Here is a 144,179-nt window from a genome sequence, read left to right on the forward strand (position 1 = left end):
GGTACTAGTCATGTCGGGCTGCACTTCACTCTAAAGACCTTAACTACTTGTATCCGAATAGCTCAATTTCCAAAGAAAGTTATAGTCTGAGGTACACGGGAATTTGATGTATGACTCGTTTGGATGAGACACGGGAGCTGATAACAGCTGTGTTCCTCTTGGAGTTAAAATTCTGGAATGTGAAATCAAACTTTACTATTTATTCCCTTATCTGGAATTCATCCTTCAAATCACTGCCGTCTGTCTTTTAAGCAACTTAAACTCAGAATGTTCTCAAGTTCCTCTAACCTACTTGCTAGATTTAATACATGCATTTTGTCTTTATTAACACAGAGAGGGGAGGAAGGAAGGAGGAAGAGAGAGAGACAGACAGGGAGAGGGAGAGGGAAGGGAGGAGGAGTCAGAGACAACAAAGGCAGAAACAGAGACAGACAGGGTATCTGTTTGTAGACTAGCCTCAAGTTTGGGATATTTCTGCCTAAGCCTTCTGAGGCAGTTTGAGTGAAATTGGCCACCATAAGTTCACAGGGAGTGGTACTATTAGGAGTGGCTTTTTTGAAGTGGGTATGGCCTTGTTTGAGGAAGCAAAGTCACTGTGGGGGTGAATTTTGAGGTTTTATATATGCCCAAGCTACACCCAGTGCCTCAGACCACTTCCTGATGCCTGTGAATCAAGACGTCTCAACCACCTCTCCAGCACCACGACTGCCTGCATCCTCCCTTGTTTTCCGCCATAATGATAAGAGACCAAACTTCTAAACTGTAAGTGAGCCACCACAATTAAACGTGGTAGCTCACGGGGACTGCCCTATTAGGAGGTGTGGCTTTTGCTGGCGTAAGTATGGCCTTGTTGGAAGTATGTTACTGAGGGAGTGGGCTTTGAGATTTCATATGTGTCCAAGCCATGCCTAGTGCCATGGTCTACTTCCTGTTGTCTGGATACCACCATGTAGCAGCTCCCTCTGCAGCACCATGTTGGCCTGCATGCTGCCATTCAAGTTCCACTGTGATGATAAGGGACTGGACCACCAAAACTGTAAGCTACAACCTCAATTTAATGTTTTCCTTTATAAGAGTTTCTGTGGTCATGGTGTCTCTCCACAACAACAGAAACTCTAAGACAGAAGTTGGTATCAGGAGTGGGGTATTGTTGTGAAAGGCCTGACCATGCTTTTAAATTTGGAGGAATTTGAACTTTGGGACTATGCATTAGGAAAGCAGTGAAATTCTTTAAGCTCTACTTATGGGCCATACTAGTAGAACATGGAAGACAGTAGTGCCAAGTGAGTCTTGAACTGTGGGGGTCTCACTCAAGAGGTTTTAGAGAAGAATTTTAGTACTCTGTCTAGAAATTGTTCTTGTGATATTTTGGTGATGAATGTGGCGACTTTTTGCCTTTGTACAAAATGTTTGTCTGAGGTTAAGGTATAGAGTTTTGGATTAACTCCCTTGGCAGAGGAAATCTCAAAACAGCATAGTGTAGACTCTGTGCTGTGGTTACCAATGTTACCTCTATTGAGGATACTTAATGAAAAGGAGCAAGCTGAGCAGGGAAAAGTATTTCAGGAAAAAGGGAGCACCAGAAAGTGGAATGGCACTAAGCCCTGTATTCAAGAAGATAAGCAGACTAAGAACTGAAAAATATTATAAAGAAAGTGGTTACCTCAGGGCAAGATCCCACCCAGTTAAATTTCCAACTTGTAAAAAGGGATTAAAGAGAAGCTTAGAATCAGGTGTGGTGGCACACAAGTCTTTAATCCTAGCACTCAGAAGGCAGAGGCTGGTGAATTTCTGAATTGGAGGACAGCCTGGTCTATAGATCCAGCTGAGGACAGACAAGCTTAGGCAGTGAAGGGAGAAAACAGAAAACTGGTGATATAATTGAATGAGGGGGCCATGTCCCATTCCCAGCAGCAGAACTTGGCAGCTTTGGCCATGTGGTTCTGGCTATAGAGTTAAGAACAGAAGAAAGGGACTGTGGAGTTTGCCCCCATGACTAAGGAAAGCCACTGAGGCCAAGAAAGGCCATTGCATGAAGCTGGAAATTGAAGCCTGGGTTGCACTGGAGAACCCAAGTTGTAAGAGATGCCAGAGCCACGGAATACCTGCCAAGGAAAGCTGCCAAGAGGGACTGGAACCAGCCCAAGAAAGAAGTGTGCTGCAGTCAACACAGCTGAACAGAGTAGATCTGAAGAGCACTTTGACATCAGACATGGAGACGCAGAGTTTGGAGTCTGCCCAGCTGGTTTTCTGTCTTGGTTTGGTCCAGTGTTTCCTCACTATGCTCCCTTCCCTACATTATGGAATGGTAATGTATGTCCTTGCCATTATATGTTGGAAGTATGTGATCAGCTTTTTGATTTTGATTTTATAGGAGGTTACAGTTAAGGGATTGCTTGAATATCAGAAGAGACCTTGAACTTTGATGTGTCTGTTGATTTCATTGGTTAAGCAATAAAGAAACTGCTTGGCTGGCCCCGATAGGTTAAAACATAGGTGGGAGGAGTAAACAGAATAGGTTGCTGGGAGGAAGAGGAAGTGAGCTCAGACTCTGCTCTGCTCTCCGGAGCAGAGACGCCAGGCTCCGCTCTCCCAGGCAGCTCCGACCCAGGATGGACGTAGGCTAGAATCTTCCTGGTAAGCGCACCTTGGGGTGCTTACACACATTATTAGAAGTGGGCTAGTCCAGGTGCGAGAGTTAGCCGAGAAGAGGCTGGATATAATGGACAAGCAGTGAATACAGTTTGTGTGTTGTTATTTCAGGCATAAGCTAGCAAGCGGCCAGGGTGCTGGGAACGCAGCCCAGCCACTCCTATTTCAACAGAACTTTGCAACATTGTTGAGACTGTGATAGACTATGGGGACTTTTCAAGTTGGACTAAATGCATTTTGCATTATGATATTGTTACAAGCTCATGAGGACCAGGGAATGGAGTGTGGTAGTTTGGATGTAATTGGCCCCTATAAGCTCATAGGGAATGGCACTATTAGGAGTATGGCCTTGTTGGAGGAAGTGTGTCACTGTGGAGAGGACTTTAGGGTCTCATATAAGCCCAAGCCACACCCAGTGCCTCAGTCTACTTCTGTTGCCTGGATAGCAACATGTGGCAGTTCCCTCTCCAGTACCATGTCTGCCTGCAAGTTGCCCCCTTCCCCCGCCAAGGTGGTAATGGATTAAACCTCTGAAACTGTAAACTGCCACCTCAATTCATTGTTTTCCTTTGTAAGTGTTGTTGTGATCATGGTATCTATTACCCTATGCAAGATGCCTTCCAAGTGCTGGGATTACCACCTGTGTACATGCCTGCCTTGAGAGACAGATCTCTCCATTGGTTTCCATGGTGTACCTCTGGAAATACCTTGGTATTTCACGACTTCCTTCTGTAGAATGCCACTGGTGGCCATTACTATCCCACAACCCACAAAGTGACAATTCCCCAGTCTATTGCTGGCTCCCAATTTTGCCAGCAATACCACTGTAAAGAAGACACAGTATGGTAAGGCCAAGTCAAACACAGAGGGACCCAAACCTGACCAATCCCAAATCATAACTGAGCCCTATGCTGTTTGACAGTATCAGATTGCTTTCAGGCCCTGTCACCTAATGTGACTGATTTTTCTAAGCAGTCCCTAGTTTCCATCAAAATTGCTTGCCGTAATTCTGTATTTTGTTTAGGCTTCTATGGGTATAATCAAAAACTGCAAGTAAGCATCCTCATTTAAATCTTTCATCACTGGGCTTGATATACAGTCACCTGACGTGAGATGAAACCCTGAAGGGAAGAACTGAGTGGGAAGATTATGCACATCCCACTCAAAACTCCACGGCCCTGCTCCATCTACTGAGACAGCCAGTTTGCCCTGGAGGCTGATGTGCGCGAATTCCCATCCCCCAACATCCAACACACGCGTGTTAGCATTTCAGTTCCAGGGGTCTCTTTCAGCCAATGAAAATACTTAGCAGAACCTGGTTTTTATAAAGACAGTGTCTGTAATTGACAAGCCTGAATTCATCAAGGACATGGCTGGATGATAATTAAATTATTCTATCAGACCTAGAAAGACTGTGATGAGTATACCATTTTTTCTACTGTTCTTTGGTTTTTCATTGGAGTTTCTACATTATGGAATCTTCTCCTTGTTTGCAATTTCACTGCTGCTGGCCCTGCTTACAATCAGAATGGTCAAGTTACAATACACTCTTTATCTCGGGAAGCATGTACAAACCTACTTCATTCAAGTTCTGCCCTAAACCTTGACCTCCAGAGCACACCTCACCATTCCGTATGCTGACATTGAAGATTCTTTGGTGGACTTTCTATTTTAATCAGTACACTTGTAGACGCATGGATGTACATACTTTATTCCACATGGTTTTATCCTGACACACATATCTACCAATTCCCACTCATTACATTTGTGAATCTACTGAGATAAAGCTATGACATCCTGGGCATAATTTTAAGTCTTGCTACGTTCTCAGTAAGACCATTATGTTCTCTTGGCATTATGAACCAGAGGTCTTTAAAAGAGTATGTTTAATGAATGTAGTTTCTTCCCATCTCTGTCAGCCTCTGAAAATCGGATTCCCATGACAACTGACTCCCATAGGGTCCCTGATGCTGCTCAGGTCTCACTGGGACGAACACTCAGCTGAGATCCACTGCAGGGCTACAAGCTTCATCTGTGGCTGCTCACCTGATCCATGTGCATGTACAGAAGGAAAAACACTTGTAAACAGACCAGCACCTTCCACAATCTTTTCTGTCTTTACTTTTTAAAAACTGACAAGATTTTCTGTTGTTTTTACCCACTGTCTCAAGAGGATGATTCAATATTTTGTTGACCACAAAACCATTGCTAAATTTAATGTTTTGAAGTCCAATGGAGAATACATAAATTTATAATGTATAGTTCAACTGAATTTTCAATGGCACCATCCCACTGTACCAGCACTTACATAAAGACAAATGATATTTGTATCACTCCAGGAAGCTGTCATCAGGTTCTCTTCCATGCAAAATCACCAGCACCAGTACAAAGAAGAACTCTACCTAGACGAAGACCACAGGTTAAACTTTCCAGTTTCTGGCTTCTTTTACTTCTATAGAATGCCTAGGAGACTTAACTTACCTTATCTAACAGCTTGTGAGAAGAGTTTTTAAAATTCATTCTATGCACATTTGATTGCTTTCAATTCTGAATATGATGAATCAAGGTGTTACAGACAGCTTTTCTTTCTGTGTGTGCTGGGGCAAGAGGACATGTGTGTATGTGGGCCTGTGTGGAAGCAAGATGCCAGGTGTCTTTAAAGCTCTCCAGCTTACCAGTTCAAAACTCTCAACATGACTTGAAGCACGTGCTCTACTGAGCACATGATTTGGAGAAACAACAGCAACACACGGTGCAACCAGGGGAAGGGTTTGGTAACAAAAATACTCCATGTGAAATCTACTTAGAGGGAAACTTTAGATTTAATGGCAAAATTTAATGCTTTTATACTTTAAGAATGGGGAGAATGTAAATAGTAGCAAATATTTGGACTTTATTAGCACATTTAACCTATGAACTCAGTATTTAGAAGCTGTCTCATTTGGGCTGGGTATGGTGCACACTGATATATCTAAGAATGTGATCTACTCTTATCTCCACTAACATTTTCCCCTTATTCCACAAGGACTATTTCAAATGATAGTATTATAATTATAGTATATATTAACTTTATCCTTGAAACTTTTATATTTAAAATTCCAATTGTAGTTGAGTCCTACTTTTCCATGGAAAAGAATAACCACAGGTTTCTTTCAGAGAGAGCAGGGTTTTACTGCTTAGTAAAAGGGTTTCAGAGAGTGCAGGGTTTTACCACTTAGTAAAAGGGTTTCAGAGAGTGCAGGGTTTTACCTGCACCACACTCGACCCTTTCCAGCAAACAGGTGCAACTTTCTAATCAGTGTGGGAGGTCCTTCTGTCTATGTGTTGCTTTTATTAGTTAATGACTAAAAAAGCTGCCTTGGCCTGTGATAGGGCAGAATAGAGCTAGGCAGGAAAAACTAAACTGAATAATGCTGGGAGAAAGAAGGTGGAGTCAGCGAAAAGTCATGTAGCCCTGCCAAAGATAGATTTCAGATGGAACCTGGCTGGTAAACCATAATCACTTGGCAATATACACATTAACAGAAATGGGCTAACAAAAGATATAAGAGCTAGCTAGCAAAATACTTAAGTGATTGGCCAAGCAATGATTTAAATAATATAGTTTCTGTGTGGTTATTTTGAGTCTGGGCAGCTCAGAACAAACAAGTCGTTTCCCCCAAGAGGACCAGTCATTTATGCACGCATTTTCCTTATATATTTCCATTTTAAGTGATGGTAACCCCATGAGTTTCTCTTTTCTATGTGCTTCTCCTCCTCCTCCTCCTCCTCCTCCTCCTCCTCCTCCTCCTCCTCCTCCTCCTCCTCCTCCTCCTCCTTCTTTTTTGATTTTCGAGACAGGGTTTCTCCATAGCTTTTTGGTTCCTGTCCCATGTGCTTTTCTTCTAAACCTCAAAGTTGTTTTGAGACTTCATTTAGGTGCTCTGTTAAAATTGTTTGTGTTGCTTTAACAAAATACCTGATACTGGGCAGTTATAAATAAGTCTGTTTCTCACCATTTGTGGGGCTGGGAAGTCCAATACCAATGTCCTAGCAGATTTGGTCTTTGGTGGGAGATGCTATCTACTTCCAGGATTTCGTTAGATGCTACATCCTTCAAAACAAAGTACTTGTGATCTCTATACTAGAAGTGGCAGAGGGCAGAAGAGATAAGGCCATATCTTCACAAGGCTCAAGGGATGGAAAGTCAACACCGAGTAAGGAGCTTCTTACCCCTTTTCTATAGAGTCACTAATCCACTCATAAGAATGGAGGCCCGGCAACTAACCATTTCCTAAAGGAATACTTTACGTTAACAAAACTGCATCAACGCTTGTTCGTATTCTGACAAACCCCTTCTTCTCCCACTGTGCCTCATGAATGCATGCCCCTGCTGGAAAATGAGTGCCGTGTGTTCAGAGCAGATAACCATAAAACCCGAGAGCATTGCTGCTATGGTAACAGGAAAGCTTTCTTGGAGCCCAGCTCACCACACTGGTGATCAGTTTCACGTGTGACTTTGGGAGAGATAAAGCCTCTCCAAGCCCGTATTTAATCCTCTTCTATTTAAACTGATCCCCTAGTCTTCCTCATCTCAGCTAGAGTCAACCAAGCCAAACACTTGGAGCTACCAGTTACTTTTCTTCACAATTAATGGCCAATTATTTAACAAGTTCTATCAAATTTCATTCAAATTATGTCCAGAATCCAACATCTCATCACAGCCACTGCTGACACTTTTATCTCTCCAGTTCTCCTGATGCCTTTGTCTCTCTACAGCCCAAACTCTTCATAGCATGAGGCGATCCTTTTCAAAACCTAAGCATGGTGTGACGCCTCTGCTTGTGTCCAGTTCACACAGCCGGACCCCAGACATGAACACTTCACAATCTCACTCACAACCTTCTCTTGGCACTTCTAATTCCTCTTCTGACACCCACTGCCCTCGTTTCTGTGTCCTACCTACACTCAGTCTGTATTCCCTGTGTTTGGGAAGCAGGGAATTTTCCCAACTCTTGGTGATTGTGGTGGGAATTTGCCTCCTCCACATATTAACTGCAATGTTGAGATTACATACTATTTTACGCATTTCTATTTTCAGCATATTATGCAGTAATAACCCCAGTATGTCTACAGATTCAGTTATACCCTTTTCATTAAGAAGTTGATCTAATTCTTTTCCTTTCATGCAAGGGTTAAGTCTTAACTATGGCCTAGGCAAATAGTGCTGAAAGTGATGCATGCCTCTGAAGTCCCGTTTCTGTGCCAGTTAGCACACAGGCTCACCTAACCCATCTCCCAGTCCTAAGAAAGGTGGGTAATATAGGGAGCAAACATATGATCTAAGATTCTCCATGGAACTAAGATCAACTGGGTTTGTTTACTTTGGGGGTCATAACTAGACCTTACTAGTTTATCATTACTTCATGAGTTGAAGGGAACGAGGAATGATACAATCAGTACAGAATTATTAGCTCAAAGAGTATCGGTAAGAGGCAGTTCTTGAAGGACAGTCATGGCTACCTTCTATATGGTTTCCCCTAAAGATAGCATGAGTATTACTTGGAGGAATAACACATGTAAATCATAAAATAACTGCATCTAGCTAGTGGTGCCTCCCTGACATAGATCCAAGTACCCACTTCACACAAGACTCTCAATGGTAGCATGCTCTTCTCTACTCCACAGACTTGGGGGTCCCCAAAAAGTCCTGCTCCAAAGGACAGCTCTACCAATACTGGCATCAACTGCTGTTCTCAGATATGCATCCATTGCTTACTACTGTACCCCTTGTATATAACACCCTTTGTGGCATGTAGCTGGTAGTTTTATGCATACATGCCACATATGGAAGTTGTCATTATATCGGACCCCCAACTACTTGAAAATGCAATGGAACAGATTAGTTTATCCCAAACCCTAGCAAATCTTTAATGCCTCTAAGCCCAGGCTCTTCCCACTATCCCAAAGCTACTGCTATTTGCTCAAACAGTTGGAATGCCTTTGAAAAGTCCTGCCATTACTGTGCATCAACATGCAGTTAAATGAATGAATTGATTACAATTTTCTCTGCTCTACCAAATCCTGCGTCTCATACTGTGTCTCATGAATGCACACCACTGTTGGAAAATGAGCACTAACTGTGTATTCAGGGCAGTTAATGGCAAATTTGAGCAAAATGTTGCTATCTTGATAGGAAAGATTTCTTTGAGCTCTACTAAGCATTTTTGAAAGCAAATTGTGTCAACAGACTGAAATTACATGCAAAATTATCGACACCATTCACACATGATAGGCAGCCACATGTAAAGATGAAAGTTTTGAAAACGCAGGAGAGGAAGCTGAATATCAGCTTCTGCCTAACTGGCTCCGCTTCAATGCTCTGCTCATGGATGAGCTGTGAAATGGAAACTATTATGGACAGATGAGGCGAGGCTTCAGGTAGCACCGGAGGAAGGGTCACAGCTGACTGTACACAGCTATTCCTATGTTCTGTTTACTACTTTGTTGTTGTTGTTTGAGCTAGGGTTTCACTGTATAGCTCTGGTGCCTGTCCTGAAACTCATTCTAGATCAGCCTGGCCTCAAACTCAGAGATCCACCTGCCTCTGCCTCCCAAGTGCTGGGATTTAAGTCGTGTACCACCACCTGGCTTGCATACTTTTAAAACTTACTGGGTGTTTAATGGGATTCGTGAACTCGGTATGTTGTTTTATTTTTTTTTCGACACGGCATGAGCAGAGTGTTGCATAGAATAGATTATTCTATGTTAGTTTTTCACATTCTAGAAAATATTAATTATAGACATCAGTAGTGGGCTGATTCAGTCTGTTGGACATAATAGTCCCTAGTTGTTCAGTCATAACACTTAAGGGCAAACAATGTAAGTCCTAGGTTGCATGTTCTCTGACTTGAACTCTTAGCTAAACTTCTGACATTCTCATTGGATCCTGAAAAACAAGTAGAGTCTACACATGAAGTGAATATCTTCAATTCTAAAAGATACACGATACCATGACCATCTGAGTAACTCCAATATTTTAGGAAATAATTTCTTGAGGTACAATATTTCCTTGTATGAGGATAGCTAAGATTTAACTGAATAACTGTCACGTGTCTGGTACTTGCTCAGATCAAGACTTTCCAACCTTAGTACAACCTTTTTATTTTATTGAAAATAGATTTTTTTCATACAACATATTCTGGTTATGGTTTCTCCTCCCTCAACTCTTTTAGTTCCTATCTAATCTACACTCTTGCTTTCATTATTAAACACAGGTCTAAGAAAGAAAAGGAAGGGAAGAAGAGAAAATAGAAATAAAAACAAATCAATAGAAAAACAAAAATCAAATATAGTCAAAGGAAAAGTGCAAGACATTCGCACACACAGAAATCCCACAAGACACAGAATCAGGAACTCTACTATATAAACAAGACATGTAAAGCGGTGGGGGCTGGAATGACCAAAGCATTATGAGACAAACAACAACAAAAACCACCCCAAGATAAAAAAAAAAAAAAAAAAACAACCCTTCCAAAATACCATTGAGTTTGTTTCTGTTTCATGTTGGCCATTTAACTGTTGAGCTTGGGGCCTGCCCTTAAGTGTAGTTTGTACCCAGTGAGACTCCTTTGAAGAAAAAATAAGCTTTCCTTTGTGAGTGGTTATCATTTGGAGATAGTTTCTGGATTGGGGCATGTGTCAGCTTCCCCTCCCAGCACTGGGACCCCATCTGTCGTAGGCTTGTGCACGCTGCCAGTCATATGAACAAAGTTCATATGTATCGGTTTTGTTGTGTAGAGAAGACCTTGTTTCCTTGGTGTCTTCCATCTCCACTGGCACTCATAATCTTCCCACCTCTAATTTTAGAGAGTCCCCTGAGCCCTGATGGGAGGGATCTGATGGAGACATCAACGTAGGACTGAGTGTTCCAAGGTCTCTCACTCCCTCCTTTATCCAGTTGTGGATCTCTGTATTTATTCTTATCTACTGTAGGCAGAAGCTTCTCCAATGGGTGAAAAGCCCACTGGCCTGAATATAGCAGAACAGCAGCATTTCCCCCTAGGTCCATGGCCTTTGTAGTCTCTCGTTCTTGACCCTACTAGCAGTGTCAGGCACGGGCTCCATCTCATGGAATTGATCTTAAATCCACTCAGACAGTGGTTGGTTACTCCCATAAGCTCTGTGCCACTACAACACCAGTGTATCTCACAGGTAACTCAACATTGTAGATTGAAGGGTTTGTAGCTGCGACTGTGTACATGTCTCCTCTGGTAGCAAGCAGAATACTTTCCAATACCATGAACACTAGTCGGTAGGAGTGAAGGCTGGAGATAGACAACAGCTCAACTTCTGTTTAATGATTGATGTAAATGTTAATTTCAGGAGTAGGGCATTACCATCTGTTTGTGAAGGGCCTTGGCAATAGCCTAGGTTGTTTAGGGTTTCCATGGGGTCTCTTTGGTCAATAACTCAATTAGGTGTAACCTTTCCTAGTTTCATGTGGTGGCGAGGTGTCTGGCTAAGGCTCTGTCTCTCCCATTATTTGGTGACAATTCTGCTATAGCAATTGCATCTTACTGCATTTAGCAATATCTCTAGCCTCTCTGCTTCCTACACATGATCCACCTAGACAAACTGAAAAGTCTCCAGAAATGCTAAGTGTTTCCTGGCAGGTAAATCTGCCTCCACTGGAAATAGCTGCTTCAGCTACATCTAGTTATTTAATCACGTGACCCAACTCTGTGAGGTAAACAATATTCTCCAGTCATTATCAGTCAGCTTTGTGTAACTGTAACAAAACACCTGAAATGGCCCATCAAAAAGAAAACAAAAATTGTCACAGCACACAGTTTGAGAGTTTGGGCTCAGAGTTCATGTGGCCCAACTGCTTTGGGATTTGTGGCTGAGCAGTATACAAAGGAAGGGAATGTGTCGTGAAGGAGGCTACTCACTCATGACAACCAGGACCCCAAAACAGAGAAGGGGTTAGAATCTCAGTATCACCTTCAAAATCACACATTCAGTGACCTAACTTCCTCCTGCTATGCTGAAGGGTAACAGTGCTTCCGGCTGGAGACTGAGCTTCTAAAGCATGCTGTGACACAGTGAAAAGACAGGAGGAGCAAAGGGGTTGGATAACCTGACTAAGGCCACAAAGCCAGTGATAGAGTTGGTTTGGCTCAAGGAAGACAGACTTCAGGAGTTCAGGGCAAGTCTTAACTGCTTTATCACTATAGAGACTTGATCCTTTTGTGACTTCCTCATCTCTGAGGGCTGGTCGGGGATTGAAATGACAAGGTAGCCTTTAGCTGTAGGGCCTGGCTCTCCCTAAATTAAGGAATGTGTAAAGTCAAAGATTTCCATAAGAAAATCTGAAAACCCCCAGTTTAGTAACTTCCCTCATGTAGCGTCCACAATACTTTTGGACTGAGGCAGAGCAGACAGTATAGGTGACCTCCTCTCTTAACAGTAATGTCCGGCTTACCGGCTAGCATGATTCTCAGTTAGATTTCTTCCAATAATTGGAGAAATATACATATCTTCCAAAGGGAAGACCTCATCTACAGACGAACCCTGTTAAAATGCTAATGTGTATTAAACTCTATTAGTCTTCATTTAAATAAAGTGATCACATTTATTGTGTCATTTAGCAAAGCTATTAGAAAGTAAATTACAAAACAGCAGACTTGTGAGGGCCCAGTCAGGGCAGGGAAATGGAATTAGGGGACTGTGAAGGAAAGCTACCTCTAGGATTGGCAATGTGGTGTCAGATGAATTGGGACAGATGTGCTCTGTAGGAGACAGGTAACCAGGTGCCTTGAAGAGCAATGGTGTCTCCCACCAGAAACTCCGCCCCTTCCTCTTCTTATCCTCGGTTTCTCATCTGCCACTTGCTCTTCTTTCTGGTATCTCAGTTTTCACCTCCCACTTCAGTTTGATCAGGACAGGTCAGCAAAACCATCTGTCCTTGCAGGCATTGCTCGGAATGGTTACCTACAGGACTGTCAGTTCTCCATAGATCTCTACATCTGGAAACCCAAGTGTGAGTCCGTCCTGGACTCAGCTCTTCCCTGGTCCTGGAAGACGGGTGATGTAGACACACTCACTAGCCGTGGGTGGTGCCCTTCTGACTCCAAAGTTCCCATCTTGCACAGAAAGGCTAAGAGCGAGTTCACTCCTCCTCTCTCTCCTCTCTCCCTCAAGAGCGAGAGGGAAACGACCAGTTGTCTCTGAACAAGAGAGTGTAAGAAAATCATTACAGGAAAAGCCTCCTACCTAGGAATGCCGACTGAGAATTTTTTCTTCAAAAAAATGGAATGGAGAAAAACGCCACCAAAATTTAAACTAGATATAATTAAGCACTTTAAAGCCGTTTAGTTTTCAAGTATTCAACAGTAACAGAAAACTACTTTAAAAATATGAACAGGTAAGGTACTCAGAACCAAAGCACCGGACTCATGTAAGAGGAAGGATTTTATTGTGGAGGTCTCAAAAGCCAACAATTTAAAGAAAAGGAAAAGGAAAGAAAGGAGGGAGAGAGAGAGGAAGGAAGGGAGGGAGGGAGGGAGGGAGGGAGGGAGAGAGGGAGGGAGGGAGGGAGGGAAGAGGAAAGAAAAGATGGAGGGAGGGAGGGAAGGAAATCAATATGCTGATAAAAAGCCAGTGGTTAATTGAGAGTGAGCAGACAAGCCTTTCTCACACGAGCAGACATGAGGCCGGTGTGTGCGCATTTGAACAAGCTGCCTTGGGTTTGAGAAGATCAGGGTAAAAAGATAAGCATATAGAGCTTCCATTTTTAAAAAATAACATATATTTTGCAAGTATGATCTTTGAAAATCGTGGCCTTAGGAAATCTGCTTTGGCAGGAGACTGCAGAGGCTCCCGTGGAGAGGAAGTGAAAAGGGTGGCCGTATGTATAAACAAGGGCTGCTGGCACATTCAGAGCGCAGGGGATACTTCATAGAGCAAAACACAGTTCTAAGTAAATGGGCTTCGGGCAATTTCAGTGTTAAGATAACATCATTAAGAGCAGAACAGATTGTGCTCAGACCCTGCTGTTTATAATTAACACGTTGCTTCCAAATACTCCTGGGCCCCTGGTAAAGAGTCTTCTGCTCACATCTACCCAGACCAATCAGAGTGTTTCCATCAGAGTCCATGCTGGGCCAGCACCTGTTTGGACAAATCCAATACAGCCAAAGACTCCTCTCCCTGGCCAGCTAAGTAGGTGGATGAACACAGCTTGGCTTAGTCATTGTCACAGTGTCCATATGGCTTTGAGGTTTGTTTTCACAAGAAATCATACAAGTATTTTATTATGTCAAAGTTCACGGTCCTAGAAACAAAAACAGACAGTACGTTAGCACCCTCGCTCTCTGCTGCTCAGCTCTGTGACTGCAAAGCACGTGGGATGTAATTTACAACTGGACAATGCTGTCGGATGCGCCAGGACAGGGGTGGCACGGATTTTAAAATACAACTAGAAACATAACTTTTAAACCATTTTTGACCACACAGAAAGTGACTTTACTTTAAAATAACAAAACCAAAGTTAGGCTACTCAACATTTTGTATTTCAACTATATTGCAGAAAGTTTGGATTTTATTTAAAAGCCATTTGCTTTCTGCCTAATAATCGGAATAAAGTAATTAGAGATGCAAAAGTATTTAAATCTTGTTTGCCTCAGAACATTGTCTGTCTCCAACACCTGTGTTATCATCACACGACGCACAGCTCCTCTGTCCTCGTTTCTGGCTTTCATTATCTTCAGCTCTAACAGCCGCTGACCTGTACGCACATCAACTCAATCTGGATGATCCAAGAATACGATACAACAAACAACGTAGATGTATATTTTTATACTCTGACGGCAGGCAGAATAAATAACAGAGGAAGAGACATATAATTATTTTCCTTTCTCCAAACTCATTCTTCACTATAAATACTCAGACTTGGAGGTTTATTATTTGATGAAATGGTCAAAATAATTAGATATAATGATCTAGCAATACGTATAAAATTAAAGCCTTAAATATTCAGCTCTGCAAAAATAATTATCCATGCGAGAACAGCCTTTTAGAGTTACTAATTGCACATTCTTATTTATTAAACTAACACCAATTATTCTTTGTCTATCATTTTATAATACACTTTCTAAAAAAAGTTTCTGCAGAAATGACTGACATACCAAATATTTTTTAAAAATATGGACAGGAAACTATAGATACTGCTTTTGGAAACACACTTAAAAATAGCTCAAATTGGGGAACGCTCTGGCTCCTGTGGACCCAACAGTAGACTGAAGACTGTCTCCCGTCGGAACAGCGGCTCCCTGAGAACACCAAGACCTCCTCGGGAGCATAGAGACCCTGTCAGCAGCGGTGACAAGAGCCGCGGATGATCACGTCAGAGAAGCTCACCCAAGCAGAGACACCACCCTGACATCCTAACACTGCTAGATTCTCACGGCCTTCCCTCACCTACCTCTCAAATCTACTGGCCATGAAGTCCCTATAAAAATGACCTTAAGAAAAAAAAAACAGCAAAAAAACCCTTTTCAGCCAGTAATCTGACTTACCAAGGGTCTTAAGAGAAACCAGATACAGTAGGCTACGTTTTCTCACCACAAACTAGAGTTCTATTAGAATACCTTTCTGAAGACATTCCCTCTGATGGCTTTCAATATAAGATTATGAAGCAACAAAGTCAAATAAACTTAATGCCTTTTCCTTTTCCTTTTTTTTTTTTTTTTGTTCTATGTGAAAGCAAAAGTATGGAACACGCTAAGTTAAAAACAACCTGAATCCACCGGGCGGCCCTCTGTATTCCAAAGCCTTACTCAATAGTAGTAGAAAATGTTCAATATGAAGACACATCTACACCCTAAGAATGCATAAAGAGAATGCAAAATCCACTGAAAAATGTTTTTCTAATGGGCTAGAACAAGAAAAATTCATAAACAAATGAAAACAGATTAACTGGTTAATAGGATTCTTTATAATGTTTCAGTAATTATTTGTATGGCTATAGCAGTTTATGCAATAAAATGTTAATAAATGGAATGGCTTTAAACATCCTAAGCAACTTACAAACATGCAATTATAGAATATTAACTGTATTCCATGTCAGTAAGCCAGCACCAGAAAATCAAATCAGATGCGACATTTCTTTTCCTCAAAGACTGACTGAGGGAAGAGTGGCAGCTCAGCGTTAGGAATAGATCCTGCTTGTACAGAGGACCCGAGTCAGAGCTCCAGCACCCACGCCCGGATTCCTGATTTCAGGGAGGTCCAACATAAAAACAGGTTTATATGTAGGATTCACAAAGCCCAGAAGAGGGCACTGAATCCTGTGAGCTGCTAGCCATGTGGGTGCTGGGAACTGAAGCTAGGTCCTCTTCTCTCTGCAAGACCAGCAAATCTCTTAACCACTGAGCCACTGCCCTTGTAGGCAAGTGAGTGACGAGGGAAACTGAATCTCTGTGCAGCATTTACTAACCAAGCTGTGCAAATGCTTCCACGGCTCACCCAGCCCTCAATAAACAGGGGACTGTCACTGACCCCATTTCACCAGCACAGCCAGAGGCAGAATCAATCACCATGCTGCAGGCGACCACAGGAACTGCTCACAGGGCAAACAGCCCACTTTGCTCTGTGGAACCTGTACACCTGTACTTGCTTCTGGCCTTTCGTGTGCTTAGACACATACCAGATGCATATAAATACAACTTTGACTCCAGATAATGTTCAGTGAGTGCAGGAGGGTCTGATTCCCATAAAACACAAACTATTAATAAATGTGGATGACAATTTCTCGTAATCCTTTTTGTATGTATGTGGAATACATGTGTGTATGTAGGCTCACATGTTTACGTGTGCACATATGCTTGCATGTGTACATGGGAGCTTGAGGTGGACACTGTGTCTCCCTTGATCAGTTTCCACATTACTTACTGAGGTAAAATCACTTGCTAAATCTGGACCTTAGCAATTCCAGCTAGCCTAGCTAGCCAGCTCTGCCCAGACGATGTGCCTGCCTCCCAAATGCTGGGATTATAGGCAGCTGTGGCATCTGCCCAACCTTAACTGGGTTCTGGTGGTAACTCTTGTCCTTAACCATACATAGGAATGCTTTATTTACTGAGCCATCTCCCTAGCCTTCCTAGGGGTAATTCTTAAGTCAGAATTGAGAACAGAATCAAACCATATAACATATATTTAAGAATTTAGTTTTATCTGTATTTTATTTCACTTTATCAATTTTTTTTCACAGAAAAGACTTTTTTTCTCATGATTTCAGACTTTGTGGGTAGTTTTGAGTCCGCTTCTTTAGAAATAAGTTTCTTAAAAAGAAGAAGAAGAAGAAGAAGAAGAAGAAGAAGAAGAAGAAGAAGAAGAAGAAGAAGAAGAAGAAGAAAAGAAAAACCACAACACCAAAAAACAAAACCAAAACCAAAAAGCAACTTTATTTTAGACCCCTGAGGCATCTCAGTGTCTTCCCACTGTGGGAACTGGAAAGCCTGATTCTCACCTCACGGTAGGGCTCCCACAGATGGCTCCCACAGGTGGCTCCCACAGATGGCTCCCACAGGTGGCTCCCACAGGTGGCTCCCACAGGCTCCTGGGAGGTGAGTTCTTCATTCTCTACGCCACATTCTATTCCTTTTTGGAAGCAGTTGGCTTTCCTAACCAAACCTTTCCACTGCTCTGGTCCTCTGTCTTCGATGAACTCCCTTTCTCTCACTGTGGGCATTAACTAACACATGGCGCTCCCTGAAGGGCGGCTTTCTTCTCAGTCCACCTTACTACATGCCAGGCGGTTCAGTCAAGCGAAGCTGGTGTCCTCATGTGAGAACCCTGCCCTTGAGACCCAGACAATCCCAGTCAGCAGCCTTCTCTCTACTTCCTTACCATTCTCTAGCCACTGAATAAATTTAGTTCCTAGTTTCCTTTGCTTTGCACCCTGTTACCTAATAAATTGTCTGCATATTGGTCTTTCCATCTCTAATAAATGTACTCGGAGATATTCTACCTCTCAGAACATACCTCTGAGATATTTGTTCCATCTCAGGAATCTGGGACACTAGGGATAATTAGGTTACAAACCCCTTCATTTTATTGTGACCTACAGATATTGGTTCCTGGCTGGTTTGCCTTCCTTTCTGTCCAGTTCAGACTCCATGGTTCATCACGAGCTCACGTGTTAGCATCTACTGAACTCCTCTGGCAAGACCCCAATGTTATGTGATTTCTATTACTATTCTTCCCAGCCCTGGTAGTCCAGCACATGGAGTACTGCTGGACAAGATCACAGGTCCCACAAACTGATGCCACTGGAAACTCAAGGTCAAGAGTTTCAAGCCCCCTCAGCATGCTGCTTTTCCCAGCGAGCACTGGCTGCCATGTGCAGGGCCATGGATTCCAACATCACACACTTTTCTCAAGCTGTTTCCAGCTCTGCCTTCAGTCACAATTCCTGCCTCCCTCTCATGGAGAAAGCAGAAGAATCATGTGAGAATCCCTCAACTTTCCACTGCCCAAGAGCAGCTGAGTCCACGGTGCTCTGCTCTGAGGCCAGAGCATACTGCTGTCCCATCGTGGGCATTTTATTTTGTGTCATTAACTTTCCTATCTTTTTCCTCAGCATTTAAATATACTCGTATCTTCAAAACCACACTGACTACACAGACACACATGCTGCGGCTCCCCCATACTTGTTCTGCATCTCTAAAGAGCCTAGACAATGTCTGCTGACAGTGGGATCAGGGATGTTAAGTGCATAAAGAACAGAAGCTAAACCTGTGCTTGCGGCATCCACCTCCCTCTCTCTCTCTCTCTCTCTCTCTCTCTCTCTCTCTCTCTCTCTCTCTCTCTCTCTCTCTCCTCTCTCTCTCTCTGCATGTTTCATTTCCCATGTAGCAACCTCACAACATCATGATTTAACTTTATGTATACATAAGCAGACATCTAAATGCACACACACACATACCACGCGCACACACACACACACACACACACACACACGGTGAGGGGGACTAAGATAAAGGAGACAGACATCTGATGTGGGAGAAAGAAGGAAGAACAAGAGATGCAATTGAATGAATGTAAACGTATGGAACACAAAAGCAGAAGGCTCATGGTAGCAGTGGGGGAGGGACTAGCAACTCAGGGTAATGGGGAGGGAGTGGAAGGGAGTGGTGAGGGAGTTGTGGGGTAAGAACAAGTATAACAACATACATTAAGGTATGTATATGAAAATATCAAAATGAAACCCATTACTTTGTTAATAAAATGCTAGTGATTTTTTTCAAATAAAAATAATTATAGCAGAAAATAGTTGACTCCCTATAATCTATATTATAAAGGCAGTAAACAGAGGCAAACTCTATGCAAAAAGAACAGAAGGGATGAAATAATAAATATGAGAAATTAAATAACACTATAGAATTATATATATATATGTATGTGTGTGTATGTATACTAGTCTTTGGATATGTATTCAAACAAAATGAAAATGGAGCTGGGAATGCTCTTGTAGCTTCATTTTTATGATTAATGCATTGGTTATTTGTCTATATATGTATCCCTGCTGGAGATGGTTTCTTTTTTTTTTTTTTTTTTTTTTTACTGATTTTATTGAGCTATACATTTTTCTCTGCCCCCCTCCCTACCCTTCCCATGGTCCCCATGCTCCCAATTTACTCAGGAGATCTTGTCTGGGATTCTGAATTGTGGGCTGGTTTTCTTTGCTTTATGTCTAAAAGCCACTTATGAGTGAGTACATGTGATATTTGTCTTTCTGGGTCTGAGTTACCTCACTCAATATGATGTTTTCTAGATCCATCCATTTGCCTGCAAATCTCAAGATGTCATTATTGTTTTCTGCTGTGTAGTACTCCACTGTGCAAATGTACCACATTTCCTGTATCCATTCTTGGGTGGAGGGGCATGGAGGATGTTTTCAGGCTCTGGCTCTGGCAAACAATGCTGCTATGAAGTGGCGTCTTTCTAATCAACACAACTGAGATGGACTGGGGTGACTTCCACCCCACCGCACAGCTGCAAGGGTCAACTGTGCCCATCGTGTGCTCTGATTGCTCCCTCCCTTCCTCACACGTGTAACTCTACAGAACGACCTCATTCACTTAGGCTCTACCACGATCTCTTCCTCACATTTTTTCCTTCGAAAGTAAAATGCTTAATAACTGCACAGTAATTTTCCTAAGAAAATAAATTACTGACCAATCTAGTAACTTGTTATTTTGCTGGTTGGCTGTCATTATTTTGCTCAACTGACACAAACTAGAGTGACCTGGGAAAAGGGAACCTCAACTGATAAGTTTCCATCAGATTGGTCCGTAGGTAAGTATGGAGGGTAATTTTTTTGCCTAATGACTGATTGATCCTGGGTGGTATAAAAGCAATAAATGACTCATGGAAAACAGAAACCCCTCTCCCCCATCTCTGTATGAGTTCCTGCCTCCAGGTTCCTGCCCTGTTTGAGTTCCTGACTTGGTGTCCTTCAGTGATGAACTGTGCTCAGAAGTGTGAGCCAAATAAACCCTTTCCTCCGCAACTTGCTTTATGGTCATGGTGTTCTGTCACAGCAACAGAAACTCTAAGAAGGTAGAAAAGAAAAAATGGTAAGATCACCTTCAAATTCTAGACCTCTGCAACATGGCTGACTATAGGACCATTGCTGAAACGGGAAACACTGGAAGAAAAGCTGAATCCTTTTGTTATTTGTGTGTGGAAAGAAGTTAGAGTTTCTGAGTTCAGTCTCGAGTCAGACTGTAAATATCCAATAAAGGTCAGAATGTGACAAAAAAAAATGGCTGTAAACAACAGGGGAGTTACTGATGGCTGAGCAGTATGGCTAAAACTGCGCGGGAAAGAAGTGTGCTATGAGGAAGCCGCCAGGATCAGGCCTCAAGGAATGGCTCCATTTAAAGGTCAGGTGGGGAGAACAGGCTGGCAAAGGAGCCTCAGCAAGGGCAGCGGAGAAGAGAGACACAGCAGCACCACAGGATCCAGGAACCCAGGAGAAGGGAGCTCTGAGAACTGTCAGTGGTGGGAGGAACGGAGCACAGACATTCGCAGGCGTGGTGTAAACAGATCAAGACTCTAGTATAAACTGCATGCTTTACTCCCGACAGGAGCACAGGGAGGCAGATGGAGACCCAGGCTCACAGCCGGGGCTGGTGCAGTATGGAAGTGACCTCATGGAGGTCACTGGAATGATCTTGTCAAACAAAACAGTCTTGAAGGACTTGGTTTGGAGAGAAGAAACTGCTGCCGCTATGCAGCTGCAGGGGCAGTGGTATATACCCAGAGTCAGGTTTTAGTTAAGGTGCCCTGGGATGTCCTTCTGTATATATGTTGCTTTTATTGGCTAATGAATAAAGCTGTTTTGGCCAAAGGCTTAGCAGAGTAAAGCCAGATGGAAAATCCGAAGAGAGATACATAAAGAGAGTAGGCAGAGTCAGAGAGACACCGTGTAGCTGCTGAAGGAGAAAGTCACCACCAGAACCTTTCCGGTAAGCCACAGCCCCGTGGCAATACACTGACTGATAGAAATGGGTTAATTTAAGATGTAAGAGTTAGTTAATAAGAAGCCCGAACCATTGCCCAAACGGTTGCAATTAATACAGTTTCTGTGCGATTATTTGGGTCTGAGGAGCCAGGATACGAAGGCGAGGTCTCCATTTACATGAAGTAAGGAAGAGAACTGGAAGACAGGTGTCTTACACGAATGGAGAGAGAAACAGGTCAAGTCAGCATAAAAGAAGCAAAAATGTGACCCAAGAGTAGAAGATGGCAGATGTGGGAAGAGGATGTGCTTCCGGTCCAAAGTGTCATCTTTCACATGAGCTTTCGTACCCAATGATCCCTTAAATCCCACCTTCCAAAGTATTTCAATAATTTCATTTCTGGCCACCAATCTACTGTCTACAACTTCTAATTCTACATCACTGGAAACCTCATTAGAGGATGTTATGCTGAAGCTTGTTCATTCCTGGCACTTAAATGATTTTTTCTCTTAAGTGACTTTTTATTACACTAGAAAGGGCATTCTTATTTAGCATATCATATCATCTGCATAATGGTGACATTTTGCATTAATAAATACTCTAAACTTACCGTGCAATGGCTCTGATGAAATCTAGAGAAACTGTGCATTTGTATTTTGGTCCATCAAGCTGATCGTCATGACCAACCAGGGTTAACAGCTGTAGAGTCACCAGGGAAGTAATCTAAAATTGAAAGAATATTTTTATGAGAAATTTAATGACATTAAGTGATACTTTTATTTACAATGCTACTAATACAGACATAAATGAATCCACAAAGAATACAACTAATTTAAAAATTGTATACCTAAATTTGTACATGTTTAAAAACCTAGTTCCAATGAAGAGTATTCAGCAAGAGCCTAGTTGGTTAAGAGATGATTGAAAACATTTATAGTATTTTCTGATATAAACATCATTTGTGTGTGGGCAGGTTCATGGGTGTATATATATAAGCCAAGGATAAATTCAAGAGTTTTTTGTTCTGTTTTGTTTTTAAGACAGGGTCTCTCCTCTTAGCACCCAAGGCTCATCAGTTTGGCTAGGTTGGTAGGTTAGTGAGCTCCAAGAATCTACCTGTTTCTGTCTCCTAGGCTCTGAGTTCACAAATGTATGTCATCAGCTCTGCTTTCTATGTGTGTGATGATGATCAAATCCAGGTCTTCATACTAGCAAAAATTTTACTAGAGATAGCTGCAAATGGCAGATGTTTCTACACAGGGAAGCGTCTCTGCTCCAGCATACATGTACAGGCATGCGTAAGACAGAGGTGAGACTTTTCCCATCCAGCTCTTCAGAAGTCAGAGACAGATCTGACACCCAAGAAGGAGATACACAGGAGAGCCATTCCTATCCTTACACTCCTAGACGCAGAAAATGATTTATAGAGCCTCTATTCCAGCAATAAAGAGTAAAAGAGGAAAGTGCATGGACTATAAATTAGCATCTTAGAAGGATTCGGTCCAGTGGAGGAAAAGCTCCCACAACAACAACAACAACACATTCTCGACTTGAACACTGCCAGCTATTTTTACCACAGTCTGGTTCACAGAGGGTTTGTCATTCAACTGAGTTTTGAATTGCCCTGAACATATTTCAGAATCAAATACTAAGAAAGTCTTACAGCGTTTGGAAAATAACCACAGGAGAAGAAACTTCCAGTTTCGACTAGATGACAGATCCAGACACACTGCTTCTCTGTACTGAGCACAACTCGCATCCTGAATATAATGTAAGGGTCAAAGGAGGCTGGGAAGGGAAAGGACAGCGGACAATGCAAGGACACCAGGCTCAAGGAGCAACACAAAGGGACAACGTTGGAAACTCTTTGTCCCAACAATAGAAAGGACGTCGGGTCTAGAACTGCTGGTGGGCAAGCCAGGAACAAGACTCATGGCCAGACTTAATCTCCCCATGGATGGATGGCAACGGTGAGAAATAAACTGGTAAGTCTGTGTCTGGCAAAGCTATCACTTGCAAATGAAGTGGAAAGAGACATTCTTAAACAAGAGGGAATTAAGAGAATCTTCCACTGGGAGACCTACCTTTAAAGAAAGCCCAGGGACATTCTTGAAACAAAAGTCTAAAAGGAGCACTGAGCATCAAAAAGAAAAGACAGTACAGAGAGCTGATGGGCAGGGAAACGCAGCGCCTCCTCATGGGTCTAATGTTGGTTAAAACTGTGGAGTTGGAACTCCAAATAATGACACGGAGACTTACTAATTATAAATGCTTGACCTTAGCTTAGGCTTGTCCCATGAACTCTTTTAACTAAATTTAACCTGTTTCTATTCATCCACATTTTGCCTTAACGCTTTTTAGAATCTTTCATCCCACATGTCCTGTTTTCCTGCTTCCTCCAAGTCTGGCTCGCTGGACCCTGGCCTTTTCTTCTTTCCCACCATCTCCCTCTGTCTCTCTCAAACCTAGATTCCTCCTACTTATTCTCTCAGCCCAGAAGTCTCACCTATACCTCCTGCCTAGCTATTGGCTGCTGAGCTTTTTTTCTTACGACAGGCAAAGTAAACAAATGCAACACATCTTTACATAGTTAAACAAATATTCCATTCCACAACAAAATGTAACAGTATCATATATTCAAAGCAATGTTATTTAATAAGTGTAAACATAAAGACCTACATGGAAGAGTAAGTGAACTGCTTCATATATAATGTGGGGGTCCCCCTCTACATGCTGTGAATATGTTCTATTACCATTGGTTAACAAAGAAGCTGCTTTGCCCTATGGCAGGGCAGAATATAGAAAGGCAGAAATTCCAAGCAAAAATAGAAGAGGAAAGAAGGTGGAGTCAGAGAGATGCCATGTAACTGCCAAAGGAGAAAGACACCAGACCCTTACTTGTAAGCCATAGCCTCATGGCAATACACAGATGAATAGAAATAGGTTAATTTAAGAAGCATGCCTGAGCCATTGGCCAAACAGTGCTGTAATTAATATAGTTTTGTGTGATTATTTGGGTCTGAGTGGGTAGGAAACAAAAGGGCAGTCTAGAAAATAAAGGGACAGTCTCCATTTACAAAACATAAAACCCTGCACACCAAATTTTGGAGTAGCTTCAGTTACAAGAGCCAAAACAATAACCTCCACCAACCACTTCCAAACTAAAACACTTGAATAACTTGTATGCCCAATAAGCTAATATTTAAACCGTGGGCCTGGCACGTCATAGAGTACTAAGCAATTAAAACAAAGCACTGGGGAGACAGCTCAATGGGTACACAAGCTTAACAAGCATAAAGGACCTGAGACCTAGTTAGTATTCTCCAGCACCCACAGAAAAAGCTGCCACAGCAATATGCACCTACAATCCCATCTCTGGGGAACGTAAAGACAGGTGGATCCCAAGAGATCGATGGCCAGCCAGTCCAGTCAACTGGAGAGAGATCTTGCCTCAGAAAGTAAGAAAGACTGACAGAGGAAGATGCCTAACACCAACTTCTGGCAATCACACCTGCATACATATGCAAAAGCACATACACCTGCACACACTACTGCAGCATGAAAGGGGAATCTCGGCTCCCAAAGACCGGGGAAGAAAAGGAAGACTTAACAGCTATCTGTGGAAAATAGGGTAGGCAGACCCTTATGATGATGAAAATGGTTTGTACCTTGATTGTGGTGATAAATATGCAGAGCTACAGAGGGAAAATTTTCCTTAACCAAAGACACAAAGATGTACATAAAGATGAATGAATAGAGATAAGGGTTGGAGGGGTAGATTGGTAGTAGTGTGCCCAGGGTTTGATCCCAAACCCAAACAAAACATATATTTTAAAAAACAACATCCCTGCCCCTCAAAAAACAGCAACAAGCAAAACAGCACCAAATACATGGAAAATGATTATATATACAGTGGGGAAACTGAAATAAGATCAGTAGACCGCATCAATGCCAACTTCTTGATTGTAATACTTTTGATTTTTTGCTGTTGTTGTTTTTTGAGACAAGGTTTCTCTTTGTAGCCCTAGCTTTCCTGGAACTCACTCTATAGACCAGGCTGGGCTCAAACTCAGAGATCTGCCTGCCTCTGTCGTCCGAGTTCTAGGATTAAAGGCACCACCACCTGGCCCTTTTTTTGTTTGTTTGTTTGTTCAGTTTTTTTGATGAATTATGATACTTTTGGCAGGATATTTTGCAAAATGTTCCTCTCAGGGGAAATTAATGAAGGGCACATGGGAATACAGGATCTGGATCACCTTTCACAAATGTAGGTGAATGTATAATTATCCAGAAAAAAAGCTGAACAAACTAAAAATAAATACTGATAAGGTGCTAAGAAACCCTAAAAACCTTTATCTTCATTTCAAAATTTTTAAGTTATCTACAAAGCTACAAAAATCTTTTAAAATTACAACATCTTTTGCCCATATTTATCAGGATTCTTTAATATTTGGATACAATACAATCTTAAGTGGGAAGTCAGCAGTTCCAAGCTGTGAGCCCACACTGGTTTGCACAGATTTGTCAGAGATCTGGAGCAGGTCAAACATTATTTCTTAATACTGTAGGAGGATTACAGTGCAACCCACCCTGACTGCCCCCCCCCCCAATTCTTACCTTTTATTTCTAGCCTTCAAAATGACAAAAATTTTATTTTTGTTTAGGGACTATAATCACCACTTACATTTAAGTATATAATAAAAGAAAAATTTCTTGTGAAAAAAAAATAATTGGAAAAGAAAAATCTGAGCGCTAGAGAGATGGCTTGGAGGTTCAGAGCACTTGCTACTCTGACAGAGGATCCGGAGTTCAATTCCCAATACCACCCTGGGCGATGCACAACCTGTAACTCTGGCTATAAAGACCATATTCTCTCTTCTAGTTTCTGTATGCAAAGCAGTGTGTATTCATACAAAATAAACAAGTCTTTCAAAAGAAAAATTTGAACTAGCTCACAGGACATGGAGCTCTTAGAAAGAACACCATAAAGGATGATGGGTATTCCCAGCCCCTAATCAGCAATCAGCCCCTCGAGGCTTAACAGTAATTATGTTTCACAATTACGTAATGTGCCATCATGGAGGTTTACCAGAAACTTTTTAGAGTTCTTACAACAAAATTTCAAATTAAGCATTTCATGTCAAGACCACTTTAAATATTAACAGTGTTTAGCCAAAGCAATGTCTGGCTCTAGGTGCTGGTGACTACTGAAAAATGGTTCGCTAAGTCATCTAATGTTTGTTTTTAAGGGCCCTGTGTTATTATTAAGCTATATATTTTTCTCTGCTCCTCTCCCTTCTTTTCCCTTCTCCTTCACCCTCTCCTATGATCCCTATGTTCCCAATTTACTCAGGAGACCTAGTCTTTTTCTACCTTTGGGGAAGTTTTTCTGAGTATGTGTTGCTTTTATTGGTTAATAAAGAAGCTGTTTTTGCCCAATGGCTTAACAGAGTATAGCCAGGCTGGAAGAGAAAGAAATAGAGAGTAGGCAGAGTCAGGGGGAAGCCATGTAGCCACCAGAGACAGCCGTGATGGAACCTTGCTGGTAAGCCACAGCCATGTGGTGATACACAGATTAATGGAGATGGGTTAGTTTAGGATGTAAGAGCTAGCCAGTCCAATAAGAAACTAGAGCTATAGGCCAAGGAGTGATTTAATTAATACAGAAGTGTGGTTATTTTGGTTCTGGGCAGCCAGGAACAAACAAATGGCCTCTCTTTACATACTTCCCATGTAGATTAGATCCATGTATGCCTCTCTTAGGTTCTCTGGGATTGTAAATTGTAGGCTAGTTTTTCTTTATGTCCAAAAGCCACATATGAGTGAATACAATTATATTTGTCTTTCTGGGTCTGGGTTACCTCAGTCAATATGATTTTTCTAGATCCATTCATTTGCCTGCAAATTTCAAGATGTCATTTTTCTGCTGTGTAGTACTCCATTGTGTAAATGTACCACACTTTCCTTATCCATTAAAAAAGAGAAATATATACATAATTTATGAGTGATTAGAATTTATATTCTTTATTTAGAACTGTTAAGTGCTGAAGAGACTTAAAATTTACTTCCTTGAATTATTTATATCTGAAAATAGATACTTTTATGGAAGGCCAGCTGGCCTGGATCTGAAAAAGCCTGGGTCAAAACTGGACTCGCTGAACATAGCGGACAAGGAGGACTACTGAGAACTCAAGAACAATGGCAATGGGTTTTTGATCCTAATGCACGTACTGGCTTTGTGGGAGCCTAGGCAGTTTGGATGCTCACCTTACTAGACCTGGATGGAGGTGGGTGGTCCTTGGACTTCCCACAGGGCAGGGAACCCTGATTGCTCTTTGGCTGATGAGGGAGGGGGAGTTGATTGGGGTAGGGGGAGGGAATTGGGAGGTGGTGGCAGGGAGGAGGCAGAAATCTTTAATAAATAAATAAATTAAAAAATTATATTCTTTCTGAGGGATAATACTTTAAAAAATCTTCATCTTTATATTTAGGATATATAGATATTGATACATTTTAACACTGCTGAAAGTTATTTTTAATGTGTGTGGAACAAGTATCTTGCAATTTTTAGTTCATATAAAACAAAATAAAAATATAACCTTTGATAGAAATTAAGAAAAAAAAAGGCCTGTGTTAGCCCATTTCATCTTTTCTTCTCTTTCACGCCTCCTAAAGTAAACGACTCATTCCTCAGGGCTGCATCAAGGGCATGTATAGAGACACAGAAAGAGCAATGACCACTACCCACCAATACTAGCAACCACGGGACATCAGTGGTGTGGAAAATGGAATGTGTCACCTGTCTGGGCTCTCTGTAACCCCTGTGCCAGACGCCTAAATTTCTCTAGGCCTCACCATTTCCTTAGTACTTAGGACACAATTTAGTACTAATTAAGTATGAAAAACAGCTCCTCTGTCCAGATTCAGAAACAGACAGCTAGGCTAATTCTGTCTTTTCCCCTCAGTTCAGGGATATACAAAAATTTCTATAAATTAGAAGCATCTTGCTAATAAAATGAATAGTATTCACCTGCCTATTTTGGAATGTGGGCACTGTTCTACTTTATTCTACATTAGCCTAAAATAATCTGATTAAAAACTAAAAGCAGTCTATTATTTGCTGTGTCACGGGTAGAACTAAAGAATATTAGGTGGACAGCCAAGCTCAAAAAGACAAATACTGCAAGTTCCTCATCATATATAAAGGCTAGAAATTTGATTTTTGAAAAGTGGAATGTAGAATAAAAGTCACATGATCGTAGGAAGAAAGGCCAGAGAAAGTCATAGCAAGTACCAGGATCTAATCATCTCACCAGGTCATTCATGATGAACAGGGAGAGACGCATACAAAGGTTCCTAACACAGATAAATGCCAGCATGCAGGAAACAGATGCTGACTGCCTGGATTATACACTGTACACACGAATTACTACACTATAGCTCATGAATATGCAGAATTATGTGCCAACTAAACCTAAAATATTTACTATTAAAAAACTAAAATATATAATCTTTCCCTTTAACTAGCTCCTTTGAAAATTTAAAAATGAAAATCTCTCTCTGCATATACACAGATATATATTAGACACACGATTATTTTTGGCTTATGTCTTAAATGGAGCCATACAATATTTGTGTAGTTATTCTTGTGTTCTTTGTTCTCATCCACGGTGGACATGAGCTGATTATTGGTATCTTAACAATAGGAGTCCATGGACCACAGTGAGGATTTTTTTTTTCATAATCTGAGAGACAGTCACTAACAAGCCTCAGCTGGAAATCTTAATGTAAAAACAGTGTGAACCTGTTCCTGGGCTAACAAACTCTTCTTTCTGCCAACAAAGGGAAATCAATTTACAACTGTAATTAATTTTTAACAGGCTCATTATTTTTGTACTTTTATAGGATGGTATATAGGTCAACTGATTTATGAAATACTCCATATTCTAGCTGTTCTGGAAAAGCTGTATGATCCACAACATATTAAATTATTTAAATAAACTTAACACGAAGTGTCAGTATGTGAGTTCCACACAACTCAGCAAATACCATAACTGTTGTGGTGGTTTGTGTCATAAATTAGTTGTTTGGCTTAGACTTTTACACACACACAGGGGGTGGGGGGAGGGGGTGGATGGAAGCAATAGGAAGAGATGGGCAAATAGCAAATACTATCAGGGCAGTTCAGTTTGAAACTGTCACTGCTGGCTTTGTTTCTTTGTTTTACCTCCAAAAGGAGAAGCATGCTCAGATAACAAAACAAAACAAAACAAAACAAAATATGTATTTTTATACAATAGAACTAAAAGAACTGGCTTGCATTTTTGGAAATGGTTGAGAATCTTTAGTGGCTAGAAGGATCCTAAGTCCAGAAAAGGAGAATAGGAAGTCATTCATTTAGGGACACTGGGTATGAAAAATTGTACACATTCAGGGAAGCTGGAGAAAAATACACACGAAATGGCAGCAGTTAGTGGGAGGTGAGTGTTCTTTTAATGATCTGAATGAACACAGGTATCTGATTCTAGAGAAGGGGCTAAGTGTGGACTTACTGAGATGTCCCAAAGTAAGGAGACAGACCATGAGGCATCAGCAGCGACAACACCACATGCAGCAAGACAAAGACAGGGAAGTTAGTGTGACTTCAGAAACAGTTTACAGTGACAAGGATGGAGGGGAAACAGAGTGGCAAATCCGGGGTTAGACTGAGCAGGGCCTTACAGGAAAGGCCATCCAATGGAGAGTTGGTTTGTTAGATAATGTAACTCATTACAAAGAAGAGAAAAAGAAGAAAAAAAGACCAAACTGGGGCCTTTATTAGAAAGAGCCTCTAGACAAAGAGCCCAGAGAGGAGCTGGTGCAGGGCCAAGATCTGATGAAGCCAATGACCCAAAACAATGGTAACTGTGGTAAAAAGAATAATGTATATTTAATATTTAGGAGAAAAAGAATATTGCATAGGGTCAATTAAATAGGATTAAAAAAAACCATCAAAAGTTATTTCTCCATTTGCTAAAGTAAAATCTAGAAACATCATATTAATTTTTTCCTAGCTGTGTGTCACGTTAACACACACACAACACACTTAGTAGGCAGACGGTAAAGAGATTACTAGTTTTACTTTAATTTTTTTAACGTGCAAATGTGGTTATTTTTATGACTAGTTTTAAGATTTAAGGCTGAAACTCCACAGAAAAGCTTTAGGGAATGATCCGATTTGTTATACCAGTATAAGGTATATTTGTGATATTCAGATCAATTCAAATTCAGCCATCACATTGGATGGAGAACTTGAGATGCAGGCATATAAGAAGATAAGGGTATAAATACATAGTCTGTACACCATCAATGTGCAAGCCGCATTTAACACCAGGGAATATTTAAGACAATTCTGGAGAAGTCCTCTTTCTTATTCTGAACAATAAGAACCTACCATTCTAAGAATTCAACTTACCATCAACATGCCAGCTGTCTGGAGGTGAGACACCTGACTTGGGCAGAACCTAGTTCTGGCCAGGGGAAAGGATGGTTTGCCGCAGTCCCGTGTCTATGAACTGAGCTTGTGTGGTCGACTACAGATGCCGGGTGCGGCCTCCAAAGAAAGAACGCCAATGAGCTGTATACTGAGCTGTCACGGGAGACTCCCTTAAGCAGCACCAATTCTTCAATCACACGTTTACAAGTACTTTAAAATGTAGTGCACATTTCCACAGTAGAGATTATCACCAGTAATTTTTCCCCTGACTAGTTCTAATGTAGATTTGCCTATACAGTCACTATAGCAATAGTGTGGAATCTCTTAAATATGCATTTACAAGAAAATACCCATACAAACTTTATGTTTTCGGCCAAAAATCTACCATGATCAAAAAAAAAATCTATCTTTGTTGCATACATCCCCCACCAGATAAAAATAATGGATACATATTTGGCATATTTACCAGAGGGAATACTATGTTTTGAACAAAGTGGTTATAAAATATCACTTACAAGAAACAAGGCACCAACGGTTAATTACACAAAAGTGGGGAGTATAATTTATGCGATGCTTTTCTTCCCTTAGGCAGCATGTTCCATGTCCCCCCTGAGCAATGGCTCTACTTTTCTAGGGATCAGTAAAAACACCCTGAGCAGACTGCCGCATCCACGAGGCTAAAGCGGTTATGCTGAAGGAACATAGAAGAGTGGGAAGTGCGGCTCTTTACAAATGAAGACGAGAAAAGCAGCCTTGTTCCTGCCCAGCAGAGTGCAGCTCCACCCTTCCAATGATGCTACCCCAGAGGAGGCAGAAGAGCCACCCTCTTTCAAACCGCATCCCTGCTGCTAAGCCTCTCCATTACCCTGTATGAAGTGGAATGCCACACAAATCTACTGGGGCTCGGGGTGGGGGGATATAGTAAGATTAGGAAATGTTAGCGTTTTAGATTTTTTGTGATTTACGTAAATTCACGTGAATAGCATCGAGCACTTGAGTGAGGTATTCCTGAGACGTGGAACACTGCACAAGTCGGGTGAAGTGGAGCACTGACAAAGAGAGGTTTACAGTCGTCTAGTACCAAACAGAATCACTTCCTAAAGACATCTGAAACATTGCCAATGAGGTCAAGAGTCTAAATTTTATTCTGAGCTATGTTAAACAGCAATGCAGCTTTGTAAGGGAGGCTATCAATTGCATAATAGACCATGAAAAGCATACTGTTTGTATTTCTATATTGTTTATAATTTATTACATATAATTTAAGAGCTCCAAGTATCAACAGAATTTGTTAGACATAATTAAATTTAAAAGAGAATTACCAAAATGTAGCTCCACCACAGTCCCCAGTCATGCCCCCAGCACTGAATTCAGGGCACGTCAGAGGACAAACCCAGCAGATCTTCACCTCCTGGAGACTCGTAAGTCTAAGTTACAAGTATCGAGGATTACTGAAGTCAGAGGAGAAGTACAGTTCCAAATTCACCTCAGTGTGTGAGCCCCACAGAGCACGCAGGTTCAGGGCCACACCCTTCAGCTCCACTGTGCTCTCAGATAAACACAACTGTCTCCACTAGAGCACATAAGGCTGTGGAAGCCACAGACACACTTATTTCCTCTTTATTGTTTATACAACACAGTGAAGTGTAGCTGACACAAATATCTATGAGACAGAATTTTAAACAAACAAAATTCAATTACAAGCAAAGTACTGACTTTGAAATCTAATTCAATTAAAATAAACTTTACATGCTTCAGGACTGAAAAATGTATTAAACAACTCCCACCTCTAAAAAACAGAAAGTGAAGTAAATACAATGGGTGTCTATCTGTCTTTGAAGGAAAATGTCAAAACTCTGGATTTAGTAAAACAACATGCTAGCTCCTCTAAGAGCGGAGTCCTCCCTCGCAGTTACGGTGAGCAGAGGAGGGAGCATCTGCTTCACATATGCTGCTGATAAAAAGGAAAACACCACTCTGCTTCCTGAGCTCCTACCTAGCTAATAAAACAAGTCAGATGAGAAGAAATGTTAAGGTTATTTACATACAATTAATCCAACAGGTGAGAGAAAAGATTATGCTTTTAATAAAAAAGCAAATAAATGCAAATATATCCTGTTACATAGGATAATGTCAATTAAAAACAGAGAAAGTAGAAACATCTATTTTAAGAAATAAAATTTGTATAGTAACTTATGCTCCAAAATGTTTTCATTAATATTTCACATAAGTAAATTAAATGTACAGGGGATTTTAAATATTTTTATTAAGTCCTGTATAACTAAATATGAAATCACCCAGAAATTGCATATGACTGAAAATACAACCGTTTCATAACGATTATGTTTGCTTCCTCACCTTTCAACAGTTTCTCGCTATTTATTCCTAGCAAATCTTTACAATGATGAAATAATTGTCATGTTAAACAATTACATGAAAGCATCATAATAAGTTCCTTTAATTTTTTTCTAAAATTATGTAAGCATGTACAATTCAATGTCTCTACTTCTTAAAAAATTTCCTCTTCAAAATCACCTTACAGCTTGGTACCAATGATTTCAGAAATAAACTAGCAATGCCGTCCTTTGTGGAAAAAACAAAGCAACATGGCTTAATATTTTAAAGTAACTGGGACACGTGAGAAACGCAAAGAACTGTACTTGAATCCTGCTTTAAAAAACAAAGTATTTGAAATTTTTCAAACAAGTTCATCATTTTTCCTCAAACAAGGGGCAGAAAATAAACACATTAAAGAATCATAATGTGGACTTAATATGCTTCTGGAAAATGATAAGCATATTTTATGTTTGAAGGTGGTTTCCAAAGGTCCCATCTCATCAATTCACAATGTGAAGGTGATACCTGTAGCCTTTACGTGTTTGCTGTGTTTGCACACACACACACACACACACACACACACACACACACACTCGTGTAGCAGAGAGAAGGAGAATATAAGAAATATCCCAGGGCAAGTGTGTCGGCCACAGCATTCACCCAGGGAAAGCCCACAGACCTTAGAGAAAACTTTAAAACAGACTCCTGACAAGGATTAAAGGTATATAAGGATAAAAATTAGGTGTGACTAATATCTAAAATGTTCTTAAAGTTCAGTCTAGCTAAACTATTCTAAGACGTTCAGGGGCTGCTACTACTGTCTGCTCATCTAGACACGAAAGCATCAGGGAGTGGACCCAGAATACCCAAGACAATAACTTATTCTCAGATCATCAATTATGAATTTTCCTCAGATCTCAAAAAATCTCCCTTAAGACATTATATTTATAGTTTCAATATAGAAATAATTTAAATGAAATAAAAATAATTTTTGTGATAACTTTAAATGTATATACCATAAATGATCAATTGTTATATGAACACTTTTATATATAAAGTGTTAAACCAAGCTACAAGATAGCATCTTACTATAAGACAAATCTTTAAGATAATAAACCGAAAAGTAGTATTGTTTCATATGGACAAGCAACCTCATTCCTTACCAATCATACTTTACATGAAAGGTATTCATGCATGAGCACACACAGCACATACTAAATTTCTTCAAGTCATTCTGCCTTCACTCAAACAAACCAAATGTGGAAAAAATTTAAATCTTTTTTTTTTTAAGTATCAGCAGCAATGCTAAGTTAAAGCCGGTTTCCTACTGCAACGTGAAGCTGCAATGCGGCAACACTGCCCTCTAGTGTTCACAGCGGTCCTAAGAATAAAAGGATTTTACTTGCCAAATAAAGACAGACCTCGGGCCAAGCTGTTCTAAGTGTATCAGTCCCAGTAACGCACACACAAAGACTGGTGTGCACTGGTTAGCGCTGCCAAAACCCAGAAAAGTTGATAAATCTTGTATCAGAGACCTCTAACTGTAACTGTTTGATTTTTCCTTAGATAGTAAAAATCTTGAGAAGTCTATTTCTAAACAAGTCTATTTCTAAACTAGCTTCTTGAGGCACAGTCTGAGGTGTGTGCCGTGCGGGAGGTGGGTGGGGTAGCACTGTGAACAGCAGCACACACCACGGTTACAGTGATGTGCAGAAGGAATTGTTTGCTGCTTTAAGCCTCTCAAAAGCAGTGCCAAGTACTCACAGCCTTTTAATTTTATTTTATGCACCCCCAAGAAAAAAGTTGCAAACTCCCCCAAAATTTTTAAAAATTCAGCCCTAATTATCCTTGTTCACTTTTCAAAAGGTAATTTGGGGACATCTAAGAATGATAATCTCTCACACACACACACACACCATCGTGATTCTTTTCTGTTTGGAGTCATCTTTCTCCAACCTCTCTTCAATCTAAGGTGAATTTGTTTAAATGTAACAGCTCCCAGTGTTTATTTCAGTCACTGTAGCTCCTGTGTGTGTTGTGTGCAGACAGTCACTAGCAGTAAGAAAAACTGAGCATGTGTGACACCAGGACATGTGTGGCACCAGGACGTGTGTGGCACTAGGACATGTGCGGCACTAGGACATATGTGGCAGGCACCAGGACGTGTGTGGCGCCAGGACATGTGTGGCACCAGGACATGTGTGGCACTCAGGAAAAGACAACAGGATTGGGGTGCACTCAGCACAGCAAGACCTCGTCTCCACAGAATATCAAGCAGGAAGGCACTGACCCAGCCTTTTAAAATTATCAGCACCTGACAATATCCACAGCACATAACTGGCTAGAACACCTTTGTCCTACTGCACACACGCTGTACATGCAAACTGTCTATAAATGCCGACTTTATCGCGATGGAACTTTAAGATTCTTTAATGAATTAAAAGCCATCATCACAGGTTCCAAAGTGTGACCTCCATTCCGAGATCAAATTCATAGTGAAGTAACTTTGATATAAATAATTATTTACACATTATCAGCCATAAAACAAACTGACCACCGCATCTCGGATATGACTACTCTGAGACCTAGTTACATCATCTTGACACGCCAAGTCTTTCTGAATCATTTAAGACATCTAGTATGACTATACTTATGGAATTTTCTTTAAACTTCAATGGAAAAAAGAAAAAAAGACACTATAACTACTTCCCAAAACCAAATCTTCAACTTCTACTTCTGGGTTTATTCTGCCACCTGGTGAAATACTAAAAGTTGAGTTAATTCTGGAGAACAGACCAAATAACAAAAAGGGTATATCAGCCTGAAAAGTATACTTATGAGAAATAAAGATATTATAGAACACTTTCATACACACTTATAATGTTTTCATTAAACCAATGCTTACATATTATAACTCATGAATTTAATCAGATGCTTGTTTAATCAGCAGTGATTTTTTTTAAAATTACTTTACTAAAAACAGAAAAAGAACGAGAAACATTAAATTGCTTTTAACATTAGTTATACTTGTACATTCTGTGTTACCCCCAAGGGGTCTGGGTTTGGAATTCTCAATACAGCTGCCCCTCGGCATCCTCAGGAGGCTTGGCTGAAGGACCCCATAGTTGTCGAAGCTGAGGACACGCAAGTCCCATGTATGAAATAGTATGTACGTACATAGAGTGAACCCATCTTCAGGATACTTTAAATCTCTTCTCTATTCCTTATCAAAAATAACTTAGTGTCAATGCAAGGATCAGATATTACACTACGTTTTGTACTGAGTAGGAACAAGGGCCTGCACATGCTCAGTATACAAACAAGTCACTGTCTTCTTTTTCTGACTGTAGCTGGTTGAATCAGTGAACCCCAAACCAGGCCACACGAAGGGGCCAACAGTACTCACTAACAGCAATATTCACTGTCCAGTTAAAATATTAACATTTACAGACTTGCACCACCCACACCAGCTGCAGAACCGACTGGACATGGCGGGAAGACCCCAGGATGAGGCCTACCTGGGAGAAGACGTGTGCGGTTGGAGGCACTCTGCTGTCCACGATGCTATACAGTATTGCTAACAGCCTGTCCAGTGGGAATGGCTTGGGCCCAAGGAGGTGATTGCTTGTCTGTAAAGAAAAGAGAGGATGAAACTCTTTATACCATACCATATGTCTTCTACACTATCAATTCCCAGTAGTAATATACCTTTTCTCTCAAATATACCAACAAATTTAACATTGCCCAATATCATGATTTATGTTTCTTTTTTTTTTTTTTAAGTTTTCGAGACAGGGTTTCTCCATAGCTTTTTGGTTCCTGTCCTGAAACTAGTTTTTCTAGACCAGGCTGGCCTCGAACTCACAGAGATTCACCTGCTTCTGCCTGCCGAGTGCTGGGATTAAAGGCGTGCGCCACCACCGCCCGGCATGATTTATGTTTTTGCTGTGTTTATTAGCACCCATTAACTATACAAAATAATGGGTTTTGTTATAACATTTTAATACACAGTTAATGCATGTTAATCATTTTCACACCTCCCACACCTGCGGATCCTCTCTTCCTATCTAGCTTCCTTTACACCTGTAATTGTGTTAACTCAGTGACTTTCACTGTTACTACTTACAGGAGCACAGGCGAAGGGTGGCAGTAGGACATGTGCAGGCGTGTAAACGTCTTACTGTTGTTATGTCTGCACCGCATCAGTGAAGACAGGAATTGTGCCACGCTTGTTAGTATTCAAATTTCTTTTTGCACCATTTACCCTTTTGCCATTTTGTAACTGATTTGTAAAAATACTCACACATTCTAATTGCTTGCCTATGAGTTCAAGAGAGTAGGGAGCAGAATTGAAGGCTTTGGTGTAGGCCCAGAATCGGATCATGGTACAAACTATGAAGAGGTGGTGAAATAATTGAATTTCCTCAAAACCGAAGAAAAGATGGACTGAAAAAATTACCCTTGGGATAAAGTATTCAAAGACCAAAGGAAACGAAGAATGCAAATGGCTTTGAAAAGGACAATGTCTAATGTATCTACACAGTGTCTCAAGAAGACAGATAAAGGGAGAAGTGGCAACATGTGAAAAGTTAATGGTCAGAAGCAAAACTAATTCAAGATAAAAAGAAATTTAATCCCAGATACACTCCAGCACAACAATAACAAAGGAAGCAAACTGATGAAGAGTAGAGAATACAGACATCAAAAAAGAAAAGGGAGCAGACCTTTTTATAGCAGTAACAATGAAAGGCAAAAGATAGTAAAGTTAGTTTTTGCTTCTTAAAGTCCTGAAAGCACCAGTAATTGAGAAGCGTGTCAAACAGTAATTCTGAAAATCAAGTATTTTAAAATGAAACGACCCGAAAATAAACTAACTTGATACTTATATACTGAGAAATAATGGTAAGAAAATAATAAAGATTTTTATTTCCTTAATTATAAGCTATTATAGTTTTAAGAGTAGGAAACTTCATATGTGTAGTAAAAACACGGTGACTCACAACAAACAACATGTGTGCTTCACATAGCATGATGGTATGACCTCTCAGGTCAATGCATGCTTGACTTTAAGTTGGCTCTTGAATGTTTAGAAATCTTTTACTATTGACATACGGGGTCAAGACCCATAGTTTTATATAAGCACCTCTAAGTTTCACTGTGGAACTCTCTTTCCTGCTTAAGTGTTTATGGGTTTCTCATTTTTATTTCATCAACAGAATTTTTGTAGGTATTTGAGAGTGGAAAAGAAGAAGGTAAAAGAGTTTAATCCACTGTGTTTAACTGAACAGTACAGGGAGAGCTTTTTCATTAAGTATGTTATTAAAAACTCGGTCAACTCAGTTTTATCTCTGGCTCCCGCTTCTTCCAGTTTGCTTTCGAACAGTGCACTTAACAAAACATCATTACATTAAAAGGTAACACTACTGAGAGAAAAAGTTCTCATATGCAAATATAATTATTACACATTCATCCATTTCCTTAATTATCCTAAATCATAAGTTTCCCTAAATTCAAAAGTTAAGGGAATTTAAAATATAAATACCTTCTCATGTTTCTTTAGAAAGTTGGTTTTCTTGATTTTCCCATGATGCTACAATTAAAAAAAATAAATTTTTAGATTAAGAAGCTTCAATAAGAAAAGGCAATTTGTTGAAAAGATGCCATATAAAATGTTAATTATATATATTTTATATATCTAAATATCACTTTTAGAAATGTTATTGTACTTATTATGATATGTTTTAGGGTAGACTTAGACTGGAAGCAGACTTTTGCACATAAAGATTATAAAATACAATTGACAATAGTGATAATTCTTAAAAGAATTTGTTATATTGACCTTAAAACTACATATTCACGATACAAAACCAGAACTTCCAAAGATAAACAAATGTATATTTGTCACTTAAAGGAGGATAGCAATTCATGGATTATACACTGGCTGAGAACATTTGCGCACTCAAGACTCAGTAGTCAGAATGGGGTTGTCCTTGCCCCTCAAAGACTAGTAACAAAAGAAAACAACAGCAACAAAACCTGATTACTAAATATTCTGTCAGAGAATAAAGGACGGTTCCCTGAGGGCTGGAGTTCAAATGCCCAGAGCTTACATAAATGCAGACAAGTGTGGCAGCCTGCCTGTAGTTCCAGCCTTGGAAAGAGACAGCGATGCCCACGGTAAGCCAGCTACTTGACTAACCAGACTGGAGAGCTCAGGACTCGATGGAGAGACCCAAGATGATTCCAACCCCAAACTCCACATGCATGTGCACACACAGGCATGCTCACCTTGCCCACACACATGTGCACACAAACATTAAGATGCTCATACACACATGAAAATGGAAAAGGAAAAGTGGAAAGGTTTTGGACTAACAGTTTATTCCCGATTTCCTGTCTTCTGTAAAGCAGCTACTTTCTCCCAAGGTTAGACTGGGTGTAGGGCCCTTAGCAAACAGGTCCTAACTGTGTACTTGGTGATCTGTGTCCTGCAGAAGTTTACGGAGAAACTTCAAAGCAGTCATTCCTTGTATCCACAGAGGACTGAGGACATACAGACAATACCAAATTCCATGGATATTCAAGTTCCTCACTGAAAAATTGATGTGGGAGTGTCATATATCAATCTGTTGATTTCATTGGTTAAGTAATAAACACACTGCTTGGCCTCATAGTTTAGAACATAGGTGGGTGGAACAAACAGAATAGGATGCTGGGCGGAAGAGGAAGTGAGGTCAGACTCTGCTCTGCTCCTGGACAGACCCAACAGCTCTGCTCTGGAGCAGAGACGCCATGCTTGCCATGCTCCACTCTCCCAGGATGGACGGAGGCTAGAATCTTCCCGGTAAGCGCACCTTGGGGTGCTTACACACATTATTAGAAATGGGCTAGTCCAGGTGCGAGAATTAGCCTGTAAGGGCTAGAGTTCATGGGCCAAGCAGTTCTTAAATGAATACAGTCTGTGTGTTGTTATTTCGGGCATAAGCTAGCCAAGCGGCCGGGGTGTTGGGGACGCAGCCCCGCCGCCGCTCTTATTTCAACAAAAAATAAGTATGATAGTTGTATAATATACTCTGATCTTTGGATCATCTTAGATTACCTAACATAATTTAAATGCTCTAAAAATCATTAATATATTAGTTATGGAATAATGACTATAAAAATGTCTTTACATGTTTAGTACACATACAATATTTTTGAAGCTCATATATTTGAACCTGCAAGACCAACTGTACTCCTGGGATTTTCCTAAGAGTAAGAAGCTACTGTTACCTTAAGGAAGAACCTCCTGTCAGTTCTGGCCGGGTTATAGGAGGCAAGGTACGCAGCAATCAGAATAAACTTAGAGTAATACGGAAGCTCCATGTGGGTGTACGCCGAGAGACCTAAGTACAGAACACCGCCATTATCTACCAGGCTACCGTTAGGTGACAAGTGTACTCTACAGCCTACCTTTTGACACCACGGCTGTGCCCCGCTACTGCTGCGGACACTGGCACCACAGTGCTGAATATTGTTAGTGACATACTTTGCTCTACTTGATCAGCTCCTCCCAATTTGAAGTGTAAACCCGATTATGTTTTACTTTTAAGATTATTGTTAATGACATACTTTGCTCTACTTGATCAGCTCCTCCCAATTTGAAGTGTAAACCCGATTATGTTTTATTTTAAGATTATTTTCTACATTACACGTTCCCTGAAGGTCTTCTATGACCACAAAATAGGAAATTTACTTCTACTTTAATTCTTTATTTTTACATATATAGCTCACACATGTAATATTATGTTATGTGTTAAAAGCTACTTGGATAAAGATAAAAAACCCTATTGGAGGGCACTCTCCACGGAAGAAACCATATCTAGTGTACTATATACCTACAATTCTATGCACACAAGCAAGTGTGTCACACATAGTCGGAGACCTTACATGAGTATTATTTAAAATCTTTGTAGTAATTTAAAGCTAACTACTCCTTCTCATTTTTTAAACGAACAAAGAGCTCAGTTTGAAGGCACAAAGCAAGTAGAACAGATAAACTACAGTCTGAAGGCTCACAGGAGCAGTACAGATAAATTACAGTCTAAAGGAACACAGAAGGAGTACAGGTAAACTACAGTCTGAAGGCTCACAGGAGCAGTACAGGTAAACTACAGTCTGAAGGCTCACAGGAGTACAGGTAAACTACAGTCTGAAGGCTCACAGGAGCAGTACAGGTAAACTACAGTCTGAAGGCTCACAGGAGCAGTACAGGTAAACTACAGTCTGAAGGCTCACAGGAGCAGTACAGGTAAACCACAGCATTTCTCTAACTCTGGTCATTGTCTCTCTCTCCTGCAGTATAAGACAGGAGGTCACCTGTAAATCAGCTGACGCACTCGGAAACCATCACATCATTCCCTTTCTTAAACAGAAATCTTTACATTTTTGAAAAGAAAAAAATTACATTTTAGATATTCTGAGTAATAAAATGTGGTCAGTTTGATAAAAATGCAAAATAATACCTTCTTTAAAGAAAACAAACATCCTTTGAAAATATAAGTACTGAAGAGGACCCTTTAAGTTAATATAAGTTAATATAAAGTTGGATTTTATTTTAGGTAAAGTTGTACCATGTACCTGGATTATTTAGGTGAAAACACTAAAGAAATATTCATTGATTTTTCACATGGTAGAAGCCAATCAAGATAGAATCTAAGGAAACACCAAACTGGCATTCAGTTGAAGGAAAAGCATTAATGAAAATATCTAGTTTACAAAGCAAACTCTTTTCAGGCTTCATTTGCTGACTGAAGATCCTCTAACCACCATGTCTGTAATAGTTTAAACAGTGTCCTGGTCATTCTCGGGGTTTTCTTTGATACCTTTTAGCTGTCCTGGGTCTGTGTCCTCTTCCTGTAACTTTTCCCACTGAGAACTAAAATAAAACAGGACAGCAAAATTAGACTGAAAATACAAGAAATCAATATCCTGCAATAAGAAGAGCCCTACAGAACACATCATTTTCATTCATTAGGAAATAGAAAAATAATATATACACACAGTCTACATGCTGTACCTGTACAAAAACATCTGATATATATCAACGGTGTAACAAATTCCCCATTGTTAATTTTTAATTACCTTTTTTACTCTAATTACAATAAATAAATACCACCATCCACTCAGTAAAGCTCTCAACAGTTCTAATCACTGCACTGGATACAACTGTACATTAATTCTACTCTGGAATAACTGATTGATGATCAGATCAGAACACTGAGGCCCAAAGATTTAAGTCCTTCAAGAACACACAGTCAAAAGCAGAACTAATAAATGAATCCATATTTTTCAAAAGAGAGGGAAGAAAAATCAGAAACTGTACAGATGGTTAGGACAGGCTAGAAGGATAAGGAAAGGCTTCTCAAGCAAGAGATACAAACTCGCAAACTGTTCACTCACGCTCACCTTTGTTGTCCTTTAGACGTAAAATTAAACTCCGTGTTCACTAACAATCCCTGCATAGTTTCCTGGGTCATCACTCAGAGACACCTTATGCACAGTGTTTTTTGTTCCACTCTGCTTAACCTGTTTTCTACAGTTGTGATTACTTGGCTGACAGGTTGAAAAGATAACTATTTGGCTTTACCTCTCTTTGAAAATGCTGATCAATTTTAAGGTCTTATTAACTTTCTTTTGTAAGTAATTTTTTTGCTTGGAAGCCTAGAAATGATTTTCATTTTTTCTTTTTAGTCTAAATAGTTTACGCATCTCAATGGTAGACTTAATAATGCTTCTGTCAAAGCTGCTAACAAGTAATCATGTTGTCTTATGTGGGGAAAAACATGCAGCCTAGCCAGACACTGAGATAGGAAGTTTCCGGGTAAAACAACTGGCCCTTCCAGATGAGGTCAGCGGGAGGAGACCGTGCTGGGCTGCTGACTTTAGATGCAGTAAGGAGCCGCAGGCTGATGAAGACAGCAACTGCCAGAGCTGCAGGACCGCACCCCGTGGGCTGTTCCAGGCTGGCGAGGTGCAGCTCTCTAAGACATTGCATTGTTTTACATGGCTGGTCTGTGGTGATTTAGCAGAACACAGCACACTAGCAGAGTCTCAATGAACCACGCGTATAAGCCGGGGTTATATAACCCGGGGCTGTGGGCACCGGTGGTGCAGGAAAGCAGGCCTTCCTTCATTTCCCACATGCCTTCTTTACTCCAGTGCTGCCCTTTGTAGAACCCAGGGTCTCCTATCTCATGAGGGCCAGGTAGACATGCTGACTCTTTTCTGTCATACGTACATGGAGAAGGGGAGGAAACCACGTATGCTTTAATTGAAGAAAAGCTTAGATATGAAGTTTAAATCGTTTAGAAATTTGAAGTATTTTAGAATTTAGATTTTGGATTAGAGCACTTAATCATCAAATCCTATACAAATATTCAAAGCACAACAAGAAAAAAACAACCAAAAGAACTGGTGTTTGTAACACACTTTGGATAAGTGATATCTAACATGTTAAACACACAATTACCTTGATATCTCCCTGAGATAAACAGTCTGCATTGCTTTCTTCAGGTGAGGCTCAATATTTCTCCACAGTTTGCGAGTATCACGTTCACCTGCTACTCCCAGGAGAAAATTTCAATAATTCAAATCTTGTATAATTTTTCTCCAATGAACTATTAATTATTATATTTAGTTACCTTCTCCTTTAACTACAGGTTCACAGTATTTGGGAAAATTAAGCACTGCCTATGAATTTAAAAAGACAAACAAAAAGCAGAAATATTAGTTAAGAATTTTTCACATAAATTTTTTATTACAAATTAGGCAGTTGATTTTTAAGTACAGGATAATTCTAACTTATTACAGCAAAAAAACAACAAAAACATCAATAATGGTAGCATACACACTATTGGCTAAGCCTTACCTAATGCATTAGGTACATATAAAATAATTAGGCATAATTTGTACTTAGCCATAATGCTGAATAAAAAGATTCACTGCTATTTTCCAGCATGTGAACACCATCATAAATGAAGCATCACCTAATTAAGGATAATTTAAAGAATTTGCACTGGTTGCTACACATGAGTTCTTGGCATTATCCGGGGCATACTAAAATCCATCAGAGAATAAGTCCCGAAATGTATTAAATGTTTTAACAATCTCTCCAGGAATTCTAGCACGAGGAAGCGTGAGAAGAACTAACTAATCCCAACTACTTAGTATTTTCCATACTAGAATCTAACTAAACTGAAATGCAGTTTTAGTAAAATGTGTGTATTTACACACAGAGCTGGCATTTACTGACATGAATCCGATCTCAAGCACTTTATGATGAAATGATTTAATATTGGAGCCCAGAGCAGAGACACACATAATAAGTATTGCAAGTCACTGCAGAGAGAAAGGAACAGACAAGAGCTATCTGCCACAGCCAGTTCTTACACTGACTTAGCGTCTCACGTTAGCAAACTCCACAGCACTGTCCAGCATCGTGCCCAATTCTCCTACCCCAGTTCTCAAATATCCGTACATTTCTACCACTTGTTAACTTTCTGTGAATGTGACAACGCACCATAATCCAGGCAACCGGAAGCATTTAACTTAGGGATCCTAACCGCAGAGGGTGAATCCATGACCATCATGGGGAGGTGGCAGCAGGCTCGGCACTGGAGTGGGAGGGAGCGGAGAGCCTACATAGAACTTCAAAGCCTGTCCCCAGCAACAAACCTCTTCCAACAGGACCCCACCTCCTAATCCTTCCCAAACAGTTCCATCAACTGGGGACTAAATATTCAAACATGAACCCATGGGCCATTCTCAGTCACTCCACCACAGGTTCACTACGGCATAACAGGAATTCATATTCACTAGAACCTTAAGCAGTATCGCTAGTTTCCAAGAAAAACAAAACTATAAGGCTGCTAATAAAAACCACAAAACTGCTCCAAAACCAAGAAAAATCATTTTAGATTGGTTTCAATACTACAAATTTTCACCCTAACTGCATAACTCCTCACATGTCCCCATGACAGTTATCAAATTTAAAATATTTTTACGAGTTCCATCAATAAATAGGAAAAGCGGTGTAACTTTATTAGGAACTGACGACAAGCTCAGTTCGCGTCCACCACAGCGGGAGAAGCAGAGCTCAGAAAGCACAACTATCGGGGCTCCCTGCTGACCGACTGCTGAGAAGAGCACTTGCTATGTACGCCCTCTGGTGGCTGAGGAAACAGATGCCAGGACAGCCTGCCTACAAGCACAAGATTCGGTTCACCTAAAATTTAATTGTCAATCTGTGAGGTGAGCTGAGAAATTGTTTCTAAACCAATAAAGAACACTTTTATTAAAGCCCTATTCAGGTACAGAAAATATTTCCCATTGTTCTAAAAAAGAGACTTGTATTACTTTAGGTGGTAAAAAAATCGATTATAAATACTGACATGGCTGCCGGGTTAAGACGCTTTTCCAACTCTTCCTCAGTGAGATTTCCAGCACGGTTTCACTCTAACAGGCAAGATCATTTGCTGGAAGGTAGTCTAAGCCATGCAAAGAGTAATAAGACTTTTAAGGAGACCCCAAATCGTCCCTTAGCGTGCCCATACCTTCTCACACCTTCAGTTCAATCAAATACTAATCTGGGCAATGCTGAGCAGAGATGCTGCAGATGAATTAAGATCCCAAAGAGTTCCAACAGGGAAGACTGCCGGGTGAGCCAGAGCTACTCACGGGAGAGCCACAGAAGTCAGTGGGTACAAGGGAACTCAAGCACTGTCCCTTGCTGGTAGAGGGAGCTGACCACTGTACCTTCTCATGGAGGCCTGAGGGAGACATATACCATCTAGTAAACAGGACCATGAAACTTCATTCGTATAACCCAAAGAAACAGATGTGTCCCCATAACCTAAAGATGAAAATCCATTCTATACAAAATTTTGATTTTGGCTTTAATAAACAATGAAGAGAGAACTTAGCAACACAGTGCCTGGTTTGTGACCTACAGAATAGCGAGATAATAAATGTGTTATTTAAGATATTAAATATGACAATTTCACATGTAGCAATAGAAAACCAGCATGCGCCAGCAGCACAGACACTGAGATCGATAATTAATAAATGGGACCTCCTGAAACAGAGAAGCTTCTGTAAAGCAAAGGACAAAATGGCAGCCTTACAGGATGGAAAAAGATCTTCACCAACCCCACATCTGACAGAGGACTGTTCTTCAAAATATATGAAGAACTCAAGAAACTAGACATCAAAATACCAAATGATCCAATTAAAAATGGGATACAGACCTAAAGAGAGAATGATCAACAGGAAAATCTCAAATGGCCAAAAGAACTTAAGGAATTGCTCAGCATCCTTACTCACCAGGGAAATGGAAATCAAAATGACTCTGAGATACCATCTTACACCTGTCAGAATGGCCAAGATCAAAAACACCAAGGACAGCTCATGCTGGAGAGGATGCGAAGTTAAGGGGAACACTCCTCCACTGCTGGTGGGCGTGCAAACTTGTACAAACACTTTGGAAATCAATACAACAGTTTCTCCGAAAATTAAGACCCAGATATACCACTCTTGGGCATATATGCAAAGGATGCTCAATCATACCATAAGGACACTTGCTCAAGAATGTTCACAGCAGTGTTATTCATAACAGTCAGAACATGAAAACAACCCAGATGCCCCTCAACCAAAGAATGAATAAAGAAAATGTGGTACATTTACACAATGAAGTATTAACTGTAAAAAACAACAACAACAAAAATGACATCATGAAATTTGCAAGCAAATGGATGGGAGTAGAAAAAATCATCCTGAGTGAGGAAACCCAGACCCAGAAAAACAAACACGGTATGAACTCACTCGTAAGTGGATACTGAGTGTAAAACAAAGGACAACCAGGCTACAATCCACAGCCCTAGAGAAACTAGGCAATAATGAGGGTCCTAAGAGGGGCATAAGGATCATCCTGTGAACAGGAAATACATGAGATCTCCTGGTAAACTGGGGTGGGGGAGTAGAGTGGAGGGAATAGGGATGGGAACATGAGAGATCAGGATAGTTGTTGGGGAAGGATGGAGAGATGAGAGCAATGAAAGAGATATCTTGATGGAGGGAGCCATTATGGGGTTAGGGAGAAACTCCCAGGAATCCACAAGGATGTTCCCAGCTAAGACCCCTGGCAATAGTGGAGACGATGCCTGAACCAACCTTCCCCTTTAATCAGATTGGTACTGCTGTAACTGTCATCAGAGAACCTTCATCTAGTAACTGATGGAAGCAGATGCAGAGATCCACAACCAAGCCCTGGGCCGAGCTCCAGAAGTCCAGCTGAAGAGAGGGAGGGGGGATTATATGACCAAGGGGGTCAAGATGAGGAAACCCACAGAGACAGCTGACCCGAGCTTGTGGGAGCCCATAGACGCTGCACTGGGACCTAGGGAGCCTACATGGGACCAACCTAGGCCTTCTGCATGTGGTGACAGTTGTGTAGCTTGGTCTATTTGTGGGGCCCTTAGCAGTGGGACCAGAACCTGTCCCTGGCTTTTAGGAACCGATTCCCTATGGTGGGATGTCTTGCCCAGCTTTGATGAAGTGGGGAGAAGCCTGGTCCTGCCTCAACTTGATATGCCAAGCTTTGCTGAATCCCATGGGAGTTACCCTTTCTGAAGGAGTGGATAATGGGGGACGGGGATTAGAAAGGAGGTGAGGGAGAGAACGGGAGGAGAGGAGGTAGGGGAAACTAAAGTTGGTATGCAAAATAAATTTTAAAAAATTAATGAATAAAGAAAACCAACATACATACTGAAGTATAAAAACAAAAATACTCCAGAGCCAAGTTGATATAGTTCTGAATTGTTTTGGTTGTTTAGAATCTCATCTCTTTCTTAAATACTGAAGGAACAAAAATCAGAACTAAGAACGCTTGAATTACCACTAACTCATAGTGATTCCAACCAGCAATAAGTTGTGTGAAGAACTTCTAAATACTTATGTGTATTAACTCCTCAGTCCTTCAAAATATCCAGTGTGGTAGACATAACTACTGTGCCCACTTTACAGATGACTTAATCTCCAATAACCACAGAAAACTGCTTTCAAATGCATCAAATATCAGGACAGAAGCAACCCTTCCATGATAATTGACCTATCTTAAAACAGATATCCAGAGACAGCTTGAAATGAGAAAATAAGCTTCAAGTAACCAAGTGCAAAGATACCTCCACAACCAAATACAAATACAAAAGAAATACAAAGAAAAAGATGGCACCCTAATCAATGGCAAAAGTGAACATGACTGACCATCAGCACCTGACAAACCAGAAGAGAACAGTGTCAGAGAAGCTGATTCCTCTGCTACCTGACAGGATGAACAGAAACAGGTCACCCCATATGCCGCAAATGTATGACATGTTTTAAAAAATATGCAAAACTCAGGTTAAGCAAATAGACTACTGTGTTTGGCATTAGATAAGTATAAAATACCACCTTTAGTTAGCTTTTCTAACAATTATAATTACTAATTTTGGACTACCAAATGTATTTTCAGAGAAAGCAAAGCTAAATGAATATTCAGAATGGTATTTTATTTCCTCCTGTCTTTGTTGCCTCTATAGGCAGTCTCTAAAACATACTTATACAATAGAAACTCCTAACAGATTTAAATGCACACACAGAAAAAAAATGCTTGAACAGAATTTTATGTAGGCTACTTATGACATTTTTATAAATATACCATTTACAAACTTTGCAATAAGTAACACTATGCATATGATGGAAAGTAAGTGTCTCAACTCCTTCATGTCCTAGACACAGAGAAACTAAGACCCCTTTGTTCTGTGCAACGCTGTCTTCAGGGTGTGAGGACTTTTACAGCTAGCACTGCCAGTGGTGAAGACATCCCCGCCTTCTTCCTCTCACAACTCCAAACCCAGGCAACGGGAAAAAGTTAGGCGTGATCATTTCCCAAACTTCTAGAAAATATAAACAACTATTCTAGTCTTTGTCAAAGTTAAAGCCTTTTACACAAAATCACTAACTGGGCAGTGAAGATCTACAATTAAAGCTTCTTGCCATACTCTAATGGTAAGCTCCGAGGCCAGTCACGACATAAATAAAAACTGGAGGAAGGTGATATAAAATTAGCAGTAGGATACTGAATTGCTTGTTGTTACATCTCCTGCTATTTTTCATTTTTACTCTAATGGTTTCTATAGTTTCTGTAACTAAAGAGAGAATCAGTAACTAAAAGTACTTGCTTTTCTGAAGACTAGAGCTTGAATGCTGACTCCTACGTAAGGAGCCAGGGTGGGTGCCACACACACCTGTACACCAGTGATGAGGAGGGAAGAGCTAAGAGCATCACCGGAGTCTCCTCACTGCCAGTCCGGAAGAGACATGTAAGCTCCAGGTTCCAGAGAGACCCTGCCTCAAAACAGTCAGAGACGGAGCAGTGCGCTATCAGCTTCCTCAAGCCTCTGCACGCCCAGCTCCTCACACATGTGCACCAACAGACACAACACACACACACTCCTAACAATTAAAACATGGACCTGACACTGAATGCGAGTTTTCTCATTAGGTCTAGTATGCACTAACACAGACACCAATCCTTTTAAGGTATATTAGCCTTAAAAAGCCTTATCCAAATTTCTGAAGTATTTTCTCAGTTTCTGGCTTGTGTTAAAATTTTCTAAATGGGACAATAAGCATGTGTTTGTGTGCGCACACAAAATGGTCACTTACCAGATGTCTGAGCTCCTTCAGATCTCGGCACACAGTGTAGAAAACTCCAAGAAGAATATTAATATAGGCAGCATAAAAATCAGCTGAGTACTCTGGAGGGTGGTCGTGGGACAGGATCTTTTGGAGGTTCCCTGTTCAGAGAATACAGACTCACTCCATGAACAGCACGGAAGCATCATCGTTACGTTCCAGGATGTTATAAATGTTTTTAAGAAACAAACATTTAGGTCCAACAATAATTAGAGAAAATAAGTGGTTACTAGTTAAAAAAGTATAATTCTATGATAGAATAATTTGTATTTCTTTTCTTCATGGCACAAAAATGATGGCTTAATTCCCTCCCAAACATACGTGAGCTTACACTAATGAGGTGACCTGACTGGGGCCTCTCCACGGCTGACAGGTGAGAGACAGCTGCTAGAGCTCCTACTTCCTGGCCTTCAGGAAGAAGAGAAAGGTTGAGGGCCAAGTTCATCCCCAGCGGACGATGGTTTAGTCAGCTGTACTGATGTAAAAGACGCTCCATCAACTCCCTGAAACTGGTCTGATGTGTCCTACAATTGCTTTTAGGGCAAGACCTACCACAGAAGGAAAAGCCAATCTAACACAGACTGAACTTTTCTGTAATGAATAATTAACAGTGGATGGATATAATCAAATGTCAAACAACATGCAATAAAGGACTGTGGGACCTGGAACAGGGAAAACAGGTGAGTCCTACCATCAACCCAGTTTTCTCTCCCCTGCCCCCTCCATGGAGCCCTGGCTGTCCTGAAACTCTTGGTGGACCAGGCTGGCCTTGAATACACAGAGATCTGCCTGTCCAACCGGGTTCTCTAACCAGAGTGCAGTACAAAGAGTCCCAAAGGAGCTCAATAATGTTACTGAGTTGAGGAGAAGGAGGACGGGGTAAAGATAGCATCAATTTACAGACGTGTTTCCAAGGGCACAGAGTTATGCCAAGAAAGGCCTGCCAAGAGGTCTTGAGTTCATATTAATTTGTATATGCACAGATTAAGGACAAATAAGAACAAATGGAAATTAGAGAGATGACAAAGCAATTAATGAGAATTAAAAGTCACATGGGTTTATTAATTTATATTAATTTTTAGTCAGAATGCACAGACCATGATGAGGCATCAGTAGAGATGGGGCACTGGGTAGAGAGTGCAAAAGGTGCTAGGTCTTTGGGAAAAAAAGCTAAAACTAGCCCTGGAGTAAAGGCAATTCTAGATCCCTTCTCCCAAATACATCAAACATAGCCTCAAAATGCTCAAATCACAATGTCTATCATTCCGTTAACTAAATAAATAAAGAATAAAAAGGTAGATAAATGAAGCCAGCAGGAAAAACAATGAAAGAAGCAAAGAGTTAGATTATTATAAACATCAACAAGATAAAGAAAAAGTAAGAAGAGCTCTATGATGAAAAATTCCAGAGGATGGCAAGATTAACTTCAGGAAAAAGGATGGTGAATTTAAAGACAGAGAAATAAAAACTGTATCAAAAAAAGTAAAGGGAAAAATAAATTTAAACAAACCCCAGTGGTACACTACCAAGTGACATAAGATAAACAACACAGACCTGGAGGGAATAAAAGTTATAGGTGGAGACAAAGCCTATGAAGAAATACTGGCTAAAAGTTATGCTTACATCAGTGGTTTTCAACAGGTGGGTCATGACCTCTTTGGGGTTGAACAACCCTTTCATGGGGGTTGCCGTATGACCATCAGAAAACACACATATTTACATTATGGTTCATAACAGTAGCAAAATTATAGTTATGAAGTAGCAACAAAAATAATTTTATGGTTGGGGGTCAACACAACATGAGGAACTATATTAAGGGCTCACAGAATCAGGAGGTTGAGAACTGTCTTAGATGAAACTATAAATTTATAGATCTAGAATAACAAAAACACATTAGATTATGTAATAAAAGCTATTTTCTTTTTTACATTTCTATTTTATTAAAACCAAAAGAGTATTACAGGTGTCTAATAACCAGTACCAAGGGGCTTACAGGAGGAAGGAAAACACAGGACAGAGGTGGGACACACAGCTTGTGCAGTAGGAAACTGTAGGTGCCTGACTTTTTCATATTGTTATCAGAGCAGGACTTAACTGCTGACAACAACTAAGCCACACCTAAGCAGAGGGAGAAGAAGGCACACACGCCCCTAAGAGACGCAGTCTTCTGCCTGTAAGAAAGGCTTTCAAATCGAAGCCCTGGCTACAACTGGGAAGGTGTCCTTGAAACCAGAGCCACAGCCCTAAAAATGCATGGCTGTCAGGCTAACATGAGGGGCCCATTAGCTGCCAATCCCTTTGCCTTGATTCCCTGCTGAACATGATTTGGTTTACCAATTAATGTTTCAGTTTTGAATAGAAAGTTATGATTATAGTGCTTATGCTATGCATAGAAAGGCCCTACAACTTAATAAACAAATGTAACATGACCCCGTTTATCATATGCGTAACACGTCTGTTTTCCTACAGGACAAAATCAGAAAGACTGCTATATTTAATTTTTTCCTGAAATTCCATCCATGCTGCTTTGTATCTTACAAAAAGATCAGATTCTACAATTATATCATACTTTTACCTTCATGATGCAGAAAATAATTTCATAATTTCCTTAACTTTGAAATAGTTTTTCAATATTTGAAACTAAGATGGAAAACAGGAAAGGTCAAAAGCAACTGTTTACTAAAACCCTTTGACTAAGCCTTTCCTTCATTATTTTGTGATTTGTATGGACGAGAAGCTATTAAAAATAAGGTTTTCGTCCATTTTGAGTTCCCTTAAATAAAAACAGTTAATTAGCTAAAGCAGGAGGTGTTATTTGGTTTCTGATCTTGTGAAAACAGGCAAAGCTGTGTTGCTCTTGGCAATGAATGTTTTTGGCTCATGAGCTGAGAGGAGCAGTGTTAGCAAGGCCAAGATCACGGGACGCTATTTTCTCACAGCCCGCTACAGCACCTCATGCTTCACAGCTCTAACCTGAGTCAGCGGTATCCTCTCTGTATAATCATAGCTCAACTTCATTAACTACAAGGCCAGTAAACAATACAAAAGTATTGTGTTCGTTCAAAGAGATAAATTACTAGACCCTATAAAATTTAAGATGAAACATAAACCTCAAGAAAATACACAAAAGAACTAGCAATAGGCACAGTAAGAGTTACAGCAATGACAAAATTTTAAAGACTCAAGATACATGGCCCTGGAACTTAATCCAGGTATATGATAAAGATTTCTCTACAGTTCTAACGTGTTACGAATCTCGTATACTTCTTTCTTGCGTAGATGTTATAATCACAGGATACACACAAGAATGAATTAGAGATGATGAAAGTTTACCCTAGCAAACACATGAGACCTGCTCTGCTCATTTAGTGACCATGAGTGAGAACAGACCCTTCACGGTTTCAAAATAAAATTTCTGCAATGCAGGAATACAAGCATTTTGAGACTGGTAACAAAACTAAACAACTGAAGATGCCAAAGTATCTCAGGCTGACCACGGCATAGTTCTGAAGAAAAGACAGGGGTTATTTGCTCAAACAATTAAAACTTACCTATGCTATAATCAGGGAAATACAAGACAAATGGTTCAAAGCATCCGGTGTTTGGACGAAACTTTTCCCAAATGATCTCACTGAGAAAGATAACAGTCACATTTCTGTCAGTCTGCAAAGAAAAGGGAAGAAAAGAAACATAGTATTTAAGAATCTGAGGGCAGTAATTCCCTTTGGATTTATCTTCAACTGAATTCTGCAAAGCTTAACATACGCAATAAATTATTTGCATATTAATAAACCATATTTAGAAAACCTAATCAGGGAGCTCAACCATTTGCAAATTTTCATACATAATTGCTTGGAATTTCCATAAAACTGTAGGTTAATCAACATCTCAGTTACTCACGAGCGCCAGAGCGGTCACACAAGAACGTGTTCTGTAGATACTAAGAAACACATCTGCTTGGAAAAATTAAGACAAAATCCTGTGAGAATGTTCTAAAAATCTTGATAGGTATTTCCCATCATTAAAATATTTACAGCAACTCAGAAAAAAAGAAACATAGAATTGGATAAAAATTTGTCATATTGTATAACTTCATATTATTAAGAAATACTAAAGCTTTCTGTTCATTTTCAAATGATTGAGAAACATTAATGGCCACTATATTTTAAAAATACAAATAACTGTAACTAATAATATCCCTCTAAATCATCAATGCTAAGTAAAAGAGGTTATCTTTTGAAATATATTTAAAAATTTCCCTTAGCTTACCAAAAGCAATAACGAAAGCTGACTGTGCCCATTATCCTTTAAGAGACTCGTCACAAACTCATCCTGACACCCCTTCCTTTTCCACACAGGCTTTCATTTTCCAAAATTCTTTTTGGCTAACAATGCAGATGTGGTATCTGCTCTGGTCTGTAAGCATTCTTAGAATCCAGTTTCATATGTAAGTTGCACTACATTTTGGGGAAAATCTACTATTTGATTCCTAGCAAATGTGGTTCTTGTATGCTGTTTTGCATTACTTAGAAAAATAATTCCTTTGATTAACAAAAACAGATGAACTTAATGAATAAATAATTCCATAGAGCAACTGATCATCTTTACGAAGGAGCACAGACGTCCTTTTGCTTACAGGGAAGCACTGAAAGAACCAGGAATGTTGTTAGCACACAGGGGTCCTGCACTCACAGGGAAAGAACCAGGAATGTTATCACACAGGGGTGTCTCCTCAGTGGAGGACATAAAATACCTGCAGTCCATCCAGAAAGCTGAGAGTGGATTCCGTTAAGGACATGGTGATCCCTTGCTGTCTGTGGAGGCAGACTTCCCCCAAGTTCCCCAGAATGCTTATCCCAGACTTCCCCCCTAGACCATTACCCACCCTGAGAGGAGACATCACAGGTACTTTATGGGCCTGCTGACCTCCACGCTATGGGTCAGAGACCACACTGTAGAACCCACTCTCATGGGTCCATGGTACTGTGCAAGAGTTTCTCTGTAGTTTACACTGTGTGAAGATGTGTCACTGTGACTAGCCAACAGCTAGGCAGGACTTCTGGGGAGACAGAGGAAGAGGAGGAGTATGCCACAGAGACGCCAGGGAGAAGTTGCACATGTGGCACCGAGCAGAGGTAACCAGGCCACGTGGCAGAACATACCTTAACAGAAACAGGTTAGCTTGACTTATAAGAGCTGGCTGAGGATAAGCCTAAGCTAAGGCCAGGTTTTCATAATTAATAATGATAAGTCTCTGTGTCACTGTCTGGGGGCTGGTGATCCACAGATAGCCTGGCAAGAAAGTTACATCACACTTTAAAGAGGGACTGGGCTGCCTGTTACCTGGAAACCTTTCCCCAGACTGCACTGTTATAAACATGCTGACAATGATCCGCCTCATTAGACTCCCTGAGTCTGATCTGGGCAGAGGAAGTCGCTCTGCTTGGGTTTCATTCTTATCTCTTCCCAAAGCGTCACTCCCTGGAGACCTGCAGGGAGTCCTCAGGAAAAGATTTTACTTCTCGTAAATGCAGGACCCACTTTCTACCACTGAGATACACCAGCCCCAAAGAAGGCTTTCTGAATGCTTTTTCCTTAGAAACTTACTGATTTAAAAAAAAAAAAATAATCCTGAGTTTATTTAGGCTTAAAAGTATGCGCTATCCACATTCCTGATCATAAAGCTCACGCAAAAATCATCAGATTTATTTCTACTTATTTAGTGTGTGTCCACTTGAGCACCACAGCAGAGCATGGAGGCCAAAGGACAATGTGTGGGGTTGGGTCTCTGTGATCATCAGGGTTCCAGGTAGTGAATGTGCATCACCAGGCTTGGAGGCAGGTGCGCTTAACACTGAGCCAGCCTGCCCGTTCAAAAAGGCATCTTATAATTATATAAAAAGTTAAACATATATGGAGAAGTTAAGAAAAAAAAAAAGATCAATGATTTGAAATCTGTAGTATTTTCAACTGTTCATCTTAAAATACTTCCAGTATACAATGTTTTATCATAATTTAAATTTCCTTTGACTCAGACACTTAATGTAAAAAATAGAAAATGCTTTTATTAAATTCCTCTGAAATGGAATACAATTCAAAATCAAGTATCCTCTCAGAAATGTTAAACTGATGGTTCCCTTTCTCAGTAGAGATTATAATAAAACCTCAAATTTTCTCCAAGTAGTTTCTATAACAAAACAAACGTGAAAGTCCTGGTTACTGTCACGGTCATTTCAATACCACTACGAGGCATATAGAGAAAACACGAAGGGTGAGGATAAAGTCTAGGCAGCAAGTGTGTGGAAACAATGACTCAAGGACTACACTTCGCGTAAGCGAAGACTGTGCGTTGGTCCCAGCCACCCAGACCCAAATAATCACACAGAAACTATATTAATTACAATACTGTTTGGCCGATGTCTCAGGCATATTTCTAGCTAGCTCTTATACGTTAAATTAACCCATTTCTATCAATCTATGTATCACCACAAGGCTGTGGCCTACCAGGAGGCATCTTTCTCTTTTGGTAGCTACATGGCATCTCCCTGACTCTGCCTACTCTCCATATACATACATACATACATACATATATATGTTCAGATTTCCCACCTGGCTTTACTCTGCTAAGCCATTGGCTGAAACAACTTTATTCATCAATCAATAAAAGTAACACATATACAGAAGGGCATTCCACATCACACAAACACCAAGAAAAACAAAACAGATGAACAAAACCCAAAATGAGGACTGAAAACAGACAGGCAACTTGTAACAGCAGTACGTAGGTGGGTTGATGAGCCATCCAAGCTCACTTCTTAAGTACCACTGTGGTTCCTGTGTCAGAGTGTCAAGCAATTACAGTGCTGCAGTTGTCATGGTAGCAGGAAAGAGTGAACCACGGAACCCAAGACGGACTCACTGTTTGCTCTCTCTAGCTCTCCACCCCAACTCTTCCTAAACGGGGACCACGAGAGCCTCGGACCCCAAGACCGACTCACTGCTTGCTCTCTCTAGCTCTCCACCCAACTCTGCCCACCTGCGGGACACAGCATTTCAGCGGCACTAGGAAGTCTCTCTCTTTTTTTTTTTTAAATATTTTATTTATTTATTATGTGTACAATATTCTGTCTGTGTGTCTGCCGGCAGGCCAGAAGAGGGCATCAGATCGCATTTCAGATGGTTGTGAGCCACNATTTATTATGTGTACAATATTCTGTCTGTGTGTCTGCCGGCAGGCCAGAAGAGGGCATCAGATCGCATTTCAGATGGTTGTGAGCCACCACGTGGTTGCTGGGAATTGAACTCAGGACCTTTAGAAGAGCAGGCAATGCTCTTAACCACTGAGCCATCTCTCCAGCCCCCACTAGGAAGTCTCTTAAACCTGCAGCACTGTAATTGCTTGGATCAGAACTACCCCAGTCGGCTCATGTATGTCAACAACTGTTTTACAGTTGGGAGGGTTATGGAAGATTCTGCCTTGGTTCTCAGTACAATGCCACTAAACACTTTAGTACAAATGAACATATAGCTAGAAAGTATAATCTATTTATGTTCAAACCACTAATAAAATAATAAAACCAAAATAAGCATATAATCAGCCACAAAATCAATGAGGTCTAAATTACTCGATTGAAGATGACAATGGTACTGTTCTGCTTAGACAGCTCTTTATCTTGGTGAGTAAAACCCTAACGGGATATGTATAACTATCCCGAACCCAGCATTCCTGGGTGGATACTAGTGAGGACTGAATTCTCTCATCAATTTTCTTTCTTCAAGTTATTCAAATCTCTGTGCTTTTCCCCTGTAACCACTGATAATGTACATATTCAATCTTTCCTACTATCATGACAACTGCAGTTGACTTAAGACAGTTCAGTGAGACCATACTAGCCGAGTGAAGAGCTGACCGCTGACAGAGTGGCTAGCAGATAGCAAACCAGACGATCAGAATAATTACACCATGACTTCTGTAGATCAAAATGAAGGAACGTATAGATTTCGATGTCTAGCCCCCTCTCATTAATGACTAAAGACTTGAAATTCTTTAACAGATGGCAACTTACTTTATAATTGAAAGCTAAAGTAATTTATTAAGTCTACCAAATCATAAATTAATACCACTATGGGAAAAGACTGAACTTTAATCATAACAACATATTGGGGAGGGAACATATGATCTATTGAGGGAAACCCACTCTGTATATTACTTACCAATTCTTGCAACCTAAGAAAGCCAGGCAAAAGATTTGCTTCCATGTCTCTTAGATATTCAGCTTTATCCAGAACCTTAAAGAGTTTACATGAAAATCAATTCATAATGTATTTTATATAGAATAACATACTGTAAGATTTTTAAACTTTCCATGTTACAAAGAAAAAAATGTAGCGTTTTAAAGTAAGCTTAAATTTACTTTCAAAAGGCTATTTATACATTAAAAACATATTTCAAAGAGATTAAGCTAAAAACAGATTGCTAATAAAATTTTTTAATCCAGATATCCAAAGAGAAAACACGTCATTGCTCTATTTCTAACTATACTACCCACAAACAGAGTGAAGTTCTGACTCTATCTCCCCACTCATAAAAATTATAAGTCTTTATTGCCCAAGAAAGACAGAAGTATATTCTAAAGTTTATCACACAGAACTTGTCTTGATTGAACTTTACAGCTACGCACACAATGTTTAAACTGCTAGATAACTCTAAGATTAAGTTTTGTTCAAAGTTATAATGCTTTTGCCATAATGTTTCCTAAAACATACAGACACTAGATATATACAGTGGACATTTATGAATAGCATCATATAAAATAGAACAGCAGAATGGTGATGAGTGTGGTCATGTTAGTAACCATTAAAACTGACCAATGAAGTCATATGAGTACTCCTTAAAAAAAAAACAGTCACATTATCATATACTTTAAAATTTGGCATTATTTTTAATATCATTAAATAGCCAATACTCAAATTTTTCCATACTTGTCCCCCCAAAACTGCCTCATTAGTAGTATGGATGGGTCAATATTCATGAATGCATGCGTTCATACAGGACAAAAGGAAAAATACTTGATTTCCCCCAATTACCAATTTCTTATTCTGAGTTTTTGCCCATTTTTCTTTTTTGTAATATTACTACAGACCTAATGGCTTAAAACAGATTTAAAATTTATTTTCTCACAGTTCTTGGAAGCTAAAAACTTAGACAGTTTCACCAAGCCAAATTAAGGTATTAGCAGCACTATGGTAACTCCAGTGGCTCCTGGAGAAAACCCAGCTCCTGCCTTTTCCATCTTCTGGTAGCCTCGATCACTGTGGTACTGGAATAATGCGGCTTGTTACCCACATCATTGCAGTCCTACAGGCAAATATCCTCAACCTTCTGGTTTCCTGCAGCTTTTACAGTCTGGTCTTGTCCACCTGTGTAGCACACTTAGGTATCTTTATCTACTGACATTTAGGATTAGAGTCTGTTTCCTCCCAGATAGTCTGGGTGGATCTCTCCACCTTAAGAGCCTTTTTCCAAATGAAGTAGGATTTCCAGGGCTCAGGGTCAGGACTTGGTGTCTTCTTGGGGCTATTACTTGAGTACTGCAGTGCAGTGCATAATAAATCACATCTCCAGATAATCAATAAATTGGAGCTTTGTGATATTTTTTAACTATTTATCTAATATGTTCCTAACTTCATGTCTTTTTTCTTCTTGTTTGTTAACTAACCCACTGAGTGCAGTTAGGGTTGCCTGTCTGTGTATGACCATGAGGGAATCCACTGGAGCATGGGCAATCTCACAGGGCCACACCCTGCAGAAAGCCAACTCTTCCTTCCTTAGCGGTCACCAACTGCCAACAGCTCGCAATGAGGGATAGCGACCTCATGAGCTCCTCCTCAAACAAGAAATGCTGGCTGGCTTGATCTTTGCAGACAGCCACAGCTGATCCTAGTTCATGGCTTCATAACCCTGGTTTGCCCAATCTCTGTCCTCTCTTCCCTTGTTCCCTGAGGCTTGCCTGGAGGTATACTGATACAGATGTTGTATTTAGGGCTGAGATTCCATAGTCACTTATTCTCTGTACTTCTGACCAACTCTAAGTGCCTGTATTCATAGTCATCTACTGGGGAAAAAAGAAGCTTCTCTAGCGAGCTCTTAGCTGTGCTAATCTACGGGTAGGAAGACATGAATTTATTTAGAAAGCAGTTTGATACTACGTCCATTCATCAAAGGAACAACACCAGGTTCTCGCTTTGGGCCTTTGACTTCTCAGGCCACAGGTTCTGACCAAGCTTACAGCAGTTTCTTCCTAAGGAACAGGCCTTAAGTCTAACCAGAAAGTGACTGGATCCCCCCAAGACATTACTATTGCACCGATGGCCATATCCTGCCAGGCTACTTGTTACTGGAGCTCACAGGGTTCACAGCGAGGTAAGACAGTTGACGACTTTTCTCCCCCAGCAGCCTGCGAGCACATGACACTGTGAGAACCAGGCAGAGGGGAAGCTCCCAGGTCAGTACAGCTTGACTTAACTCCTCCTTACAGAGGAGAAGCTCCCAGGTCAGTACAGCTTGACTTAACTCCTCCTTAAAGAGGAGAAGCTCCCAGGTCAGTACAGCTTGACTTAACTCCTCCTTAAAGAGTCAAATTGTCTTATATCTGGGCAGTAGGAGCCTCTTCAAATTGGCTCCCACATTTTCCAGAACAAACCCAGTAGTCAGTGAGAGTCTCCCAACTTTAAAATGTGACAAGATGTTCTGTGTTATCTAGTGCATTACCTGTGGGAACTAAAGTCCTCTTCCCCCCCAAAAAGAACCCATTTTAATACCATAAACATTCATACTTTAATAATAAATCTTCTTGCAAATTATATAATCATTTAAATAAGGAATAAAATTAAGATGCAGGATAGTTTCCCTGAATAATCTAAATATTTTATCTTGCAACAATATATGAGAATAATTATATTTAAATATTCAATTCTTAGTTTTAGCAAACTAAAGGTACAATTTACTACAATAAAGATATAAAGTAGTTTTTCAATGATACATTCTCATTAGGAAATTTCTCAACAATCTCCATTTAAATAACTCTCTAAGCTAGAACATTAACTCAAAAGAATTGGTCCACTTTAGTGAAAAAATACAAAGCAGAAATAGCAAATTGAGAGTCTATTCTTTTAATATGATAATGATTAACTGTTATAACTCATGACTTCATTATTCTAATTTATGATCCTTCTTCAAAAGCTATTACCAGATAACTACAATTCAAACGAAAAAATGAGATGTAAATATTATTCTTAATGATTTATAGTAAGGTATTCTAGTAGCAGAAAAATTTTAATAAACAGAAAAATTCTTAACCAACTTTCTATATTATTTTCTAAGTAGTAAAGCTTACAGATTTTTAGCTACAGACCAGTCTAAACTTGTTCTACACCAAATATCTGTATACTTTTCTACCCTAATGTTTAGCCAATAACAAATGCTTCTTGGGTACTCACCTCAGAGTATGGGCTAGTGCGCGCGCGCTCTCTCTCTCTCTCTCTCTCTCTCTCTCTCTCTCTCTCTCTCTCTCTCCTAATCTCACTAAGCCTACAAATTCTGTGTTTGCCAAAGGCAGCCACGTATTCTCGAACCAATCCTTCTCATCTTCTATCAGTTACATCATGTAACCACCCTTCCCTGAGACAACTTCTATACACTATATTTAGATATTTCAACTTCTACAGAGATGGCCCTCTGTGGATATGAATTCTGTTAAGAAAAGGCCCCTTTGGGCAGTAGTTCCAACACATGTTTGTATCACTAAAGCACCTTCCACGGAGCTCTATACAAAATAAGACTCAAAATAAATATATGGAAGTGGATCTATGGCACAATCAGTTTTCAAATGAAAGATGATATAATCATGTTAAATTACTTACAATATATACAGTCTGATCCTTGAGATTTTCAGTACTGGTCACTTGCTTAAACAATCGAACAAAGTCATTAAATGTTTCACAGGTGATTTCTGTAGGGCAGTCTGCCTCTGAAGAACTGAGATGACTCAACTTGTTTAGAATTTGTTCCAAAAGTAGCTTCAAAGTAAAGCACTCAACACAATTCACAAAGGCATGCGGGAGCTGAAAACCAAAACCGAAACAGAGTAAACAAAAGCATATAGTTTCTGCTGATCGTCCCTGGTCACCCCCATCCCTCTGCACCCTGGGCTCTCCACCACCCTGGGCCCCAGGATCCTCCTGGCCAGTATAAATGACATCATCATGCTGGGGCTGGAAAAGCCAACAGGAAGAGGCAGCTAGGGACTGAAGCAGAGCTGCTGAGGAAAGAAGTTCAGCATCTCTTCCCTCGACACTGCATGCTGGCAGGGTCTGCATTCTGCTACCAAAGGCCCAAGCTACGGTATGGCTACTGCACTTGTTGGGTTCTGGCAACAGTGCTCTCTAAGGTCCCTCGAGGTCTTGGGGTGATAAAGGCCATGATGAATAACTGTTCCTTAAAACATCCTTACACTCACTTCTGTGATTTGAGTTTCTCATCTGTCTTCCTCTAAGACCCAAAGTAAACTTGTATTTTCCTCTTTAAGTATGAGTACAAAGAATCCTAATTTTGAAAGTGAAAATTCCTAGTGGGAATTTTCCTTACCGAAGAATTTGCTTCCTAGCGGGTTATATTTATTTACTAGAAAGGTACCATCAATATTTCCTTAGGTAAACTACTCATAATATCTTGCTTACTTTCATGCTATTTATTCTTGACTCAAATAACAGAATTTTTTTCTAAGCACATGTTTTGGTATCTATAACAGAAGCAGTAATAATCATATCTAACATTGATTAAATTATTGCAAAAGTAACAAAATTCATTACTTAAGCATAAAACTTCCTTACATGCTTTTATTCAACATGTATTCTCTGAATACGTCATACACAAGCTTTCAAAAACAAACTGGTGACCAAACACTTGAATGTTCAGATTCTGAAGTCAGATATGAAATGTAACATCTTTGTGTTTAAAATGCCAGTTAATCTTTGGGATCAAAGAGTAGTATCTACAACTTAAAATGTGCCAAGCACTGTGCTTGTGGGGATGATACGTGTGTGTGTGTGTGTGTGTGTGTGTGTGTGTGTATGTATCTATATGTACGTACATGTATTTTTTTAAAAAAATCACATCCAGGAAACACAATACAAAAAAGAAATTACAGCTGAGAAGACTAAATATTGTGATAGATACAGGGGCATATTTTAAAAGCACTGGAAGTCAGGAAGCGCTTCCCAGAGAAGTAGAAAAAAACACAGCTAAATAAATAATCATTTGTCAATCAACAGGATATCAGAAGGAGAGCGAGTGAGTAGAGGATGGTCATTCCAAGACGCAGGAGCAACGCAGGCCAAAGCTGAAACAGAGCAGGAACCTATGTATTTCAGGAGGCCATCTCAAACACGCGTCCTCGGAGCTGAGGTGAGACCAAAGCCTGTGGCCTGCACATCTGTTTCTCTGTTCTCAGTTGCTCAAGATCACAGCCATGCCCATTCCAATAGATACTGCTTACTGCCAGCTTAGGATATGAACAGTTGTGTGATAATATTCATAAACAGCATCTAAGCGTTACTAGCTGCTTATGATACTATATGGGAATGCGCTCTTCATGGGTGAACATTTACTTATCCCCAAGGTTGTCTACTTGCCCCAGTTTGCAGCCAGGGAAGCCACTGTGCAGAAATCCTAGGAACAACAAAGGGAAGTGGAACTGAGAGTGGCCAAGAGTAAACACAGACGAAGGCCTGTCTCCACAAGGGAATGTGCTTATCCGACTGTTTAAGGATATGAAGGAGTTTTTGTTTTTAAATCCAGTATCAATGGTGAAGGTCATGCAGACAGGAAATAGAAAAGGGGCAGGTTGAGGGTATGTGCGGCTTTACACATGCGAAAATCAGAGTCAATACTATGAGTAAAGAGTAAACAAAAGACATGTTAAAAAGTAAATTTTAACATTTTTAAAAGCTATTACTTGTTTATCCAACTACTAACTACTAGGCACCAAAGAGAGAAAAATTTAGCCCAACTTAGAACTTTTTACTGTCAGGATTTATGTTAGTAACTAATAGCTTTTGAGGCTTATACTCATCCAAAGTATCCCAACAAGATTTGGGTAGAAATGCTTTCTATAGCTGATGATACTCTAGAGAAGGAACATCAGAGTATGTCATCTGGTCCATCCCCTCTCCAGCAGCGCAGGAATGAAGGCTCAGGGGCAGCCTTACCTCTAAGGCCTTCAACAAAGTTTGTGTCACATAGGTCTTCCCGCTGGCAGTATGTCCGTAAATAAAGATGGATGGAAAGCTGAAATGATGTCTCTAGGAAAGAAAGGCCCAGGTTATGTCTGCATGAACCCAGAAATGAGCATTTACCCACGGGTAAGAAAGGTCTATTGGTACAGTATAATACTAAACCCGAGTTATTTCAATGATGCATACAGGTAAAGTCTTAGTATTCTCAACTTAAATTCAACTCAAAGCACTTTCCCTTAGGAAATTATCTTGAAAAATTATATGTGGCCATTATTAGCCATGTATCATTAACCGTAATTTTACTATTACAAGGGTTTGCACATACAAACCCTTGTATTCTCAACTTTCTAAGAGTTTTTTTTTTCATGGGCAATTTCACCTATACTATATTTTTAATATTTTTCAAAGAATCTAATGTCCTTGTAGGCTACAATTTCATTATACATTTTATTGTTTAAAACTAAAACAATGAAACACGAGACATTTTTGAAGTCTTATTCCTAGGAAATCTTAAATACTTCTGATTATGCATAATCATTTATCTTGGCCTAAGTGTATATATTTCCTCAAATCAAACATTGATGAAATCTACATAGCAATATCAGATACAGGGGCATAGTTTAGTAGTATATCACTTGCTTAGAGTGTGTAAGGTCCTAGATTTGATCCCTAGCACCACGAAAAAGTTAAATCAAAATGCATATGCAGAGATGGCTTTGTCAGAAGCAAACTGTCAAAGGTATTACTGGTCTATCCAATAATATCAATATTTATGAGATAGCCATTAATTGCTGATAACAATAAGAAACTGACCAGTACAGACATCAGTTAAAGACAGGTGAGACTCTGAAGGGTTAAAATATACTGGGGAGACCTAAATTTTAGAAATTATTTCAGCTACCATTTCATAAGCAGAAAGGAAGCTTATGGTCACCTTCGACAGTTTTTTTTTTTTTAAAGCTAGAAATCTGCTTTATGCTTCCACACTTGTTTACATCTACTACTTGGTGCCTAATACAATATTCCCCGCCCTACCGGGTTTCTATCACTGTCATAGCATGACTATAAGCACTTGGGGAGGAAAGGGTTTATTTCAGCTTCAGTTATAGTTCATCATGAAGAGAAGTCAGGACAGAACTCAAGGCAGGGACCCGGGATGAGGAACGGATGCAGAGGCCGTGGAGGAAGGCTGCTTACTGGATTGCTCCCCATAGCTTGCTCAGTTTCATTTCTTTACAGCTCAGACCACCTTCCCCACAATCAATCACTAATCAAGAAAATGCCCTGCAGACTTGCCTACAGACCATCTGTTGCAGGCATTTTCTCAATTGAGGTTCTCTCTTCCCAAATGACAACAGTAACCAGCACAGTCCTCCTTAATAACAATGTTTATATTGTTATGTAGAGTTAAAAAGAACCCTTCCACGGTTACTTTTCACCTTCACAAACCTCCCCAACATTGGTAACAAGCCAGAATCTGGCACAGTGCCTTCCGCTTCATCCACAATGAAGGTGCTCAGAAAATATACACTTGCTAAACAAACAACCATCATCTAAGAATCATGGGCTAGTTGTTTGTTGTTATTTTGGGACTGTTGTTGTTGTTGTTTGGTATTTATTTGCTACAGTAACTCTTTGTATTTTCCTAATGCAAACTTCCTTGAAGAAAAACACTGCCTTTTTTAAACATAATTTGCTAAAAGTATTCCTCTTTCTGAGTACTTTTGGTTGGAGTAACCTGGGTGTATCAAGTCTAGTGAAGGAATGTAAAGGGCACACCAAGTATGTATTTCAACAATATGGGTTGAAATCGAATGCACTAAAACTAGAAAAGTCGATGCAGCTGATCTCTAGCTTAACTGATGTGAACCTTTTAGATGGCGGTACTTTTATAGGTCACTTTAGCCTCCATCCAACACTCAGCTGGATGAAAGTACATTTTAAAAAACAAACTAAATGGATATTTGCATTAACTCACATTCCAGATAAGATCTGTAGTGGCATTCCAACTGTATTTTAATAAAGCTTGCCTGGGGATTGCGAAAGTAAAACAGCCACACTGGTCAGCCTTATAGCTAGGCAGTAGTAACACACACCTTTAATCCCAGTAGCCACACTAGTTTCCACAGAAAACGGGGCGGTGCAAGCCATTAATCCCAGAGGCGCACACCTTTAATACCAGCCCTAGAGAGGATTATAAAACAGGAGGAGACAGCTCTCACACACAGTCTCATTCTGAGATTCCTGGAGGCAGGATTGCCATTTAGGACTGAGGTCGAGGTAAGAGCCAGTGGCTGGCTGCTGTGGTTTTTGGATCTTCAGGTTGAACCCCAATTTCTCTCTCTGAGTTTTTATTAATCGTAATTCAAAGATCCAAGTGAAATTAATTCTAACTAATGAGAACAATGCAAAAGGCACACGAGAAATGAACGGTACCCCTGTCTATGAAAAGCAATCTCTAATTGCTCTCCCATCTAAAGCATCTCATCTGCTAGTCAGGAAGAGAGAAATTCAGATGAGACCGCTCCTGGATTTTATAATTCTGAAAAAGCTGCAGGACTTTAAAGGCTAAAATACAGCATTATTCTAAGTGGTCTTGAAGCCAACCACCTCTCTGTATTTGACTTAATCTATACCTCACTGCAAGGGGGTGAATTTGCACTTTATAAACACTCTGCAAACAGACTTCTTCCATAAAGCTTGTGCAGTAGCAACCTGCAAAAGGCTCACATAATCGGCAAAGCACGGCCCCATTGAAAGGACCTCTTAGGCAAGGTCCCGGGGAGCAGCCAGCCCTTCCTCTGCAGTCTCTGAAACGGACTGAGAAGTTTCTCTGGGTAAGAGATGATGGTCTGGCGTCTCGCCATCCACACACTACCCCGCAACGGACCCAGGACGCGCTGGACTCTGGAATTGGGAAACGGTCTGACCACAATACCTCTCCAAACAGGGACTGCAGGGTGGACACCTGAGCCTCTCGACAGAGCACCAGGCTCTCCAAGTGGGACATTCTGGCGGGCACCACCCGAAACCGCAGAGTGGGTAGCCGCCAGTCAGCACCGGAGTCTATTCGGGCCGATTTCACGATGCTCAACCACCAGCTTCCCTCCCGGAAGCGCGGAGGCTGGGATGCAGCCGGCGCCGGCGCGATGCAGTGACGTCACGAGCCCGCGCAGCGAGGCCGCCGCTCTAGCCTCCCGTGCGGCGGTTATCGGTGGTCGGCGCCCTGCAAAGGCTCGGCGCCCTGCGAGTGCTCAGCTGTGCAGCCTTTTGCTCATCACCCTAATCCTCGGAGGACGGGGTGAACGGCGGTGGTCTCTCACGACACGGCTCGGGTGGTTTCGGTAAAAAGTACCCAGAGGCTTCCCTCTGGTGGAAACTGGATGACATTCGGCGCGAAATGGGGAGCTTTGTGGGATTTAATAATTTTAATTTTTCGTTTGTTTTTGCAAGCTTGGAACGAGATGTAGAAGTATAAGAGTGTTGGTTACAGCAATAGGAGTCAACATAACGCTGTCTTCAGCACACGCCTTCTTTACATTTGTATTTATCTGTAGGACACCTAGAAGCAAGGTATTAGAAGAGCCTTGAAATTAAAGGAAAGGATGTATAGAAATAGGAAAATTTGTCGTAAAAGACAGGGCTTTGGGGTCCTGAAAAAGATTTGGTCTGGGAGCATTGACTCAATTATGAACGTTGAGGCGTTAGGAGATCTTTGAACTTTCATTTAAACTTCCTTGTATACAAAATAAGGACAACGGTAGACTGTTTCTAAGAATAAAAGATACCGTTCACAGTGGTGTCTGGTACATATAGACGTTATAGCCAGTGCAAAAAGATAACAAAAAAAAAGTGCACCCAGATTAGAAAGAGGCCCACTATGTATTACTGAACAGTACAGCTGCCTATGGAGGAAGTAATCTAGTTGCTTCTTCAAAAGAGACGCTACCCTAGCTCTTAACAATTCAACTTGCAAGGCCTCCGGTGTGAGACAACTGTCCTCACATAGTGGCAACGAAGAACTATGAAATACTTAGAAATGAAGTGGACCAAATAAAATGGACATATAGTAAGGCCTGCACACACACAAAAATACTAAAAGACAATAAAGAAGACATATCTAAAAACAACTGTACTGCATGTAAGAATGATGTTTGTTAAAATTAACCTGGTTTTCCCAAAATGATAATGTAGACTCAATAAATAAAAAAAAATAGAGGTTTTGTTTTTTGGTGTTTAGGGGTGGGTTATTTATTTTATTTTTTTTTCTGTTGCTTGACTGAAAATGTCCTCCACAGACTCAGGGAGTGGCACTATTAGGAGGTGTGCCCTGTGGGAGGAAGTGTGTCACTACAAGTAGGCTTTTAGGTTTTATTGTTCCTAGGAATAGCTGGCTTCCTGCATTCCTGGATCCCCTCTTTTTCTCTCCTCGCCCACCTCTTATACAAGGCAGTTCTCAGCTTTCTGCATGAGCCCCTTCTCCATCCCATTACTAAACCCTTCCAGAGACTCCAGCAAGCCCTCAGACCCCAGTTCTTCTCCTTCTATGTAACAGAGAAGGAGGGATATGCCCTTGGGGTCCTAGGACATAAGCTGGGACCTTTCTTTGCACTTGTAGCGTACCTGTCAAAGAAGCTGGACCTCACCACTCAGGGCTGGGCACCGTGCATACGTGCTTTAGTGGGCACTGAGCTTCTTATTCATGAGCCAAAGAAATTAACCTTTGGGTCACCCACCACTGTCTTCTCCCACCACAATCTGTCCCATCTCTTAACTTACAAAGGCTACACACCTCACCCCCTTCCTGAGTTCTTTCCCTCCAGGTGGCATTAGTAGAAGATGCCACACTCCCTTTCCAATGCTGCCCACCCCTGAATATCTCAAATCTTCTACCTCAACCTAACATTAATTATTCTCCATTTCACTCCTGCATTGAGATCCTAGAGGACCTGCTACCCCACCCCTCACATATACAGGAGGGCAAACTGTCCCAGGCCACTTATACCTGGTACACAGATGGCAGCTCCTTTTTATGTGAAGGGACCTGTAGAGCATACCTACAGGCCATAGCCATATTGTCAGATACTGGGGTGGTGGAGGCACAGGCACTCCCTGCCCATACCACTAATCAGCAGGTTGAGTTAATAGCCCTTACCCATGCCTTCCAGTTAGCAAAGGAACAATCTTTAAATGTTTACACAGACTCCAAATATGCCTTTCATATACTCCTGTACCACACAGCTATCTGGAAGGAATGTGGGCTTCTTACAATGAAAGGAGGATCTATAACTAACTCAGGCTACATTATGGACCTGTTAAAAGCCTCCCATCTCCCCAGAGCTATAGGAATTATTCACTGTTGGTCTCATCAGACGGACAGTTCCATTATGCCCAAGGGAAATAACCAGGCTGACCAAGTAGCTAGAACAGCAGCATTCCAGAGCCCAAACCTACCTCAGTCACCTCAGGGGTTCATACAATACAGCCCACATTCTCGCAGATACCTACTGACACCCAGTGAATTCTGTCCTACCTGCATCAGCTCTCTCTCATCCTAATAGCAAAGCTCTGTTTCATTTTGTCAAGGCTCACCTTCAACCCACCCCTGAGGGACTTAGAGTTCTAAAAAGCTATCACTGCCTCTTGTAAAAACTGTCAAAAGTCAGATCCCAAGACCAAATATCATAGCTTCCCCCCCACACACACCAGGCCAGGGGCTCCATTACAGGAACTGACTGGCAGCTTGATTTTACTCATATGCCCACAGTCAGATGAGTTAATTATATCCTGGTTTAGGTGGACACCATGTTTGGGTAGATTAAAACGCTTCCCACCACTAACAAGAGGGTGCAGGCAAGGCAGTTTCCAATGTTCTTCTCTGAGAAATTCTCCCCCAGTTTGGAATCCCAACCTCTCTTCAGTCAGATAATGGCCCAGAGTTTAACTCCCAGATCTCTCAAACTTTGTCTAAGGATCTTAACATTCATTTTCATATCCCATACCATCCTTAGTCTTCAGGGAAGGTAGAATGAACTAACCATTCTTTAAAAAAAATGTTCTTGTTAAGATGTCACAGGAGCTTCACCTTGACTGGATAAAACTTTTGCCTCTGGCCCTTCTTAGGCTTAGGGCTCTCCCCCAAGTCCCCCTTTTTTATCTCACCCTTTGAGCTCATACTTGGGCAGCCAGTTTTAACCCCCAGCCTCTCACCTAAAACCTTCTGATCACCTCTTTGCTCCGCTGTTAGCCCATCTTCGCTCCTTATTACAGGATTTTACCAACCACTCCTTACCCCAACCATGTGCTGATTCATGCCCACCACCGATTAAAATAGGAGATCAGGTGCTGTTTTCTCCCCCAGACCAATGCTCCTCACCCCTTTCCCCTAAATGGCAGGGCCCCTTTAAATCAATTCTTGTAACTCCCACAGCTGCCAAGCTTGAAGGACTCTCATTGGATCCACCTGTCTCGCCTGAAACCTTTTACTCTTCCAGCTCAAGATACCCCCTCGTATACGGTAACTCAAACAGAGCCCTGTTCCCTTAAGTTTCAAGATCAGCCATTTTTTCTCCAGTTACAGAAAAATAAAAGTTTCATCACCGTACTCAAGCCTCCTGTGCCAAAACCTCCATACACTCTTCCTTCTATCTGCTTTACCAACTTCTCTCTATCTCCAATGTCATACTTAAATATGTTATCACAGGGACCATCATCAAACACAGAGCTGGAGGTACAAAGATTGCCAAAAGCCCAGGTGGTAAGAAACAATAACAAGTTTGGGGACATTCACAGCCCCAGACTCCAAAAACTCACAAAACAGATGTTAACACAACAGGTTCATCACTGACTGCAGCAGTGTCTCCTGGATGTTGAGCTAATACCGTGATGCTAAGGAGAACAAGTGCCTTAAGATCTGCTTCAGGTAAAACACTGAGGGGTCTAATATTTCTCCCTTCTTTTCCTCTCTCCTCCCCCCTGTCTTCTCTTCCAACACTATACCATCATAATTATAAGCTTTTAATATGTCTAAAATTTATTTCTTTTCAAATATTTTTTATAAGCTCCAGGGAGCCGATTGGACCTATCTACATGAACTAGACTCGCCCAGAATAAGTATCATTTAATTTTTCCCTTATCATTTCTAGTCTTGGGAACCCCAGGAAATTCCCTCCTCCACCCCTCAAAAAAAAAAAAAAACCAAAAAACCCTCTATCTTCCATTTTTTTAGGACTCTCCTCCCTTAATCACCAGGATCTAAAATGTTTTCCAGACATAATTTTCTGCCTTTTCAGCGTCTTGCGAGGTCCAAGCTGCCAGCCAGGCAGTTTCACGGACCCCATAAAAAAAAAAAAAACACACACAAAATAATCAACCACCCCAGGATGTGATCAAGCATCTCAACTCTGCGATGCCCACAGAATCAGCAAAAAGCAGTCTTGAGAGACCTGATGACGCCCATAAAATCTGCAGGAAGCAGTCATGAGAGACCTTACAGCACCCTATTCCCACCCATTAAAGACCCCCTAAACGCCCCAAATCTTTAAGATAAACAAAAGTGTGGAATGTTATGTTTCAGTCACAACATGGCTGACACTTCTGAGTTCCAGGGCTACACGTGTGCAGACAAGCCCTCAGGCGTGACCCACAAGCAGCGTGGTTGCATCACTTACGTAAGACGCAGCTGTGTGAGCCCTTGCGTGCATGCGTGAGCTCCGTCATCTGTGTATAACGTAACGACGTCATCCCCTTGTGCACATGCACTGGGCAGGCCTTAAAAGCTGGACATGCTATCTTTAGCCCCGCCCCTGCTCACCGACATCACCAGGCCTGTACACACACACACACACACACACACACACACACACACACACACACACACACCCATGAACTCCTAAGCGGGTTTGTTGCGTGTTCCATGTTTTCTTCTCACTCACACCAGGTAATTTCAATTCTTTCGTCGAATAGCACTGTTTTTCCATCAGTTTTGTCAAATTTACTGGTGAAACTAACAAAAGCCTTCACTATTTGCTATTGTGTATGCACACGTTAATCGTCTTACTATAACCACACACCTGGCAGGAAGCGCCTTTAAAACATGCTTGTTTTGGCTTGTGGTTGCGGGCGCATTCCAAAATGGGGGTGACGCATGGCAGCAGAGGCAGCTCTTAGCTGTGGAAGCAGGAGCCCGAGGTTGTTTGTTTATATCCAAATGAATCAGGAAGCAGAGTTATATGCCACAGGGCCAGTTGCTACAGTGAAGTTCTCCCTGCAGGTAGCCTCTGCTTCCTAAAAGGCTCCACAGCTTCCCAGTGTCTTCAGGAGACTGACTCAAAATACAGGAGCCTGTGGGGGACATTGTATATCTAAACAGGTGAAATATTTTAAACATTTCTGTTTCCTCTTTGGGGAATAGTTTCAATCTCCCTGAAAATTTCCCATCTGTTTTTTTTTTATCTTTATATCATTTTACACAAATTCTTTAGCTTATTAATTAGAGGTTTTTGTTTGTTTTGCTTCTTTTGAGACAGAGTTTCACTATGTAGTCCTGACTGGCTTAGAACTGGCTATGTAAATCTCTCTCTCTCTCTCTCTCTCTCTCCCTGACTCTCTCCCCCTCTCCCCTCTCCCCTTCTTCCCCTTCTCTCTCTCTTCTGTCTCTGCTTCTCCTCCCTTACTCTTATGCTGTTCGCAATGCCCACTAATTAAACTCTATCCCCAAGCTCTCTCTGCATGACTTATGTGTCTCCCTCACAGGCTGAGGTCACCCACTGAGGCCTTGAGTCACCTGCTGCTGCCCTTCATGGAACCGGCCTCAGATCACCCTGCATCATGAATGATAAAGCTCACACCAAGGACTTTGGTGCTCATGCTCGTGCTCAACAGGAAGTGCTCCACTGATTAATGCTTCCCCCTTTCCCAACCTCTGGCTGTTTGTTAACAATAAACAAAAAAGGGGAGGAATATAGGGTGAAAGGCCTGAGCCCTCTTCTGTGCTTGAAAACCTACGAAAACTCACCAGTCCCTGAGTTTGAAATCCCACCAGTCTCTGGGGTTGACTTGAAATCTCACCAATCCTCTAGAAAGTTCTACCCTGGAAAATTCCTCTCCCAAGGAACCCTATATTAGCCTGTCTCCTGCTTAGTTCCCTGATGTTTCTCACCCAAAGAGAGGCAACCACCCTCTTGTGTCTCTCCCAATAAATCTCTTGTGTGGTGTTTGTTGTGCAGTGTGACTGCGGTACTCCTTGGCTCCCTACTGCAAGGTTACTTTTGCCTTCAGACCCGTAACACACCAATAATGAATGCTTCTCCAGCGAGTGGCTGATCTGTGGGTATAATCTGGCTCTTGCTTCTTTGGGGAGTGGGGTGGTGATCCCATAACTCATGTCTCTGTTTTCACAGCTTTTCCATGTGAGAAATGCTGTCAGTACAGGATGACTGAGTATAAAATTTTCTTATTATTTGGGACTGGTAAGTTTTGAACCCCCAGTTCATGGGCATCTGTTGCCACCGATGTAATAAACCAATCAAGTCAAATTAATAAATCCAAATTTAATGAACAGAGCAAAGTACTCCCGGGTGACCCTCAGGAGGGCAGGAGAGGTATCACATGGCAAATATGGCTGCCATGTCTTAAGCAGCCTATAGGCGTGGTCTTGAGCAGCTCCAATGGCTGACTTTTAGTGGGCTTTCTCAGGGGCAGAGTTTGGAGAGGGTAGCTACTAGGAAGGGGCTTCAGCCTGGCACACTGAGAAGTTTGGAATGGGAGGAGTGAGACCTGAATATGGAATGGGACCCCAACATGGAGATTCCAAACAGAAACACTAAGTGGTGCTTCCTCCAACCCTTTTAAAAGTAAAGAAAGAAAGAAAGAAAGAGTGCAAAAAGTTCCATGACTAAGCGAGTTAAAAAGATTCTGAAGAACATCCATTTAGAACTGTCTTCTGTTTACATTTATTTATCAATTATTTCTTGGGAAGAGGATAATGCAGGCTCTTCAATATTTTGTTCTTAGGTTTTGGTTTATCAAGTCATCTTGTCAGATAAAAGTAAAATTCTTTTAAAAAAAACTTATACATTACATTTGATTATTTACTATATGCGTGTACACAAGTATATAACACATTCGTGCTTTTGGAGGTCAGAGGAGAGCTTGTAGGAATTGGTCTCCTCCACCAACTGAGATCTGGCATGGTTGTCAGGCTTGGCAGCAAGCGGCTTCACCTGCTGCACCCTCTTGCTGGCCTCACATGGAGGTAATATTCTTACATGACAAGCAGTCAAAGAGGTGGGAATTCCTCAGGGCTCCACACTCTGCTAGCCATGCAGTGTAGCTGTTAATAATCCAGCACCAGGAAGAGACGAAATGAAGAGAAATGCATTTCAGAAAGCTATTTCAAAAGGCAGAAGTGACAGATTTATTTAGAGAGGAACCCAGAATGATGTCTGAGACTCTGAGAGGAATAGTGACTGTAGAATCCAGCCATGACAATCTCAACAGAGGCCTGAGGCAATACCTGGTTCCCATAAGGACCACAAACTGAGACTGCCCAGGCACCAGCCAGTAACAGACCATCCAGAGGAAATTCCTAATGTTCCAACCATTGTAGATAGGATCACCTGCCAGCACACACCCTGATAATGTAACTTTTCTGGTTTTTACCTTTACATAATGCCCTCTAGAAGAGCAGGGTACCTCCTCTTGGAACTCTGCACTGACGAGGTCCCTGACAGCTAGTATATTGTGCATACAATAAACCTTGCTTTTGCATTCCGGTGAGTCGGTCTCTCTGGTGGCCTTTCGCGGTCCCCACGGACTGGGCATACCAGTGACTATCACTGGACGAGCCAATGCCAGCGAACACTTTGGGGAGAACAAGGTTGGAAGAGTTCGGTTTCTGGCGGGCAGAATTTTAGGGACCTGGACGCCATCCAAATGGTAATGCTTCCTTGGCTAAACAGTTCTGGAGCTCGGGGAGAGCCATTTAAACTGAACACTCAGATCTGAGTCATTTACATTTAGGTGGTTATTAAATTCATGCAGGTTAATTCGCTCAAGGAGAGTGGATGCAAAGAGAAGTTAGAAGGACAGCACGGGAATCAATATGACAGTTAAACCTGGAACTTCTGCTTTGCATCGGGCAACCTCAAATGTGGTGAGTGGTCCCAAGTCCATAATGCTGTCTGATTCCAGTTAGAAGTGAGTAGATAGCCTCTCGGAATAAAAGCCTACAAGATGGCTCAACAGGTAGACGCATTTGCTGTGTAAGCCTAATGACCCAAACTCCATCCCCAGAATTCACATAACATAAGCACTCATACAGTAAAGTTTTTTTTAAAATTAAAACCATCTGACAAGTACTTAATAGATTAGCACCAACCGATTTCAGAGTGTGCCATCACAACACAAATTGTTAGACTGACCAAAGCAGACTTGCAGGCAGGCACACCCTCCCAGTTTCGAAGCAGAGGAACCTTTCAGCCTGAGGTTGGAAGACCACAGCAGCCTGTGGAGGAGGAAAATCCCTTGGCCAAGCTGATTGTTGAAAACAGTGGTGAGTTTCTGGCCCTGACCCAAATTCCTTGGATATTTCCAGGCTGCTACAACTGTAGTAAAGAGAAGGAAAGCTTGAAAGGGTTGAGAGATAGCTGTGGGCAGATCCACAGGTGCTGCTGGACTGGAGAAACGAGAAAGACAAAAGCTAGTTTTTACAAAGCAAATCAATCCTTTAGAAGGAGGAAAGAAAGCCAAGCCTGAGAAAGAGCTTCACAAGGAGGTCGAGGAGACTGAAAAACTCTGTTTCTATTAGCTTAGGGCACATTGTTCTGGCTCCCCAAGGAACTGCCTCCTACTCCAGGAAGATGGCAGTCACCCCGATCTGTAGTGCTGTTTGGCAAACTACTCCTAGCAGGCAGCCAGAGAATTCCTATCTTGCTCAGGCCTGTTCAGACTGGAGAAAGACAAGGGTGGGACCTCGTAGCCTGCCCTCCCCACTTCCATCCCTAAGATGCTGATGTTCTCTTCTTGGAAGTAATACTGACTTCACTAAGCGGTTTTAGGTTGGAGTCCTTTGGCTGAACTGTGACAGCGCACCGTGTGGTTCCTTGACAATGGCTGTTAGAACGGAGGGCCAAGTCTGGATGAAATGCAGTCTGAAATGCGAAGAAGTCAGAAACTGGCCCCTGGCCACTGTACCCGGGTTCCTGTCACCTGGGAAAGAGGAGTTTTAAGATTGAGTAGCCTCGCAGCTGCACTTTTCCGTCTCTAGATGTCACTCTTGGAATCAAAATATCAATTCCTGGATCCAGGTAGCCTTCCTTACTCCAAGACAAGGCCGTGGAAGCTAATCCCCAGGAAGGAGAAAATCCTAAACGCAAATGATTGTTTTCTTTCTTCCTAAGTCGGATATGTGACAAGGAAAGTTAGCGAGTGGAAATCCTGCACAGTACTTAGCTGTGACTCTGGGAATCTGTCTGTCTCATCTGCCCCAGTTTGACCGGGAGCTACCTCCAACGTGAGAGGAAAGGTCTTTGGGCCCAAGAGCATTCAAAGAGTTAGGCTTCTCAGAGAACATCTGTAAACAGCCGGTGTGTGAATGTTATGCCCAGATCCGTGAAGTCCCCCCAAAACCAACAAGGAGACCGGGTCTCATATGTAAAAGCAAAGAGCCTTTATTTAATATAAGTTTGCAAACTTGGTCTCTCCGCATGTCCAATGTATTGGAATAATCAGAGAGCCCTAGCTCAGTTAGAATTGGGTTTTTATAGTAGTAAAAGTGGGGGCTGGTGAGGGATTTCTAAGATTGAGGCCCTCTGCTTGGCTGACTTTTGTCTAGAGGTGTCCTGGTGAGTGTGTGCTAGAAAGTGATCCTATCTACAATGGTTGGAATGTTAGGCATTTCCTTTGGAAGGTCTGTTCTTGGGTGGTGGTCAGGTAAACTCAGTTTGTGGTCCTTCCTGCAACCAGGTATTGCTTCAGGGTCAACTACTGAGACTCAGGCCTCCATTAAACTTATTGTGGCTGAGTCCTACACTGGCAGGTGATAACGGTTGGAAGTAAAGAACTTCCTTTGGGTGCTCTGTTTCTATTAAGCTTATCATGGTTGGCTAAGTCCTACACTTCCCCCTTCACAAGCACCGATGACAGGACCCAGTTATAGCTTGCTCATGGTTTTAAGGAGATGATATTATTGGGACAGAAGAACTATTTTAGTTAATAAATTCATTAATTGACAACTCTGAGCCTATTTTTCTTGTATATCAAAAAATGGGGTTGTGTATTCAGACAAAGTCAGCATTCTTTAGTCAAATCCAGTTTCGAGGCATTTATCACCTAGAAGGTTTTAGAAATCAAGTCCCATAAAGGGTGTTGACTATATAAGGAATATTGGCCCTGAGGGGTGGTTCCCAAGTGGACTACTGGTGTCTGGTTCCCTCCTGGGGTGTGGTGACTAGAGCCTCCTGAGGTCCCGAGACTGGATTATGTCCTATTGCCACTGGGTGGTTTGTCTGAACCTCTAATTTAAGTGAAGAGGGCCCCTGGGATTGGCCCAAGATAAGGCCCAGGGCCATCATAGATTTGAATACCCCAGTATTCAAATTGTCAGTAGTCCATTTTTCAGTCAGAGTCTGTTCTCCTTGATCAGTAAATTCCATTTCCCATAGGACCCACAACCCATATCATATTTACCCCATTGGACAATGATCAGATCATCTCTTACCAATGGTGACCACCAGATAGGTCCAGAACTCACACATTTCCAAGATGCACAGCAGTAAGACTCGGCTCCCCCACATTGCCGGCTCCAGGGCTTCTCAGTCGTGTCCTGGGAAGACATCAAAACTGCACTCTCTCTCAGCTGGCACCTGTCTCGGTTGGCCAGAAATAAATCCTGCACCTCAAATTCTAGAGGAGGGTACCAGGCCCCAGGAGGAGCCGCGGCTGATTCTTGCTTGAGGATTTCTCCAGAGGTGTTGAGGACAGGCAAAGTGCGATCTGCAGGTTGGTGTGGGTTAGCAGGAAATGTCGGATGGCAAAGGGGGAACAGGGCCAGCGAGTATAGGACCTTCATGGAGGGTGACGGCTAAGTTTAAACTTAAGCAGGTTATCTTGATATTCAACTCCCCCTGAGGGGCCTTTTTTTCTGGAATGAGTCTGTGGGGTCCTCTATCTCTGGATCTGCCAGCCTGGTGTGGGTGTAATGAATCCAGGTGGCAATGCCATCTATTTTTAAGGCCATTAGAGTTGTCAGGATCATGGTATATGGTCCTTTCCAGTGCAGCTCTTTAAAAAGACTCAATCTTTTGGCTGAAACTTGTGTGGCGTGGGGGGTGGAGCTGTCTCATAAGTGGCCCTCATGTAGACTATATGCCTTGTGCACAAGAGCCACAGCCTTGAGGAAAACAAGCCAGGTTAGCATCATCAAACTCAGCAATAAGCTCAGATTTTAAGTTGAGCAAAATAGGAGGGGGTCTCCCAAACATGATTTCAGGGGGGCTAATCCCAAGGTATAGTGATGTGGGAATAGTTTCTTATTAATAAAGAAACTGCCTTGGCCCATTTTATTGGATAGAAAATTAGGTAGGCGGAGTATACAGAAGAGAATTCTGGGAGAAAGAAGGTTAGAGGAAGAGTCGCCATGATGCTCCCACTCCAGACAGACGCAGGTTAAGATCCTCTCTGGTAAGCCAGCTCATGGGCTACACAGAATATTAGAAATGGGTTAGAACAATATGTAAGAGCTAGCCAATAAGAAACTGGACCTAGCCGGGCCAGGCAGTGTTTGAAAGAATACAGTTTCCATGTAATTATTTCTGGGTATAAGCTAGCCATGCGGGCGGCCGGGTGCCGGGGACGCAGCCCTGCCGCTCCTATTTCAACAGATGGCGCCCAACGTGGGGCTAAATCCACTTAAAAACCTGAGAAGCCTTAAAAATAAGGGAAACAGAGTTTAACACAGATTTTTGCTGTTTTGTTGGTGACATGCTGTAGAGAGATTCCTGATTCAGCAACAGCAGCAGAGAAAAAAAGCTGCGTCATTTTAAAGCGCGGCTTCCTGGTGCTATGCTGCCAGCGTGAACTCTGGCTTTAAAGCATTTCAAGGCTTTTATGGGACTGGATGTTTCTGTTCCCACTTGGGATCGGAGGAGATTGCTCTGAGACCTGCCGATGGCTCAGCGTTCCCTGCCTACACCTGGGCAGATGGCGGAATCAGGCTTAGGCAGGCGGAAGAGCATGGCGGATTCCTGCTGCCATACAGAGACGCGTTTTCAGACTGCGCAGTGCTCTGCGTGTCAGATTTGGCTGTAACTTGGATAAAAAGAGTTTCTGTGCTGCACACTCAGTCTCAAAATTAAATTGCTGATTGCGGCTCCAATGTAAACTGCTGTTTGCCTGTAACTGTGCTCAGCTCAAAAGCACCAAATGACTCTGAGGCAGGAGCGGCTGCTCCTTGCTGAACTGTGCTGATCTCAGGCAGGAACTACCGTAATTACCTTAAAACCGTGCAGTTAAGGTTTAGACTGGGCAGGACACAGGCAGTACCGTATTACCTATACATGGTGCAACTTAAGTTTTTAAGAAATGCTTAACATTTTAAGAAATGCTCCTGGAAAAAAAAAAAAAAATTACAGATTCACAGTAAAACAGATTCAGACACCGTTGGATGAATGTACGTAGGCTTGGGGAAAAAAAGAGAATATAAAGAATAAAGTTAATGTCTTAAAAAGAAAAAGGGTAAAGTCTTTAAAGAGACAGAGTACAGAAGTACAGATAGTTATAGATTAAGAGAAATAAAGAAAAATAAGCCACGTAAAAATGAAAAATTCACAGAGAGTCTGGATTATGTACATTGTGTTTTCTTTAAAATTTTTGACTGTGAAGGAGCTAAGTACAAAGAGACATTTTATTATATGGGCTGCTAAGCTGAACCTGCACATATGTTCTAAAGGTATCTTGACTTCAAAATTTGGATCTAAGGATATGATGCTTTGGAGAGGGTCTTCTTTTGTTTCCACAGAGGATGTGACCCTATGGATTGCATCTATCCCGGTATGGTATGATAGACCACGCCCTCCTGAAAGGTTGCTGTGAACACCCTCAAAAAATTACTTCACTCAACTGCCAACCGAGATGAACCTGACACACAGGTTACACCCTAAATGATCTGATTAACAGTGCCCCCATTCAGCAGGAAGCAGTTTGGAGAGAAAAAACTACGCCCATGTTCCCAAATATTGTTTATAAATGTTCTTTTACATTTAAAGGGGGATATGATATAGATATGAATAATTTGCATTGGTATGGATTTTAAGGTCAATTTTGTTATATGTATATGTATTTTTGAACTTGATTAAGGTATTGTGATTATGTAGTTCACTTAAAATGTAATGTATAATTAGGAAATATAGGTTGTTAATGGATAATCATTGCTAATAGTTAAGCTTGTAGTCATGTTAGTTAGATTTTCTAGATATATAGAGATATATTTCAATTAGATAGGCATTCTTCATATCTTTCAAAGACTGCAGAATATGGCATTTAAAATATTTTAATAACTTAGGACTTTTCATGACAAGGAGACACGTCTGCTCCTGGCAGCACCAGCTACTTCAAGAGGAAGATGGGCATCGAAGAGGATCCTTATGGAGTTGGATAGTCATTTGGGCAAGAAACTGCTCTTGCCTGGACTGTTGCATAAACTGGACACAGAGAACCCTCAGAGAGAGGACTGCTGAACTTGCCTAAAGGTGAGATGGTCTTTCGGGGTTCCTGATTCATGAAAGAGTCTACAAGACATTCTACAGAACACAGCAGAAAGTGACTGAACTGTCTTTAAAATTTCCTGCTTCATGGAAATGTATCTGGATACCATGGGCCTGTAGGCCGAAGATGGATGCCCCAACGGTACAGAGGAACTTTGGGTGACTGTCCAGGCAGCGAGATGTCTCTGTCATTTCTAGAGTTTTCTTATTTCTTGTTTACTTAGATAATATTATATCCTTCTGGAGTCTTTGATGGAGTTGAAGAATAAATAGTTATAGTTTTCCTTAGTTATGATAAGAGATAAAATAGATATAAATATTGTAACTGTAATTCTTACTTGATAACTGTTTTGTTATATGTAATTTTACTATGCTAAAGTTAAAGCCTTTCTTTTTTGTTTAAACGGAAAAAGGGGAAATGATGTGGGAATGATTTCTTACTAATAAAGAAACTGCCTTGGCCCATTTTATTGGATAGAAAATTAGGTAGGCGGAGTATACAGAAGAGAATTCTGGGAGAAAGAAGGTTAGAGGAAGAGTCGCCATGATGCTCCCACTCCAGACAGACGCAGGTTAAGATCCTCTCTGGTAAGCCAGCTCATGGGCTACACAGAATATTAGAAATGGGTTAGAACAATATGTAAGAGCTAGCCAATAAGAAACTGGACCTAGCCGGGCCAGGCAGTGTTTGAAAGAATACAGTTTCCGTGTAATTATTTCGGGCATAACCTAGCCATGCGGGCGGCGGGGTGCTGGGGACGCAGCCCCGCCGTCCCTATTTCAACAGAATAGGGTGAATTTTGAACCCTATAAAGGGCGAAGGGGAGGAGAGTCACCCAGTCACTGCCAATTTCCAATGTTAATTTGGTAAGGGTCTCTTTTAGGGTCCTGTTCATGTTCTCATCCTGACCTAAACTCTGGGGCCTCTAAGCACAATGTAATTTCCAACTTGCCCCCAGTGCCCTTACCAGGAGCTGCGTTACCTGATAAAGGCTGGTCCATTGTCTGAGCTTAAGAGGACAGAAATACCATACCTCGAAATGATGTCCGCAAGTAGCTTTTTGGTGACCATCTGGGCAGTTTCATGTCTGGTTGGAAAAGCCTCTGACCATCCAGAGGAAGAATCTATAAATACCAGAAGATATTTGTAACCATATTTGCCAGGTTTTTACCTCAGTGAAGTCTATCTCCCAGTGGGAACCGGATTTGGTGCCCCTAAGTCTGGTTCCAAGATTTTTAGGTTGATTGTTTTCATTGGTGAGTTGGCAGGCCTGACATTTTTCATCTATCTTTTGTAACTTGTGCCTGATTAATAAAAAGCCATAACCATGGCTAACCTATTCTTCTCGGCGTCAGGATCTAAAGGGGAGTATGCCCTAAAGGCCTCTATAATCCATTCTAAGAAGGCCGATGGAACTGACTTTGGTCAAATTGGTGAGCCAATGAGTGACTTCACGAAGACCTCATCAGTACCTGGCAATAGACCAGGAGCCTCTCCTTACCTTCTGCCAAGTTGAAATTCCAGTTAGGATGGGTCAGGGGGAAGGCTTGGTCTATTAGGGAATGCTTGACAGTTGGGTTCCCCTCAGGTCCTGACCCTAAATTTTGGGTCTCTGTTCCATGGTAAACATCACCTGTAACAACTGATTGCAATCTTCCCAGGGGGGCTGGTGGGTAAATATAACAGAATCTAAAAGGTTAATAAGGGCCCTCGGGTTGTCTGAGAAACTAGGGTTTTGGTTTTTCCAGTTATAGAGATCACTAGTGGCAGGGGGCTAATACTGCATCTGCTCGTTGCCCTCATTTTTCTGTGAGCCGACCGCCCTCAGGGGAAGAACGACAGAGGCGGCCACCCAGGGCAATTCTCATTGTGCCCGTCCTCTGGTGAAGGGTGTGCTTTCCCAAATTCCTTGAGCTTCCCTGGGCCCCTTCCCTGGCCACCTGATAGTTGGAGGAGGCAGTCGGTAAGGATGGAGGTCAAACCTCCATTAAACTTATCATGGCTGAGTCCTTCTGTGAATTAGCATTTCCTGAACACTAAACTGTGGTTGTTTATTCTAGATTATTAAGAAAGTATCTTCTTATAATTTTATTGGCTACTGACTTATTTTTATGAACTGGCTATGCATATTTTTATTTATTTTTATTTGTTTTTAGTCCTGTTTGAGTTAATTTACTATGTGTTTACGGGTAGAATTGACATATTTGAAGTACATAATTGGATAAATTTTGAATAGTATTTGTGAAATTGCTACCAAAATCTACATAAGTACTTTCCCTATCTCTTCACAGAGATTTATTATGCCTCTTTTTTATTGCACTCTTATGTGCTCCAGCTCAGTTGTTATTGATTTGGTTTTTTTTTAAATATTCATTTATTATTTATTTATACAATATTCTGTCTGTGTGTATGCCTGCAGGCCAGAAGAGGGCACCAGACCCCATTACAGATAGTTTGAGCCACAATGTGGTTGCTGGGAATTGAACTCAGGACCTTTGGAAGAGCAGGCAATGCTCTTAACCTCTGAGCCATCTCTCCAGCCCTTGATTTGTTTTTGTTACTAAAAGTTGATTGCATTTCTAGAGTTTTATATAAATGGACTTATACTTGTTTCATATAAGTTGACTTAGACTATTTATAAAATATAGTATTTTTTTAACCTGGCCTTTTGCATTTAGCACAATTATTTTAAAACTTATCCTTGTCACTGCTGATGAGAGAGAATGCTCTTTCTACATTATTAATAAACATTTGTCTTTTCTGTTACATATAATGCAAAGGTGTCCTTAGGATTCTGTCTATATTTTTTGTGGAGTTAGGAGTAGATTTTTTTCATTGTAGGAGATTAATTTTTAAATAGCAAGCTCTATTAGTGTTTTGCTTTATGATTTGAATCTTGAGTTTAGATTTATAATTGAAGTGGCTACTTCATTCTAAAATTTAAAAGTCAACAGCCAGGAATTTCTTAATTTGTTTAAATTGGAGTTACATGGAATTTATAATTGGAAGGAGAATTAATACCTATAGAATACTGAATCTTGTTGTTTCCATTTCTTCACATCTCTCTTTGTCCTTCACTAACACATATTTTTGATAAAAGTTTTTCTATTTACTCGATTTATATGAATTATAAATTTGGGGTAATTATTGAGAATAATCTTCATATATATGCTAACTAGACTGTGATATACATTTTTATTGCTGCTCTGGATTTTACAGAAACCAGCAATATTACAATCAGTAACCAGTCATCACTTTGGACAGTTTTAATCTGCACACAGAGCCAGTTACATACTTTGTTTAAGAGCAACTTTCCCATCCGTTTGCCTCCAGTTTCAGTGATCATGGAGCATTAACTGTGAGTGAGTCCATGCAGTGCACAGCCTACAAGTCAGTTCCTGAAGAACATACGAGCATCCTGATCAGCGATCAACCACATGACTTCTTTCTGCATCTGTTCATGATGACTGTCTGCTCGTTATTAATGTAGACAGGATGCATATTGAACACGTATTGCTTTCTACTCTCCCAGTGACAAACTCACACGATGTTTTATAAAATGGCTAGCCAGAAAAGTGAACCTGGGCAGCAAAAGCAAGTGCATGGAAGAAGTGAGGCTTATGGATGAGAGAGTGAAAGGGAATCATTCACCAGAACAGGTTCAGAAGAAATGATGTGGGTGCTAGTTTTCCTCAGGAAATGCCAGAAGGATTCAGGCGGGGACTCTGTGGAGGACACAGACTCAACAAAGGGTGGACAATGAAGAATGTAGAGGTGCCCAAGAGGAAGTGGTACTGGCAGAAAACCTCATTCCCTTGAAAGGAGTGCTCAGAGAGATTTCACAGCGTTGACATCACAAAGGGTGAATGTCATTTCACACAACAGTAGGGGCATAACAATATAATATCGAGGTTTCTGCTGGGATTGAGCCCTACTAGAGCCCTCGGGAATCAGAAGGATCGTATAGCAGGCAAAAACATGACTAATGATGTCTGAGGGTAAATAAATTAACTCACCTAAATCTTTTCATCACGTCCCATTTATTCTTCCTGTGTTCTCTCCAATGGTCTCTTAATGTTTCCCTTTTGATGTTCCAGCTGTTCTTCACTGTTCCCTTCACACAAGGTTTCCAGTTTATATACCCACACAGACATAGTTAACAATTCTCTGGTAAATATCAATGATACCAAGCATGCATATCATAGAGCTAACAAGATAAATAAAAGACTGACAAGGTAGGCACCTTATGTCTCAGGAGGGGCGTGGCTCTGAAGCTTCTCAGCAGGGCAGATATGGAGAGGTTTAAGATGGAGCTTGACACCCTCTCCCAGGCTAAGCATGAGGGTGCTGTATCCACTGGCACCCAGGTGAGAAGGAATTTCTTTCTATGACACTGGTTTAGCTACCCAAGCTTTTTTTCCTGTATATTTCAGGGGTAAAGGTATAAACAGATAATTTCCTAGACTTCTTTGTGTCAAATGAAAGCTGAAATTGAGTACAGAATATTAATAGCTCACTGTTTCTTGCTATAAAAACTTATGCTCATTTAGTATTAACCTATTGGATTAAGTAAGTACCTTGTGGGAATTAGTCTTCTTCATATAAAAAAGAGAATATTATAATGGTAGACATAAAAAGAAGTGGAAAACCATCATGTTTCATTTATTTCCAATTCATGCCCCTGACCCAAAGATTTCAAGCTTTCAGAAAAAAATATAATAGAAGACAAAAATGTGGGGACTGACAGCCTTATTGGAACTGGAACTGGAGAAAAACTCAGGGTAAAGTTATAAGTTAACAACTCAGGGATACCGCTAACATCAAATTCAAAGAAATCTTGCATAACCTACTCAGATTCAACACCAAAAATAAGTCACAAACAGATGACAAAGGAACAGGTATCTTATCATGTGTCTCAGACTCCAAAACACTGCAGGGTTAAGTGAAGACCCTTGCTGAAGATTCCCAGTTACCAGTGCTAATAATGCCAAGATCTCAGCAGACAATTGGTCAAAGCTAGTGACATCACCCATCACCACACCTGGTGCTGGTCAGCAGCTCCTTAGTAGCTACTATGTTTTAATACAGGCCAACAGTAACAACAACAACAACAATAAGTTCTGAAAACTGAAACTTTCTGTAATTTGCAAGAAATGTTAACGTGAATTAAAACAATTAATGTTCTTTATTTGATTTATGGCATGTGACTGATTTTCTACCTTGCTGAAGAAAAGAAAGAGTAGTCTGCTTTGTTATCACCCAGACTTGCTAGGACTATGAAATCAAGTATGGATTATGTCCTATATTTTCTTTATAAAATCTTCAAAATTCTAAATTCCAAAAGAGTTAACTGTAAGGGTTTTAGAAAGGTGATCCTGGAGTCATACTTTTTATTCCATTAGTTACACAGAATAATTGTTCCAGATAAATGTAAACCATTATTTCCAACTAGAGAAAACAAAACATACAAGCAGAGATGAAGGATCATCACTCTGGCGGTTAGTTAATTCGTCAGCCTGGGACAAATGCTTGTGACTGGAAGTAATATGTTGTTGGGCAACTTGGACTTTCTAGAGAGCATATAAACCTACCAGTCAGGGAAGCAATATATTCAGGAGAGTGGTAGCTGTATGTTTGTTAGGCACTGAGGACAGAAATGGAAACCGAGTTAATATTCTGCGACTTTTAAGAGGAAGGCAAGGGTAGGAAAAGCAAAGCATTCAGTCACTGTGACCCAGCCTGCAGCTTATTAGTAGAAAGTAATATTTCAAGATTTGGAACAAAAATCTAGGTCTTGCAGCTTCCCACACAGCCTCTTAGTGAGCAGACCACAGGTTACTATATATGACAAAGAAGTAGTAGTTAGAAGAAAAAGAAATCTGTGAAGAAAATTGAGTAGGATTGCAATTCTGTCAGAAATGGTTTACTCTTTGTAGAGAATACTAGAGCTAACACTCAAGAGAGATGTTTCAAGATGTAGACAAGAATCCAAGAAAATCAAGAAGGAAGATGCTGACAGAGTGGTCCTTCTCACAGCTGTATCACAACATGGAAAGATGTCTGGGGATTAGTTTCACAGTTTGAGCATACATGTACCATGTGAAGACTGTTTTATGAGAAAGTTTTTAGCTCTACTGGTTCCAAGGTCCTGGGGAACAGGGCATACATAAATAGATAACAAATATTATTTAAAAATATCTAGAAAATTTTAGTATGTTTCTTATGTAACAACATTGCTATGATCTGTAAAAATTCACCACAGAGTTTACTAGCTTAGAGTCTTCATCACTATTTAGTGCTGGAAATCTGTCTGCCCTGTAGAGATTCTTGTTAATTCTGTATTTTAGATGAGTGTTTGTTCCACGATGCCCATTGAAACAGGCAGAGAAAGAAGTGGAACCATTGCAGGCTTGCTTGCTAAACAGACCAGACTTGGGTAAGGTTTCCATTTTCCTACCTAGGATGTGTTTGCCCTACCACCTCCCCAGAGGCCACTGACAGGTTTCCAGGACAAGCTATAGAATGGGCCCTTGACCTATTTTCTCATGCTGCTGGTCTCTATTGGAGAAGGCTGCTTGTTCTTCCCGGCCAGCTAGCTTAGACCCGAGATAATCACAGAGAAAATGTATTAATTAAATCACTGCTTGGCCCATTGGCTTGAGCTTCTTATTGGCTAACTCTTACATCTTAATTTATCCCATTTCTAGCAATCTGTGCATCACCACATGGTTGTGGCTTACCAGCTGAAGTTCCAGCACATCTATCACCAGGGTGGCTCCATGGTGTCTCCCCAACTCCACTTTCCTCCTCCCATGATATAAGCCAAGCCAGTTCTTTATTCATTAACCAATAAAAGCAACACACAGACAGAAGGACCTTCCACACCAAGGCTCTTAGCTGACACTACTTCCAGCATCTTGCTAATGTCATTACTTTCTGCTTCCAGCTGTTCTGTCGCTCTTTCTTGACTGTCTAGACCCTGAGGTCTGTCCACCTTTGTTTTGTGTTTTGCTCTCTGGCAATGGGACATCTTACATCCCTCTTACAGCCCGGTTCTTATCCAGGGCCATCTCTGCATAGATTGAGTATACCTCAGCCCCCTAGTCATCATTCTGAGAGATACTGCATTTTAGGTTTTACTCTGATTAGCATTCTGTGCTGTTCTCACCTGCCCCAGTATCTCCTGACTTACTTATATACCCAGAGACCAGAGAGTGACATAGAATTCATTTTAAACTCTGTATAATACATATTAGACAACTCGGTGAGTTTTTGACAAATTGAAAATGTTATCAGCTAAATCAGATTTCACGTTGTTCCCAGTTACAGGTATTGAAAATGCTTTAATGATTGAGGGCTGTGAATTTTTATTTTTAACAAAATGAAGTAGGATATGATAGAGTGAAAAATTATTACCATGTATCATAAAACAGACTATTTTATGAAACTCATGTCAAACGTTGAGAGTCATAGGATGGAACTATTTTTAATAATACAGATCATAAAAGAAACTTTTGAGGGCTGTGACAGTTAATTTTGATTGTCAACTTGATGGGATAAGTCTTCTACTAAGAGGCGCAACTCTGGGTGGTTGTCCAAGGGTTTGCAGAAAGGATGAACTGAATGGAGAAAGATCCCTTGAGAAATAAACACCTCCAAATGTGTGGTATATAGAGATAGGGAGAGTTCCAAGGAAACATTTATTGCTTTTTGTTGGTGAACGATCTATCTATGTTGTTGCTGCTGTTTTTGCTGCTTCCCTTTGCAGACATCAGACTCCAGTTTCTTCAGCTTTCTCGTGTGAACCAAAAACTAGCAGCCTCTCTGGCCTCTCCCAAGTCTTCCGTCTTAGGCTGGCATGGCTGAGACATCTGGCCTTTTGGACTAAGCAGCTCCTAAGGTTTCAGATCTTCTAGAATGTAGGTAGATATTGTTAAGCTACCTAGTCTCTGTCACATCAGTCAATCTAATACCACCCTCTTATAAAAGTGTGTTTACACACTCTATATCAATTTCATTTCTCTGGAACCCTTTCTAATATAAAGGCCGTGAATTAGATTGCAGCATTGATTACACATTAAGTATATATCACGTTGTATATCTAATTTCTTACCTACTTTATTTCTGGTAATAGAACCGCTTAGGAGCATAGTTCATTGGACCATAATCATCATCTGAGGAAGCTACCAGTCTGTCCAGTCAGAGTCCTTCTTCGGATTTTATGTGCATTGAGTACGAGAGGAATAGGACCAACGCCTTCCTTTCTCCAGAGTGACCTAGATGATAACACATGAGTTTTAGGGTAAATTTAAGGCTTCTCATGGATATATTGGAGAGATCTTCACAAGAAGGGTGATAACCCATGTCCTAAGTATTATCCTTCTCCTCTTCTTCTTCCTCCTCCTCCTCCTCCTGCTCCTCCTCCTCCTTCCTCTCTCGCTCTCTCTCTCATATATATTTCTAACTTTCCATGGTTTACTTTGGGTCCTTTCCCCTTTGCAACCAAAGAACATGGACGAAGGAGTTGAAAAATCTAGATTTAGGCCTAACTGCCACACAATGGACGAATGATCCATGAAAAGCCTCTGTGACCCTGAGTTTATTTCTTGTCTGAAACAAGGGAAGGGGCTCAGGTTGGTAGTCCACTGTCCTCATTCTCAGAGTTACCTGTTAAACCAAAATGAAGGTGGGAAGAACAGAGATGCTAGACCCCACAGTGGCCTTTTCTGAATCAATAGTTATGTGGGTGTAGAAAGCAGGTTCCTGCAGTAATTTTTTATTTTAAACATGTGGGCATTTTTCTCACATGTATGTCTCTGTACCATGTGTGTGCCTTTTGCTCTTAGAGACCATATGCAAAAACTGGAGTTGCATATGGTTGTCAACTGCCATGTAGGTGCTTGGAATGGAACCCAGAATTGAACCCACTGGAAGAGAATCCAGTGCTGTTAACCACTGAGCCATCTTACCGTCCCCAGGCACTTGTAATTTTAAAAATGATTTTAGGTGATTCTGACCAATAGCCAAGCTGGGCAAGTCTGAGCTGTATCATTTCTGTAGAGTTTTTATATCTAATAATGCTCAGTACTGTGTTCCTAGAAACCACAGAGTTGGTTGAGTTCTTAGCAACTGATAAAATGAACACATGTAGAACATGAACTCTTTTTATTGACTGGCTTCAGTGGTGAAATAGAGATGGGGATGATGATGATAAGAATATGTACCATTACTACCAAATTAGGCTTCTAAAAAAGGAACATTAATGAATGAATTAAAATTTTTCAGTGTAGATAGCCACCGGTAGGATAGTCTGCACAAAAACAAACTTTTATTCAAGTAGTACGGGTGTTTAAAGAGAATAGTACAGACACAAAGGGGAAAGTGCAGGGAACTTGCATGGCTACATTTGCTGTGTGTTACCAAGATTTATAGCAGCCAGACGTGCCACATTTCCGGTGTCAGAGCATAAATGCAAACTAGAAATACAAGACAAGTGATAATACAAAGCATGGTAATCTTTCTTAAATAATTTTCTCCTGCCCAAAACTTTTATTGTGTATGAAAGATCACACATTTCTGTTGTTAATTTAAGAAAACCTACAGAGACGTCTCATTACCCCTGCGGAACTATGTCTGTCTCCCTCTTTATATGCTTCAGTATACTTTACTAGTGTGTTCATTGTTTTCACAAAAACAGTAACATGGCAGGCAGACTTGAAACCCTTTGTCTGGAAGATGGTTTCTGAATATATTGTCATTCTGCTGCTACTGCTCCCCTGGTGGAAACTGCAGCAGATCCGGGGTAGCTGCAGAGACAAACACTGCCCTCAAGTTCGTACACTCATCTCTTCTGGGTACCGGGGCTCTGAGGCAGTGGCCACAGAGGCAAGAAAGATGTGTAGTCTCTGTTGATGAACAGTTAGGAAAGACCTTTGCAGAGAAGAGCAGGAGCATGGGGACAATCAAGCAGGCAGTCTAGACGGGGGCGGGGACTGAGGGACGTTTTACACCCAAGGAAATAACTATTTTTGAAATATTACTGTAACTTGTCAGCCTTGACTATTCTCTTTTTTTTTTTCAGATTCCCAGGAAACTAGGGTGAGTAATTACAGGCAATGACTGTCATTGTCAAGATAGCTCTGTAATTAGAGAAATACAAAATATGTCTCACTTGGAGGCACCTCGCTGTCAATTACGAAAGGTTAATAAAGTCAGAACAGTCAGACGGTGGGGACATTGACGACGGTAGGTGTTCTGTTCTTAAAACAGGGGCTCTTTGCTTCAGCAACCTTAGCAGGAGAAATGGGTCCTGAATTCTGCAGTGAAGCTGATGGGATAGTTTTCTCTTTAGACCCTCTCTACAGCTGGGATCCATCTTCGCTTGTGTAAACGTTACAGAATGGCTTAAACAAGGCACCTTCCTGTCTTAGCTGCTCCTGGTACTGCAATGAAACATGCCAACGAAGCAACTCCAGGCAGAATGGGTTCTAGGTAAATTCCACCATGGAGGGGAAGTCTGTCTGTCAAACGCTGCAAGGAGGTTAGGGAGCTGGGGGCATTGCATCTACAGCTACAAAGCAGAAAGCAATGAATGCTGGGACTCAGTTTTCTCTTTTTTTGTGCAACCTAGAAAACCACATCCAAATGGTGTTACCCACTATTTGGGTGGGTCTCTCACCTCAACTAAGTTACTGAAGATGATTTCTTACCGTCATGGCTGCAGGCTGATGTAATCTAGGGTGTACCCAACAGTTCGTTGCCTAGGTAATCCTCGACACTGTCTAGTGGATAATTGATACTAACAATCACATTGTCTAAATAGCTTTAATAAGCTGGATGTTTAAAAAAATCTGTTCCACGTTTTGAAAAATAAACCAGGGACCTTTGTCCAATAAAGTAAATCTGTGCGAACCAAAGTGCTGTGTGGAGTTATGTAGTTGTTTATTTTACAAACAGGAGAAGCGGTTGAATACAGCTGCCTTCAGGTACTGGGTTCAAATTTACTGATGCGCAAACAGACCTTCTGAATGCTAGTAAATGACACGGTCAGAGTTATGGGTTACATAGTCTATGTGTAGTTTGCTTTATTTAAAAACCTAGCAAAATCTCTCCCCTCAAAATCTCTCTCTCTCTCTCTCTCTGTCTCTCTCTCTGTCTCTCTCTCTCTCTCTGTCTCTCTCTCTCTCTCTCTCTCTCTCTCTGAGACAGGGTTTTGTTGTGTAGCCTTGACTGTCCTGAAGCTCACTCTGTAGTCTAGGCTGACCTTGAACTCACAGAGAACTGCCTGCCCCTGTCTCTCAAGTGCTGGGATTAAAGGTATGCACCACCATTGCCTGGCCACTTCTTTTCTTTTTTAATTATACAATCTAGCATATCTTTAGCTTTGGGCTCCAGAGACGGCTCAGAGTTCAAGAGCCCTGGCTGCTCTTCCAGAGGTCCTGAGTTCAACTCCCAGCAACCACTTGGTGGCTCACAACCAACTCTAAAGAGAATCTTGTGCTGTCTTATTACATGTAGGTGTACATAAATCTTTTTTTTTAAAGATAGCCTATCTTTAGCTTTTAATATACTCATATGCTTAATCATTTCAGAATATTTGAAGAGTCCACAGCAGCTGAAGCTTGCTGCACAGCCTGTGTGGTAGTTGACACTCATCCTCCCTCCTCTACTATTCTCCTCCACCCTCCCTCCCCACTGCCCTCCTCCACCCTCCCTCCTCCATGACCCTCCTCCACCCTCCCTCCCCACTGCCCTCCTCCACCCTCCCTCCCCACTGCTCTCCTTTACTGTGTATTGTATATTTAGGATATGAAGTCTCTATTAGTAAAGTGTGAGAACTCTGTGAAAATTATACTAAGGTAAATTCTAGCTCAAGGTAGCTTTATTCATCAGCTACAAATAGATGTGATATTTAAGCACTAACAATCATTTGTAGTTTGCACATAAGAATAATTTTAGAAGTTACGTTTTAAAAGGAAACCAAATTGTCAAGATTTCAGTAGATGAAAGGCGTCTGCCCACGTGTGCGACTTTTCCCGTCCTCTTTAATATGCAGTGTGACAGTGTCCACGTCCATTCTGTACTTTGTCAATGGTGACAACACTCGGCTTCAGCAGGGGATCACGCTACCTGCCAAGGAGGTCCCTGCAGCGCTAGATGGATTTTTACTAAAGGTCAGTTTGTAATTGTTGTTGTGATTTTAAAAAAAGTAGCTAGCATTAACATTGCTGTGGCCTAGTAAGCTGATAAAGTTTAGCATCTCTGGTTCAAACAGAAATGTTAATTATTTGTAAAAAAAAAAAAAAAGAAAGTGAAAATGGCCTGCTTCGTAATTACAAACTTCCATTTGAAAGCCTTTGGCGTGAAGTACCTTTGGATATGTTCTATTTCTGCTGATTGACCTTCTCCACTCAGAGGCTGGAAAATTACCTCTCCAGATAGCTAAATATAATTTCAAGTCGTTTCTATCCGCAAACATGTGGGACCTGCTCTTTATTCCTCGGGTGTACATTGAGTACTGGGGTAGAGGGAAGAAAATACATTGGTCTCTCTTGTCAAGAAGTCCCAAATTTAGTGAAAAAAGACATTTACAAACACATGCGTGCAGAGTTCATATATGGAAATAGATCTGAATGCTAAAGAATTCTGATTCTACAAAGACAGCCCAAACAAACCCTAGAGGGCATCCCAGGTTCACATTGGGGGGCAGGGAGTAATCAGAGGTCTCATAAGCAGATAGAAGTGTTCTAGAAACGAGTAGGGTAAAGACATGAGCATTCAAGAGTGGCAAGAAACTAAGTTTGATTAGAATGGGGTTGGAGGATTGGAGAGTAGCCAAAGACAAGAGAAATATGGATGGAAAATCAAGTAGCAGCCATGATGCTTAGCCCCAGCAAATACACCTATATCCCACCACACACACACACAAGATCAATACTACTCATGGGCCCCCTTCAACTTCTCACCCTCCGCCAAAGTCTTCAGGTTACCAATGCTAAACTGTGAAAGGCAGGAGAGACCACCGAAGTATTTTAAGGCATGGTAAAGAACAAACCTGCCTCTTTCACAGTGCAGAGACTGTTAGATAATAACCTCTCACGTATCAGGTTTGAAGAGGGAGAGACGAGAGACTCCAGACGCACCAATGCCTCATCTCATTTTCACAGGCAATCAGAGCACATGAGCGGAACATCTAGCTTTACAGGTGACCTTGTGTGTCTTTGTTTTTGCACGCCACGTCCTCAGTGACTGCCATCCCAACCCTTGACCTTTTGATTCACTACCACTCTGATGAAGACTTCTCCTGTGGCAGGAAGCTGCAGAGTAACAACCAGTGACAAGCTGCGTTTTGGCCCAGTCTCAAGACTTTTTGGTGATTCAACCAATCAAAGGTGAGAATAGGAGTGTGTTGCCGGGGGCTGCTTGTTCTTTCCGGCCTCCCGGCTAGTCTACACCCAAAATAATCACACAGAAACTGTATTAACTAAATCATTGCTTGTCCCATTAGCTCTAGATTCTTATTGGCTAATCCTTACGTATTAATTCCTCACATCAGATTTCTCTAGTCCTTTGCTCTGGTTTCAGACAGTAAAGAGGTGAATCTCACCTGTGGGTAAAAGCTTACACAAGAACAGAGAGACAGCAATGCTGTAGTTTGTGCCTGTACAACAGGTAAAGCAAGACTCAGCCACTAATCGGATAGAGTTTGAAGGTGATAATGGCGAGGCTTGATGACTTCCAAGTTTCCAACATGACAGCCTGAGGGGCTTGGCAAATGATCAAAAGAAGGAGTTCATCTAAGCAGAATTTAGTATTTCTTTTCATGCTGAATTTGAGCCTTCTTCAGTGATCAGGTTAAGAAGGTGTGCACTACTTGTTTGTTAAATATTTCTGATTCCTAGGGTCAGATTTGCTTGTCTTTTCTCATCCTTCCATCTAGAGTTTGTACAATATCATCCTTTCTTGTAGCTCCAATCAGTGCTTGTGTTCCTGTCTCTTTGTTGCTAGAATTTCCCCTCTTCATCTAGCAAGTTAGTAGGAACTCAATGAATATTCACTGAAAGAATGAACTGTGCTTCTATGACTCCATCTTCTACATTTTCCCAATAGTTTCTTTTCTAACACACATAAACATTAGCCTATTTTTCTAACACACAGACATATCTGAGTCAGAAATTCGAGATTATAGTCACTTTTGAGGTAAGATTCATTGGTGGCAAGTTGATGAATGAAAGATCAGCAATGGATAAGTTCACTCATGAAGAATATAAGAAGAATAAAGAAAGGAGAATATCAACAGGAAGGACTAAGAAGTGAAAAAAGTAGAAGTGTAAATTCTCAAGAAAAAAGGAATGGGATCAAGATAAAACCAGAGAATAATCAATAATAATAATAATAATAATAATAATAATGGAAACAATTCAGATGAAAGAGCTTATGTGTGGCAAGCATATCCACTGGACTACTCCAAACGTCAGGGTGTTATAGTTCTAATATGAAACATAGGATCATGTGTTTGAACACTTAGTCTACAGCTGGTATCACTGATTTGAAAAAGCAGATGAACTTTTAAGAGTTGGAAACTCATTGGAAAAGACCCTCATTGGGGGTTGGCCTTGAGGTCATATAACATTCTCTCTCTTCCTGTCTACACTCTGCTTGCTCTGGTGCAATGTGATAACCCACCACAGCTTATTCCTACTGCCATGTCTTCCTGGCCATGACAGAGGGTCTATCTTCTCAAATCACAAGCGCCTTTGGTTGCCTTTGTCAGGTATTTTGAACAGCGATGAGAGAAGTAACCAATGAAAGGCTAGTGACATGGAAATTCAGAGACAGTATTTTACAATGAGTCTGTGAATGGTAGAATTTCACAAGGTGCTGTGTTCCCAGAAGGAAGAATAGGAGTGTGTTGCCGGGGGCTGCTTGTTCTTTCTGGTCTCCCAGCTAGCCTACACCCAAAATAATCACACAGAAACTGTATTAACTAAATCATTGCTTGTCCCATTAGCTCTAGATTCTTATTGGCTAATCCTTACATATTAATTTAACCCATCCATTAATCTGTACGAGGTCATGGCCTACCAGCAAAGTTTCAGCACATTTATCTCTGGTGGCAGTGGGTCCATGGTGTCTCTCTCTGACTCTGCCTTCTTCCTCCCAGAATTCCGTTTAGTTTTCCACACCTAGCTCTGTTCCCCTATAGCTCTGCTATAGGCCCAAAACAGTTCCTTGGTTAACCAATGAAAGCAACACATAGACAGAAGGACCTCCTACACCAGGAGTGAATGTGTTAGGCACAAGTCCATAGAGAGGGTCACTTTTCATGTGAGTTATTTGGTGTGTTACATCTTTACAACCATACTCTTTGTAGAATCAGAGATACTGATTCTAAGAGGGAAAATACGTCCACTACAAATGAATTGTAATGTTTCACTGTAAGCTAATGCATGCTGTTTGGACACTTCTGGGAATGCCTATGATGGGGAATCATCATCTTGGCAGTGGCAGTTGACTCTAATTTTCTAAAAAGAAAGCTGAGAGGAATATATAAATGTATAAATGTAGATGACCCACTCTGATATCATTTGGTGCTTCCATGCCCAATTCTAATGGTGAATGAAAATCTGTAGTGCACCCTCAAACAGAGCTATATGACATCAAGAACTTCAAGTGGAGCATGAGAAACTAGAATGGGTAGTGAGGAGAGGCTATGATGGCATCAATTGTTATAACTGAAGCAACCCTGTTATAATTCATTGGGCTGGTGGTCCTGATAAATTTTCCTGAGGGTCACTGTCCATCAGAACCTGGAAGAGCTAATTCTAAAACAAATGAAGAAGGAGATCAAAGTAGCACCAACTGTCTACTGGATTAGACGCTTGGAGGCACTTCCCAGATTTCTTTTTTTTTTTTCTTTATTTATTTATTAAATATTTCAGTCTCTTCCCCACCTCCGCCTCCCCTTTCCCTCCCCCTCCCCCAATCCGTTCCCCCTCCCTCTTCAGCCCAAAGAGCAATCAGGGCTCTCCGTCCCGTGGGAAGTCCGAGGAAAACCCTCCTCCATCCAGGTCTCGTAAGGTGAGCATCCAAACTGCCTAGGCTCCCACAAAGCCACTACATGCAGTAGGATCAAAGACCCATTGCCACTGTTCTTGATGTCTCAGTAGTCCTCATTGTCCGCTATGTTCAGTGAGACCGGTTTTAACCCAGGCTTTTTCAGACCCAGGTCAGCTGGCCTTGGTGAGTTCCCGATAGAGCATCTCCATTGTCTCAGTGTGTGGGTGCACCCCTCGTGGTCCTGAGTTCCTTGCTCATGTTCGCTCTCCTTCTGCTCCTGATTTGGACCTTGAGATTTCAGTCCGGTGCTCCAATGTGGGTCTCTGTCTCTGTCTCCTTTCATCGCCTGATGAAGGTTAATATTCAGGAGGATGCCTATATGTTTTTCTTTGGGTTCTCCTTCTTATTTAGCTTCTCTAAGAACCCGAATTATAGGCTCAATGTCCTTTATTTATGGCTAGAAACCAAATATGAGTGAGTACATCCCATGTTCCTCCATTTGGGTCTGGCTTACCTCACTCAGGATAGTGTTTTCTATTTCCATCCATTTGCCTGCAAACTTCAAGAAGTCCTTGTTTTTTACTGCTGAGTAGTACTCTAATATGTATATATTCCATACTTTCTTCATCCATTCTTCAATTGAAGGGCATCTAGGCTGTTTCCAGGTTCTGGCTATTACAAACAATGCTGCTATAAACATAGTAGAGCATATACTTTTGTTGTATGATAAGGCCTTTCTTGGGTATATTCCCAAGAGTGGTATTGCTGGGTCCATGGGTCCACTGGTCCACACATGTACACACACACGTACACACACACACACACACACACACACACACATATATTCACACAGACAGGTCCACACACATGTACACAGACACACACACACATACAGACACACATACAGAGTACCACACACACACACACACATAGACACACATACACAAACACACAAACACAGTACCTCTGATCCTCACTTCTGTGTGGGGTTGCCTGGTCTGGAAGGCTGCTGCTCAGGTCTACACTCGAGTTTCTATGAACAAAGGACCCTGGAAACAGCTGGACTGTGTGTGAAGAATCAGTGTGCATTTTTTCCCTGCACACTCTTCGATCTTAGCAGCGGTCCCTTGTGTCATCACCACACACCAGAGCATGCTCGGTACCGAGAGATAGGGGCACAGACAGCCCAGGGAAAACACTTTCTGCTTCCCTGAAGTAATCACTTAAAATGCAATGTTTCCTTATACATGGTATAAATATCACGGGAGAAAACTTAGAAACTGAGGAGGAATAGGAAGAAGAAACAGGAAAATATGTGTGTGCCATTTTCGTCGCTGGGTGGCTGTGGTTAAAAGCACAGCTTCCTCACTTTCAAAACGGGCGAGCTAACAGCATCTATCTCTCTGTCCCATATGGCACTGCTTCTGCACTTGGCAGAGTCTGCGGCACGGCTGGCATGCAATGCATTAACTATATCTTACACGCCTGGGTTCCTCTGCCTATACAGTTGGGATGCTTTCCCATAATTTGAATATCATTCATTACTCAGTACTTTCCCCCATGTAAACATTAATTTACAAAATGAGTCCTTAAGAATTAAGAGCCACTGGTAGGGCTTTAAATATGAAAGGGTCTCAATCTAAAGTTTTACATCCAGCAACCCCAAGCCCAGATACCTGAAGGACTAGGTAAATATTAGTACTAAAAATGCCTGGTGAGGTAGTCTCTGAGCCAGAGCACAGAAGCCAGTTTTGCTGATGGTGCCAGATTCAAAGGCTGGACTTCTTTCTGAGGTGAGTAACGAGTAAATTGCTCCTCTCCCTGTCATCTAAGTATGGTTTTAGGGTGAAAAGTAGAGAAATATTCGTGCTTAGAGATGAAGGGTTTTCTTAACCGAGATGCTCAGAGTCCTACTCCTTACACATATTACAAAAATACCCCGAGAAACTGAGCTGCCTGGTGAGCTCCACCCATGGAACCGAACACCTCCTACCTCCTTCTCCTGCCTCCACTTGCCAATCCAATCAACCTTCTAGAAGCTAACAAGGCTGAGGGCACAGGTTGCTCATCGTCTACAGCCCCATCCCTACTTCTCATAGGCCAGCATCTAGGAGAATTCAGACCCACTTGTGAAGGATCATGAGGAAATGCTATTCCAATCCAGCTGCCCAACGCATCAGACCTGACATAAAAGACAAAACTGCCAAGACTGCACGTGCCAGTAACCCATGGTCTTGCTGAGTTTGGAGGGTTTTCTATTTGCTTGACTTTTATAGCTCTTTCAACACTTGAAATATTTTCTTGATCCCTCTTCTCCCTTCTTCTCTGTCTCCCCTTCTCTCTGCCAGCATGGCTCTCTCTTCTCTAGTTAAGGTGCTTTTCTTTCCTCTTTAGCTTCTTTGGTGTTCTCCTTGCCTAGAATACCCATTTGCTTATGCATGTAGAGTCCTTAACTTACTAATTTTAAAATATACTATCTCATAATTCTAGAATAAGTATCACAGAATTCTGGCTCTGACTCTTGCTTCACTTTTTAGACTGTTTATTTTTTCTTACTTGTTAGCATTCCTTTATTGTTTTTCTTGGAATCAAGACATTTTGCATCATTTATTTAGGCCTTTAGTGTGCGATTCCATGTTAGTCTGGGTAGAAACTGAACTGTGTTTAATGGTCTCTGTAATTGTCCATGCCAAAGGCTTCAATTTAGTTTCATCCTTGTGGGTTTTTTCTTTTTGTTGTTGTCTGTTATCTTCCCTGGTTATCTTTTGTCCTTATTAAGAACTAATGTGTGAGTGAGTGTGTGTGTGTGTGTGTGTGTGTGTGTGTGTGGTGTGCATGGTGGATGTGCACATGTTTTTTGGGTGTATGTGACTAGGTGCACACAGAGGCCACAGGAGGCCATCAGCTGTCTATCATCCTCTTTCTTACTCACTGGAGACAGAGTCTCTTCCTGGACCCAGAGCTAGGCTGGAGGCTGATAAGTCTAGGGATTTTCTTTTCTCCTCCTCCCAAGATTCTGTAATGACAGGTGGGACACACACTCCCAACTTTCCTTTTCAATAATTGTGTTTTCATGCAGTACATTCTGACCACAGTTCCCCCACCTTCTCTTTCCAGATCCACCCCATCTCCTTACCTACCCAACTCCACATCTTCTTTCTCTCTCTTTTTAGAAAACAATTAGGCCAATTAAAAAGCTACACAAACCAGAAAAAAAACCAAGGCAAACAGGAAAAACAACAGCAACAAAGAAAAAGCACAATACACAACCTTATAAATAAAAAATCAGAAACCATAACCAATAAGCCAAAGCCTATTCTTTACTTGCTTGTTTGAAATAGAGCCTTAATTAATAGCCCAGGCTGGCCTGGAACTTATGGTTCCATCTATTAAATAAGTGTTACTTTCTATCCTACATTATGCTCCAAATGTCTTAAATATTGGTTATTGGATTAGTGTTTGAAAACATGCTTAATCCAACCTCTTCTTTTTGTTCTACATTCACGAATACACGCAGTGATGGCTAGTTTTGGTTGTAAACTTGGCAAACCTGCAAAGAGGAAAGGGATCTCAGTGGAGAGTGACCTCTGTCTGATTGGCTTGTGGGCATGTCTGAGATGTTTTGATTAATTATTGATATGGGAAGGCCCAGCCCATGAGGGGAGGTGCCACCTCTGGGCATCTGGGCTGCAAAAGAAAGGTAGCCGAGTAAGTCAATGCAGCATTTTTGAGGTCTCTGCTTCAGCTCCTGCTTCCAGGTCCCCACCTTGAGCCCCTACCCTGGCTTCCCCAGATGACATAGGCTGTAAACCAAATAAACACTCCCTTTCCCCAAGTTGCTTTTGGTTAATGTTTCATAACATCAACAGAGGAAGATAACTAGAGTACATTCATTTACCTCTTCCTCTATTTCTATCCTGAGAATATACTTTTTAACAAGGAAATGTATAGTCATTGTTGAGTTTAATTTTTATTTTAATTTTACTTTTTCCTTTTATTGAAAAATGTATATGCAAAGGACCTGGTGCAGCCCTCAGTGTCCATGAGTTCACATGAGCTTTGGTCATGTTGATTTAGAAGACCTTGTTTTCTTGGTGTTCTTCATCCCCCGGCTCTTACCCTCTTTCTGTCTGCTCTTCCCCAGGGCTTCCTGAACCTTGAGAAGAGGGATTTGTTGGAGACATCTTTTGAGGGCTGAGTGTTCCAAGTCTCTCTTTCTCAGAACAAAGTCTGGCTTTGGCTCTCTGTATTCATTTTATCTACTGAAGGAGGAAGCTTCTCTGATCATTACTGAGCAAGGCATTGATTTATGGGTAGAGTAGAATATCATTAGGAGTCATTTTATTGCTATGATTTTTGCTTGTTTTTTTCTTTTTCTTTTTGTTTTGTTGTTGTTACTGCTTTAGAATAGTAGCATTTGGTTTCTAAACTATCTGTTCTTAGGATCTTGGTTACCTAAGCAGTGTTGGGTATGGGTTTCATTTCCTGGAGTACCCTTAAGTTACTTCAGACATTGATTTGTTACTTCTACAAGCTTTGTGCCATCATTGCCCAAGCATGTCTTATATGTAGGACACCCTTTTCAATCCAAGGGTTTGTGCCTGTGTTGGTGCTTTCTGTTCTCTTTTGGTAACATCCAGAGTAGCTCCCTTCCTGTACTAAAGAACATAAAGAACACAAGGGTAAGGAAGAAAATGGAAAGACAAATACAGGTATAATCTATAGGTTATCCAGACTACAAGGTTAGTATTAAGAGTGTCTAGTTAACGAGGAACTAACTGGTATGTGATTTTCTAGATCCTGGACATATAAAGAGCAAGGTCTCAAAAGGTAAAGCAAAACACAGAATTAAGGATCTAGTTAATCATTATTTTTGTATGTCAACTAAGAGGTTTTCTTTCCAATTTGTTAGCTTCTATATACACTTATTAATAATGACTGTAAGTTTTCTATGTATCAAATAAAATAAAAACTTACTGAATAAAACCTTTTGTATTTGTTACCTTTCCCAGGAAGTGTTTTGATGGAATCTTCCTCAGAACATGAAGTTAAAATAGAGCTAAAGTCAAGTCCAACTACCACACATTATCTGTGTAATATTAGATAATTATGGTTAAAAATATAGGTGCTTGAGCCGGGCGGTGGTGGCGCACGCCTTTAATCCCAGCACTCTGGAGGCAGAGGCGGCAGGCAGATCTCTGTGTGTTCGAGGCCAGCCTGGTCTACAAGAGCTAGTTCCAGGACAGGAACCAAAAGCTATGGAGAAACCCTGTCTTGAAAATCAAAAAAAAAAAAAAAGTATAGGTGCTTGTTTTGAAGTCTCTTCCTCCCCCTCCCCGTTGTTTTCCTTACCCTCATGATCAGCCACTAACCTCCCTCTTCCCTGACAATCCGCCTTTTCTGTTCTTCCTTCTCCCTCCACCTCTTCCCTTCAGCTCTTTTCCTCCCCCCCTTCCCCACAATCCCTTCCTTTGTCTTAGGCCTTTCTGTTGCTGCGAGAAATTCACAAACCATGCTGTTTCCAACCATTCATGAAACGTTAATACAGTAGCTAACTATACGCAATTTCAAATCTTTCATTACTATTATTTCCACGATTGTGATGGACATTTTTCATGCTTTCCATCTGGCCAACATATATACTTTTTAGCAATCTGCACATTTGATTATTTCCAGTTACTAATTCATTGATTTCTTCCCTGCTTACTTACCAGCCAAATCCTAGGAATTTGATTTAGATTTCAAAAGACTCACATGTAATTCAGATTTTCATGAGAACAGCTTGAACCATGAGCAACAGCAGGTTGCTAATGCAAGATGGCAGATGTGTGTGCAGCACTGAGCAGTGTGACTGATGGCAGGGCCCCAGCTGCTGTCCTTGAAAACCAATGTAACACTTTCAGATGTAACATTCTCCATATGAATGCTACAGGATACGTAGGCATGTCTATTTTTGTGCTCTATGAATGGTTTCAGCAAATGGACCACCTAGAATTCTCCTAGAGGGTGTGGTAAGTTAGCGCTCACTCACCCATGTTTTTCTTTCTTGTTACACTTTACCAGAGAACTGAAGAGTATCCCTACCGTTCCACCAAACTCCAAGTTACAGAATTTTGTACTACACATTTAAAAATTGCTTGTTCTAATGATTAACACAATAGACTAGGAGCAGGATAAAATGCCTGCTATTCATGGTACATTCTGTGAATGGTAAACACCGAGACTCCGAAGTCCTGACCCATGGAGTCATCAGGATGCTGATCTGGTTTGCTTGTATTTGTCTCACATGGAGACAGCAAAGAAAGCACATTCTTTTCCTTAATTTAATCAATATTTTTTCTTGATATTGACTGATTAAAGCCCTGTAGATAATACTCATCAAAATTTCTGCCTAATGTATACACACAAACAAGATATAAAAAGTTGGTGCATTGAATTATATTACTGAAAGTAGATTCATTATAACAAAAATCTGTAGAAAAACATGACTTATCTGTATATATTATGATGTAATTATTTGACCTTCCTTGAACTGAGAATTTCAAGGGCTCGAAAAGCCAGAGGAAAATCTGCTTAGTTTTACTGAAGGCTTTCTAAGGCTATTTTAAAAATCAGGCCTGGACTCAATGCTCAAGGTGATTATTTTTTAGTGAGTCAGAGCAGGTTTGTGTCCCCTGACATCAATACTATGCCAAGCACATTGGTTTCACTAGGCTTGACATAGCAAAGACCACACGCAGTCTTCAGTCTTGCTTTTCAGCAAGGCTGATTATTCTCAGAGCTGCCATAGCAGTACATATATAAACTTACCTTTAATGGGCAATGCTTCCCAACAATTACCTCTTAATTATAATTTGAAACCATCTTCAGCACTTTACTAATAGAGGGGGAATGGCAGGTACAACATTATCTCATACCTTCTTTCCTAGTTCATAAAATGCCCATGAAGTTTGTCACTTCTGCAGTAGATGGCAGTGTTTCAAGACTTCCAAGCCTTTTGCAGCTAGGATGACTGGATGAATCTGAAGCCCAGCTATTCATAGCACACATAGATTAGTCTGTATACACCACCCATGCTTTGCTTTCTTCACTTATTACTTCCTGGGTAAATGATGGAGAACAATGAAACTTACGTTTGCTGGCTTCATGTGTGTTTGAGAGTTGCCAGATGTTAGAGAGGAGTTCATGAGAGACTTGAGAGCTGGGAAGGTCAAGCTTGGTGAGACTAACAGAGTCCAGATAGTTCAATTTAATATACCTTAAGCATAGAATAATAAAAACCAAGCATCATTGTGTTTTTAAAAGAACCCAATACTGAAATACAGTACAATACAAATTAAATTTCATTTAAGTACTGGACATTTATTAGACCCCCAAAAAGCGAACTTATCCTACTTATTGAAGGGTAATTCTAACTCTCAGCTTTGCACTGGAAATCTCTAAGGCATGTTTTTAGCTGAGTATTGTGTGTAACTAAGTCATATTTTATTTCTTTTCATTGGCTCCAATAGATAAATGTGCCCCTCTTTTCTTCATTTGCACTTAAAAGCAATAAAATACATTTATTTATTTATTTATTTATTTATTTATTTATTTATTTATTTATTATGTATACAATATTCTGTCTGTGTGTATGCCTGCAGGCCAGAAGAGGGCACCAGACCTCATTACAGATGGTTGTGAGCCACCATGTGGTTGCTGGGAACTGAACTCAGGACCGTTGGAAGAGCTGGCAATGCTCTCAACCTCTGAGCCATCTCTCCAGCCCCCTGAAATACTTTTCTTTTACCAGCATGCCTGTTTTCTAAAGCACATGGCTATAATAAAAAATTTTTTTTTACATCCTTTCCATAAATATTTGAAGGGCTCTATAAAGGAGGGAAACTTTCTGCACGTTTGTAGTAAACCAGCATGCCTCTCAATTAGAAATTAGTTGTTTATTTTGGCAGAAGAAGTTTCTTTTATCATTTAAGGATTCAAACATGTTGTGATCAACTCCACCCCCATTTCCTCCCTCCCAACAACTAAGTATTTTGTGGAATCTATCTTTCTCTAATCTGGCATTTTATCCTTCTAGTATTGCCTGCATACACAATAATAAACATTTGGTAAGGATCCCAAGTGAGGATTCTGCAAAATGCTTTATTCATGCCCCCCCCCCCTGGTTTTAAATCAATTCCTGTGTATGCTCTTGATACTACTTCCTACTGATTTGGGAGATCTCTGCTTCCTAAATTGTCCTTTCTACTTTTATTTCAAGCTCTTGCGCATTGGTATCTCATCCTTGAAATACTCACCTTGCCAATGTTAAATAACAATTAAAAACAAAAGCCCATTTCTTGATATATAATCTCAGTTTGGTTGTTGTCTGTATTGAGCTTTGACTGTTATAACAAAAGGTCATACACTGGAGGTCCACATTTTAATAACTCATCAGTTTTGTCTGCCTCTGTGTGTGTGTGTGTGTGTGTGTGGCGGGGGAGCAGCATAAGTATGCATGTGCCTTACTGTGTGTGTACAACTTAGGGGAATTGGCTCTCTCCTTCCACCATTTGGATTCCAATGACTGAACTGGGGTTTTCAGGCTGGGCAGCAGGCTCTCAGGTGTCTCTCAATCTCTGACTGAATGGTTTAAATAAAAGAATCTCCAGAGCTCTGGAGGCCAGAGGCCTGAGACCGACCTCACAGCTTGATTCGTTTCTGATGAAGACACACTTCCTTGCTTGTTGATCCCCCTTTCCTTTTTAAAATTAGATTATTCAAGACATGGCCTCATTATAATAGATCTCCTACTGGCTTCAAACTCTTGATCCCTTGTGTCAGACTCCCAAATGTATGAGCCACCACTTCTGACTCAATCTTTTGTTTTATTTAAGTTAATTTTATTTTTAACTGATGTATAAAAACAGAGAAACTATATATACTACACGACAGGAATGCTTCAGTGTGAACAATCATTGTGTCATTTGACTGAGCATGCCTATGCCTTCAAAAATTGATTCTTTATAGCAAATACATTTTTTTAAAAAAAAATGTCTCCTCTTTTGAAGCTCTTTGAGATGTATCATGTGCAAGCATTATTTGGTTACCCCATCTTACAATAGCACACCAGAACTTTTTACTCAGGTCTAAATACAACGTAGCCCCGGCTGGGCAGCCAGCAACCTCATTCTCATTCTGTAAGGTCAGCACTCCTACCACAATCATTCTGTGATCATGGACTGATTTAACCTTAATTTTCTCAATAACATTCTGCCTCTGAATACCACTGCACAGTGGCTTAGGCCTTCAGCATGGTGTTGGAGTTGGGAGAGGCATAAATGTTAAGGTCACAACATTACCTCTGTTTTTCTTCCCCTGGAGGTTTTCAGATAATAATTTGGAATAAAAATAACTTTCACAGATACTATTTCTCAACTCTCATTTCCTCACAACCCTTCACATGGTCGATGTGTTCCTGAATTTCTAATCACCAATGTCCTTGTATTTGTCAAGGTTGCAGTCTGGGGTTCTTATCTTTTTTGGCCACTCAAGCGTCCAGCGCTGCTCAACATTTTATTCTCTCTTGGTATCTTTTTCTGACTTCTAGAAATGATGCTGTCTGTCTTCCTTCCTTCCTTCCTTCCTCCCTCCCTCTCTCTTTCTTGCTCTCTTTTTATCTCCTCATTCTAAATAATGTTCTTCCCAGTCTCTTCTTAGTCTTCCTCCTTCTTAATCTTCCTCTAAGGTCAAGAGTCTGTCCTCAGAGATCCTTTTAAAATCTATGCCCTTGGCTTCAAGTCAGGTCTTGGGACTGCACACAGGATGTTGCAGTAGCCATTTCTCATCTCTGAGATGCAAAGAAATGCCTTCCTTTCCTGGACATCCCTATCAACTGCCTGCTTGTCCAATATCTCCTCAGATGGAACTGACGTTAGCCCATTTTTGATTCACTTCTTTTCTTATTAATGGCAATACAAAAAAAAATCTGTAGTCTCCCACTCTCTAGGAAAACTACTCAATTGTATGCTTTTTGCTGTTGCTGTTTTGTTTTGATTGGAAACAAAGTCTGTCTCTAGAGCTCAGACTGGCCTGGAACTCACTTCAAATTCCATGCAAGTCTCTAAATCATGATATTCCTCCTGCATCTACCTCCCAAATGTTGGGTTTACAGGCATAAACCACTATGTATGTTTTAAGATACCTGTAATGGGTGTTCGTAGTTTCCCCTACACTAAGCAATGTTTGCCTTCTGACAGTTTTAGTTAAATATAATTTACAGTATATTCCAATAATAACTGAATACTTCACTATCGGTCTTTCTTAAAATGTGATGTTAATGGAGAGAGAGAGAGAGAGAGAGAGAGAGAGAGAGAGAGAGAGAGAAATGTGATGTTGAAACAGCAATGACCATACTCTAGATCTATACTCCTTAGCCTAAACGTCAAGACACTATTGGTCTCATGACCATGATACTTAGCTGTGCATGCCATGCCCCCACTGTGTTAGGTACGCAGGTAGTGTGTATTCATGATTGCTTACAATGGTCAAGTAATATCCAAAATACAGCATCTCAAAGCACTTTTCTCCACGTTGTGGTCCTTACAATCTTTCTGCTTTCTTTTATTTTCCAAAAACAGATTGATGACCTGTGAGATGTTTCAGGTCATAGTCATTTAGTCATGTTTAAAGCTCACTCACGTGAAGGGTTCTCCTGAATGCTAAATGGCCTGCTTCCAGGTCATACTTCTAAGGAATGTTTTTAAATGATAAATACAGGAACCACCTCTTATTTGTATTACATTTCACCATATTGGTGGGAAGCTAATGTTATAGTTTATGTTGAGATATTGAATGGTAGCAATGTAAATATTTCACAATTATCTTCTGTTGCATGAGTCAACATTCTTTTTTTTTAACATTCTTAATTATAACATTTGAAATAGAAAAACTTTTAATTTCTGGAACTTTGCTGAAGAATTGTTTGTTTATTTCTACTGGGTAATAAACCAAGTGTCCCAGACATAAAACCAATGGTAGACAACTACATTACCACTGACCATCTTTAGCTCCAAATTCTTGAACTGGATGAAATAAAGTTTTTTTTTTTCCCCACATTACTGAAGGGGCCATCCCATCACAATGTGGTGTGGGAAGTCCTTCTGTATATGTGTTGCTTTTATTGATTAATAAAGAAGCTGCTTTCAGCCAATGGCTTAACAGAATAAAGCCAGTCTGGAAGAGATAAATATAGAGAAAAAAAGGCTGAGTCAGTGAGAAGCCATATAGCCACCGTGGGGGACAGATGCCTCTGTTGGCGCCTGCTAAAAGTTTGCCAGTAAGCCACAGCCTCATGGTGATGCACAGAAGGAATAAAGGAATAATAAAATATGTCCAGGAGGGAGAAAATTGAAGTTACTTTTCGATGTCTAAGAGAAAGAATCAGACAGCAGATACTCCTTTCATGAATTAGAGATCCCTGCTCTTTAGGCCCTGTACTGAGATTCTCCTTTTGTTCTACACAGCAGTGGGTGTAATGACCTGGTGGGTAGTGCTGTGAGCCACAGCAGCTGAAGTTGTTGCTATGAACCTGAGGGGGAAAAATTAAGTCTCACACAAGATCACTTCTGGTAAGGCAATCAAGTTGTAGTTCTCAGTGAGGCTGGTTGAGACTGAAAGATATTGGTTTTCCTGATAAGTAGCCTCGCTGAAGATCAAGAGATGACCTACAGCCCCTAACAATGGTTCCATTACAGTACGGTATATGATAAGCCACTGGTGATTCCCTGTGCAAGATTGTTCCTCAATGTTACTGAGGAATGAACACCTAAGAGATATGGAAATCATCTTTCTTTTTTTAAAAATGAAACTCAAGTCATAAAAAAAATGCAGCATTTCCTCTGGGAAAATCAAATTAAACCTTTAACATTCGATATGTTAGAGGAGTGTCGCATGAATAAGACTGCCCGAAGAGGAAGCAGATACACCTCTCTCAGTTTCTCAGTTGTAAAACCAAAAGCAAGAGGGCCATATAAATATCAGAATAGATTTTTACGATACAATGAGTACCCACGGTTATTACAATGTCTGAGCAAGGTGAGCAACTTGAACTACAGCACATTCGTATGGGAATAACTGGGAAGTTTATGTTTGGTTCATTCATTATTGGTAATAAGACAAACTCAAGATGCGGGTATTTCTGTGGCTCTCACAAAATAGTCTATTCAGATATGTGTAGGCTTTCCTAGGATTGTAGGGAGACAGTGTGTACACAATACACTCTTCTCCATTCATTTATACTGGCAGATTTTCAAGGGGAATTGAAACCGGAAAGAGGCATGAAACCCATTATGTAAATAAACAAGTCCAGTTTTCAGTGAAGTTGGCTTTCTGTCAGGGCGTTGTCAAGTTGCCAAAAGCAAGTGAATGAATGATTTACTAAAATACTGGTTCCACTTACAGAAAGTTCATGGTCTTCTTAGACCTCTCAATACACGCCTGCAAGCTAGTCTTGGAATGTGCTATGCTAGAGAATATTATTTTAAGATGTGTGACTTTTGTTTATGCTGCATTTGCTTAACTCTGTGAAGCTGTGATTTTTTTTTTGGCCTGTCTAAAACATCTGATCATTTAATAAAGACCTTAATGGCCAATAGTGAGGCAGGAGCAAGGGTAGGTGTGGCGGTTTGGATTAATGAAGACCAATAATAATAGGTATTTGAACAAGTTTAATGACAAAACCAGACTCACGAAACCAAGGTTCCAGCGGAGTACCCGGAGCAGGAAGGAAGGGGCACACGGCTTCTGCGCACCCAATTTATCCATAAACATTTGCCAGAGGCGGGCCCGCCCAAGGGGCGGGCTTATCCCTACAGGTAGGCAGGGCTGGCAGGCAGAGAGGATAAATAGAAGGAGAAATGCAGAAGCAGAGGAACAGGAGAACAAGGGGAGAGGAATGCCAGGGCCAGTCACCCAGTCACCCACCCAGCCACAGAGCAAGAAGGAAAGATTAAAGAAGAAAAGGAAAAAAACCAGAGGCAAAAGGTGTTCGGGGACAATTAGTTAAGAAAAGCAGGCAAGAAGCAAGTCAGACTAAGGTCAAGCATTTATAACTAAGTATAAGCCATCATGTACGATTTATTTGGGAGCTAGGTGGTGGGCCTCTCAAAAAGCCAAAAAAAATAAAACATCACACAACATTTTGGCATACCTACGTGGGCCCGAATTTTTATGTAGAGCCTGAGACAGCTTTAAAAAAAAAGTGCATGGCCCCTTTAAGAGTTTTGGCCTGCAGGCAATCCCTTGAGCAGTCAGTACATTAAGTAGGAACAGAAACGCAAGTCAAAATGCCTGCCACAGTGCAAGCATCGACTTTTTGTTTTTTTGAGACAGGGTCTCTCTCTAACTCTAGAGCCTGTCCTGGAACTAGCTCTTGTAAACCAGGCTGGTCTCGAACTCACAGAGATCCGCCTGCCTCTGCCTCCCAAGTGCTGCGATTAAAGGCATGCACCACCACCGCCCAGCTAAGCATCAACATTTTAGAGCTCTACGAAAGCTGAATGCAGTCACTGGACATGTATCTTCAAGCAGGATTTAGGCTTGGCTTTCATGACCCAACCTGAGAGTGGGTAGAGCCAGCTGCTAGAGCGTGTGGAGGATCAGGGTGTATCTCAACAGTTTTGTTCACATGGTCAAAAAAGACTGGAGATACGCAATTAAAAAAAATTAAAGTCTTTAAAGAGACAGTAATATAAAAGAAAAAAACCATGTAAAGTTGTGAAACACACGGGGAGTCTGAATCCTGTGTAGTACTGTGTTGAGTTTGAGTGTTTTGATTGCTGAAAAGCAAAGGACAGCTGCTGAGAGACATGGAATTGAAAGAGGGGCTGTGGAAATAAGCCAGCCTAGATATTTTAGGAATTCCTTAGCTCTAAAAAATAAGAATGCCTTGACTTTAAAAAGTAAAAAAAAATGTATTTGTCAGATACAAATTAAAAATGCTTTGAAGTGCTTTTGCTTTTGTTTCTACAGAAAACACGAGGCTGTGGATTCATTCCAGGTGGGTATGGGTTTGCTTTGATCAAGGGACAAACTCCTGAAACTTGACAGGTGATATCTACCAACAAAGGTTACCACTGGGCCTCCCAGGACTTGGTCATTATCTCAGATTTTTCTCAGGGACACCTGGGGATGCCTTTGCCTAAAGTCAGCAGGAAGTGGTAGGGAGAGAACTAGGCTTACATTCCCAAGAGAAAAGGGAGTGTGAGTGATTTTTGGTTATTGTATGGGTCATGGATATTTGTTATAATTTAGGGGAATATAGAAAAGAGGATAAAAAGGTAACTATTAATCTCAGACATTTTGCATTGGCATGGATTTTGGCATACGGATACATATTCAAAGTCAATTTTGTTATGCTGTATCTATGTTTTTACTGTTATCTAAAGGACTTTTATATATTAATACCGATTTAAGGTTATTTTGTTGCAACATATTGTATAAATGTTTCTGCTGTTGTTTGATGTATTGTACCTAGGTAGTTCGTTTTAAAATGTGAGTAAAATTCTAGTTTTGAAAACTATTGTTATTAACTATTTAAAACAATCAAGAAACACAGGTCAGTAGTTAGTCATCTATAACAACCAAATTTGTAGATAGACTAGGTATGTTTACCAGATCATATAGAAATATATTTCAGATAGAAAAATGGTCTTCAGTCCTCTCAAAAACCTACAGAGTATGACATTTAAAATGTTTTGTTAAGATTTTTCATGATGATGAGACACATCTGCTCCTGGCAGTACCAATTTACTTTGGAGATGATGGGCATCGAAGAAACTCCTTAGGGAGTTTGCTTTCAATGTGGCAAGGCTAAACATTTGGGCAAGAAGTTGCTCTTGCCTGGACTGCTTGGCAGTATGTTGTATAAACTGGACAAGCAGGACCCACAGGAAAGTGGCCCCTAAACTTTGCCAAAACAAGGCGGGATGGTCCTTCACAGTTCTTGTTTCCCAGAAGAAACTGCCAGACGTTCTGGAGGACACAAGAAAAAGTGACTGACTAACTGCCAATAAAGGTAGGACAGTCTTTCAAATTTTCTGCTTCATTGAAAAGTCTGCTAGAAACTCTGGGCCTGTAGGTTGAAGATGGATGCCCCAACGTTGCAAAGGAACTTTGGGTGACTGTCCAGGCAGTTAGATGTCTCTGTCATTCTGGAGATTTTTTTGAAGTTGTTTGCAATGCACTGTTTACTTAAATAATATTATATCCTTTGGTGCCTTTGATGGAGTTGAAAACTAGATATAGTTGTAGTTCTCCTTAGATATGATAGAAAGTAAGTTAGGTATAAAATTTTGGATTTACTAAGATAGGATAAATTATGCAGTATTTTCTTTAAATTTACCAGACACAAATTAATTGGAATTCAGTACATTGTGAATGTACCTTTAATTGATAATTGTTCTTCTTGTATACTGTCTTATTATGTCAAAGTTAAACCTTTTCAATTTTGTTTAGAAAGAATAAAAGGGAAAATGTTGGAGAATATTATTTTTAAGGTGTGTGGCTTTTGTTTATGCTGCATTTGTTCAATTCTGTGTAACTGTGATTCTTTGCCTGACTAAACCCCTGATGGTCTAATGAAGAGATGAATAGCCAATGGTGAGGTAGGGGCATGAATAGGTGTGCCTGGCAGGCAGAGAGTATAAATAGAAGGAGAAATGAGAAAGAAGGAGAGGCAAGAGAACAAGGAGAGGAGGACATCAGGGGCCAGTCACCCAGTCACCCAACCAACCATTGAGTAAGAGTGAAAGCAAGACATAAAAAAGTAAGAAAGGGAAAATACCCAGAGGCAATAGGTAGTTGGCATAATTTAAGAAAAGCTGGCTAGAAACAAGCCAAGCTAAGGCCAGGTATTTATAATTAAGAATAAGCCTCTGTGTTTGATTTATGTTGGGGCCTAGGTGGTGGGCCCCTTAAAAAAAATCCAAAAGAATAAAACGTCACACAACAGTGTTATCCATTACTACACAGGCAAGCAAGTTTAATTGGGTAAAGAGTTGCAGGTGCCATACATATTAGAGAACTCTGTATTGGCAAAATCAGGATTTGGAATATGGAGATCCTTTAATCTTAAACTTCGTGATGAAATGCTTATAGTTTGGCCTGTCTCACAGAGTGACAAGAGCAGAAAGTGCTGGCTCAGCTTAAGAATTTTTACTGTCAAGCCAGGAGGTAGTGGCAAATGTTTTTAATTTCAGCACTTGGGAGGCAGAGGCAGGAGGATCTCTATGAGTTTGAAGTCAGCCTGGTCTACGAAGCAAGTTCCAGGACAGCCAGAGCCATCTCAACAACAACAACAACAACAAAAAAAAAACAAAACAAAAAAACAAAACAAGAACAACAAAGTTTTTCATTCTCTTCACACAAAAGCAGTAGCTTATTGGAAAAGAGCACCAGTAACCATAAAGTGAGTGGCAATTAGATTTTAGTGTTTAGTAAAGATAGATCATGTGGCAAGAAACATGGTTCAACCTCTCCAAAGAGCAGCTTCTGTCGCGTACACTGGATCAAAAGAACATTCTCAGCCAGAGCTAGATACAGGCATGGAGGATACAGCAATTGCAGAAGCCAGCAGCACTAATGTAAACATTTGGGTTTAGATGCTGGTGCCTATAATGTGTTTCTTAAACTTATAAAGAGATGGATTTTAAGCGGTATATGTGTTTATGGTGACGTTACAGGAATATTTTATCTTTAAGCAATCTGTAGTCTATTGCTTTTTAAAATAAGCTAGTATTCTCAGCAAAGATCCATGTTTGTTCTGGGGAAAGCTAAATTTACATTAGGAGTTTGTTCAAAATACAAGACCACATGGTAGATGATGAGGGAAAAATAGATCAAGATGTTCTATAACTCCCAAAGTTATGGAAATGGAAATCAACCTCTTTGCTTCTCAAAATGATAAAAGAAAGAGTATATATATATATATGTATGTATTTGTATATAAATATGTATTCAGCAATGTCCCAGCATTTGCTATTAATTTTACCTTAACCCACTTGCATACTGAATAGCCATTACAGTCCTTCAAGATTTATGTAACACTTACAGCAGTATGATTTATTTACAAAGAGCTCCTTTGATGTTCTTTTTTAAGACAGCCCAATGAAGTTGTATGTCTTCCATACAAATACTGTTTAATTTAAATTCCAAATTCAGGCCTGTAAATGAATGTGAACACTCAGTTGCATCTCCCTTGGGTTTGAGACATGTATAGATCCCATGTCAATTGACCGCTTAAGAATCCCCATAGCTGTCTTCCTCATTACCATGGTTCACTGAAGGTTGAGATGCTATGGTACTTCTCTACCTAGGGTCCAGGTCCAGAAATTATTCCATCAGCTATACCCCAATGTTGCTCAAGAGCAGTGGTTCTCAACCTGTGGGTTGTCACTCCTTTGGGGAGGGGTTACATATCCGATATCCTGTATATCAGCTATTATATTACAATTTAGAACAGTAGCAAAATTACAATTATGAAGTAGCAGCAAGATAATTTCATGGTTGGGGTCACCACAGCATGAGGAAGTGTGTTAAAGGGTCGCAGCATTACGAAGGTTGAGAGCCGCTGCCCTAGAGGATTCTACCCCTCTCACTGGGCACAGGCTTGTTGGGTAAAATAATTAAGACATCCTGCAATTCCTTAGCAAGGAGGATATCCTGATGTCCGTGGGGTAACTCAGCCTAGGCCATCAGAGACTAACATGAACCAAGACATGACGGCACTGGACTAGTACGGTGATAGCCCTTTGAAGAACTTTCTGTTTCTTTTAGACTGAGATCCTCACTGTACGCTCTTCTTATGCATACTCACTTCAGTCTGTAAATCAACCAATCATTACTGCTCTCTCTCTTCCTCCCTTGACACCTTCTTTTTCTTTTTGTATGTATGGGTGTTTTGCCTGCATGGATGTCTATGTACTATGTGCATACCTGGTCATCACTGAAGTCAGAAGACTGTAGTTGCCTACATTTGGGAGCTGCCATGGGTGGGGGCAGTGAACTGAACTTGGGTCCTCTGGACGAGCAGCTTAGTTGCTGAGCTGCCACTCCAGTCCTTCTTTATTCTTTTCCTCATTAAGTTACTATTTTACACCCAGTTTGTAGACCAAGAGCCCCAACAGCTGAGTTGTACCTCAGGGCCTGTAGAACCTTTCTTTCTGGAAAATCTGCCTCAAGGCCTGCTGGGATCTCTGGCAGATAGCGCAGTGGCAGAGCCAATTCCTTCCGTCTCCCTTTGGGGCTGAGTGGGATAATGAGTGTCAATGTCCCAGACCTCTCCCCTGGCCACCAGAGAGAAACACACTGAGTCGGGGTCAATGTCCCAGACCTCTCCCCTGGCCACCAGAGAGAAACACACTGAGTCGGGAATCTGTCGACGCAGGATCTCGTTTTCTTGTATCAGGCAGGAACTTATATACGGTTGTGATGGGGTGGGAGTCTTGGGACAGGGTGAGGAGGAGAGGAGAAATAAGAGCCAATAATATTTTACCATGTTAGCGGTGGCTGGGCAGAGGCAGTCTTAGGTTGGATTATGCTGAGTCATTCATATGCGGAAGTTATGGCCAAAGACAGGGCACCAAACTTGAGCTAGGCTCAGGAAGTTACACTGGGCTTCACTCCCGGTCCCATGGAGGCCCAACAAAGGCCAACACTCTCTACTCTCTCTACAGTCTTCATCTCTTGATGGACGGCCTGAGGACAGAATGAGATCCTTCGGAAGAATACAGTAAGGACAGGAATCACGATGAATGAAGAGCTTCATAGCAGATGTTTAATACTTTGGGGAACACGTATTCTTTTCTCCCAAGACGGACTTCTCTGAACTCCTGACAAACCAAAATTAGATCCGACCTCATCAGTAATTCAAATAAGATGTTCATCATGGACCATCAGCAATTCAAATAAGCACCTGGCACAATACCAAAGGACCACATGCCCCTGCTGCCTTCAGAAGTAATCCCTACTTAATTTATTCCAGCAACGTGACTGTGTGCTGGTCAGGCTTGGGTGAGAGCTACCCTATCAGAGATGGTCTGGAACCACCTTTATGTCCCCTTTAAAGCTTTCTCCTTCCCTACTTTCCGTCCTATACTTCCTTGCTTATCAAATTCTTTCTTTTCTTACCCTCTAGACTGTAGGCTTGGGGAGTGGAGCTGATGTGAAGCTGTTTGTTCAGAGAGATTGTTTTTCCTTAATCTTTCAGTTGGTTTATTCTTTTCCATCAGACTCATTGCTGTCCAGCATGTTCTCTGGGGATATCAGAGCACAGTAAAACTTCACCATACTTCAGGAGTATGTGAATCACTGCAAATCCTAAAGAACATTCTTTAAACTTAAGAGATCAAAACCCATTAGTGGGTTGTGAAACCAATGTAGTAACTGTATTCAGAATTTTGAGAGTGGGCCATACTGCTGAGGAGGACAACATTTGGGTGCCCAGGTCCAGCAGAATGATGGAAAATCCCTTTAGTATCTATTGGTTGATTCCTCAGATAAATGTTACCAAGCTGATACTGTTAACATACTTTCTGAAGGAGAGTTTTGGCATGATGGCCTCTAAATTCACCTCAAGGTTATGTAATTTTTAATATCTGTATCATTTTTTTATTCAAACTCCCCCACTATAGCCTTCTCCACCTTTCCAAGGGCTCAGCGGCCCTTTGATGTTATTTTAGGGTTTACTTCTTTGACTATTGACTAATCTGCACTTTTCACAGTATTTTCTTCCTGGTAGAAAAATTGTCCTAAGTCATTTTCTGTCCTTAAAATGATTCAATGCTCTGCGTACCAACCCTCAATCCTTCTTTCAAAAGCCCCACAGCTAATGGGACAAATTAATCCTTGGTTTTCTTTCTTCTTGATTCCCTTTAGCTAGTCTTCGCTTTCCTTACATTGCCTTTATTGAGTGCCAGCCTCCCAGAATTCATCAGCCTTGCATCCCACAGGACACACTGCCTCTCGTCTACCTACAAACACTGTAGTAACCAAACAAAGTGCCATCCTTTCTGTATTTAAAGTGCAGCTGCTGTCTTTTCTCCGCTCCCAGTTTCCTGACATAGACTGTTTGTATTATTCCCACTGTCTCCAGTTACCTGACATAGACTGTTTGTATTATTCCCACTGTCTCCAGTTACCTGACATAGACTGTTTGTATTATTCCCACTGTCTCCAGTTACCTGACATAGACTGTTTGTATTATTCCCACTGTCTACAGTTTCCTGGCATAGACTGTTTGTATTATTCCCACTGTCTACAGTTTCCTGACATAGACTGTTTGTATTATTCCCATGGTCTCCAGTTTCCTGACATAGACCATTTGCATTATTCCCCACTGTCTCCTTGATTTAGAATATAACCCATGGGTGCCTGTAAGATAACATGACAGTTTAGAAATTCTTTCAAGACATAAATGTACAGTTCAAGGGATCTTGAATTTTACCAGGGAGACTTTCAATAGAAGAATGTCTGGTATTCCCAACCTGTCTCCATTTTCTGTTTTTGTTTGTTTGTTTGTTTTGTTTTTTATCTTACCACTTACCTTCCTGGAAAAGGTCTGACGTCTTGTGGGAAAACCTTGTGTAGTGTCTCTTTACAAGAAGCCTGAATCCCAATCTGCACAGCAGGTGTTAAGAACATATTCACTGACTGACTGTATTGTTAATTGAAGTCTCTTGGTTTTGTAAAGAAAAGCACTAATATGAACCCTTTATTGTTTTATTAGTCTCAATTTTTCCAAAATATCTTGTAAGAAAAGTATATCCCCCAAACATCTTTCCAAAATGTAATTATTGTGTTTTGATATTTATATGAATCTCTTTATCCAAATACAGTTAAAAGCATTTTGCAAGCAGATTTAGACCTATGTAGTACGTCCAGGTCAATTAAAGTAAAATTCAATTAAAAAGCAGCCACTTCCAAAGCAGGGCTCCGCGGCTGTTTAGCGGCTCACAGCAGCGCCTCACAGCAGTACAACTTAAGCAGCAGTTGACGAGCAAAAATGAAGAATTCAATTTTCTTTTTAAGCCACAAGAGCAACAGAGAGAAGCAGAATGTAATTATCCAAATTAGAACTTTGCTGTGACACTGAGGTCACCATCTCTGCTATTCATGGAAGGGCCGAGGGATATTTATTGATCACATGCGGCCAAGACTGCTGCTTTATGTCTCTGCTGATGGACAATCCCTTCAGGCACACAGCCTCAAAATACTACGGCAACGAAAATTTACAATGTAGCAAAAATGTTCTTCAGGACTTCTCAGATGCAGCCCTCATCCCTCATGCCTTAGGCTTGAGAAGACTTGACTATCTACCCAGTGACAAAAGTAGAAGAGAGTGTGAAGGATGTCTCTCATAGTATATCTTTTAGTCCAGGGCAGCAGGAATCTTACAGTTATTTAATCTGATCCTGAATCTAAATGCTCAGCAAACCTTCTGACCACGTCATTCTTTGATGTTTGTGTTCATGGCTCCCAAAGACTAAGGGATACCCGAGACAAGGGCAGTTTCTTTAGGGGTGGAGATGCTGTAGCTACCCAATAGAAAGCAGCTGTACCAAGTCATAAATGAAAAGAAATAACTCCATCGCTATTCCAAAAGATGCTTATGTGGATAACTGAATATGCCTTTCTGCCCTCCTGCTGTAAGCTTCCTCTGTATTCTCAAGCTGGCTTGATCGTCCTATACATGCAGACTGTATGCCTATTATATCATTTTAAAATTTAAACAGTAGATTAGATTTCCAGACAGAGATGAAAAAAGGAAAGCTAGGGTTCAGTTTATGCTGAGCTGAAATATCGTTTTACTCACATCTGCTCTCATCTGATAGAATTCTAAAATTAGAAACACATTAACGGATTTATCTCCGGGTCAAATTTCTTGATCAGTTTGCCATCACAATGTTATTATTTAATTCATTCCTTTCGGTAATGACTGATTACAAATAACTTTCTGATACAAACAGAATTGAAAACGACCCTGTTCCTCCACGCTGATAAAAGCACATCTCCGAAGCCTGAAGAAGAGAAGATCCAGGAATTTCTTCTAGAAATACTGTTTATGCCTAAATCACAGCCTGTTCAGATGTCACTATAATTTTACACGATAGAAATCCAATAAAGGATTTCTGATATAACGGTGCAGTCTCACTTGTAGGATGTAGATCGCAGGGATGAAATACAAAGATAGAGTGAGAAAAATAAGTCTTCATCAAGGGGATTATAGAGACCTGTACATTAGCACATTTATTATATACTCACTAGGTGAACAGACATGCTGAGTGCTAAGCAGACATGAACAGGAACGTGATCATCTCTAAATTCCTAATACCTCTGGGTGGAAAAAAACAGGAAAGAGCCAAAACTCAGCGGAGGGGAGGGCTGTAGCGATGTTAGCATACATAATGCTATTAGGGCTTCTTTTGAAATGTTACCAGCCTGTTGGGTAATGTTTTACTCTTTTGTCTTTTAGGGAAACCCATCACCCGGCTTCCAAATAAATCACACCTGGAGGCTTATTCGTAGTTATGAATGCCTGGTCTTACCTTGTCTTGTTAATTAATCTTAATTAACCTTTAGCCTCTAGACTTTCATCTTTATTTCTGTAAACCTTCTTTCCTTCTTTGTGTCTTGCTATGTAGCTGGGTAGTTGGCCCCTGACATCCTCCTCTCCTTTTCCTCTTGCTCCTCTTCCGCTTCCTTATTTCTCCTAGTATTTATTCCCTCTGCCTGCCAGCCCCACCTATTGTTCCTGCCTTGTTTTTGGCCATTCAGCTCTTTATTAGACCATCAGGGGTTTTAGACACGCGAAGAATCACAGCTTCACAGAGTGAAACAAATGCAGCATAAACAAAACAACACACCTTAAAATAATATTCCCCAACACCAGCCCTTGAGGAGCAAAGTTTTAAACAGAGTTAGAGATATCAAATCTGCAAGAACATAAGGAATAATAGAACCAAAAATGTCAATGCCTTTCAGACAGTAAAAGCAGAATCATCACTAGTCACATGGAGAAGATACTAAATTTGGAGAATGTGGTAGGGGCATTCCTAGCTCATAAAACTGAGTGTTCTCCTGTCATCTAACCCACTTTCTCCCCTCAACAATGGCTCCTGTTTGGAATCTACCCCCTGCTTCTGAGCACTGGGTATCCTCATGCATCTCTCCATCTTTCTTTTTCTTTTCCTAGCAACATTTTTTGGGAAGGAGTTGACTAAATCGATTGCTTCTATTTATTTACTCAACTGTTGCCCCAAGCACTACCAACTTAGTACCACATTATTGCCTTCCCTTCAGATGTTGCCAGCCTCTACTCTTCTCTCTCATCCCATTGCTGTGGGGTCCATCCTGATAGCTTCGTCCATCTTGAAGCTCTCTCTCCTGCTTCTGGGGCCCCAACCCCTTCAGATCTCCATCTCATATGGCTCATGGTCCACTTCTTTCTCTACTGACCCAGCCCTTTGAGTTTCCTCTTTTTCCTAGGATTCCATCTTCGCCCTCTTATTTTGTTAATTACTCAGAACACTATGGGAAGTAGAAATAGGGTAGGGTTGGGGCAAGCACTTTGGTTTACTTGTTGGTTTTAATTCTTCTTAACAGTGTGACCCCAGACACCTTCTCTGAACCTCTGCTACCTTGTTCTCAATAAGCTAAGGCTGATTTAGTATAACTCCTCATAAGAAATGAATGTAAGGCTTTCAAGTTTAGAGACGCTCTCAGGCTTGCTACAAGGTATGTGCTTCTCAAAGGCTCACTCTTCCTTACTTCTCACCTTTGTGTTGAAAGTACCTTAATTCACGTCTCTAGCTCAACCCTTATCCTGTTTCTATGAATACAAAGCATCCCTCAAGGCCTGTAACTCACCTTTTAGATAAACCATGTCCTTACTATCACCAGGGGTCTCATTGTCCTAGAATCGTTTAAATCAACTGTCTCCTGAATTTTCTACCTTCTTCATGGTAGTTTGGGCTGTCTTAATCTATTCTCTATAACTTTCATTAGTCTTCTAATTAGTGGGTCTGGTTCGGGTCATTTCCCCTCCCACCTCCATTCTGTCTTGCTCTGTGCTATCACTGGTGCATCCTCAGTACTGAGAAGCTTCTGCTCCCCGCTGTGTAGAGAGCAAAGCTCTCAGCATGCTCCCCTCTCTCTGGTGACTCACCTTTTCTCCATCTTCCTTTCATAAATGACTTGCGTGGCAATCTGCTGGTAAATTTCTAGCTCATTTGTCTTAGCATTCACCCCACCTCGTACACAGATTCCTTCGTCGAGTGTACTTCACTTATCTTGTTCATTCCTTAGCTCACAGCTTGTACACTTCCTCTTCCATGGAGTCTTTCCCAACATTTCTCCTCATCATTATCCCACATCTACCTGTTACGTGTTCTTAAAATTTCAACACATCTTTACTGGGTAAAAAATTAGTTATCTACGACTCCATAACAAATCACCCACAAACTTAATGTCTTGAATAAACATTTATTAAAGTGCGACAGCTCCCAAAGGTCATGAGTTTATGGAGTTTATCTAGTTCTCACTGGCTAAATTAAGGCGTTTTCAGCACTGTAGCCAACTTTAGATTCCACTGGGGAAATCTGTCTTCACACTCACTCAGGGTGTCAAAATTGCCTCGCTGTCGGGAACTTGGGCTGAGAGACTCGTGGCCTTCTTGACACATTAAATTCCTTCATCTTCACCAGATTAGATCCGACTGTGAAAGTCTGTTTCATCAGAGAACGCAGGTGGAAGAGGGATGGGGTGAGGAGGAACAAAAAACTTAGTCTATTTGGACTGCATCAACAAAAATACCATAAACTAGCTGATTTACATAAGTAGCGATCGCTCAGTTTCGGAGGCTGGAAACTCTAGTTCTTGCTCATAGTTTTAAAAGCTGGAAACAGGTCAGAATGCTGGCATGGTTAGCCTCTTGGACAGGGTCCTACCCAACCCCCAGGCCATTTTTGGATAGTCTTCTTATATCTACACCAAACGTACAGCAAAGAAAACAAAGTTAAATTTATGTTTCCTATAAGGACATTAATCCCATTTCCGTGGGCTACATCCTCATAGCCCGATAGCTTCTTAAGGACTCACCTCCTAATACCACATAATATTCGGGACTGAGATTCTAAAACATGAAAATTCCCAGGGAAACATAAAAATTGAGCAGCAAGATGGACGATAAAATCATTAATAATCTGATCCCAAAAATTATAACCTCTCATCTTTTTTTAAAACTGGGATTTGTTTTTCTTGACAATAATGAACACTCAGCTTATTGAAAGGAAAGAGATGAACCTAAATGAGTACTCTTAATAGAGGTACAACAGGGCATAATCCAAGCATACTGACTAGAAAGGTACTATTTTCCTGATATAATATGGAATCTGGGGCCAGATTATTGCTTCCCTTGGCTCTGTGACACTCAATCAGAAGGCCAGTGTATTTCTTCCTCTTTGTTTGTCTTTTTTCCAACCCCATGGTGACAACTCCACTTCCTGATACTCTCTTTGTTTTAAGGCAAGAAGAAAGAAATAGCACATTTCTTTTTTTGTCAGTTTTTCATCTCCTGGGGTTGGATGGATGCCTGACCCTGCTAAGATCAAGAGATGCCACCTTCCCCCTGAATAAGTTGTGTTCTCTTATCAAGGACCAAGGTGGCTCTTGGGGAGGCTAAGATGACTAAGAAACTGGTAGGCAGAGAACTCTCAAGTATGTCAGTGTCTAAATCCCCAGAACCTATACATACACTTCCTTATCATGGCAAGAAGTCTTTGTAGATGCTATTAAATTACCAATGTTGAGTTGGGAAATTACCTTGTACTTTTCAAAGGCGTTTGGTATAAAAAAAAAAACTTCTTTATAAATGAAAGGGGAGGCAAGATAGATAAAATCAAAGAGAGAAGCAGGGACAGATATTGGAACTCTGTGATGGCTAGTTTTGAAGATGAAAGGGGGTCAAGAGCCAAGGAATGCTGAAAGTTCTGGAAACTGAAACAGACAAGAAAATCGGTCTTTCCCTGGACTTCTAGATGACATGCAAGCAAGCTTGTTAACACTTTGATTTTTGTTTAAGTTTTCAGTCTTTCTGTGACCAGATAACCCAGAAAATAACTTAAAAAAGAGAAATTATTTCTTTCAGCTCTTGTTTTCAGAGGGTTTGACCCATGCTCAGTTAGTTCTGATTTGGGGCCCACAGTGAGTTATAACATAACAGTGATGTGATATGAGACGGGAAGTAGGGAAGAGGAAGGAATTTTCAAGCACTGAGGATTTTCCTCAGTGACCTATGTTCTGGAGCTGGGTTCCACCACTTAAACTTTCAGAACCTCCTGGCATAGACCTAACAGCTGGGGGCCAAGCCTTCAATGTGTGTGTGAGCCTGTGAGCACAGTTCATATTCAACCCCCAAACAACTCTAGTTCAGTAAGAGTCATGTTACAAGTTTCTCCTTCATAATTACAAGGTAAATTGTGCTGCTCTGAGCCACCAAGTTTGTGCTAGCTTGTGGTTGAAGCACCAGGGAAGCAAAGCAAGTTGGGAAGATGGCGCTCCAAATCTTCTAATTTCTCTTTTCACCTGGTCCCTGGGGATGGCTTCCGCCCTTGTACCAACCCTCAACAAACCAGCACCTCTGAAGGCAAGACTATTTTCCTTTCTTTTGTGAAATTTAAGCTGGATTTATTTTTAGCTGGCTTATAAAAGCATAAGAATTGTGCGTATCAACACGGTAACATGTGATGCTTCAAAACAGGTTTCTGCTGTGCGGATATTAAAACCAGGTTAAACTTACCTATGTCCTCAAAAGTTGTCAGTTTGTACGCTGAGTTTTAAGTTCTTTTTAGTCTCTCTTTTGTGGCCTAGAGCAGCAGACACACAAACATTTTCAAACAGACAGAGAACCAGATTTAAGTGTGGTAAGTTAGATATATCATGGTATGGTATAGCATATACATTATTGTGTGCATGTATTCTTTTTCATGGATAACACACATAACGAGAGCTGGGGAGTGGGGGGCAGCACAGATGATGAAGAAAGGAAAAGCACATAGGCTCTTAGGGTCCTGAATCATGTTTTAACAGAGCAATCAACAAGATCAGAGACATTTATGTTCAGATCATTAGGTGTTTCACTAGGCTGAACTAACATAGAGGGATTTAAAATGCTGGCTGCATGACAAATATTGCTATGTTAAACAAATTGCAGGTAGCTTCTATGGACTGGAGGCACATTAATGACCTCTGATTTTTAGGGGCCAGTTCTTTGAAAAAAAAAATTACTAAAGTGGTGAGTTCATTCCTTCAAGTATCAGGCTGCCTAGAAACTACTGGCTTTCGGAACTGTCATTAACAGCAATTTTAAAAAAGAACTGTAACCCTTAGCACCACCGAGCCTGGAATCTCAAAGTCTGACTTCCATCTGCTGTGCATTTAATTCATTTACTGAAACCACTTTCATTTTGCTGAAAATCTAGAATAATTACAATCAAAGGAAATAACCCTCTAATTATTTCTAAAGAGCATGATCATAGACTCACACTGCTCCTGGTTTTATTACTCTGAAAGAACATTTGGCTAACCCAATTTTAATTGGATGTTAGTGGGTCAGGAGGAGAAGTTTTTAAAAAGCTTTATGTAACCCAAACAGAAACTTTTACTACTTTTGAAGAATGGTTTTGATTTTTTATTTTTGAGCTCAGACACTGAAAGAATTTGTCTTGGGTTTTTTTTTTTCCTTCTCTGTCTTCATCTTTTTAACAGGTGCGTATCCCAAATTTGGATATAGGTTATACAATTGTCACTTCTAGTCATGAAAGATCCAATTCCATATCACCTCGGGAATGCTTTCTTTAGAACACGAGACTTCTAAACCATGGAAATGAATATATCCCATTGTTTACAGCTCAGAGTGTAAGATCCTAGGCACTGTACTCTGACCTGCTGCAAAGTTATTTGCTGAGTGGTTATACTTTTTTGTGTCTCATGTTTCTGGTCTATAACACAGAAAGCTATGATAATTCAAATTGAGTATTTGTCATAGGGTTGACGTTGTGTTTAAATGCATCGATAAAGTCCTTAACACAGCCATCTATCTATAGTGGCTTTACAGCAAGAAGCTAACTTATCATAATCTATGGCTGTTTTGAATGGCGTTCTGGTTATTTGTGAAAACTAAATGTGGCTTATCTCATTAAATCATGGAATATTCGTGCTGGGATGAGAATCTTAAAAATCAAATAATCTTATCTAATCAAGCTCTCTCTACAATCTGTTTTTCACACTTGATACAGTAATTATTCAAAAATGGCAATGTGGCGAATGATTCATCATCCTCAGAATGAACACCAGTCTGCTATTATCTGGTTTTGACTCTACCTATTCCCTCCCCATCCTCAGCCAACGTCTTAGTAGAGTTTCTGTTGTTGTGAAGAGACACCATGACCATGGCAAATCTTACAAAGAAAAACATTTAATAGTGGTTGACATAGACAAGAATTATGGGTTAATGAAGGATGAAAGAATTAATCAGAAGCCTGAGCTAATAGGCCAACCATTTTATGATTAATGTAGACCTCTGTGTGTTTCTTTGGGACTGAATGGCTGTGGGACTGGGCAGAACAGAAATCTGTCAACACTGTCAGCCCCAAATTCCTTCATGGTTTCCATTTCAAATTTCTGGGTGAGCGCATGCTGACTTTGTTCAGTAATGGCCTGTGATGTAAGCAGAAACAACCCCTTTCTCCCTAGTGATGACCTATGATGTGTAATCAGAAACAGTCCCTTCCTCCCCAGTGGTGGTCTGTGATGTAAGCGGAAGCAACCCTCGTTTCTTCCTTAAACACTCAGTGATGGCCTGGGATGTGTAAGTGGAGACAAATTCTTTCCTCCCTAAGCTCTTTTGATCAGAGTTCTTTACCATAGCAAGACAGGGAAACTTTGATGAAGAGAAGTATATACCCCCAGTTCTTGGCTGTTGTGAGAAAGAGAGTAGAGTTGTTCACCTGTCCCTATCAATGCTCTAAGAGACTTAAGTGAAGACAGCTTTTCTCTCTGTGAGACTAAAGAGGTGGTCTCAGAGCTTTCAGTTTCTGGTGCGTGCATTAAAACACTTCATTGGCACAGTTCTCAACATCTACTTTTGCAAAGAGGAAATAGTGCCTACCCAGCATTCTGAACATTCCAGACAATGTTCTTATTCATCCTCTTATCTTCAGCCCTCTTCATCTTCAGGTACACCTTCTCCAGCCTGCTCAGCCTTTGTAATCCCAGAGCTAATTTCTTTATCCCTCTTTTCTTTAGCATCCAGTAGTTCAGGATGCTACTTTCCACCATGGCCTTTCCACTACTCTAACACCCAAGCCACCTGAAGCTCTATTTCATTACTTTGTTGGGAGGCCTTGATGATCAGTGGTCTCAGATATAACTCCATGACAGACCATCTACCATGGCAGGTGTTAGTAATACTGAAGTCACAGCCAGGCTGAGTTAGCAGATTTGAGGTTCTGGAGGGAGAGGTAGACACAAACAAACAACAAACAAACAACTCAACTTGTAAAGAAGTTGAAGAAAGCAGAGGAATTGACCCAACACAGTAGGTAAACTTTTGAAAACTTTTGAGTTGATTAAAGCAGGAACTCATGACAGCAATATCCCAAACATGGAATGAATAGAATATAACAAAGTTCTGGTCCTAGATGACAGAAAAAATACACAGGCATGAAGTAAAAGAATCATGAACCAAAATGGCAGCTATGACAATTGGAATGATGACATAGTAAGACACATTAAAAATAAAAAAGATTGGAAACATATTGGTCACATTAGAATCTGGAATCATGGAAAGAGAAAGGTATCTGTCAGAGTTGACTCTACCCCTGAGTGATGGAAAAAAGAGTTGTCCTCTTTTAGGCAACTCAGAAATGGACAGAGGGTGTGCGGAAGAAACTGGAGACATTTAGAATGCAGAGCAGTGAATGTGGTTTGGCTGTATCAAATGTGAGCTGATGGCAGGTGAGCATATTGGAATTGTCCCTTACCACTTGTAAATGTGACATTAGAGACTCAGATGAGCATTCAACAAAACTCTAAAACTGTCAGGAGCCATTTCCCCCCTAACAATCATTACAGAAACCATCACTCTAGGGAGTCTGCAGAGAACCTCACACCCATAGTTATGTTCTATTGACAAAACCTGCCCCTCACCCAATTAACTGCTAATCTTAGCGGAACCCGCCTCACATTCCAGCTATCCAGGGAACCAGGTGTGGCCACTTGTGACTTCTGGCCTGTCTGTCTGAATGTAACCGAGCTACGTGACCGGAACCACGCGGCCTGCGAGATCCCGTACCCTGCCCCTCATCCCTTACCATATATAAACTGTAACCCGTCCCTAATAAACGGAGGCCTTGACAAAGTTGCTTGGCCTCGTTCTTCTGTCTTAGCTCATTCCCTTCCAGGTAGCGCCCCTCCGAGACCCTGGAATAACTTGATTGCGGGTGGGTTACTAACCCCTAGACTGAGTAACCCAAACCCCAAAACGCAATCCACATAAAACTTAAAAGAAAGAATTTCTTTTAAGAGACCAATTAGAGCCCATTCAGGTGCTTCAGTGAAGGGTGACAGTGGCGATTTTCAGGAAGTTGTGGGGTGTTTGTGAAGTTTATGCTTGAGTGATATTTGGAGATGTTAACACATACCTCTCCCACAGCATTTTCCTCTCCATTTCCTTCTATTAACTCAGCAGCAGATTCTGTGCTTCATTGCCTGTGAGAGAGAACAAAAGGCAAGGAAAATGCTCTTCTGGGCATTCATTAGGATCTAGTATCACTACAGCACATGCCCACTGGAAGAGGTATAAGGAAAAGACAATGAATTTCAAGAGGCATAAAGGGAAGAGGCCCCTTCCAATAAAACAGAGCTCCAAAATTCTGGAGTAGAAAAAATATATCCTTTAGTGCCTCAGAGAAGAGATAGCCAAATCTCACACATGCAAAATTTGCTACAAGCAGTGGTGTTCCACCATGACTGTACATCGGATTGAGCTGTTTTGTTTTACATGGGAATCTGCACATAAGCCAACATCCAAGTCATTCTGTGTGGGTGCTTTGAGTGAGAATGGCCCACACAGACTAGGTTCATGTTTGAGTACTAGGAATGGTATGGGATGGATTAGAAGGTGTGACCATGTTGGAGAACATGTGTCACTGGCAATGGGCTTTGAGATGTGAAACGATTCATGCAGTTCTCTGTCTGTGTTCTTCCTTCTGCTTGTGGGTTGAGATGTGAGCTCTCAGCTGTTTCTGTTGCCATGTGTTAGCCATCATGGACTCTGACCTCTGAAGTCATAAGCTCAATTCAATGTTTTATTTCTAAGTTTCCTGGTCATAGTGTTTTATTACAACATCAAAGTAAATAATGCAACCTCCAAATATTTTGGGATGGAATTATTTGGGTTGTCCACAGAAATGCACATTCCTCCAACAGCTTCTCTAGATTATTTGTATGGTAGCCAGGTTCACTTGCTTAGAGCACTGTTTCTCAACATTATCAATGTTAATATTTGGGTGAGTAATTGTTTGGCATTAGGAGCTGAAAATGGGAAAAATGCCTGTTTGCATTCACATTTCAGCAAAATTCTTGGCCTCTAATCACCGGAAACTTCTCACTTTTAATTGCAGCACTTAAAAAATGCCAAGCATGCCTTGAGGAGGGCTTGGACACAAAATTCCTCCAATTATAAAGAAGTGGTCTAGATAAACCATAGGGTCAAATTCTGCTGGCTTTTGTCATATATGACAAAGAAGCAGCTGAGAGTGTTTGAGCTTTGAGAATCAGAGAAAATGTCTGAACATGATGATTACATAAACCATGACTGACAATCCTCCTCTGTACTTCTCAAACTTGAGGTCACACACTCTGACAGCTTTTGAGGTCTCAGTAGCCTTTAAGGTTAAAGGTATGATGTATGAGGGAGGGTCTGTGGGGAAGCTCCTCGGTAGCTGTTGGAATTTCCTGCGAGCATAGTGATGCAGGGCTTAAAATTAAAAATGAAATCTTAATAGAGGCAGAAGACTGGTATTTCTTACATAACTGCATATGAGGCCTGGTGTTCATGCATTATACATGCTCATATTGTATCACCCCATGTTATCAGAAATGCATTCTAAAATGCACTCCATGCATGTCCTTATGAATTATGTAGTAGAAGACCAAAGTGTATCAACTGAAAGAGAAACAGAGTAAAAAGTTCAGAGGTGACATATAAATTTTGATGTTAGATACTTGAAATGACATTGTAAAATAAGTTTGAGGGATGTTTGTAGGCTTCTGCACTAGGTACAGCAACCTACTTTGTCTTTCTGGGAACATTTATATTCTCCCAATGCCTAGTAGGTCAATAACTTCAGGTGGAGGGTTTGAAGTTCAAGTAGACAACTGGTTGAGATATTCACTTTCCTTTGAACAGAACAGTTGTTTTATACAAAATTCATAACTTGGACATAAATATCTAACTCAAATGAAAAATATCTATTCACTCATCTTTGGCTTTTATAAGTGGATGTGTTATTCCAGTTGCATCGATAACCAAAATATTCTTACTATAATTCAATAAAATCCTAAGAGTTTCCTTGATAAGGGGTGAGAACTATACTTCTCTGTGAATATAAAGACAAAAATTTAGAATGTAGTTAGAGATTTTACTGGTCTAGTAAAATGGTGGTTCAAGGCTCTACTCAAAGATTGATGATGGCCCTAGGTCTGGGTATTTTGCTACTGAGAGTTTCCAGTACAGGAGGAAGGCCATTACACAAATCTACTAACAATCAAAATGCAGAACTGTGGAGCCCAGATCCAAGGGACATATCTGCAAAAGAAATCCCACACCTGAGGCTAGGGGAACCTTATGAAAGAGAGGGCAGAAGATTGCAAGGGTCACATAATTAGGGAATTTATGTCAGAAGCTACTCTCTGAAAGTCTCACCAGCATGACTGCTTAAATGCGGTCTGAACAAGGACAACAACAATAGACGTGTCAAAGCGAGTGGATGCAAGCCCAGAGGCCCCAGTCCTACACACACACACACACACACACACACACACACACACACACACACATACACACACACAAACACGCACGCACAGGAAACCTAGAAATGCTGAGAGTGGAAAGAATAGTGTTCTTCAAGGAAGAGCACACCAACTGGTCATCCAATACTAAATGGTCAGCCCTGAAATCTGTACACACAAGTAACATCATACAGATTGAGCAAAGAAATATACATGTATATACGTATATGAATGCAACAACAATTAAGAAAAAAGAGGTCATGAATTTGAAAGAGAGCAAGGAGGAATATCAGAGAGTGTTTGAAGGGAGCAGAAAAATGGAAAAATGGTGTAATATATTATAATCTCACAGAAAGAGCAAATTTAAAAGCTATGATTTAATGAATGGAAGCAAAGGACAAGTTAAAGTGCACTACCCAACACTGAACACTTAGCATCAGGGCTGGAGTTCACATCAACTGATAATCAAACCAATTGCTTTTATATTCAGCAAGATACCTAGAATCTAAATATAGAGTTTTAAAATATTTTCTCTGTTTACTCCTAGTGATTTAAAAAGAGCAAGGGAAAAGATGTAACGTGTGTACCAATAATATTAAATATGAGCTTGTTTAAGGTGGATGTCTACATCCTATCATATCCTGAAAAACAGGAACAAGAAATAGCCCATACACTTCAGCAAGATGAAAATGCTTAAGTTTCTGGGGTCTATGAGATAGCTTAGTTGGAAAAGACTGCTGACCTGAGTTCAATCTTTGTTTCTTAGTTAGGGTTTCTACCACTGAGATGAAACACCATGACCAAAAGCAACTTTGGGAGGAAAGGGTTTGTTTGACTATAGTATAACCCAAGGTATGAACTCAAATATACACGAGCTGATGCAGAGGCCATGGAGGAATGCTGCTTCATTGCTTACTCCCCATGACTTACTTTCCTGTAAAACCCAGAGCCACTAGCCCAGGAATGGTACCACTCACGATAGGTAGTGGCCTCCCACATCAATCACTAATTAAGAAAATGCCCTACAGCCTTGCCTACAGCCCAAGCTTCTGGAAGCATTTTCTCCATTGAGGCTCCCCTCTCTCAGATGACTATAACTTGTGTTAATTTGACTTGAAACTAGGCAGCATACCCTTAAATTGACTCCACAACGTTGTCCCCTGAAGTCCACTGGAGAGTCATGGCTTGTATGCCTCTCTCCCCACATAATGGGTATACATATATACCCACAATAATGAATAAACCAACAGATAAACAGACAAACAATTGAAAACTCATGGGTTTCCATGTCCAGGACATGTTACCCCATGCCCTCCTTCAACACATAGAATGGTTTCTTAGAATAGTTTCTGTGGCGGTCTTCTACAGACATAGCATCATGTGATGATTCTTCAAGCTCTGATGCTTGAATCCTTTCAAGGACTTATGGCCTTTGAAGTGAAATCTATCCCTTTCTGTTTGAAAATCAGATGTAAACACTCAGCTACTGCCACAGTGCCATGCTAGCTGGCCTGCCACTATACTCCCTGCCATGATGATCATGGACTTCAAATCTCTAGAATCACAAGCTCAAGTCATCACTTTCTTCTATGTTGCCTTGATCATGGTGTCTATTTGCAAGATATTTGGTTACACAGGGTAGAGATATGCCACTGTGATTGGTTCAACAAGTTAAATGGCCAATATCTAGGCAGGAGGAGGCATAGGCATGACTTCTAAAACAGAGAGAGTTCTGGGAAGAAGAAAAGGGGTGTCACCAACTGGATGCAGACAAAACAGGACATGCAAGAACAGAGGTAAAAGCCACGAGTCACATGAGAGCCCATAGAGCAATAGAAATGCGTTAATTTAAGTTATAAGAACTAGTTAGAAACATACCTAAGCTGAGGCTGAACTTTTATAATTAACAATAAGTTTCTGTATCATTATATGATGGCTAGCAGTCCTGTGAAAAAGTACTACTACAGCATCTCTTCACAGCAGTAGAAAAGTATAGAGGATAAGGTGATAGCTGAAAAGTTCTAAAGACAAGCAAGGACATCATATCTATAGAAATCTAAAGTACTGTTAGCTATAGGAAGAGTGAGGCCTGCTGTGAATTGTGAATTGTATGGCTCACGTGAAGAAGTTTTGCTTGATTTCTATCACTGTATACATCTAAATAGGTATCATGTTTTCCATCAGTTTTTTCACAAGCGGAAATCTCTCAGTAGTCATAGGAACTGAACTCGAGGAGTAGCATTTGTGGCAAGTATCAGAGGAGGTGACTTTTAGTGAGGTGGGAAGGCCTGTAGTCCTGCCTTCCAGAGTCCACATCCAGGTCTTTACTCTGCCACTCAGATAGGTAACCTTGCCCTCCACAATGGATCTTAAAAAACGAGAAAGTTTTGATCTGGCTCATGCTACAGTTTGTTGATTTTGCTGTAATATTTCAGAACCAACCAATATTATGATCAGTTCAACCAAAACCCAGCATAAATTTAAATTGGAAGCACCATAATTATTTTCTGTGTTAAAAAAATCTGAATTACACAAACTAAAGAATCTGATTCCAACACAGCTAAGATGATTATTCATGCCATGTAGTTTTCTGGGCCATGAGTCTTAAATATAAGAAGTATAAAAAGCCCTGCAAAAGTCAGTGACAGAGTTAAAATGAAAAATATACTATTTTTTGAATGATAGTTTATGGCTCATGAGAGCCTGGAGTTGTCATGGCAACAGTAATACAGGAAAATAAGCCTCTAGTATCTCTCTCTCTCTCTTCTCTTTCCTAGTCTTGGCACTCAGTAATAGAAAATGGTTTCAGACGATGTTTAAAAACTATAATGTTCACAAATTAGTCTCAGTTAACACATACAGAAACCTTGAGTTTCTAAATAAATGATAGGTTGATGGATGTTAAGAGGATAAAGACATCTTTGATAATTGTACAACATATCCAGATTCCATAAAAATAAAATAATACAGCATATGCCTGATTTTACTAGTGGCCTTTCCTTATTGAGCCTGAATGTCATCACGTGCAATACCATCTTTGAATTCTGAACCATCATCATGATACTTCTCTAAAGTATTATGTCACTATAGTCACAGTGTGTACTGGACAATAATTGGGAAGTATAATATACTAATAAGAATGGTGGAGTCAAAATAAAATGTGATCAAATTCAAATTCCAGCTCTGTTCTATTTATTTAATAGTCCAAGTTTCAATTGTATAGATATAAAATAGAGAGAAGTATAATATCTGATATAAAGTTGCTACAAATTATAAATAAGATATGAATTTAAAAGTACTTCACATAGCACCTAGTATATATTAGACACTCCAAATAGTAATTTATTAGTATTATAACTGCCCATGGCCTGTGATCATAGATATCTCAAGTAATTTTTGAAAACAGAAAAATTAGAGTTCTCACTATAATAATTTCCAGGCACTTTATTCCACCTGTGTTTCTAGTTTAATTAGTACATTTTAGTTCTCAGTTAGTATTTGGAGACTGTAACCATTTCTAGAACTTTAAAAGTTGTTTACAATGTGTTTCTTGTTTACTTAGGTATTATTATATCCTTCTGGGGTCTTTGATGGAGTTGAAGACTAGATAGTTATAATTTTCCTTAGTTATTATAAAAGATAAATTAAATACAAAACTTTAGACTCACAAAGATAGGTTATATGATAGAGTATTTTCCTTAATTTGTCAAATGTAAATGGACTAAATATTATAACTATAATTCTTGCTTAAAAACTGCTTTGTTTATGTAATTTTGCTATGTTGAAGTTAAAGCCTTCCTCTTTAATTATACAGAAAAGGGGAGATGATGTAGGATATCCTTCTGTATATGTGTTTATTTTATTGGTTAATAAATAAAGCTGTTTTGGACAATACCTTATCAGAGTAAAGTCAGGTGGCAAATCTGAGCAGAGATATATATTTAGAGAGTAGGTGGAGTCAATCAGATGACAGCTAGTTGCCAAGGAAACAAGATATATAGAAAATGAGGTAAAACCATGGCCATGTGGCAATACATAGACTAATAGAAATGGGTTAATTTAAGATGTAAGAGCTAGCTAGAAATTTGCCTGAGCCATCAGCCAAACAGTGTTGTAATTAATATAGTTTCTGTGTGATTATTCAGGTCTGTGTGGCCAGAAAATGAAATGCAGACTCTGACTATCGTAACCAAAAACCACTATGCCTTCCTCCACTTATTCCTCTATAGATTTTATTCTGCTTCTGCCTAGAGCCCAATTTCATTCACAGTCAAAATTGGCAGGCTCTGAATGCTGAAGTGCAGCTCAATCTCTATTTTGGCTTCAGTTTAATACGTCAGATAAATAGAGTATATTATTATGGAAGTCTAAAAATATAAAAACAGGAGATTGAGAAAGAGGTGCTCAGAAGCTCAGTCAATAACAAGAGTATATGATAATCCCCAAAGAACTTGTTGAAAGTGAAAACAAAACTTGGAAATGTCTGAGTAGAGATAGAATTGTGTCTCCTTATTCAGAAAAGCAAACAAATGTCTTTCTTAGTTGCCCTGGTATTCTACTTGGTCCCTGGTCTCTCAGAGTACAACTGAGATGGATATGAAGAACTGAAGATGTTCTCTTGGCCCTAAAGTATACACCTGTTGCCTTAGCTTGTAGACTGAAGCCAAGTTGCTCTTTTTCTCCCCTGAGTTGAAAGACTGATAAACACAGAGGAAATCTGTTTGTATATAAAGGTTAGATTTCCTCCAAGTGAACATATTTGTGTATCTTCTCCTTGGATTAAGAAATAAAATACAGCCGGGCGGTGGTGGCACATGCCTTTAATCCCAGCACTCGGGAGGCAGAGGCAAGCGGATGTCTGGGAGTTTGAGGCCAGCCTGGTCTACAAGAGCTAGTTCTGGGACAGGCACCAAAGCTACAGAGAAACCCTGTCTCGAAAAAAAAAAAAAAAAAAAGAAAGAAAGAAAATACAGTCACTACCATGGAAACCACTTTAGTCCTTTCCTAGACATAACTACTTTCAATGTCAATCACTTTCTTATCTATTATTGATCAATTTAGCCTCTTAACTTTATTAGGATAATTATTATAACATGTATTTCTATTAACTTTCTACTGACCAACAATATGCTTGTGAGGGGCTAGAGAGGTGACCCAGTGGTTAGGAGTGTGTACTACTTTTGTGGATGACCCATGTTTGGGCCTGAACACTCATATCAGAAGCCTCAGAACATTGCCAACACACGTAAGATGGTTTAAAAATTTTCCTGACTCTGAAAATGATATGCCAACCAGGGTTGGTTGCTCCAACTTTGCAAATGAGACTTTGGGTGATTTCCCAGGTAGCCAGTTGTCTCTGTCATTCATTGCACATTTTGGAAGTTGCTTGATTGCATGTCCTGTTTACTCATGTAATATTATTTCCTTTTTCAGGTCTTTGATGGGGTTGAAGACTAGATAGTCATAGTTACTTTCCTCTCATGACTTAGCCAAGCCATTTCTAATACAAGACTCATACATTTTAGGATAGGATAACTATTAAAACATTTAGCATGTGTTTCTTGCTTGATATTATTTATGCTGGCTGTAATTCTAAATTTTTACTTGATATTTGTTCTTATTGTATATAGCTTTGTATTAGGTTTAGAAAAGTCTTATTTAGACAAAAGGGGGAGTTGTGGGAATTTCTTCAGCCAATAGCCTGTACAATACCAGTCCACATGGGTGTGGTCTCTTGCACTACAAATGCAGGAGGAAGGCTTGGGTGGCCTCTCTCTCTCAGCTGCTGAATTTGGCTCCTGTTCCCCACTAATGAAGAGGACTGTGATCTGTTATTCTACTCTTAAATAAACAACCTTTTATTATACTCAATTCTGACCTAGTGTGGTATTACTCTATTGTGTCCATCTACAGTAAAGGAAATATGCTACATTGTTTTCCTTTTCACCTCACTAGGAAGTAATTCTTGTGATCACATTTAAGTGCCATACAGATAGACCTGAAGTTTTATTAACCAGTTCTCTAAAAGCAAGGTGTGAGTTCTCTGTAATTAGTTGAAAATTCTATGTTATTATTCAATGCTCTGAATACTTAATTAGTGATATCACAGTTCCTCAAGCTATACTCAAATTTATCAATGTCATTTTGGGTCTAGCCCAAGGTCATTTTTAGAGTTCAGACAGGATGCTACAGCAAGTTAAAGGAACTTTTTTCTTAGGATATCTAGGGTGAATCTCATACACATGCTGTTCTGAACAAGTCTTTTTATTCTTCTGCCTTTATTCTAATTCTCCTGTCCTAAATCCAATTCCTCCTAGTTTCTTCTTCTCTAGCCTAAAAACTCTTCTGATAAGAGCCTTAAAGCAATAAAAAAAATTACAAGAGTTACCTCTCACTGGTCAAAAGCACATTCCTAGAGTAAACAAAAAAGAGTTGAGCCACTGTCATGGTGACACAAGTTTCCAAGTTTACAGGAGTAAGACATTGACCATACCAGGGTGGGGGGCATAGTCCCCAGAGACAGACTTTGAGTCATAGGTCTATTGTCAGCAGACTAACAAGCAAAGGATTGCCATGCTTTTCTTAGGGCTCTTTGTGTAGCAACCTAGGTCGAATATTTGCGACTCTGAGCTTGTGCATAGGTGTAAAGTTTTAAACTTACGACCAATTTATAAAAAGCTTCTAGTCTAGTTTGAACTTGCTCTAAGGTGATTGTGAGATCATTATGTATAGTCAATCTGAACAAAAGAAACAAAACAGGCTTTTACGTGTCTGTAGTCCTTGTGGGACAAATAGATCTAGTTATATATTATATATATATATATCAAAATCATGCAGTTTAATGAAGTCATCTTCCTGATTATCCACAGATATGTGTGCCCATAAGACTGAGATGTAATCATGCGATTGCATATATGCGCCACATGAGATTGTACAACACAGTGCAGGTACTGGGGAGACAGAAAGCTGCTGTAGCAAAAGTGAGCCACAGTTTCTAGATGATCCTGCATGCCTTGCCTAGACTGGATTAACCTCCATCACAGAGTCACTCATTTGGTGGGTTGATATCTTTATTATCATTTGCCATATGGTGCATATTTCCACAGCTTCCAACACAAATTAACTGAGAGAGTTGTCTTCTGGCAAGTGAATTTGTCATAAAATTACAACAAACATGAAGACACCAACAGAGGGAGAAAAGGAAGTAGATGGTTTAACAAGATGAAAGATTTAAAACTTTTAAACTTACTTGCTTATTTTGAAGTAGTCTCATCTTTTCTTGAAGTAAAGGTCACGCAAATATTGACCATTGAATATCTGCAGTGAAACTGTCAGTAGTGAGCCATAAGTTGGTAGGGATTTTTCTCTTAGCTCTTTGGTCTTTTGGGGGCCAGCCACCCAGCTCCCATATAAAAATATGGTGTCTTATTCTTTTTTATGAATGCTCAGCCTCAGCTTGGCATGTTTCCAGCAGCTTTTCTTGATTTAAATTATTTCATCCACTTTTTGTCTCTGGGATTTTATCTTTCTCTATTTTATATTCCTTTCTTTCTTTCTTTCTTTCTTTCTTTCTTTCTTTCTTTCTCCTTCCTTCCTTCCTTTCATTCCATCTTCCTTCCCTTTTTTTCTTTCTCTATTGCTAGTTGTGTTTGAGTAGCTGGCCCTTAATGTCCTCCTCTCCTTCTCCTTTTTTTGCTCCTTCATCTCTTTTCCCAGATTTCTCCTCCTATTTATTCTTTTTCCCTGCCAGCCACACCTAGTCTTTCTCCTGCCTTGCTATTGGTCATTCAGCTCTTTATTAGACCAATCAGATGTTTTAGACAGGCAAAATAACTCAGCTTCACAGAGTTAAACAAATGCAACATAAAAGAATTGCAACACATCTTTATATCATTAAACAAATGTTCCACAGCATAAACAAATGTAACACACCTGTTGGGGACCATGCTTCGGCAAGTATACCATTTACCAGGGGTGGGACATGGGGATTAGAAAAGTTAGTAAAGAGCATGAGGATGTAAGTGGAAATAATAAATCAGAAGCATAGGATAGTGCCAGGAGGGAGTTCCCATGAATATTGAAATTTGCCTGCATTTAATTTTCTATACATTTTTATACCCCAATACAACAGGAAGACAAAGACAGTAAAAGGCTGCTTTAACATGATACAAAGGACAACTAGAATAATTGTTTCAATACTTTGAGACATTAAGCCACTAGGATTCTGTTGTTTAGGCAGTAAACCCACCCTCCAGAAGGCAGCCATTCCCAATGTCAAACCTCCTCTTTCAAAAGAAGGAGCAGAAGTATGTTTGAAATTCCTGACCATTGGACAGGGTAGAGTATGAGCCATTTTAATATCAAAGAGACCAAGTAACTACATCCTAAGTCTGGATATGTATTCACACTTGCTGTCAAGAACACTGAGCAAGCTAAAATTCTCTGATCTTCAGATAAGGCGGAAAATAGACTCACACTTTTGGGGATCCACACACATCTGCAACTAATATTCCACAACAAGTCAGTGCAACATAAGGGTGAGCACTTTCTATGACTCTGCTTCATGTCATCTATCTGATGCAAACTTTCTCAAAATATGCGACCTGTTCTACCTCTCTGTACACACGGAGCTGCTAGAAAAACAGAGATTTAAGAAGGGTAATTAACATGGCCAGAGGCACAAATTAATAAATGACGGCGGTCAAGAGTGTAAATCTAGATGGCCATTGTAACAGACCTAGAATGCTTTATCCATAACACACTGTCTTCTACTTGGATTTTGCCATTGTAATAGATTTTGTGGAAAGATTAGAGTAGGGTTTATGAAGATATGCTCCATGAGAAGGTTAGTTACATAATCCCCATCACAACCTTAGAATCTCTACCAACTTAAATAGCAGTCCAGATGCTGCAAATCCAGAAAGTTCCTTAGTTTGTACCTATCCAGCAAAGCATATGCTCCAATCAGGTAAAAGCGAAATCCATGATGTAAACCATACAGTCACCTTTGTTTAGAAGAGATATTGCTGGTAATGTTTTTCATCTTGCATTAATGGACTTTTATGGTTCTTGAGTGGTCTTTTAAAAACTGCTTCTCTGCTAATTATGCAATTAGCCTTTGCTTGAATTTTGTATTACCAAGAGTAGGAGGAGGGAATTTCATAGGTATAAGTAGGTGAGGGTGAAGACAAGAAAGGAGTAACTGATGAAGAATGAGGGACTGGGCTGAAGTAAAGGGACAGAGTTGTGATGTTGGCTTGGTAAAAAGACATTTTTATTTAATCTGAGACCCATCTCACTGTGCCTTCTTGATGTACATTTGGATGGTCCCGTTGCTCTGTTTTTATGGTGAAATGGGTGAATGAAGAGCACTTTGAACGTGCTTACATATTCAATTGCTGTGGTAGTCATTTCTTTTTGATCTGGAATATTTATTTAGATAATCTCTTTTATTACATATCCCAGTTCTCTCACCCCAAAGACCATGATGCAAACAATAGTCATAACTAACTTGGGACCAGAGCCTTGATGGGATGGCTCTTTTTTCCTCTACACATTACTTGCTCAACTAAGATCCAGTGGATCTGTTTGACAATTGCTCATAGACATTGCCCCAAGATGAGGGCTGTTACCTGAGAGCCAACCCAGAGCTGTGGGATGGGTTCTAAGCCTCTAGTCCATGATTCCAGGGAAGCTAGGTAACAAGGAGAACCCTAAGAGACATATACATGGATCCCCTTGGGAAGAGGAAACAGACAAGATCTCCTGAGAAAATTAGGAGGGGGAGAGAAGAGAGGGTGGAAGGGAATGGGAAAGGGAGAAGAGGAAGAAGGGGAGAACATGAGGGAACAGGATGCTCAAGAAGTGGTTAGGACAGTGAGGGAGAGAAAGGGAAGGGATATCTGAATTGAGCGAGTCATTAAAGGGCTAGTAAGAAACCTGGCACTAGGGAAATTGCCAGGAATCTACAAGGATGACCCCAGCTAAGACTCAAGGCAACAGTGGAGAGGATGCCTAAACTGGTCTTCCCCTGTAATCAGATTGATGACTACCTTAATTTTCATCATAGAACCTTCAACCAGCAATTAATGGAAGCAGATACAGAGATATACAGCCAAGCACTGGACCAAGTTGGCAGCGACCAGCCCAAGAGAGGGAGGAGCGATTATATGACCAAAGCGGTCAAGACCGTGATAGAAACAGCTGACCTGAGCTACTGAGAGCTCACTGACTCTGGACTGATAGCGGGGGAACCTGCATAGGACCAAACTAGGTCCACTGAGTGTGTGGAACAGTTGTGAGGCTTGGGTAGTCTGTGGGACCACTGTCAGTGCGACCAGGATTTATCCTTAGTACTTGAACTGGCATACAGGAGCACATTCTCTTTGGAGGGGTACATTGCTCAGCATAGATATGGGGGGTCTTGCCTTGAAGTAAAGTGTCAGACTTTGTTGATTCCCCGTGGGAAGCCTTACCCATTCTGAGGAGTTGATAAAGGGTGGGGGGAAATGTGGAGCAGAAAAAAAAAACATACGGAGTGATTTAATATAGACCCCTGAAAGAAAAATATAATATCTACTAACACATAAGTGACTTTAAGACATAAAGCAAAGAAAAACCACAGTCCACAACCCCAGAGAATCTAGACAACAAAGAGGACTCTAAAAGAAACATTCATGGATCTACATAGGAAAGAGAAAAAGACAAGATCTTCTGGATGACTTGGGAGCATGGGAGACATGAGAGAAGGTAGAAGGGGAGCAGGGAAGGGAGGGGGTAGAAAAATATATAGCTCAATAAAAACAAAAAAAATCAAACAGATGTAACCATACAACATATGGTCATTTGTGCCTGTCTCACTGTGCATACTGTTTTTAAGGCTTATCAGTTCTGCAACATGCAACAGTATCCCATTCCTTTTTTAGGAATAAATAGTCTTCCATATTTTAAAGAAGCTAGATTCACATTCCAAAATGTAAATACCATGTCTTTAAAATGGGGTTTGGAGTATAAAATCTTTGAAGAATTCTCTGATAATTTTTGAAGTGCCAATGCACTACTTCACAAGGTTTATTCATTTGTGTTCTGTGTGTCTGAGTCCCAAATTCAGAACCAGCATTCTGAGGAGAGCATTTTGCAATACAGCTAGTCTTCCTGAAAGGGCTGTCATGCCTCTGTTTGGGTGGAGTCGGGGTTGCTAGTGAGCAACCTTAATTTCCCTGTGTCCTTCCCTCATGTGCAACTACCACACACATGTGTCTCTGCATTAGCATTAAGGGGTGTTTTGTTGAAATTTCTGTTTTCCTCTGTATGATGTAGTAGTAAAAAACTCAGAATGAGAAAAATATTGAGAAGAGGGGTTCTCAACATAGAGCTAATTAGTAGAATGCCCTTCCCAATAGAATACCCTTTCCAATACCGCTAGATTGTGCTTTTAATGAGGATATCAATGAAAAACGATTACTCACAGAGCTGAGAAACTCTACGGATGAAATGCAAATGGATTTAGGTCAGTGCTTCTTAAGCTGAGACCCAACTGGCTCATGACGCTGCCAGGAGCCTACTGCAGCCTAGACATTAGAGTCTTCTTGAAGCCAAAAACCTGTGCCAACTCACCAATGACCAAATTCACAGTGACAAATGAGTCATGAGATAATCTTTATGACTATGATAGTTTCGAATGTTAATGTGGACCATTAGTGTAAGTGAATAAATAATTATGCAATAAAAAGGTGATACTTTGAATGACAACAGTTATACTTTGTAAATATTTATCCCAATTTCATTAGTTTGGTAGCTAGACTTAATTTACTTTACATGTTTTGGCGATGGATGATAATTTCACAAATAGATAAGAGATATAAATACTAGTTTAATTTTAATTTGTAAGCAGTTTCATTGATGTGCAATTTGTCGTAAAATTAAACTGTTCTAAATGTGTAGCTTAGTGATACCTTAGCAAATGTGCACAGTTATAGAAACATTCTTGCACACTGGTTTTACAATAGGAGTGCCCTGTTGTGCCCCTCGAAGTCAATCTGTGCTCTGGCTCCAGGCATTCATTGATCCACTTTCTCTACAGGTTTTCCTAATTTTAGAAATGCCATAGAACCCAATCATAAAATTTGATTCTGGCATTGTTAACGTAGCACAATGCTTTGTTTGAACCACACTTTTATCATTTTCTTTTTGTTCTGGACCAATTGCAATACACTCACTGATCAAGCACATTTTGCTTAACTATTTGCAAATGCTGAATATTTTATATTGTTTTCCCTTGGCAGTTGGAAAATCTCTCTTTCCAGTTTAATGTATTTGGTTTGTTCACTTCCTTGGAATATTGTAAACATTTTTTGCTATATATATATATATAATTATATATATATAATTTTAGAACTCAACTTTTTATTTTGGGATAATCATATATTCACATTAAATCATACAGAATAATATGCAGAGATTCATGGGTATCATTTACTCAGTTTCTTCTTTTCCAAAACTATAGTATTGCAGTAGAGCTGGGTGCAGACATTGATCCGGTCACCACACAGAACAGACCTACCAGCACTAGGACATCCTCATTCTGCTCTTTTGTGGTCATTGCCACTGTCCTCCAAGCCTCACTACTTATTGGCCCTTGATAGCTTTTAGTTAATCATACATTTCTGTAATTTTGTTATTTCAACGTTGTTGCTCTTAACAATACATCATTTACTAGGACTGACGTTTTCATTCAGCATAAATAGAGATCCATCCAGGTTCTTCCTTGTAAGAATAGATGCGTGTGTGTGTGTGTGTGTGTGTGTGTGTGTGCATGTGTGTGCGTGTGTACATATGCATGTATGTACATGTATATGTGTGTGCACATATGTGGGTGTGTGCCTGTGTGTGCATGTGTGTGTGTTACATGCATACATACACGTGTATACCTTTATGTCCCTTTTCTACATAGGAAAATTTCTGTTGATTCATCTTCCAGTTCGTGATGTCTTCTTATACTACACCAAACCTTCAATTAAATACATCTGGTGAATTGTCATTTTATTTATTGTACCTTTTATTAATTACAGGATTTCTGTGGGTTTTGGGAGGGGCTTCATTTTCTCTACAGAGATTCTCTATTTGCTGAATGGGAGTTGCCACATTTTCTTTTTAAGCATGGTTTCTTTTATTTTTGAAAATATATCCTAAAAAACTGTTTCAGTTTTGCCTCAGAAAGTGATCTCAGTCTACTCAGAATCACTTCACATAGAATGAATTTTTTCTCCCAGTAAAAGGTAACACATTCCTGATATTTGTGTTTGTCTCATAATGTTTTGTTGAAAAACTGAACGTTTTAAATAAGAACTGATAGTAACTCTAGAGTCTAATTTTCTCTCTTAAAGATTTTTTTTCCCAGAAAATTGATTGAACTTTAACCGATGGTGTGTGGTTGCTAATGTCTGTGCTCATTTTTATGAAGTTATTATTCTTATATTTTAGCCTGGTTTTTAAAGACTACGAGTCTTCATACCCTAGTGCTCAGACAATTGTTTATGCTCAAATATATCAAACGCATGAGCGCACTATCCTCTGACATCCTTGGGCATTTCCTTAAGTCCTCTTCAGTTTTTTGTTTGGTTAAACCACCAAGCCCTCTTTTGTTTTCCGTTCTCAGTTGGTCAGAGATATGCGGATGCTTGGCTAGCACTGAGCTCACAACTGAAGGCAATGACTCCCGTGTCCTTAAATCTTTCAGTAACCAATAGCTCAGCAGAGAGAGGCAGGGCCCCCTGAGCCATAACTGTTGGCAAGGCCAGGCTTGTGCAGGCGCGGTGCAGGTAACGTGCATCGTGGTTCCAGCGACTGCACCGCACCCAGACGATGTGGGCAGAAACGCTTCTTTCTCTCTATTCTCCTCGCACAATCTCTTTGCTTTACACCCCCTGCTTGGAGATGTTCCTGGACCTTAGAGAAGATGGTGTAAAATCTTGTCTAGGGACAGGTAGTCAGCCAGCTTTTATTCCCAACACCTTGAGCAGCCACCAGTCCCCGTGTTCACAGCCATTCATCTGGGACAGCCCTGGCCATCCTAGGAGTTTAAAGTCTAGCAATTCTACATGAAGTTGTCTTTGACCAATCTTATGAGCCTCAACGACTATTTTGTTTTAGTTAACTTGTCTTTCAGGCAAAGATTCATTGGGTTTATCATGTTGATTAAATTA

The 144,179-nt window shown here is 40.6% G+C and overlaps 1 protein-coding gene and 1 long non-coding RNA gene across 5 annotated transcripts; one reads left to right on the forward strand and one right to left on the reverse strand.

Moving 5' to 3' along the window:
• Positions 1-2,532: 2,532 nt before the first annotated feature.
• On the forward strand, positions 2,533-32,835 carry LOC126500078 (uncharacterized). Of its 3 annotated transcripts, none has more exons than XR_007591244.1 (4): positions 2,567-2,637; positions 4,992-5,071; positions 27,259-27,451; positions 31,274-32,835. It is a non-coding gene; the product is annotated as an uncharacterized lncRNA (long non-coding RNA). The 3 variants fall into 3 exon arrangements; XR_007591246.1 differs by having other exon boundaries at positions 2,569-2,637; positions 3,677-5,071; XR_007591245.1 differs by lacking the exon at positions 4,992-5,071 and having other exon boundaries at positions 2,533-2,637.
• Orc5 (origin recognition complex subunit 5) lies at positions 13,090-67,188 on the reverse strand. Of its 2 annotated transcripts, XM_050139699.1 has the most exons (14): positions 66,983-67,187; positions 64,018-64,110; positions 61,672-61,872; positions 57,964-58,038; positions 53,301-53,412; positions 49,720-49,850; positions 43,659-43,707; positions 43,487-43,577; positions 41,841-41,893; positions 40,249-40,361; positions 38,519-38,566; positions 36,495-36,605; positions 21,775-21,887; positions 13,090-13,969 (listed from the first exon to the last, which is right to left on the reverse strand). In XM_050139699.1, the coding sequence occupies exons 1-14, from the start codon at positions 67,052-67,054 to the stop codon at positions 13,924-13,926; spliced, it is 1,308 nt and encodes a 435-aa protein (XP_049995656.1). In that variant the 5' UTR covers positions 67,055-67,187; the 3' UTR covers positions 13,090-13,923. The 2 variants fall into 2 exon arrangements, with proteins under 2 accessions (XP_049995656.1, XP_049995657.1); XM_050139700.1 differs by lacking the exons at positions 13,090-13,969; positions 21,775-21,887 and adding an exon at positions 32,952-36,199 and having other exon boundaries at positions 66,983-67,188.
• Positions 67,189-144,179: the final 76,991 nt, after the last annotated feature.

The sequence above is a fragment of the Alexandromys fortis genome, unplaced genomic scaffold (genome assembly GCF_014885135.2).
Source record: "Alexandromys fortis isolate MF-2015 unplaced genomic scaffold, M_Fortis_MF-2015_v1.1 scaffold_38, whole genome shotgun sequence".
In the NCBI taxonomy this organism is placed as follows: Eukaryota; Metazoa; Chordata; class Mammalia; order Rodentia; family Cricetidae; genus Alexandromys; species Alexandromys fortis.

Bases quoted from the DNA above. Each gene is read 5' to 3' on its own strand.
- Orc5 (XM_050139699.1), bottom strand. From the start codon at position 67,054: ATGTCCCACTTGGAGAGCCTGGTGCTCTGTCGAGAGGCTCAGGTGTCC. The intron at 58,039-61,671 runs GTAAGTAATTTA...AAACTCTTTAAG, and splicing joins AGGATCAGACTGTATATATT to GTTCTGGATAAAGCTGAATA. The intron at 13,970-21,774 runs GTAAGTTTAGAG...TTTTGTTTCTAG, and splicing joins TTCATCAGAGCCATTGCACG to GACCGTGAACTTTGACATAA.